This window comes from Corvus cornix, chromosome 26, assembly GCF_000738735.6.
Source record: "Corvus cornix cornix isolate S_Up_H32 chromosome 26, ASM73873v5, whole genome shotgun sequence".
NCBI classification, from domain to species: domain Eukaryota; kingdom Metazoa; phylum Chordata; class Aves; order Passeriformes; family Corvidae; genus Corvus; species Corvus cornix.
In genome coordinates, this window is record NC_046354.1 from 4,747,706 (window position 1) to 4,883,319 (window position 135,614).

General features: G+C 57.7%; 10 protein-coding genes and 1 long non-coding RNA gene across 23 annotated transcripts; 4 read left to right on the top strand and 7 right to left on the bottom strand.

Annotated features, from left to right (window-relative positions):
* The first annotated feature begins 6,918 nt into the window (after positions 1–6,918).
* On the top strand, positions 6,919–14,235 carry ALX3 (ALX homeobox 3). The gene is made up of 4 exons (XM_039565221.1): positions 6,919–7,204; positions 10,263–10,564; positions 11,742–11,804; positions 12,460–14,235. The coding sequence occupies exons 1-4, from the start codon at positions 6,958–6,960 to the stop codon at positions 13,153–13,155; spliced, it is 1,308 nt and encodes a 435-aa protein (XP_039421155.1). The 5' UTR covers positions 6,919–6,957; the 3' UTR covers positions 13,156–14,235.
* A 943-nt stretch (positions 14,236–15,178) lies between these two features.
* STRIP1 (striatin interacting protein 1) lies at positions 15,179–29,390 on the bottom strand. Of its 4 annotated transcripts, none has more exons than XM_039565219.1 (21): positions 29,297–29,390; positions 27,074–27,143; positions 26,731–26,805; positions 26,023–26,157; positions 24,278–24,398; positions 23,848–23,916; positions 23,363–23,469; positions 22,839–22,966; positions 21,635–21,817; positions 21,334–21,551; positions 21,021–21,086; positions 20,755–20,818; positions 20,234–20,305; positions 19,938–20,012; positions 19,680–19,777; positions 19,176–19,302; positions 18,982–19,082; positions 18,694–18,760; positions 17,846–17,950; positions 17,447–17,651; positions 15,179–15,908 (listed from the first exon to the last, which is right to left on the bottom strand). In XM_039565219.1, the coding sequence occupies exons 1-21, from the start codon at positions 29,345–29,347 to the stop codon at positions 15,661–15,663; spliced, it is 2,385 nt and encodes a 794-aa protein (XP_039421153.1). In that variant the 5' UTR covers positions 29,348–29,390; the 3' UTR covers positions 15,179–15,660. The 4 variants fall into 4 exon arrangements, with proteins under 4 accessions (XP_039421153.1, XP_039421152.1, XP_010402781.1 ...); XM_039565218.1 differs by lacking the exon at positions 29,297–29,390 and adding an exon at positions 29,131–29,270; XM_010404479.3 differs by lacking the exon at positions 29,297–29,390 and adding an exon at positions 27,225–27,350.
* Positions 29,391–29,973: 583 nt separating this feature from the next.
* On the bottom strand, positions 29,974–57,434 carry AHCYL1 (adenosylhomocysteinase like 1). Of its 5 annotated transcripts, none has more exons than XM_039565325.1 (17): positions 57,139–57,434; positions 41,911–42,022; positions 41,405–41,548; positions 40,588–40,688; positions 40,237–40,339; positions 39,379–39,473; positions 38,490–38,596; positions 38,293–38,409; positions 38,087–38,150; positions 36,117–36,205; positions 35,619–35,689; positions 34,912–35,006; positions 34,736–34,834; positions 34,147–34,215; positions 32,959–33,037; positions 32,450–32,570; positions 29,974–31,870 (listed from the first exon to the last, which is right to left on the bottom strand). In XM_039565325.1, exons 1-17 carry the CDS (start codon positions 57,241–57,243, stop codon positions 31,864–31,866), a joined length of 1,578 nt encoding a protein of 525 aa, XP_039421259.1. In that variant the 5' UTR covers positions 57,244–57,434; the 3' UTR covers positions 29,974–31,863. The 5 variants fall into 5 exon arrangements, with proteins under 5 accessions (XP_039421259.1, XP_039421263.1, XP_039421262.1 ...); XM_039565329.1 differs by lacking the exon at positions 57,139–57,434 and adding an exon at positions 53,752–53,959; XM_039565328.1 differs by lacking the exon at positions 57,139–57,434 and adding an exon at positions 47,144–47,410.
* Positions 57,435–61,160: 3,726 nt separating this feature from the next.
* Positions 61,161–69,130, bottom strand: CSF1 (colony stimulating factor 1). Of its 3 annotated transcripts, none has more exons than XM_039565413.1 (9): positions 69,023–69,130; positions 67,623–67,751; positions 65,841–65,903; positions 65,386–65,565; positions 64,937–65,114; positions 63,273–63,400; positions 62,973–63,028; positions 62,832–62,884; positions 61,161–62,523 (listed from the first exon to the last, which is right to left on the bottom strand). In XM_039565413.1, the coding sequence occupies exons 1-8, from the start codon at positions 69,041–69,043 to the stop codon at positions 62,833–62,835; spliced, it is 807 nt and encodes a 268-aa protein (XP_039421347.1). In that variant the 5' UTR covers positions 69,044–69,130; the 3' UTR covers positions 61,161–62,523; position 62,832. The 3 variants fall into 3 exon arrangements, with proteins under 3 accessions (XP_039421347.1, XP_039421346.1, XP_019144548.2); XM_039565412.1 differs by having other exon boundaries at positions 63,273–64,090; XM_019289003.3 differs by lacking the exon at positions 69,023–69,130 and adding an exon at positions 67,845–68,035 and having other exon boundaries at positions 63,273–64,090.
* Positions 69,131–87,157: 18,027 nt separating this feature from the next.
* Positions 87,158–91,996, top strand: EPS8L3 (EPS8 like 3). The gene is given in 16 exon segments (XM_039565557.1): positions 87,158–87,225; positions 87,322–87,395; positions 87,487–87,551; positions 87,629–87,784; positions 88,369–88,506; positions 89,140–89,377; positions 89,443–89,555; positions 89,640–89,738; positions 90,289–90,363; positions 90,486–90,634; positions 90,731–90,943; positions 91,034–91,130; positions 91,232–91,265; positions 91,268–91,355; positions 91,460–91,534; positions 91,651–91,996. Coding segments are annotated over 16 exon segments (1,926 nt in total). The 5' UTR covers positions 87,158–87,184; the 3' UTR covers positions 91,922–91,996.
* Positions 91,997–92,845: 849 nt separating this feature from the next.
* LOC104692563 (glutathione S-transferase Mu 1-like) lies at positions 92,846–95,566 on the bottom strand. Its single transcript, XM_039565077.1, has 8 exons — positions 95,463–95,566; positions 94,427–94,502; positions 94,261–94,325; positions 94,095–94,176; positions 93,557–93,657; positions 93,346–93,441; positions 93,157–93,267; positions 92,846–93,074 (listed from the first exon to the last, which is right to left on the bottom strand). The coding sequence occupies exons 1-8, from the start codon at positions 95,493–95,495 to the stop codon at positions 92,979–92,981; spliced, it is 660 nt and encodes a 219-aa protein (XP_039421011.1). The 5' UTR covers positions 95,496–95,566; the 3' UTR covers positions 92,846–92,978.
* Positions 95,567–96,891: 1,325 nt separating this feature from the next.
* Positions 96,892–99,134, bottom strand: LOC104692439 (glutathione S-transferase 2-like). Its single transcript, XM_039565076.1, is given in 9 exon segments — positions 96,892–97,065; positions 97,540–97,650; positions 97,720–97,815; positions 97,991–98,075; positions 98,077–98,089; positions 98,173–98,254; positions 98,330–98,394; positions 98,778–98,853; positions 99,025–99,134. Coding segments are annotated over 9 exon segments (660 nt in total). The 5' UTR covers positions 99,061–99,134; the 3' UTR covers positions 96,892–96,969.
* Positions 99,135–99,354: 220 nt separating this feature from the next.
* On the bottom strand, positions 99,355–109,238 carry AMPD2 (adenosine monophosphate deaminase 2). 4 transcript variants are annotated; one of them, XM_039565075.1, is made up of 18 exons: positions 109,136–109,238; positions 105,719–105,849; positions 105,178–105,308; positions 104,817–104,885; positions 104,137–104,248; positions 103,854–104,040; positions 103,627–103,768; positions 103,449–103,538; positions 103,061–103,190; positions 102,763–102,957; positions 102,461–102,592; positions 102,203–102,366; positions 101,955–102,081; positions 101,700–101,863; positions 101,490–101,610; positions 101,245–101,418; positions 100,873–100,983; positions 99,355–100,425 (listed from the first exon to the last, which is right to left on the bottom strand). In XM_039565075.1, exons 2-18 carry the CDS (start codon positions 105,746–105,748, stop codon positions 100,216–100,218), a joined length of 2,289 nt encoding a protein of 762 aa, XP_039421009.1. In that variant the 5' UTR covers positions 105,749–105,849; positions 109,136–109,238; the 3' UTR covers positions 99,355–100,215. The 4 variants fall into 4 exon arrangements, with proteins under 4 accessions (XP_039421009.1, XP_039421008.1, XP_039421006.1 ...); XM_039565074.1 differs by lacking the exon at positions 109,136–109,238 and adding an exon at positions 107,942–108,037; XM_039565072.1 differs by lacking the exon at positions 109,136–109,238 and adding an exon at positions 107,763–107,902.
* A 1,175-nt stretch (positions 109,239–110,413) lies between these two features.
* Positions 110,414–118,085, top strand: GNAT2 (G protein subunit alpha transducin 2). Its single transcript, XM_010404485.3, has 9 exons — positions 110,414–110,791; positions 111,645–111,687; positions 111,866–112,007; positions 112,172–112,329; positions 112,927–113,055; positions 113,279–113,408; positions 114,815–114,968; positions 115,543–115,743; positions 117,344–118,085. The coding sequence occupies exons 1-8, from the start codon at positions 110,674–110,676 to the stop codon at positions 115,731–115,733; spliced, it is 1,065 nt and encodes a 354-aa protein (XP_010402787.1). The 5' UTR covers positions 110,414–110,673; the 3' UTR covers positions 115,734–115,743; positions 117,344–118,085.
* Positions 118,086–118,806: 721 nt separating this feature from the next.
* Positions 118,807–134,088, bottom strand: GNAI3 (G protein subunit alpha i3). The gene is made up of 8 exons (XM_010404487.3): positions 134,008–134,088; positions 133,765–133,906; positions 131,877–132,034; positions 124,240–124,368; positions 121,538–121,667; positions 120,954–121,107; positions 119,915–120,108; positions 118,807–119,723 (listed from the first exon to the last, which is right to left on the bottom strand). The coding sequence occupies exons 1-7, from the start codon at positions 134,010–134,012 to the stop codon at positions 119,918–119,920; spliced, it is 909 nt and encodes a 302-aa protein (XP_010402789.1). The 5' UTR covers positions 134,013–134,088; the 3' UTR covers positions 118,807–119,723; positions 119,915–119,917.
* LOC109145282 lies at positions 121,667–122,226 on the top strand. Its single transcript, XR_002046576.2, has 2 exons — positions 121,667–121,761; positions 122,060–122,226. It is a non-coding gene; the product is annotated as an uncharacterized LOC109145282 (long non-coding RNA).
* Positions 134,089–135,614: the final 1,526 nt, after the last annotated feature.

Here is a 135,614-nt window from a genome sequence, read left to right on the forward strand (position 1 = left end):
GGGGAGTTCCTCATGTTGCTGTTTGTTACAGACTTTCCGGGGAAAACTTTTTCTTTCCATGCAATAAATTTTCCACTTACATTTTAAGGGAAGAAAATGTTTTCCGGTGCTTTTGCTGCCTCTCTGTCAGGAATGATTACTCCCAGATTTATTGGGATTTGCAAAGGAGGCGGCGATACCTGGGATCTTCGAAACTTGCCGGGATAATGATGCAGGCAGAGCTTGTCAGCCTCAGATCTGATTTATGGAGCAAGATTTCATCCGTCCCGGTGCGTATAATTTACTGGGATCTGGAAGTGGCTCATTAGGGAACGGGATGAATAAACCCATCAATCCCCTGGGGAGGGGAAGGGCTTTGTCCGGCTCTCCTTGCAAATCCCAGGGGGAATTGGGGTTTTCCTCGGAGGCAGCTGGAGCGATTCCGCATCCCCGGCACAGCTCTGGGGGAAAAGGAACCTTCAGGGTGGGGGAATCACCCTGGAATATCCCCAGGCACGGTGAGGGTCCCGCTCCCCCACGGGTGGGACTCAGGGGGTGCTGAGCCCCCCGGCTCCACGGATCCCAAACAAGCAGGACGTGTTTGCTCCCACAAAGCTGATTCCTGGAACGGCTCGGATTTATTCCCGATCCCTCCCGGGATCAGAGCGTTGTTTCACTCCTTTCCCACTACACAGCCAGCAGCTAAATTTCCCCCAGCCCTCCCAAATCATTACCTCCCCTTTGCTTTTTTCCCCCATTTCCACCATTTTCCAGCCATTTTCCAGATAAAACTCAAACTCTGCCCAGGGTAATCCCATGGAAACCCGGAATAATGGAGCCCAGAGCAAGAGGCTCAGCCCAGCCCTGCGCTAATGATCGGAATAAATTAATTTATCCCCCCTCAGGGAATAAATTCCTCCCCACTCCCCGGGAATTTATTCCCCCAAGCCAGGCTGTTGTACATCCTATGGGAAGCATAAATCCACATAATACCCAAATTACCAGATTTACACCCATTTCTCCAGCTGCCATGTTAATCTGGGGCTGGATCCTGCTCCTGGTTCTGTAGATCTTAAATCCAAAGTGATCCCACTGATTTAAAGCCAATATTTGAGACTTACAACTCTTAACAGGTTAAAATTAAAAACTCTAAAGGATCCGAATCCTCCCACTTCCCAGCAAAGCAAATATTGCAGTAAATTCCCTTCAGTCATAGATGGAATGAATTCCCTTTAATCCCTCGCTGTTCTCCTGATTTTCCAATCACTATCAAGTTTTTAGGAGTCAAAAGAACCATTTTGCTCCCAGTCCCACAGCTTTTACTGGGATTAATGGCATAAACACACTTCCAGCCCAGCATCTCCCCTGAATCCCACCCACTGCCGGCTCGGCTCGCTGCTGCTTCCAGGGTTCATTTCCAGCCTGGGGTTTTTTTATATAATATATATTTTTGGAGCAGCTGGAAGGAAAACAAGCCTGAACTTGCCATCCTGAAGCACTTCCCAGAGCAGCCTGAAAATCCCCCGCATGGATGAAGCACAAATCTTTCCTTATTCCAGCAAAAATCCAGCACAGCATCGGGATGGCGATGGGAGAAGGGATCCACGGAGTCCCCTCAGCGTCCCGGTGTAAAATTGAGCTTATGGGCCCACATTACCCCGTGGTAGAATTCTCTGACTGCAAGGAGGGAGCCGGATCCTCTTTTAAAGCAGCCCAAGGGATTTGAACTGATTTGTTCCTGCAGCTCCTCAAAAGGCCACCCCATTAATTTATAAAAACTTGGAATTTTATGCAGCAGCGGCCAAAAAAAAAAAGTGGTAGTTTTGATACTGGCTTGAATCGAGTTAAAATAATGTTAATTTTTATTGTACTTTCTTTTATTTCCTCCTAATCCTTCTCCTCGGAATGCGAAGGAAAAGTCCTTGAAATTCAAAGGAAAACTCCTTGAAACGCAGCAGAAAACAAAAGCGCCGAGCTCGGCGTTCCCGCCGGGATGAATCCCGTCGCCGCCGTTTGCTTTCTCGGGATTCGGTTCCTCGATTGTTGCTGCCGTCATTAATTTACGGCACGGGCTGACACCGAACGCTGCTCCGGAGCCAGCACCGGGATGAAAACGGGAACGCCGAGGTTTCAACAGTGCAAAAAACAACGAAGGAAAATTGCTAAAAATGGAATTTTTAAGAAATTCGCTGTTTTCCGGGGAAAATTTCCCTCCTTGCCAGTGCTGCGAGTGTCCATCTGTTATCCCTCCTCGCTGCAGCCACATGCTTTGTACATATAAACTACCCAACCATAACGTATTTATACAAATTTAGGGATTTATGCAGTTGTTTGCATGTGATTTCCACATGCTCATCCTCGTCTTCCTGTCATCCGGACACGAAATTCCACGATTTTAGTGTCCCTCTGCTGATAACGTGAACTAACACGGGAATACTCTGTTTGTGGGCAAAATTATAATTATATTTGCTTGGGATTAAATTCTTAGGGGATATATCAGAATAACTCTAAATATGTATACTTCTATAAATATGAATTAATATTTACATATCATTATATATAAATATGCATGCATTAATATGGAATTACAGAATTACAGAATCATGGAATGGTTTAAAGCTCATCTCACTCCACCCCCCTGCCATGGGCAGGGACACCTTCCACTGTCCCGGGTTGCTCCAAGCCCTGTCCAGCCTGGCCTTAAATGTTTCCCGGGACGGATACATATTAAAAATATATAATACAAAAAGAGATGTTAAAAAATATATCATATTAAAATATTACACAATTAATATTATATAATGAATGCAACATCAACTGGTATTTATAAGATGCCATAAATGTTAAGTATAACAATATGCAATCTACATAGATCTGTATAAAAGATATGCTATTTATAGCTGATATTAATATATTGTATTAACATATTCTATAATATAATATTAATTTATATCTAAATTAATTCTCTACATCTATCCGCGTGCCTGTAAAACACGTGTGTGACCCAGGGGCATCGCGATCCACGTGGGTGGATATTTGTTTTCAGGCTTTGGCTTTTGTGAGATCTGGAATCAGGATCGTTCCCTGCCTCGTCAGCCTCGGAAAACAACAAATCCATGATCCCGATGGGTTTCCGGCTCCAGCTCCCACTCCCTCACACACACCAGGGTTGTGACCAGCAAGGGATTTTATTTCTCTGTATATAAAATATATATAAAAACTCCTTTATTATTTCCCCGGGGGAATGAATTCATTTTTCCTGCCATCAATATGCACATTCCTGAGCAAAACTGAACGGTAGCTTGGGATGAAGCTCTGCAGGGAGTTGGACATCAGGAACCAGAGGGTTTGGGGGGTATTTGGGAGGTGGAGAGGGATGTGCAGATGGACACAGACCGAGGATGAATCTGCAGGTTTAGGGAAAGCCAAACCTGGGGAAGGGCACTGATCCCTGTCAGTGCCCGGGGCCGGGATCGTCGTCCCTGTGACAGAGGGGGCAGGGATGTGCCCAGACAAACCCGAGGATCCCACAGGCACCCCGAGGGGTGCATCCCCCCGGGAATGGATCTCCCTGGGGAGCAGGGGAAGGTCCTGGAGGAGCCCGGGCTTGGAACAGCAGGAGAAGAGTGGGAGCATGGCCCTGAATCCTGGCTGAGTCCCACATCCTCTTCAGGCAAGGGAAGGATCCCATGGGCACCCCCAGAACGCTCATCCCTTAACGGACACAGGGAATGGCCTTTGTTCTGCTGTTCCAGATCCTTTTGCCCACACACAGTGCTTCCCCAGGCTGAGAAGAAACAGGAGTGTTTTGCCTGGGATTGAGAGGAGCAGCAGAGCTGGAGAACATCCTCCAAGCCCTGCTCCAAGCTTGGTCAGGAAACATCCAGCAGAGCCGGGAATGCTGCGGGCGGGAGGGGCCTTCAGTGCCTGATCACCCTTCAGACAGTTGTCCCCAGACCGTCCCTTCTGCCACCACCCTGAGGCTCCTGTGCCGCAGCCACGCTGAGCTGAGCTGCCTCCCCAGAGGAATCCATGGCTTTTCCTCCACAGGCTCCCAGGAATGGGCTTTCTTCCCAAACTGCCAAAAATAATAAAATCCAACTGCCCTCGAGGAAAAGCTGGACCTGGATGTCGGCTGCTGGTCCTGCCTGACCCTCAGGCTGCGAGGGAAAATGTGTCCTCGGGGAAGGAGAAGCCCATTCCCTGGGCACCAGGCACTGCTCCATCCCCCGCCAGCATTCCCGAGGCTCTGGGTAACGCTGCGAAGTCTTGGCTGTGAAGGGATGTTCCTACAAACCACAGAGCTCTGCAAACCCTCCCGGCCCCCTGCAGAGCTCTTGTGTGACATCCCGCGGTCCCAGGGGAGGAGAGGCAGCTCTCTGGGATGCCTGGAGACGGTCGGGAAAGCAAATGGGATGCAAAGAGGAAGAAAAAAAATCCTCCCAGCAAGCAAGAGACAAAGCAAAACCAGCCTTTTCCCACAGAGGATCCCATCAGGGTCCCCCTGCCACTCTTGGTGGCTCTCTGGTGGGGCTCATTTGGTGGAAGGTCCAGTTAAAATTGGGCCACAAAAGGTCATTTCAATCCAAGAGTCAACCCAGCAGCTCTTCCCCTTACAGAGATGGAGTCAGACACTCTGATGTTGTGAAAAGTTTCTCCTGGAAGCTTTTCAAGTTGGTGGGATCATTCTTTGCCCAAAAATAAGGTGATTCGTGGAAAATGAACCCCAGTGAGCGTCAGGAGCACCACAGGGACTTCCCTGCTCCAGTCAGTCCCACACTGGCACCCACCCGTGGTGCCCAGGGAAGGGGCAGCCACTTCTCAGCCTTTTCCCTGATCCCAAAGCACCCAACACACACATTCCCAAACGCAGGAGAATGAGGCACCCTGGTCTGGCTCTACACACAGGAAAGAACAGGGCAGGGGGTTGGTGGATCCTGGGGGTCCTGGTCCTCATCCCTGCCCACTGGAAGGACCAAATTCCTCAGCATCTCCAGGGACCAACACAAACCCCCCAAAATCTGACAAACTTCATGGTGCCTTCAGCTCCAAACACCCCAAATCCCACCTGCCCAAGACCTCTCCACTTGCCCAGGAGGGTCCCAGCAATCTCTCCAGCCAGGAAAACCGGCACATCCTAAAGCAGCCTCTCCGTCCCGGCACACAGGGACAGACTCATCCCTCTGCTATTAAATTCCTTTAGATGCCAGCAGTAAAACTGGGAGAGCAACCTTAAAACTGAGAAGCCTTTCCAGGAGTTACGTTATGTTTAATAATATTTAATGACCTGTTGTGAGCCAGAGGCCTCCCGGTCCCTATTTAGCCATAATTTACAGCACTCGGCGAGCTGCAGACAGTCGAACAGGGAAAATCCCAGCAGTTCCAGCTGCTGCAAAGGGAAAGGATCAGGGAAGGCTGGGAGAGGCACAGGGAGCATCGTGGGCATTAAAAGGGTGGGCAAAGCGGGGGCATCGCACGCTCAGACCCCTCTGTGCAGAGCCAGCCCCTCACAGGACTCTGAAAGAACAATTCTGAGGCCAGGATCGGAACCCAGCGTTTTCTTGGAGACGCAGTTTCCCGGAGCAGGGGCTGGAAAATCCAGCCGTGATTTACACCACAAACCCGTCACTCCTGCAGTAACGACGCTCTTCCCAATGACCAAACAACGCATCAATCCTCAGCCCCTGCCAAGACACGGAGGTGACATATTTATGTCACAAACTCTTTGAAACGAGATTTGCTTGTGACTCCAGATTTTCACTGTGCCTGGATAACGAAGTCCTGCCCCGGCACCACCAATAAAAGCGATAATGTTATTTATAGTCGGAGTTATCCCCTGGTTCCGCTATTTAACATCGCACATCTGGGATCTGCCAGCTCCCTCTCCACCTCTTTTTGCTGCTCTCATGCAGTTCACCCCTGCCCCACACCTCCCACACCTGCAGGTTATTTTTTCACAGACCTGGAGCAAGGAGTGATGCCCAAAAATGAACTCGAAGTGTTGTGCACAGGTAAAAACAGCAAATAAAGGGGTAAAACTTCACCCCTCAGCCCAGATTTCCACTTAGTTCTCCAGGCCTCTTATTTAATTCCTTCTCCTTTGAATTCCAGATTTCCCCCACATTTTGCACACAAACACCCCCCAAAATCTGGATCCTCTCCCAGCCAAGGCAAGCCCTGGGGAGCAGAGGAGCAAAATGCAGGAAAAAGGGGAATAAAGAAGCTTTGATCCACACCAGTGCCTGATGCCAAAGCCAAACTCAGGATGCTGCCATGAGGGAATCCAAATCCTGGGGTGTGGAAGCATCAGCAGGGACACATGGGGAGCAGGATGGGATCTCGTTGGTGCTAGGAGCAAGCACCACCCACACCAGAACCTGCTCCAGGAACACCGTGGGATCCTGGATCCCGTGTCCTGGGGCCACAACCATCCCTGCATCCCTTGTCCCAAGGTCACAATCATCCCTGAACCCACTTGTGCCAGGCCTCAGCCCTGGCTCTGGGGAGGGAAAGGCTACGGATGGATTCTGTAGAGCCTGTGAGGGGGAAAATAAACCCAGAGAGTGTCAGGAAAATGTAAGTTTCTCCCCTGCCTGGTATTTCTTGCTGCTATCAGCAGTGTGGGATGAAGTTTTAAATCAAAGAAGTGCCCTGGGCATTTCCTGTAGCTGGGAGACACTGGGAGCGCGGGGAGGGAGCAGCACGGCTCCCCCCGCGGCCGCTGCCTTGAGGATGAAGGGATCTGACCCACTCGGGAAAGTGTCCCGGGCGGGGGGAGGATTTGGGATTAGAGGGTTAACGAAGTGGCTGGGAGGACGCACGTGACTGGCGGTGGAGTGGGGGGGCGGGTGGGGGTGTGCGGGGTGGGGGGGCTGCGGGCCGATCCCTCCCTCCCCATCGCCCCCCCGGCCCCCTCCTCCCGGTGCCCCGCACAAAATCCGCTCTCGCGGACCATCCCCGTCCCCTCCAACCTGCGCCATGGAGACACCGGGCTGCCCGGCCTTCCCCCCGCCTCGCCGGGCCGGGGGTCCCCCGGGGCTCCCCCGGCCTCCCACCGCCTTCGCCCTCGGTCCACCGGGGCCCCACCGGCGGCCGCCGCCGCTCAGCCCCCGCCCCGGCCGCTGCCCGCCGGTCCGGGCAGAGCCACGGTACCTGGGGGTCGCCAGCCCGGGCCCCCCCGCCGCGGCCGTCCATGGGAAGCCCCTGTACCCGGCCGGGGCTGCAGGTACCAGGGGAGCGGCGGGTGGATGGGGGGGCCGGGGCCGCCGACCCCTCCTGGCCCCTTCTGCTTCTCTTCCCCCCTCTCTGCCTCCGCCCGCGGCCTCGGGTTCTGCCGGGAGCCCCAGCCCTGACCCCCCCAGAGCGTCATTTCGCCGACACGCTCCCCCGGGCTTCTCCGAGGCGGCCAATGTCGCGATATGTCCCCGTCGGGGATCACCGGGACATCCCCCGACGGGAGCCGGAGCCGGCAAGGGCCGCTGCTGCCGAGTGTCGGCAGCTGGGACTGTGTCGCGACAGAGACCGGGGTCTCCGGGATGGTTCTCGTTCTCCAGAAACAAGGAGGGAAGAGGGAGAAAAGGCGGCGGGAGAGACCCGGCCCCGCTGCCGCGACGGCGGGGACCGGCCCGGGGTGGGGAACGGCGGGACCCCGTTACCGGGATAAGAACGGCCGCGCTCCCCGGAGGAGGCTGCAAAGTCGCGCCCGGCCGCCGACTCCCGTCCCCGGACCCCACCGGGCAGCACCCGCGGTGCGGCCTCACGGACGGGCCCGGGGCTCCGGGATCTTGGGGAGGCCGGACCGCGGGGCTGGCAGCGCACTCAGCTCCGCGGTGCCCGGGTCCGGAGCTCCAGCGCTCCCGGTTCCCTGGGGCTCCTCGGTGCCTCGCTCCGGGGCAGTAACGCTCTCGCTCCCCAGGGCCCGACTCCGGGCTCCAGCGCTCCCAGCTCTCCCGGTCTCCCCGGTACCCGTCTCCGGAACTCCAAAGCGCCCGGTTCCCCTTGGCCCGGATGTCCCGGGGCTCCGCACCCCTCTCCAGGCTTGGACGGGACCAGGCTCACCCCCCGGGCTCTCCCCACAGCCGCCGTTCCCTGGCGCTTTCCCGGCCGGGCCCGTCGGGGGCTCTCCGGGACTCCCACTTTCGCTTTAATATCATTCCCCCGCTTCTGCTTCAGTATAAGAAGCAAAAGGCAGCGCTGCGGGGGCAATGGGAACCAGGTGGGAGCCAGCAAAGCCGCCTCGGGGAACAGGTAGAAAAAGCCCCGGGAATTGCCGGGAAAAGCCGTCTGGGAGCACCGGGAGGGTCCCCGGCACGGCGCTTACCTGCTCCCGCTGCGGTGGGGGGATGCTGCCGTTCCGCGGGTGTTTCCCCCGGTTCCTGGGAGTCCTTTCCATGCCCCCATGCCTTCCTTAATGATCCTTTTGAGTTCCTTCCCCTCCCCATTATCCCAGGAATTGTACAGCTGTTCCCCAGCTGCCGCCTTCCCCAGCGCCGCCAAATCTTTCGGGGGGTGTCAGTTTAGGAAGGAGTGGGAGAAAAATATCCGTATCTTCCCTTTGTCCCCCTGTGCCGCTGTGTTTATTTAGCTCCGTGCCTGCATCCCGCTCCTTCCTGCCTTTTCCTTCTTTCTGGCTATTTATTTATTTGTCTCCAATGCCAAAACCCGCGGGTCACTCGGAAATGCGCCGTGTTGTCTTTGAAAAACGGGGGGAAAGTCCCAAACTCGATGCTTTGTGCAGCAGGATTTTATTTTGGTAATTTTTTTCCCCTTAATTTTGGTTATATTTGGGGCTGCTCTTTGGTGAGATTTGGTTTTGAAGCATTAAAACCCTCCGGCCCAGCGGCTGAGCGCTTTGGAGGCCAAAGCAGGGAGGAAACGGCAATTTGGCCTCATTCCTTTGCCATTGTCCATGACCAGACACACAGACAGGTCGGTGCTGAGAGGGACGAGGAGCAATCACCCCCCAAACCTCCCCCAAATTACAATTTCCCATTAATTCAAAGCAGCTGGATCTGGGCTTGGCTGCTCCATAGCCCCCAAATTGCCTTAATTAGAAAACAACCAAAAATCAAAACCGAAAGGCCGGAAAAGGCCGTGGTGGGGGCTGGTTCGGGGGGTGCGGAGCCCTGGGTGGGTCTGCAGGGACGGGGACCCAATTTCCCTGCTCTGTTGGGACGTGGTGGTCACCGGGCTGGAACGGAGGATCCATCCCAAAGGAGGCATTCCCTCCTCCTGGTCGTGGGCCTGATCCTGTCCCCCCGAGGGAGCCAGTGCTCCCCACCTGCAGAAATCCCGAATCTCTGGAGCTGGAGACTGGGGTGGGATCAGGGCAAACCCAGCATTTTTAGGTTGTCTCCTTCCCAAGTGACACCTCTGTGTCCCCTCAGCAGATGGGGGAGCCCAAGGCACCCCTCCCCATCTGCCGATTCCCCGCTCAGTTCTCCTTTCCCTGGCTCAGCCAGAATCACCTGAAGCTGCCAAGCTCTCTGTGTCCCCATGTGGGGGACAAAAACCCTCCTGGGGGTACAGAAGTGGCCCCCGAAACGCATGACAGGGATTTTCCTCCTCGATCCCATTCCACCATCCATCCCAGAGAGGCAGCAGCACCAAGGGGAAGGGGGGAACCCCCAGATTTCTTGCTCTGGTCCCAGAGGAGGGTGAGGAAGGAGAGCTCTTCTTCAGCAAAAAAAAGCAGGGCGTTATTTTTCACTCCTTTCCAAGTGTTTTCCCAGGAGCTGCAGCTCCAGGGAAGTGCTGGCTCAGAGGCACAGAGCTCCCCCTGGACTATCTGGAGCGCGGGGGGCCCCGAGCCGGGGGGGCTTCGGGGTCACTGGTGGGTGCTGTGGCTCCGCTCTGGGCTCTGAGCCGGGCGGAGGCTCCAGCCTGGGCGGGAAGGGAGTGGGAGGAAGGGGATGACGAGAGGAATGAGGAGAGTGGGGCAAAACCATCTGCAAAAAATCCCTGTGCCCACCTCCTCTGCCCCCTCCCCGTGCAGTCGCAGCATCCCAGTGGGACCCTGAGCAGCCGCTGCTCCAGCCAGGCTTTCCCCACCCGCAAGGAGCTTTTCCTGCCCACGGCTCCCGCAGCGAGCACAGATTTTGCCCTCCCCAGGGATGGATTTGCCTTGCTGCGTGTCCATACTGAGCCCTTTCCCCTGTGGCAGTGATGATGGGATGGGATGGGATGGGATGGGATGGGATGGGATGCCAGGGCTGTGGCATGGAGCGTTCTGGGCTTCCTTGGCACCATTAACCCCCGCTGGTCCTGTGCCTCTCCCCCGCCAGGTGAGAAGGGCTGCAAAGGTGGGTTCCAGGCAATTCCCGCAGCCTGCAGGGCACCCCCGAAAGGCCCGGAGGACTTGGGGTGTCCACTGGCAGCACCTCTGGGCAGCCTCCGGGATCACGGGATCCCCGAGCTCCCCGAGCCCCTGGGCAAGAGCAAGAGCAAGAAGCGGAGGAACAGGACGACCTTCAGCACGTTCCAGCTGGAGGAGCTGGAGAAGGTTTTCCAGAAGACGCATTATCCCGACGTCTACGCCCGGGAGCAGCTGGCACTGCGGACAGACCTGACGGAAGCCAGGGTGCAGGTATGGGCACGGAGGGGTGGGCACGGACACCCTGGGGGCTGCCAGGAGGGCGGGGTTCCCTGTCTGCCAGGTGATGGATGCTGAGACAGAAGCTGGTTTTGCCATGAATATGCTAAATCCCAGATGGAAAATCTCAGGCCATGCACCCACTGCTGAGCTGTGGGTGTTGGCTGCCTCTGAACCCTCTGCTACTTCCCCCTGGACAAGCACCCAAAGGGTGGAAAGAGCCAAAATTTGGGAGGTCAGTGCCAACCACCCCCCTCAGGATGCCCTAATCGTGATCCCCCCACTGCATCCATCATTCCCAGCCACCCTTCCCAGCTCAGCACCTCCAGCCGCCAGCCCAGGAGAGGAATCCCCGGGAGCTCAGGAATCCCCAGTGCGGACGGGGCTGGGGGTGGCACATCCCGGGACGTGGGGCAGGATGACACCGATCCTCACTGCCCAGCTCCGCCGGCATCACGCTTGCGGGGAGCTGCTTCCAGAGGTGTCTCCATGCGGTTTGAGGCTCCCAGTGGGAAGAGGCGGCTGGAGGGTGCACCCAGCAGGGCGGAAATGAAGGCGGAGGGTGAGGAAATGAGCAGGGAGCACCCGCGGGGAGCTGCCATCCCCAGGAGCAGGAATGGGGACAAGGCACAGGCAGGGGAAGTGTCCCCCGAGCCCGCAGCCACTCAGCGCCCACCGGAGCCTCCGACCCCAGATTTGGGGTGGACTAAGATGAAACCACCTGCAGCCACGAGAGCCCCAAGCCAAGTATCCCGGCAGTGCACCCTCCTCTCCGGGAGCTGCTGCTGGAGTTGTCCCCGCCCCAGTGAGCAGCAGTCCTCACTCCAGCACGGAGGGGACACGCAGATGGGACATCAGCACCCAAAAAAGCCTCATTCTGCAGCAAAATCTGGGATAAACAAGTCCCAGAAGCACCAGGGAGGGGGAAGGATCATGCACGGGGCAGGACGGATCATTGCCCATGCGGAGATTCCTGCTGTTGGCAGAGGAAAAGGCAGCGAGCTCCAACGCTGAGCACAGAGCAGCTGCCTCTGCTCAGCTCCGGCTCTCCGGAACGCTGTGGCACCGTGTCCGGCCCTTTTCCTGCTGGGGAGGAGTGTGGCCCTCGGCAGGAGGCTGCAGTGAGCAGGGGAAGGGTCCCCACACCTCAGCCCCCTCCTCCATCCCCCAGGTTTGGTTCCAGAACCGCCGGGCCAAGTGGCGGAAACGGGAACGGTACGGGAAAATCCAGGAGGTGAGAGATGCCACGGAGGCTGCTCCAGCCCTGTGCCCCACCCCAGTCCCAGGGGAGGGGTCCCGTCCCACTGCACCCGCGGGTGCCCCACATCATCCATTCCTGCCCCTTCTCCCCCACGGTTCCATCCACCCTCGGGAGAAGTGCGGCCCGGGACGGAAAAGAGGGAGGATCACGCTTTGCCACACGCAGGAAGATGCTGCTTTATGTCCCACTCCATTTCCCATGGGAACAGGGGCAGGTATTGGGGGGTTCCCTCCTGAAGACCCCCTTTAGCTCTCCCCCATCCATTGGTGCTTCCTGCCCCCCTTTGCTGCAAAACTGCCTTCCCCCCTTCCCCCCCAATATCGAAAAGCATAAAAATAATTTAAAAGTCAGCTTCACGCACATCCCTGGAGCCAAACTCTCCCGGCAGGAATGTTTCAACCGGGATTCAACCTCCCCAAGGCCATTAAAAGAGAGCAAAGGCATCGCTCCCTTTGCACCCGGTGGGTGGGGGGAATCCGAGGGGAATCCAACATGGGGTGAGAGGCATCAAAGGTGGGATGAGAGAGGAATCTGAAGGGGGGGAGCGGGATCTAAGGCAGAATGGGGGAACCTGAGCGGGGAGTGATGTCCCCACCCTCATTTTGGGTTTCTGTTGTTGTTATTTCAGCTGCAGAACAACCTGTGGCCGAGCCCTGGGAGCCCCCCGGGGCTGCTGCCCCCCGAGAGCATCCCGTCCCCCTGCATGTCCCCGTACCCCCCCGCCGCCAGCAACGGCTTCGTGGGCATCCCCGCTTCCCCGGGCCCCCATCCCGGCATCAACAGCCTCTACTCCCTGCAAGGCTGCCCCCCCCGGCCCTGGCCCCCACCCGTTCGAGCCGCCCCCCCAACACGACTACAAAGCGCCCACCCTGATGCCACTGAGGATGAAGAGCAAAGACGGGGCCGGGAGTCTCCTGAACTGGGCCACATGATCCCCCCGCGGGATGGACACGGAGCCTTCATCCCTCCGGAGCGTATCCCCCACCCCGCCGGCACCAGGGAGTGGGGTCAGGGTGCTGGGGTCACCTTCACCCCCTCTCTGCACACCCCAAGATTTCCCACATCCACCACGATGTTGTTGCTCCCCCCAGTCCCGCTGAGGAGGGGTCAAATGGGGGCTGTGGGGAAGAAGAAGAGGCACCCCCGAACCCAGGCTACCCCAGCGGGGCTGGCACTGGCAGCTCGGGACCCCAGAAATGGCTCCCCAGAATACCTGAGCCCTCCCAGCACCTCCAGTGAACGGGGTTTGATGGAGATTCCCGGTGGTTTCCCCACCCCCCCCTCGTGTGTTCCCCTCGCCCCTCCCGCCCCGGGGTGTGGCTGAGGAGGGGACGGTGCCGGGGGGGGGATCGAGGGAGCACCAGGGCAGGGGAGTTTTGGGGGCAGTTCTCCCCTCCCCAGCTGAAATTTGGCCGCTCACCCCCTGCCCAGTGCCACCAGCAATGGCAGGAATTGGGCTCTTCCTCTCCCAGTCCCATACTGGGAAGACTGGCTGGACTGGGACAGCTGCTGGTGCTCGGGGGTTACTGGGGGCAGGGCCAAGGAGCCCCAAAGCCCCCCCCAAAGCATCGCAGCTCGTTCTGCTCCCTCTTGGAGGGGAAACAAGGCCTTGGCACAGCTCCTGGTGCCCACCCTGGGATGGGCAGTAAATCCATGAGCTGGGGACTACAGGGATAAAGGATCCCAAAGGAAAGGCTGTTTCCCTGGGGGGGGGGTCACCCTGTCACCCCTCAGGAAGGTGTTTTAATCCCAGCAGGTGGGAACCCTCCCAGATGCTCCAGCTGGGGGGTTGGGGGCACAACTGGTGGATTTTGGGGGGGGCTCTGCATTTTCGGGGTGGTACCTGCATGGCCAGTCTTGGGTGAGGGCAGCACCTCATTGTGTCCAACGTGTTCCATCTGCCCTGGGGGTTCCCAGGGGGGCACCCCAAGCCCCCCCAAGCACCAGCGTGTCCTGTCCCCTCCTCCACCCCCTGTGACCTCCCCCACCACAGGGAAACACCCAAAAATGAAGCCAGCAACGGGGGCTCCCCTTGGCCCTGCTTGCCCCAGCACCAGGAGATGCTGGCACACCCCCAGGGACACTCTCGGGCCAAACCCCCTCCCTGCACATCTGCAATGCCCCCCTGCCCCAGCCCCCACGTCTTGATGGGGGGAACACCCCTGTGGGGCACCTGGAGCCCCTCGGGGAGGCACCAAACCTGCTGATTTCAGCCCGATCTGGGCCAAACCCCAAGGTTTTCAGCCAAGCCCTGGCACCCTGGGCACAGCCTGGCCACGGTGGGTGCCCACAGGAGGCAGCCCAGGGGTGCCCACCCTCACCCAGGACATCTCACACCCCCCTCCCACCGGTGGGGATGTTGTTATTCATTTCTAAACAATAAACCACATTTCTCAGAAGTTAATTATGGCTCCAGCGGCCCCATAAAGCCAGCGGGGCTGGAGATGGAGACTCCCAACAGGCTCCTCCCTTCTGCTGCTGGGAATGAGGTTTGGGGGCCAGGATGGTGCTGGAGGCATCCAGGGGGTGCCAGTGGTGGGAGCAGCCCTGGCAGGACCCTGGGGGGCACATCCAGACCCACAGGGGGACGAGGTCAGGGTGCAGCACTCAGGATCCAGACAGATCTGGGGCTCCAGCTTGATGTCACCCCTGGCTGAGGGGAAGAGGGCAGGATGGGGACAGCTCCAGGCATGGATTAAGGGCACGTTACCATCGATGCTGAGCCCACAGGGCCTCTCTGATGTCTCTCAGTTTGCTGCTTCCAGGGCTGGGGCTGAGCATTCCCACAGCTGGATTCGCTCCTGGAGCTCCACAGGCTCAGGATCCCAGCAGGTGATGGGGTGGGAACTGGGGCTGTCCCAGGCTCCCTCTGCCCACAACCATCTCTGCAAATGCCTGCCTCAAATCAGGGTAAATCCCCCAGGATTTCATCCCCCAGGGCTGCTGCTGCCCCTCTACCAGGGAAACTGAGGCCAGGGGCTGTGCAAGGCTGAGCTCTGGCAGGATTTGGTGTCGGGATCCTCCGCTGGGAGCAGGGACCAAAGAAAATCCCAGTGGTAACACCACACTGGCGTCAGAAATCCCAGTACAGAGCTGGGGGAGGGTTCAGCGAATGGCACAGGCAAATGCCTGGGAGAACCAGCTCCTCCCGAGGCCTCCAGCCCCCCAAACCAACAGACCTGGGTGCAAGGTAACACTGATAAACCTTCTGGTGAGGGGCCATGGACCTCCTGGGATCTGAGGGATGAGTGGGGACAAGGACACGAGATGAGGAACACTCATCCCAGCTCAACTCCGGGCAGGAGGGACAGGGACACGGACAGGGACACGGACAGAGCCCGGCCACGCTTGGGGCAGAGGTATCACCAAATATATATAATGTATGTACAGCCCCTGCACCCTGCAGGGTGAGGGGAGGCCACCCCAGCCCCTCAAGCCCCTCCAAGCCCCCCTGACCCCCCCGAGGGGCTGGGCAGGGCCAGCCTGGTGTCCCACCCAGTGAGCCCCCTCCCACACTGCCACCTGCTCCCCCTTCCTGGCTGGGAGGGCACAGGAGGGTGGTGCCTCTGAAAGCATCGCATGGGGCTGGCACAGATTCCCCCACCCCACAGGAAACCCCCAGGGTACCCTCAGCTTTGGGATGAGCCTGGAAGGAAGCAGAGGGGCAGGATGCGGTCTCAGCGAGGACCCCCCAGCTCCATCCTCTTCCCAAGCCCACCACAGCGGTGCAGCCACCCACAAACCCCCCCCCCAAATCTCGCTGCCCCGCCCCGTGGCAGCAGGTCAGCCTCGAGCTCTCCAAGCAACCCATCCTGCCTCCCCGTGTCCGTCACTGCAGCAGCTCCTCCCAGGAGATGGGCCGGGAGAAGACCTCCCGCTCCAGCCACAGGTCGTAGTTGACCTGGAAATCCTCGGGCAGCTCCACTCGCTGGCCCAGCACGCTCTGCAGGCAGTTATCCACGGGCAGGAAGTCGGGGTTGCCGTGGGCCCGGTCGTAGCGCCGCGAGTTGAAGCGCTCGATGCTGGCACGCAGGGCACACTCCTCCGCCTGGAAATCCCACGGACGGGCATCCAGGTCTGGGAACAGGGATGAGAATGGTCAGAGTGGAGATGGGGACCCTTCATCCAGCCCAAACCCCTCGGTGTGGTGGTTTAACCCCAGCCAGACTGAGCCCCGTGCTTGCTCATTCCCCCAGCAGCTGGAGCAGGGAAGAATCAGGAGGGTAAAAGCTGGGGAAATGGTGGGTTAGGATAAATCAAGAAAGCAAAAGCTGTGCACACAAGGAAAGCAAGACAAGGAATTCATTCCCCACTTCCCACGAGCAGGCAGGTGTTCAGCACCTTCAGGAGAACAGGGCTCCATCCCAGGAATGGTGCCTTGGGAAGACAAACACCATCATTCCCAACATCCCCCAGTTCCTCCTTCTTCCCCCACTTTATATTCTGAGCATGATGTCACAGGGTCTGGAATATCCTTTGGTTCTGTCTCCTCCCAACAACCCCCATGCCCCCAGTCCCCTCCCACCTGGGAAAGGTCTTTGTAGGTACTTCCAACAAAGTGCAGAGCCAGGAGCCACCAACAGCTCCAGCACCACTTCCAGCACCCCCACCACAGGGAAACAACCAAAAAGAAGCCAGGAATGGGGGCTCCCCTTGGCCCCACTCACCCCCTGCGCCAGGAAATGCTCGTACACCCCCAAGGACATGCTCAGGCCAAAAATCCCACCTCAAAACTGCAATGCCACCCTGCCCCAGCTCCCACATCCTGATGGTGGGATTGGGACACCCCAGTGGGGCACCTGGACCCCCTTGGGGAGGCACCAAACCTGCTGTTCCAGCCCAATTTAGGCCAAAAAAGAAGGTTTTCAGCCTTGATACCCCTGGCAGAGCCCTGATCCCTGCAATGTCCCCACCCCAAATCCCTCCCACCCCCCAGACCTGCTGGGATTGTGTCTGGATCAGCTGGAATTCATTTTCCCGTAGGAGCCCTCCCAGTGCTGGGCTTTGCAGTGGGAGCTGCGAAGGTTTTGAGAACCCACCAGTACTCTGGCTCCGCTGGGCAGAGCTGGCACAGCACCAGCGCTGTCTCCCAACATTCCCACCCCACCAAGCAGATGGAAGCGGGCAAGATCCTGGGAGGGGACACAGCCAGGCCAGCTGACCCAAATTAGCCAAGGGAATATTCCAGACTCTGTGATGTCAGCTCAGATATAAAAGCTAAGGAAAGGAGGAGGAATGGAGGGGAATTTGTTATTTAAAACATACGCCTTCCACAGCAGCCACTCCCCGTGCTGGAGCCTGGCTTCCTGGGAAGTGGCTGAACCTCACTTGCTGATGGGAAGTAGAGAACAAACCTATTTTTTTTTTCTGCTCTTGCTGTACTGAACTACCTTATCTCAACCCACAAATCATTTCCCATCTGATTTTCCCTCCCCTGTCCAGCTGGGAGAGGGAGCGAGGGAGCAGCTTGGTGGGCACCTGGTCAAGCTCAACCAGCTGAAGTCAACCAAGGTCAACCAAGGTCAACCCAGTGCACCTGCCCAAGCCCCAGGCAGCCAAGGGCCAGCTCGGGGCACAGAGCCCAGCGTGGCAGGGCCGGGGATGCCGGGAGGTACCGTTGCCGTAGGCCCAGTCGTCATTGAGGCGGTGCCGCACTTTCTGGTAGATGGCAGACATGGTTTTCATGTTGCTCTTCCTCCACTGCCGGCCCAGGTACTTGGTCTGCACCTTGAGCAGCTTCAGCACGTAGAGCTGCATCATGGCCTGCTTCACCTTCAGAGCTCGCTTCAGGATAGGCGCCGACTTGAACACCACCAGCATCTGCCAGGACAGCCCCCAAATCCAGCTGGGATGGATTCCTGCGCCAAGCCCTCCCTCCCTGCTCGCTCCTCACTCCCCACCAAGCGCTGGGTTGGCCCAAGGTATCCCCACCCTAGCCCAGGTGCCCAGTGAGGCCCTGGTCTGGCCACGCTGAGCTCCACAACATTCCCAGCCTGAACATTCCCAGCCCTCACCATGGTGCGGGAATGCTTCCACTTGGTCAGCTTGTTCAGGATGCGCAGGAGGTTTATGCAGGAGAAGAGGTTCCGCCAGCAGAACTGGTTGTTGTCTCCAGCTTCCTGTGGGGAAGGAGATGCAGGGTCAGGCAAAGCATTGGAGTTGGGGATGGGGAGAGGCTGTGGTGGTCTGAGGAGCCACGTCCAAAGGGGACAGCACAGCATGTGGGCATGGAATCATCCAGTCATGGAATTGTTAAGATTGGAAAAGCCCTCTGAGATCATCGAGTCCAACCGTTCCCCCAGCACTGCCAAGGCCACTACTAATCCATGTCCCAAAGTGCCACAACCACACCCACACATTTTTTGAACACTTCCAAGGATGGTGACTCCAACACTGCCCTGGCCAGCCTGTGCCAGGGCCTGACCACCCTTTTCACAAAGAAGTTCTCCCCAATATCCAACCCGAACCTCCCCTGGCACAGCTTGAGGCCACTTCCCCCTGTCCTGTCCCTGTTCCCTGGGAGCAGAGCCTGAAACCCCAGCTCCACCCTCCTGTCAGGGAGTCGTGCAGAGCCACAAGGTCCGCCCTGAGCCTCCTTTGCTCCAGGCTGAGCCCCTTTCCCAGCTCCCTCAGCCACTCCTGGTGCTCTAGCCCCTTTCCCAGTTCCATTCCCTTCTCTGAACACACTCCACCCCTGCAGACACCTGCCATCCCCATCCCCCTCCCCAAAATCCCAGCAGCACCAGGGGCTGAGCACAGGAGTGCTGAAGGTGCAAGGGCTGAGTGCTGGAGCCCTGCTGCCTCCCTGCATCCCAAATTCCCCCAGGAAGCACCCCAGGACTGCCACAGCAGGAGGACTCACCAGGCTCTCTGCTGTCAGCTCCGGCAGCTCGTGCACAATGCAGTACGGATAGTCCAGGACAGAGATGCTGCAGGAAGGACAGGGGCGGTCGTGCTGTTCCCCCAGATCCCCCCTGGCCTGGGGAAAATGCAGCCCCCACTGCCCACCCACCGGAGATGGGCTGTGCTGGGAACTTTCCAGGTCTGCCCAAGCCTGAGCCACTGCCAGGGAGGGACTGCAGAGGAGCCACAGAAACAGGGACCCCTCCCCACACCCACAGGAATGCAGGTGGGCAGCCTTCTCCCTCACCTGTTCTTGGCAGTGATGTAGGACATGATGTTCTGGTTGAAGAACTTGAGGATGAGCGGGATGCAGTTGGCAAAGACCAGGTGCTGGGCCATGTACTCAAACTGGGGAGGAGAAAGGTGGGTGAACGGGGACCCACTGGGGGTCCTGCCATGCCCAAAGACTCGCAGGCACGGCTGGAGCCTGGCCCACCTCACCTGGTAGATGTGGTTGAGCTTGAAGTGCTTGAGCAGGAGGAGCAGCACGGCCGAGATGGCCTTGACGATGATCTCCTTGTGCCGATTGACATCCACGCCCAGCTTCATGCTCTGCAGCACCGTGGTCCTGGGGGACACAGAGGGATCGCATCAGGAGGAATTCTGCCCTGGCAGGGTGGCACGGGTTGTCCAGGGAAGCTGGGGCTGCCCCATCCCTGGAAGTGTCCAAGCCCAACCTGGTCTAGTGGAAGGTGTTCCTGCCAACGGCAGGGATGGAACTGGATGAGCTTTGAAGTCCCTTCCCACCCAAAACATTCCATGATTCCATAATCCTTGGGCTGGGGCAGGGTCTGCCCCTCCCAGCTCCTGCAGGGTGCAATCCAGGGCAGAGCAGGGTCACATCCCCAGGGAGCCCCAGCCCACACCATGTCACTCCCCCAGCTCCCTCCCATCCCTCCTTCCCTTCCCACCCCCAGCCAGCTGCTCCACCCCACAGCCACTCACGGCATCTCCTCCGGCAGGACATCCGCCAGGATGTTGATGGAGTCTGTCTTGGCTTTGGAGGTGGGGGCTGCAGCCAGAAGGATCTTCAGCAGAGCAATCTGGGAAGAAGGGAGACATGGAGGGGGAATGGGAGCCATGGGGGACTGGCCACAGGCCCCTTCCCCACTGCAGGAGAGAGGAGCAGGGCAGGGGGTGAAAACCTGGGATGCATCACTGGGAAGGGACTGATCCAGGGGATGCCAGTGCTCCCCAGCTCACCATGTACTGGGGCAGGCTGGGCAGCAGGCCCTGGTACAGGATCTCTGCAGGGACTTGCTCCACTTCCTCTTCCCCCTGGTGCCAGGAGAGACCAGAAAACCTCATCCCAGGAGCCACCACCACAGGGTATGAACCCAAGGGCAGGATACCCCCCAACTCCTGCTCCAACCCCCTCTGCCCCAGAGAAACTCCTCACCAACAAAACAAACCCCTCAGCCCTGCCAAACAACCTGGCAGGGCCAAGTGTCCCCAACTCCCAGCCCAGGATCTCCATCCCACCCCATTCCCACACTCACTCCGGAGAGCGGGGAGCGCAGGTACTCCTCCTCCATGTGCACCTGCACCTCGGCAATGGACGTGTACTTGTGCTGCAGGGGACAGGGAGGGGTCACCACGGCCCCCCAGCGCTGCCCCAGCCCCAGCCTGCTCCCACCATCCCGTTCCATCCCTCCCAGATCCCTGTCCCAGGGGTGACCCGTGTAGATGCGCAGGGTGGGAGCTGCTGGGCCCAGGTCTGGGATGAGCCCAGTAAAAAGGGATGAAGACATGAAGAAGGGGATAAAGCCCCCTAAGGAAGGGATGGAGCACCCTAAGGAAGGGATGGAGTCCCCTAGGAAAGGGATGGAGCCCCCTAAGAAAGGGGCTCAGACAACCTCTGAGTCCAGGGATGAGATGACAGCTTAGGGCTGCTCTCCCATCCCTGGATGGAAGAAGGGGAAAATGGTTAGGAGAATCCCCCCTGAGCTGTGATGGGAGCAGGGAGATGGGCAAGGAGCACCCACACAGCAGCAGGGCCTGGAGGAATTCCTTAACTCACCAGCTTCAGGGTGCGGATGCTCTCATGGATGGGCCTGGGCAAGCCCACCACGGTGTTGGTGTCACTGGAGGAGGGAAAGAGCCAGGCTGGGAGCAGGCAGGAGCAGGGCTGAGCACCCAGGGGTGGGGCAGAGACCACCCAGGGATGAGGCCATGGACCAGCCAGCCAAGGCCTTCCCTGCTGCCACGTGGAGACAAAAGCAGCCCTCAAACTGGCCTCTCCCACAGCCCCCTGAGATGGCAGCCCTGGGCTGGCTCTGCACCCACCTGCCCAGCGTGTAGCCGATGAATTTGCTGCGGCTGGATTCCAAGAACATCTCGATGTCCTTCTCCCTGCAGCAAAGGGAGAAGGGAACAGTCACATCTTCCTGCCCATCTGGAACACCACAGCCCCAGGCACAGGGAAAAGCCTTGTGGTCAGGTAAAGGGTGCCCAGCCAACCCCGCAAGAAAACAGCCATCAAAGTGACCACCCCATCCCAAACACCTTCCCTACATCCCTGCTGAGATTCCCAGTATCAACAGCCTCCATTGCCCCGACCCTGCTCCAGCTCTCCCAACAGGGAGCCCCCTGGACTCACCGGACCTTGGGAGCCCAGGGCAGCCCTTTGGGGCAGGTGATGCGGTCACTGGGGGGGTGCTGGGTAGGGGGGGGCATCACTTCATCCCGTTCCAGGGGGAAGGTCTCTCCCTCCAGGCTGTTGTCGTCATCGTTTTCCTCTTCTTCCTCACGGGAGTCGTCGGCTTTGTACGGATCGCGCTCGTTGAAGGCATCGAGGTTATCCTGCTTAATGAGGGCCTGGAGCGGGGAGAGCGGGAAGGGAATATCCCAAAAACAAGCTCAGCTCCTGGCAGTGCCCTCTTTAATGTCCCTGTCCCCACCTTGTGCTCTCTGCGGCCACGCTTCTGCTGCTGCTCGATGAGGTCGGAGGCGGAGGCGGGCGGGGAGGCCGCCCGCATGTTCCGGATCACCTGGATGCTGTCCTCCGGCAGCGGCGGCAGCCCCAGCATCTCCCTCTTCTCTGCCTTCATGCTCTGCAGCTCCTCAAACCCTCCCAGCGTGCACTGCAGGGAGACCACAGCATGCTGAGTGTGGGGGACTCCCGGGGCATCTACACCTGCCCTTCCCAAACTCACTTTCCAGGATCACACAGTCTCCACAATCAGGTACATGATGTTCAGCAGCACCCTGCAAAAACCAGGGCAGCTGAATCGCGGAGCCTGGGATAAGTTATGGAAGCACTGTCAGCACCCAGGGCTCGGGGAGAGGCTGGAGCAACCCAGGATCATAGAATCATTTGGGTTGGAAAAGCCCTCTGAGATCATCGAGTCCAACTGTTCCCCCAGCACTGCCAAAGCCACCACTAACCCACATCCCCAGGTGCCACATCTACGTGTCCTTTAAATCCCCCTGGGGATGGTGACTCCAACACCGTCCTGGACAGCCTTGTGCCAATGCCTGACCACTCTTTCCATGAAAAAATTTCCCCAATATCCAACCTAAACCTCCCCTGGCACAGCTTGCTGCCATTTTCTCTTGTCCTGTCCCTCGTTTCCTGGGACCAGAGCCTGACCCCAGCCTGGCTGCCCCCTCCTGTCTGGGAGCTGTGGAGAGCTGGAAGGTCCCCCCTGAGCCTCCTTTTCTCCAGGCTGAGCCCACCCAGCTCCCTCAGCAGCTCCAGACCCTTCCCCAGCTCGTTCCCTTCCCTGGACACACTCCAGCCCCTCAAAGTCTCTCTTGTCCTGAGGGGCCCAAATCCTTCCCCCAGGGTTTCAAACAGGAGCTGCCTGTCCTGTGCTCCTCATGTCACTGAAAGGGGCAGGAGGCTGTCCAGGCATCCACAACTGCAGTGCTCAGAGCTTTCCTTCCCCCAGCCAGGGACCTTGCTTTGGGTCTATCCTTCGTATCCAGCTCCAGACACCAATATCCAATGCTTCCTTACAGGGGAAAACCTTGGCTTGGGTTTAAAAGAAAACTGAACACCACAACAAGAGGATGGAGCAATTACAGCCAACTCTGAGAGCAGAATTCCCTCCTCTGCCAAGTACCAAACCACACTTCCCACATCCCACGGCCTCTCCTTACCAGCACAGTCTTCCAGAGCAGAAGCAGCACCTTTTTCATGGGGAAGTGCGGAGCGTGGCCGCTGCAGAATTTGGTCACCATCCCAAAGAGCATGACAGAGAAGGGTTCATTGTTGTACAGGGGGGCTCCTGGAACCACACAGCACCATCAGCCAGGAATTCCTCATGCCTGGCCTCACCCCAATCACCAGCATCACCAGCCCCTGCACTCTCCTCCCCATCAGTTCCAAGATCCTCCCCTTCATTCCAGACAGCTCTCCCTCCCCTTCCACAGCCTTGTAAACTCCGTAATTTCTTACCCCTGTGTTGAGAGGACACGACAGCCCCAATATTCCATTTTTTTCCCAGGGAGGGAGCACCCAGCAGCAGAAAAGGCTGGATGGCTTCTCTGCTCACCTCCCTCTGCCCCACAAGTTGGGCAGAAACTAACTCAGTGCTGCCAGTCCCCATTATCTGAGTCCTGGAGCCAAATCCCAAGTCACTCTCTACAGCCCTGGCAGTTCTATCCCAGCTCCTGACCCTCACCCAGCTCTGCTCGGAAGGTTTGCCTCATGCTCTTCCACTCAGGCTTGTCCCCGTCGGCCTCCTGGCGCACAGTCTCCACAATCAGGTACATGATGTTCAGCAGCACCCTGCAAAAACCAGGGCAGCTGAATTCCTGAGCCTGGGATAAGTTATGGAAGCACTGTCAGCACCCAGGGCTCGGGGAGAGGCTGGAGCAACCCAGACCACATCCAGAATTCACGAAGCTGCTCCACACCAGCACACAGGCACCGGGGGAAAAGGTCTCCGCAAGTCCAACCAGGAAAAAAATCTGCTTGCCCAAATTTTACTGCTTTCATATCCCCAACCTGTCCTGTTCCTGCTGTGCAGGCTGAGCACGACGGACACCACTGGAAACTCTCAGAGCTGAAACAGCTCTGGGACCCCTTCCAGTGCCTGTCTCAGTCTCCCAAAGCTCCCAGAAAACCCTGGCCCCCCCTCCTTGTGCCCCCATTCCCACTCCATACCTGAGGTCAGTGCTGTCAGCCAGGGAAATGGCCGGCTTCCTCACGGCACTGGAACAGGCTGCGCTGTTGCTGCAGAGGGAGAACAGCTCAGAGGGAATTTGGAGGAATTCAAACTCTGTCATGGGCACTCCATGTGCCAGCACCAAACCCTGAGACAGACGCTGCTGCCATGAACTCCCTGCTCCCAGTGCAGCCCCAGCAGGAGGAGCAGAGCTGCCTGTTTGCTGCCAGGCAGTTTGATTCATCGGGAATTTCAGGAGAAATCAGGTATAATCCTACATTACACATCCACCCCAAACAACGGGAGTCACTCTGGTGGATGCAGGAATCAGATCAGGGATAGACAGATAGGTTTTTGTGCCATAAACCAGAAAAACTCCTACCAAGGAGCTCCAGCGCCACTCCTGAAGCGTTTTCCCGCAGTACTCACTCGATCTCCATGTTCAGCAGCTCCACCAAGGCATTGAACGTTCCCACTTCCAGCAGGAGGAAGACGTTGTACCTCATCCACGCCTGCACCTCGGCCTCGGAGCTGCACTCCCCGAAGGTGCCTGCAAGGAGACCCTGCTGATCCCACCTCGGCGGGCATCCCGAGGCCCTCCCACAGCACCACAGCGCTGGCAGGGGGGATGGAAAACACAGCCCTACAACTGAGGGAAAAACGGGATGCAGAGGATGGAACTGCCCTCTTTGGGTAACGCATTCCAGGTCTGGCAGAAGTGGGATAATACGGGGAAATCAGCCAAATTTTGGGCAGAACTGCTCTAAACTATCTGGTCCCAGAGAGTCAGCTTTGTTCCAGACATCCCAGGTGGAATGAAATCCACGAGGAATGAAAATTCTTCAAAATATTACATATTAAAATAATTAGTAATTATTGAATCATATTAAAACTATATATTCATTATATTATATATCGATATAATACATACAGTATACATAACGTATTGTGTATAATGTATGATATATGAAAAATATAAACTATATATAATGCATATATATACAGAAAATACATATAGCATTTAATATATAATGTATACAGTGTAATATATAATGTATATGATGTATAAAATATATATGACACAAAACGTAATTTATGTAATATATAATATACAATATACAGTAGATATTATATATGTATTGTAGATTATAGTGTACTATATATTACATATAATATACATATTATAATTATATATTTTATGTATATATAATTACATATTTTATGCTTACTATTGTATATTTTTATGTATATTATATATGAATGAGATGATATTGTACTGTCTCATATATAAATAGTATATATACATAATATCATATATATAATATACACATAATAATATATATAATATATACATAAATATATATAATATATACATGAAAAAAACATGTATATTATATGTAATACACAGTACACTATAACCTACAATACATATGTAATATATAATCTACCACACATATATAATGTAACACTATATATATTATACTATATATAATAGTATATATTACATATATATTATACATATGATATTGTATTATGTATATACTAAATATATGAAACAGTACAATATCATCTCATATATATAATATATATTATATATTATATATAATGTATATAGTACATTATATGATATATAAAAATTATATATAAATTATAAAAAATATGTATCATAAATAATACATAATATATACATTATGTATCATAAATAGTATATAATAACAAATAATATACAATATAAAAATTATACTATATACATACAATATATATTATACTATATATAATACAAAGCTATATATTACATATTGTATATTGTATATTATATATAGTATATATAATGTATTAAATATATAGAAGATATATATAAAAACTCTATGTATATAAGGGAGTTCTAGATTAAATATTTAAATATACACGATATAAAATATACAATATATAATATATTATATATTACATATATTATATATAATATAATATATACAATATATAATATATAATGTATAATATATATAATTAGAACACATACAATATCTAGTATAATATATAAAATACAACACCTACAATTACACATCTAACTGTATAATTATATAGATCTGTATCACATCTATGGCCCATATCCCAACAGAATCCATTTCATGCACTCAGCAGTGGGGGAAGCAAGGGCCCGAGGCCGGTGTCACCTTGTGCCACGTAGAGGATGGCTCGGGCCACGCGGAGCCTCTTCTCGCGCGCGGTGACCTCCAGCCCGTCCAGCAGGCGCATGGCGTGGGTGCGGTGCTGCGTCCGCTCCAGCTCCGGCCACTTCTTGTCCCGCACTGCAAGACAAAGCGGGCAGGATTTGGGCACGGCCCCACTCGCGGGCACGCTCGGGGGGACTTGGCACAACCAGGGAACGCGGCGCTGCTGGCAGGAAGGGCTCCCAGGGATGTGTGACGGCTGAGGAATGTCTCGTGCCACCCAGCCGGTGATTAGATCAACCATGGAATCAGGGGATATCCTGAGCTGCATGGGACCCACAAGGATCATCCAGTCCAACCCCTGGCCCTGCACACACACCCCAAAATCTCACCAGGTCCCTGGCAGCGCTGTCCAAACGCTCCTGGAGCTCTGGCAGCCTCGGGGCTGTGCCCATTCATTCCCTGGGGAGCCCGGGCAGTGCCCAGCACCCTCGGGGGGAAGAACCTTTTCCTGATCTCCAGTCTGACCCTCCCCTGGCACAGCCCCAGCCCTTCCCTGGGTCCTGTCCCTGCTCACAGAGAGCAGAGCTCGGAGCTGCCCCTCGGGAGTAGCTGCAGACCCCAGTGAGCTCTGGCGTCAGGCTCCTCTTCTCCAGGAAGAGAAACCCCTGCTCCCCCCAGGGAGAGTGGAATCCAGAAAAAGGCTCTTACTGTGGATCCTGAAGTCCTCCTCAAAGCATTTTCGGTTGAGCAGGAACTCTGGCCCCTCCGTGTAGCTGTACAGCTCTGCCAAAAGAGGAGAAGCTCCAAAAACCTGCACCAAGCTGCAGCTCTGCCCCAGGAACCACGGTTTTAGCCAAAATATCAAAATGTAATAAAACCCCACCCAGTGTAAGGCCAAAAATATTAATTACACATATCCTGCCCCTTTTAACATCAATAAGGTATTTAAATATAATAATAAAGTGATATTGGAATTGACAGAGCTCCTTTAATTCTACCAGGAGAGGAAATCACGGTTGATTAATTGATCCATCACGGAAGAATTCCTTACCCGACAGCTCTGCTGTCCATTTATCCGTGTCTGCATATTCAAACTCCAGGTCTGGCGACTCCGAATAGCCCTGAAAACACAGGGAAAAAAATCAGTTCCATTACAGCATATTTCAGGAAAGCCAAAATCCCCGAAAACACTCACAATTCACCTCATCCTCCTGCAAATCCAGGGTTGGTTTTCCTGGTTTAGGGACCAAAAACATTCCTGCAGCAGCACAAACGTTACCGAGGCAACTCCAGCCCACCTCCTGCGTCTCCATCGGCCGTGCCGCATGGAGCCACTGCAGCACCCCCAAAGCACGGGGGGAGCCCCCAAAGCACGACAAACACAGCAGGAGACAGGGAGAGGCTTCTGTGACACCAAGGAGCTCTCAGAGCTCACCCATTTCGCACAAAACTGGGAAAATTTGGGCTATCCCCCTGTGCCATCCCAGCAGATGGGATTAGGGGGGATGAAACAACTCCAAACAGCTTTGGAGAGGCTGCAAAAACATCCAGAACCTTTAGAGCACAAAATATCAGCTCCCTCTGGGGAAGTCATGAACACTGACCCAGAGCGTGTCAGGGCACCCAGCCCTGAGTGGGGCAGACGCACAGCAGGACCCTCACCAATTTTGGGATCCTGAGTACGAGGCGAATCCACACCAGAACTCTCCTGAATTACAAGGCTCCCACTCCTGAGCACGAGGAGGATTCAGAACAGAATCCTCACAAACTTGGGGGCACCCACTCCTGAGTGAGGGGCAGACATACAAAAGTCTCCCAAATTTCGGGGCACCCACTCCTGAGAGAGGGGTAGACCCATACCAGAACCATCCCAAATTTTGGGACACCCACTCCTGAATAAGGGGCAAACCCAGAGCAGAATCCTCCTGAATTATGGGACTCCCACTCCTGAGTGAGGGGCAGACCCAGAGCAGAACTCTCCTGAATTCTGGAGCTCCCACTCCTGATCAAGGGGCAGATCCACAGCAGAACTCTCCCAAATTTTGGGGCACGCATTCCTGAAGAAGGGGCAAACTCAGAACCAAACCCACACAAATTCTGGGGCACCTACCCCGGAACGAGGTGCAAATCCACAGCAGAATTCTCCCAAATTGGGAGACTCCCACTCCTGACGGAGGGGCAGACCCACATCAGAACAATCCCAAATTCCAGGGGTCTGAGGGAGGGGTAGCCCCAAGCCCCTGGCTTGTGTTGGCTCTGCTCTGCTGGGAGTCCCACCAGCACCTCAGGCTCTCCAAGATTCCCCCTCACATCCCTCCCCTGGCATTCCAGGGACCTTTCTGAGGAACCCCTGGGAGCGAACAGCTCTGGGGCCATCCCAGGAATTAAAACACTCAGGAAAAGCCCCGGGATCCTTCAGCTCCACACAACCCTCCTGACCCCCAAGGCTCAGTGACCCCAGGACCGCGGGGTGTCCTTCGGGGGTTGGTCACCTCCGGCTGGATCCATCCCTGGTCCGAGCACGGCAGCGGGACCCGACACCCCACCCCGGGCTGGTACCGACCGGTAACACCGAGAAAACCCCCGGATGGGCTGTGAGACCCCCGGGCCACCACTGTCACCCCCATTTGCGACCGGCGGACCGAGCCACCCTCGCGCCCCAGCCCGGTCACACCGGCCCGGACGTGGGGAAGGGATAGATGAACGGGAAACCGGCACCGATCGAGACCAGGGAGAGTCAGGGCAGGGAGAGGCCTCTCGGCTCCACAGCCCGGGGCCACTGCGCCAGGGAACCGGTACCGAGGGAGCGGCCCTGGGACCAGTACTGGAGCACCGGGGCCAGGGGACCGGCTGGTCCTGGGCTGGTCCCAGGGAAGGCGGTGCCCAAGCAAGGCTAAAGAGCCGGACACTGGCACCCCTGGACACCGGCACCCCCGGGCACTGGCACCCACCGGGACCCACGGGCACCGGCACCACCGAGCACCGGCACCAACCGGACACCGGCACCGCCCCTGGGCACCGGCAGCCGTGGGCAGGCCCTGGACGAGGCCCGGCGCGGCCCGCCCCGCCCGGGAAGGCCACCCCGCTCCCGGCGGCGGCGGCGCTGACCTCGGAGTCCTTGCGCGGCGGCCGGGCCAAGTCGCGGCCCCTCCCGGGCGCGGCCGCCCCACCGCGGCCTTTGTTGTTCCCCGGGACCGGGACAGGGCCCGGCCCGGGGCCGCCACTCGGCTCCATGTCGGCCGCTCCGCCGCGCCGAGCTCTCGCGAGGACTCACCCCCTCCTCTCGCGGGAGCGGCAGGGAGAGCCGGGGCAGCGCCGCCGCCATGTTGGGAGTGGCACCTAAAGGAGCTCCGGTGTCTCCGGTGGGTGCGATGCAGCTCCGCCCGCCGGTCCCGCCGCTCCGCCGCGGCGGCCGCGTCACGGCCGGCGCTGCCCGCCCCCGGCGGCCACGGACGGCGCGACACACGGCCGGGCGGCGGGCTCCGCCCCCGCGAGGCCATCTTGGGTGCGGCGCGGCTCTGGGCGCGGCCATGCCAGGTGTGGCACTTCCGCCCTCGCCCCAGGGCGGGGCCCGGGTGCTGGGCGCCGCCATGTTGGGAGTGGCAGGGACAGGCAGGTCCCAAAGGGAAGGGCCTGGAACAAAGGAACGCCCCAGTGAAGGGGCTGGGGGGGCTCAGAGCCCAAAGAGGGGAGGACCTGGTGGGGCTCAGAGGGGAGTCAGACCCCGACAGAGGAACCTGACAGGGTTTAAACCCCAAGTTAAGGTGCCCTATTGGGCTAAAAAGAGGATGAGACCCCAAAATTCAGAGTTCTGGCAATGCTCAGAGAATTCTGGCAGGACCCAACCCCCATCCCGAGGTGGCCAAAGGGAGATTCCAGCCTTGCCCTTGGGCTCGGAAACAACTCAAGGTCTCCCAAAGCACCAAATAAACCACCCACAACCAAAAGTACTTCATTTTTCCTAATAGTTTAATTAGACTTTAATGATTTATTGCTCATCTGCAAGGATTAATATTGCATTCATTAAAAATCATTCATATACAAAATAAACCTCTCGCTCCCGGCCCGACGCTGCCGCCGCCATCACCCCCAGGCTCCCCCACCATGGCTTATCCAGACATGGAGCCCTCGCACTGAGATTCCACCCGGGATGGGTGGGAACGGGGAGGGGGCGGGGGGGCCAGGACCCCCGGGCGTGGGGGGCTCACAGGGAACGGGGGATGCTCCCGATCCTTCCCACCAACGCCCATCCCAGCTCGCTAAGCCGTCCCCGGTGAGGTCTGGGGGATGGTGGAGGGGACCCAGGTGATCCCCAGGATCTGTGGGGGAGCAAGGCAAGTGATCCCCAAAATCTATGGGGCGACCGTCCAGGAGGAGAGCAGGCAGGGTGGGAAAGAGGAACAGTCAGAGGACACGGAGGAGGGGATGAGACTGGGATGATCTCAGCCACCAGCACCTCTCCCATCTCCTGGCCCCCCAAGGAGCTCTGCACCCCCAGATCTGCAAATTCCCTGGCAAGGACCCGTCCAGGTGGATCCCTGGGAAGGGGGAAGGAGCAGCTCCATGATCCGGGAGGTGCCAGCAGCTCCTTGCCTCCCTTGGGTGGGGAAAGGAAGAGGAGATTTGGGGAGGATAAAAATAGCCAAGAGGAACCTCAGTGGGTTGGAAGGAGCTTCCCACACCCCAGCACAAGCTGGGAAAGGGAAACGCCAGCAGGGAGGGCATGGAGGAGGTGATGGGAGCAGCTGGGGCACACGGGGAGAGGGTGAGGAAAACAGCAGCAGGGAGCAGAGGGGCCAGGCTGGGGTATGGGGAAGGCTCATCTTTGCATCCAGCTCGAAAAAAAAAATAGTGAAACACCCCCAAAACCCCCCCAGCCACCCTCAACACCACCCGGCGCTTCCCAGAGGGAGATGGGAAGGCGGCCACGTCCCCAGTGCTTCCTCTTTAAAACATCTGAAAACATCCCCGCCCTCTAAAACATCTCTGTGAGGATCAAAAAAGGAAAAGAGGAAGGAAAAAACAAATAAACAAACGGAAAAAAAAAATGTTTAAAACTCAATTAAGGTGCAGTTTGGCTAAAAAAAAAACCAGAACAAACAAAAAACCTAGGAGAGATGAGGATAATGCTGGGAAAGCGACCCCCATCCGGATTCAGATTAGCACCCTGAAACACTGAACTCCCCTGGACCCAGGTGGCCAGCAAACCCAGGCCAGCGGCCACCAAACCTGGGCCACCTCAGAGCAGGGACCTGGGCTGGGCTTGGGCACAGTCACCCCCCTTTGCCAGGTGTCCTGCAGGCCACTCTGCTCCCAGGAAGCACCCGGAGCAGGGATCTAGCAGCTAAAACTGGGCTCTTTAAGGCAATTTAGAAGTTGCAGATAATCCACACAAAGAAATAGAAGATAAGGTAGAAGAGCATCTCCGGATCCGCAGGGAGCCCGGCTGAGACCGACATGGGCTGGAAAGGTGGGAAAAAATACAAAATAAAAGCCCAAAAAAAAAACCATTGCTGCAGGAATGAAGTGCCCTTGGAACAGCAGGAAAGGGAAAGCCCCTCCTGGAGCCAGGGCTGGGAATCAGCGGCTTCAGCCACATGAAAGCAAGAAGCAAATAAATCCCAGGTTGTCTGGCAAGATCAGACAGGGATGTGATCATGGAGAAGGGGGAGAAAAGAAAACCTGACCTTAAAATCACAGATAAAATGTAAAAACAGGTTCTGGTGGTGGTCAAGGGAAAAAGAAAAAAAAAAAAAAGGTAAACCAAAATAAAAATGATTTTTAAAAATAATCTCTCAAATGTTGCCTTGTGTGGTCTGGTCCTTCATGGAAATGGTCCCGTCAGTATCTAGGAGAGAAGGAAGGGACAGTGAGGGACGTGGGAGGTGCTGCTGTGCCAGGGCAAGGGGCTCCCCCAGGTATGGGATTCCAGGCTGGTTTGGGCTGGCAGGGACTTTAAAGTCCATCTCATTCCATGGGCAGGGACACCTTCCACTGTCTCAGGCTGCTCCAAGCCCCGTCCAACCTGGCCTTGGACACCTCCAGGGATCCAGGGGCAGCCACAGCTGCTCTGGGTACCCTGTGCCAGGGCCTCCCCACCCTCACAGCCAAGAATTCCTTCCCAATATCCCATCCATCCCTGCCCTCTGGCAGTGGGAAGCCACTGAGCCTTGTCCTGTCCCTCCAGCCCTTGTCCAAAGTCCCTCTCCAGCTCTCCTGGAGCCCCTTTAGGCACTGGAAGGGGCTCTAAGCTCTCTTGGGAACCTCCCGGCTCTCCCAGAGGAGCTCCAGCCCTCAAAGCATCTCCATGGCCTCCTTTGGACACGCTCCAGCAGCTCCACACCCCTCTGCTGTTGGAGACCCTGGAGCTGGAGGCAGAGCTCCAAACCCATGAGGAGCTGGGAGCTCCTGGCCCAGCAGCTCTCACCTGTAGTAGTTGGGTTTGAAAGGCCCATTTTTGTTGAGTCCCAGGTATTTGGCCTGATCGTCCGTCAGCTCCGTCAGGTGGGCGTCGAACGACGGCAGGTGCAAACTGGCCACGTACTCGTCTGGGAAGAGGGAAAATGGGATCAGGGGGTCCACATTCCCCACCACAACATGGGCAGGTGATGACTGCAAGGCCTGGCTGGGCAGCACCCCAGATTCACCATCACCCAAAGCAGAGCTGAGCCCAGGCCTGGGCTGGATGTGCCCCTAAAGGCATAAGGAGGGCATGGAAAATCCCAGAGAAGGGAGGCTGCAGGATGTGGGATGCCTCCCACGCTGCAGAACACTAAGGAAAACACATCAAATAACAACATGTATTTTAAGGTCACTGCCTCTGGTGCCTTCCCTGAAGTCACTGTCCCTCTGGAAGTGTTTCTCAGCCCAGGCTTGAGTTCTCCTGACACTGCTGGCACACAGATTCCCCAGGGAAAAGTCAGTTCCTTCACTCACCCATCTTCTTCGGCAGCAGGTAAACGTCCTGCTTGTACCGGCCCTCGGGAGCGTTGTAGAGCTCAATCAGAGCCAGAGCCTGTGGAGAGCACAGGGATAAGCTGGGAATAGCCAGGAACGGCCACCAACCTGGGCAGCACAAAGCTCCCAAAGGCAGAGAAGGATCTGGGAGCTGGAGGGACAGCGCAACCATTTCCAACATGCCTTGAGGGAAAGGCTCCCACCACAGGTACGTCCCTCTCTGGGTCTCCATAACCCCACGGTAGGGATCAGAGAGCAGGGATCAGATGCCACCCAGCTTGTTTGCAGCATCTGGGCTCAACACCCCAGGGAAAAAGCCCAGGTTTAGGGTTAGCAGCTCTTCTCCTCGTAAACCACACAGCTGCGGCAGCACGTGGGAAAGGAGGGGCTGCTCCTCAGAAACTGGCAGCATCCAAAAACCAGGATCATTCCTTCAGGAGAGATGAAACTGCATCCCCCGAGTGCTGGCTTCCAGTGCTGGGAACCCAAGTCCAAAAGAGAGGCCTGGTCCCTGTCCATTTGGACTGGCTGGAGTGAGGACAAGGGAATTCCCCGCTGCCAGCCTGGCTGTCCTTCCCCACGAGCACCAGTGCCACCAGTCCCTTCCGTGTTCCCACTCCAATCAATCCCCTCGGTGTTCCCAGTGCCACCAGTTCCCTTGGTGTTCCCAGCCTCAACAAAGCCTTGCTTTGAGGTAAGCTCAAACCTGTGCTCCGTGGGCTTAAACTCATGCTGGGGGAGCTTAAATCTGTGCTAGAGGGGCTTAAACCTGTGCTGGGGTAGGTTAAACCCATCTAGGGGGGGGCTCAAACCTGTCCTGAGGGGGCTCAAACCTGTGCTGGGGTAGGTTAAACCCATCTAGGGGGGGGCTCAAACCTGTCCTGAGGGGGCTCAAACCTGTGCTGGGGGGGCTTAAACCTGTGCTCAGGGGGGCTTAAACCTGCCTTCCAGCCCAGCAGGATCTGTGCCATAAAACCACTCATTGAAAAGCTCTCCCAAAACTTGCTGTACCCAAAACACTGGGTCCACGCCAGCAATAACTCCAGCCCAGACAAAATGGTATTTCTGGCAGTGGTGCCATCCCAAGGACCAATCCCAGTGTGTTCCCAGCTCCTTCCAAGCCATCCCCACCCTGAGGCTCGTGCAGAGCCCCACCCGTGTACGGACCTGCGTGGTAGCCGTGATGGAGAGAACGAAGGTGGGAACCGTGGAGCAGCTCAGGTTGAGCAGACGGCCCTGGGAGGAAGCAGGAGGAGTCAGCACGGAGCTGGACGTGCTCCCAAATCCAAACCAAATTGAGTTTCCAGATGGAATTCACCTCCACCCCCTCCCTGCACAGGGGACCAGGGAATAAGGGCACAGGGAACCAGAGCATTTCAATTCTGCTCCAGTTTCCACCTTAACCCTTCGTTTCAAGGCAGGGGAATGTTGTGGTCCCTAGAAAAGCCAGTCCCTCCTCCTGCCAGAACAGCTCCTGTGGGAAGAGGAGCCACCCAACGCCTGGGAAACCCTGCACAGATGGGGTTTGGCTGAGTGGGATGAATCCCGGCTCAGAAGAACAGAGCCAGATGACACCTCTGTGGCTGCATGTGGGATATGACACACCCACCCTCAAGAAAAGGAAATAAAAAATAAATAAAATAAATCAAAAAACCCTTTTTTGAACCCTGAAGCTCCTCCCAGCACTTTTCCACCTGGCTAAATCCGTGACTTCCTGATGGAGGCCCAAAGCATCACGGCCCAGCTCTGAACACACCTCAGCCAGCAGCACCACGCGCTTCCCGTCCGGCCAGATGACGTGGTCCACTTGGGAGCGGACCCGCTCCCAGGTCAGCTCCGGCGTCCGGAGGCTGGTCTGGAAGAGGAGGAGGAAGAGGCTGCAGTCATGGCAGGAGCCGGCAGGTGGGCATGGCCGGAGGCACCGGCACTCACCACGTCGATCTCGGTGTTGGAGTGGCCCATGTTGCACACGATGCAGCTGTTCTTCATCCGATCCAAGTGCTCCCTGGTCACCACGTTCTTGTTCCCTGCAGGCACAGAGGGCACAGCTGATCCCACAGCAGTGGGAACACAAACCCTCTGGGTTCCCCGTCCCTGAACTTGAGTCAGAGAAGCTCGGCTTGGGGTTACATCGGATGAACTTCCACTGGGACACGAGCCCTTGCAGCTGTGACAGCAGGGAACGTGGGGGACAAGTGCTGTCATGGAATATCCTGAGCTGGAAGGGATCCACAAGGGTCATCAAGTCCAGCTCCTGGCTCTGCATAGGACACTCCCAACAATCCCACCCTGTGCCTGAGAGCGTTGTCCAAACACTCCTTGAGCTCTGGCAAGACTGGGACCGTGACCATTCCCTGGGGAGCCCATTTCAGTGCCCAAATCTTTGATCTTTGCTCCCATGAATTAAGCAGGCTCTAGGAGATCCCAAAACACGCTGAGAACATGTGGCCGAGATGTCTCTCTGCTCTGGGCCAGGACTGTGCTCAAAGAGGGAATCAGAGGAAAAGCTGCTGGCAGAGCCCAGCTATTGTGGAACGTTAGGAGCACACAGCAGTGAGGAGTCCTCTCCATTCCCAGCTCCCTCAAGACCCCACTAGGGAATGATGCTCCTCAGCCTGCTCCAGCCTTGTCACCCCTACCTGTGCAGGTGATGACGACATCCACCTGACGGATTACTTCGCTCAGCTTCACCACCCGAAATCCATCCATGCTGGCAAAAAAGGGGAATAGGGACCATGATGAGGAGGAGAAGCTTGTTCCTTCTCTGCCCCAGGCCATGTGGGATCTCAGCAGCTCCAAACTGCTCTGGCAGCAGCCCGGGCTCTCCTCTACCCCTCCAGGAACACCAGTGCCATGAGGGAGGGCTGTGCAACAGTTGGGGTGTCCAACCCACTCTTGGAAATGTCAGAGGAGCCAGGAACATGTGGCACAGAGGCTTGAGCAGCCTCCCCAAATCAGCCAGTGAACATCCTCTGCCCAGTACCCCATCCCTGAAAGCTGCCCCAGCCCTTCCCCATCACACCCCAACGAGGTGCATGTTCTCCAAAATGAGCCACAGATCCCCCTGGCTCCACACCAGCCTCAGGTAGGGTTTGGAAGAGCAGATAGATACTCCCAAGCAGACGGGAACACCTTACCAGGCTTGGAGAGCGCAGATGGGGTCGATCTCTGTGACGTACACGATGGCTCCCAGGGCTTTCAGGGCAGCACAGCATCCCTTCCCGACCTGCCAAGGCAAAAGGATCACAGTGAGGCAGGACACGGACACACCAGTGCTACAGTCCCTTCCCTACACAGCCCAAGCCCATCCCAGGCTGAAGGATCCTCATCCCAGCCACCTGCCAGTGCCAGGAGCAGCCCAGGATGTACCTGGTGAGTGGCACAACTGCCACAAGCCCAGCTCCCCCTGCAAGACCACCAGCTTCCCACTGCCAGAAGGCAATATCCTATATAGATGGGATATTGGGAAGGAATTCTCCCCTGTGAGGGTGGGGAGGCCTGGCACAGGCTGCCCACAGAAGCTGTGGCTGCCCCATCCCTGGAAGTGTCCAAGGCCAAGAGATTTCCCACCCCAGTGCTCTCACAGCTTGTGCAGCCCCAGCACTGCAAGAGCCTTTCTCCATGCAGGAGTTAAAGACAGCCTAGAGGAGTACACAGTGCCCCCTTGCCTTTAAGCTAAAGGATTTCAGAGCCATCCTGAACTCCTCAGGGGGCAGATCCTCCATCCCATGCTGCCACATCAGCACAGGGAGCACAAGGCTCCTGCAGCAGCATTTCGGACTCGCTCCCTCTCCTCAGTGGAAAATTAAAGCAAAATTAAACACCAACCTACGCCAATACCTGCCTGTGCTGCACCGACTCTGCTCAGCCCCATTTTCTGACCAGCAAGGTGCCAGACCAAAAACATCTTGAGAGAGACCCTTGCTTATCACCCAGCTCCAGCCTCGGGTCTACTGAACACAGGCAGGCAGGGCAAACTGGGACTCCAACTCACATCCGAAGGGGAAGCCATTCAGGGTGAACGGGCTGGGAGAGCTAAGGGGGTTCAGCCTGGAGGAGAGCAGGCTACAGAGAAACCTTAGAGCCCCTCCCAGTGCCTAAAGGGGCTCCAGGAGAGCTGAAGAGGGACTTTGGACAAGGGGTGGAGGGACAGGACAAGGGGGAATGGCTTCCCACTGCCAGAGGGCAGGGATGGATGGGACATTGGGAAGGAATTCTTGGCTGTGAGGGTGGGGAGGCCCTGGAATGGAATTCTCAGAAAAGCTGTGGCTCCTCCATCCCTGGAAGTATCCAAGGTTGGAGGGGGCTTGGAGTAACCTGGTCTAGTGGAAAGTGTCCCTGTGCATGGCCGGGGGTGGAACTGGATGAGCTTTAAGTTCCCTTCCAACCCAAATATGGGTTGGAAGTCTGGGATTCTATGATTCTGTGACACTCCTGTTTTGAAGAAGTCCAGTAAAACTCAGGACAGGCCCTGGAGACACCACCACCCAGCCCAACTCCTGGCTGGAGAACCAGGCACCAGCCCAGAGCCCTCGGCAAGAGTCAGCACAGCCTCTTGGTCGAGCAAAGCTGGGCTCCACTGGTGCCTAAATAAATTAGGGAGCAAGTTCCTGCTGGGAAGAGCCTTTGCAGCTCCTGCCAGGCCCTGCACAGTGCTGGAAGATAAACACCCACAGGGACGTGCACAGATGGAGGGAAGGTGGCGGCTCCCAGCTCTAGCTCTTCCAGGGTAGAATCAGTTACAAGTTCATGGTACAATTCCCCTCTGCCGGAGTATTATTCTCAGGGAGAAGCCGCCTGCCCTGCTCAGTGACAGCCAGGCTGGATGCTGAACCTGGGCCAGGGACAGCAGATGGGAGTACCCGTGGGTAGTTATAATTCAGGCCAGTGTGTCCCAGCAACTGCCGGCTGTGCAGCCCAGTTAATCTGCAACAACCTGGGAAATCTGATCCTTGATCTCCACCCTCCCAGCAGATTCCAGGAAGACTTCCCTGGTTATCGCTCACCAGGTTGGATCTACTCCTTACAGTAAAGGGCGAGTGGCCTTTGCACAGGGAAGTGCAGGATGCTGAGCCTGGGGGAGGGCAGCACAGCTCACGGAACTCACCTCCCCATAACCACAAACCACCACTTGCTTCCCTCCAAACATCACATCCGTGGTCCTCTTCAGGCTGGGGGACAGAGAGAGACCTGTGTTGGGATCAGTCAAGCCCAAAACCAGGTGAAAGCACCAGAGCCTGATCTCTGCTTAAGAGCAGCCGGAGCCAAACCCACCTGTGTGGAAGTGCCAGTGGGGAAAAGGGTTGGACTCACCCATCCAGGATGGACTCCCGGCAGCAATACAGGTTATCAAACTTCTGCTTGGTGACGGAGTCATTCACGTTCATGGCTGGGACACAGAGCTTCCCAGCCTTGGAGAGCTGGTACAGCCTGGGAGAGGGCAGAGGCAGGTCAGAGCAGACAGCAGCGACTCCCTGAGATCTCCGGCTCTGCCTTCCCAAAGCTCCCACCTGTGCACGCCGGTCACACTCTCCTCCACGATCCCTCGGATCTTCTTGAACACGCTGGGGTACTTCTTATACACCCAATGGGTCAGGTCCCCACCATCATCCAGGATCTAGAGAACAGGCAAGGCAGAACAGGGAGCAGTCAGGCCTCCCACTGGCAAATGCACTGGCTGAGGACAGGATGGGGAAAATGATTTGGAGAAGCATCTTCAGGCACTGCTGCAGGGCTGTTCAGGCAGAGGCCTGGGGACCAGGACTCCTGGATTTCCCCCCGTGCTTGCAACTCGGGGTCTCCTCCAAAACACTGAGATTCCTTACCCCTGCATGGAGCTGCTGGATCCTAACAGGATTTCCTGCCTCTGCTATTGCTCTGCAGCCTGGAAAGGTAACCACAGGCAGCACTAACTAACTAGGCTGAGCTCAGGACGCCACAGCATTCATGCCCTGAAAGCAAACGGGAGAGGAGAGACTGTGGGAGGTGTCATGGTGATCACTGGTGACCACAGACCATGGGGGCACATCAGCTTTGGCAAGGGAAAGGTCCCCACTATGATCCCAGCTGAGAGAGGGCAGACGGTAGCTGTGCTGGGAGAGGAGCAGCTTGGAGCAGCTCCTGGAGGGGGAAAGAGGTCCCATCTGCTGGCTCGTGGGAGCTCCACCGGGAGCTGTTCCCTTGCCATTGGGATGTGTCAGCTCAGGACATCATCTCTGCAGCTCCTGACAGTCCCATGGCTGGTCCCAGCTCCTCTCTAGCTGCCATTCTCCAGAAGCCTCCCTTCAACGAGGCCCTTGCAAGACCAGCAGGCCCCCAGGAACAGCCCCAAGGTGGAAGGGTGAGGAACCCCATGGGCACTTGGCAGAGGAAGAGGAAGGGCTGGAGAAGGCTCCTCACCATGTTGGCCTGCCAGCCATCGACGTTAACACAGCGGTCAATGCACCACCAGAAATCATCCTCTGACTCCCCTTTCCAGGCAAACACGGCAACACCTGAAAGAACAGGAGCATCCTTGGAGTTTGCTGGGCTTGGCAGAGCTCTCTCCTGCTTGGCCAACTCCAGAAACACATGGACACGAGAGCCAAGGGGCCATGCAGAGATCACACCAGGATCAGACCTGTCCATCCCTCCCTAGAAGATATTCCCCAAAAATATTAATTCCCTAAAATAGAAATAGAAAATAAAAGAAAAAAAAAGATACAAATATATCATAAAAACCAAAGAAATAACAAAAAATAAATAATAAGAAAACAATACTATTAATAATAATTATATTATACTATTAATAATAAATAGTATAAAAATATATAAAATAGAATTAAAATATGGTTAAATACAAAATTTAAATATATTTAATGTTTTTATGATTTTATATTTATTTCTATTTATTTTATTTGTTCACATTTTATATCTTTTATTTATATTTTATATAAAACACATCTATAAGCATTGCGTAAATATCTATACATGTATTCCTACGTTTATATTGCATATTTTAGTGTACATATATTTATACATACCTATAAACATAAAATACATTATCATTTTATTTATAAAAGATACCATATCATTTTAATTATAAAATACACTAACTATAAAATATTTCTAGCTATAAAATATAACTATAAATAAAACATAGATACATATTAAATGAAATAAATACAAGGAAAAGACGAAGCTCCCTAGGAGATTTCCCCTGGGATCAGGCCAGGGAGGCAGGAGGGGCTGCGAGGGCTCTGGCCCGGCCGCACTCACCAGCCTCTGCCAAGGCCGCGGCCACTTCGTTCTGGGTGGAGTAGATGTTGCAGGCAGACCAGCGGCACTGCGCTCCCAGGGCACACAGCGTCTCGATCAGCACCTGCGGGACAGCAGGGATGCCCCAGGCGTCAGGGATGCCCCGGGATGCCCCTGGCACGAGGGCAGGCCTGGGGTAGCAGTGATGGGCATAGGAACCAAACGTTGCCCTGCGGGAATGCCACCAGCACAACCTTTCTGAAACACTTCCGGACTACTGAACGGGCCTTCTCCCATTCTGAAGAGATCAAGTTCTTCCCCAGGGAAAAGCTGATGTCCCACCCCAGAACCCCCAAATAAGCAGCCACTCACCGCAGTCTGTGCTGTGATGTGGGTGCAGCCCACGATTTTAGCTCCAGCCAAAGGCTTCTCCCCCTGGGCTCGTTTCCTGAGCGAAATCAGAGCAGACATGTCTGCAAAAGGAAGAGAGGTTTTAATGCTGGTTCAGGCCAGAGGGTCCCCTCTCTGCCTTTTGGGGTCTCCCAGGATACCTCCAGCCCCAAAAATTTGTGCTGTAGCTGTTACACAGGCAGGGAGAAAACTCCTCATCCCTGGCCTGGCAGGTCTGTGCAAAACGGGACCAAAACACCAGTGCCATTTGTCACTTGACCAAGGGACAAGGAGAGAGGTAAGGAGGAGTCTGGGACTGGCACTGCCCGGGGAAGGCACCTAAGGACAGCCACCAGTCCTGTGGCAGCAGGTGAAGCACCTGAACTTGAAAACAGAGCTGCCACGTCTCGGAAGAGCTGCTCTAAATTTGCCTGGATTAGCTTCGCCTTCTAAAAGGAAAGGAGAGTTACCCAATCACCCCACTGGAAATGGTAACTCAGCTTCCCACAAGCCCCAGGGGAAGGGGTTGGGATTTTCAGCTTTCATCTCTCTGAAGGTGTTGCAAAATCCTTGTCCATCCAAAGCCAACAAAACATTAAACCCTGCAAGAGCTCTGCTCCTGCTAGAAAAGGGATGGGACACAGCACCAACGTTTGCTGGTGCATCTCGCTCTTCCCTAACTGATTTGGGGGAAAACCAGGATATCCAAGGCTGCAGCAGGAGTGGGAATTGCCAATGCTCAGCTCCTGGTCTCCAGAACCCGTCCCAAGCCCCAGAAGCCCCACACTCCACTTTGTACCTTGTTCAGCAATCTCGATCTCCCGGCGCCCAAACTCTGCCTGTTTGATGTTCTTCACACAGAAGTTGCTGCTGCCTTTGGAGTTGGTTTGTTGTTTCTCTCGGGGGGACACCTCGTCATCAGAGCTGTCCGTGTACGAGGCAGCTAAACCAAAAGAGAACTGAGTGTTATGCCAGGCCTTATGAATCCAGGAACCTCCTACCCCATGAGGTTTCTGCTCTGGTTCCCTTCCCACCTTTCACTCATGGCTCAAACTACCAGTTTCCTAATGAAAGCCGACACCCTGAAGGAATTTTGCACACTTTTTCTCTAAAACAACCCAGAGGTAACAGGATTATCAACTGGCAATCAATGCCTGAGCTTCGGGGACGCCTGCAATCGTTCCCTCAGCGTCCAAGTACAAACAGCAGCACAAATCCTGCCACAGGGTGTGAGCAGCACGTTCACTGCAGCACTGACGCTGGGTTTGGGACAGGAACACCCAAGGACAAGGACCTGGCACCTACCAGAGCTGTAGCTGTCGGTGGAAGACTGGGAGATGGAGCGGGACAGGGACCGACGGCCCGTCTTGGTCGGGAATTTGGTGAACTCCTGCATGTCATCTGCAAATTGGATTTGCTGGGAGCAAAGGAAAGAAGTGCTAAATCAGGAGGTGATCCTTAGGGCACGACACCTTCCCAAGCTGCAGGGACCCGCAGATCCCTTCAGTCCACGAAAATTAACGTCACCAAATACAAGGCTACTGATGCCAAAAATTAAACCCCTTCCTCTGCCTGAACAACTGTCACCACAAGGTTAAAGCAGATTTGACACATCTGAAGATAAAAAGAGCACCCTGAAACATCCCCTTTAACCCATTCCCAGCTCCCTGAGGCTCCTTCAGGAATCACACGCCTTGTACAACCCACATCCCACGTGGAGGCAGAGCCCCTGCTCGCACAGCCCCTGCCCCAACCAATCCCAGCAGATTTCTGCCAAAAAATGCAGCAGCAAGAAAGCTGGGGTGGTCCCTACAGATCCCTGGTGCTTCCAGGCTCTTCCCCAGGGGCAGAGCATCCCGCAGGTTAAAAACAATGCACATCCTTCCAAAACTGACACTAAAAGCACAGGAAAAAAACCTCAGCAAGAGAGAACATTTCAACAAAAAGAAGTTGACATTGCATTGGCTTTCAGCCTCCTCTGCAGGACAAGATGTTTCCATTGGAAGAGAACCCCCAAAACAGCCACCTCTCTCAGCCAGAGGCAACTCAAGGCTCCAGCACCTTCCACCAGTTCATCAAATGTAGCTGCGTTGAGCCAAAAAGAGAGGAAAAATAACCCAAAACTGCTCAGCTGCTGCGCTCGCCCCGAGTGAGCAGCCAGCAAAGGGCCCTATTGCTGCTCCTGCCAGAGAAAGGCGATGGAGATGAAAGGGAATTAGGGAAAGCAGCAGCAAATCCAGCCTGCAGCCCCCTCCCCGCTGCCATGCAGGAGACCCTGACAAAGAACCCCAGCACGGCCCCTTCCCTCAGATCGCGTCACTGCAGGATTTAATTTTGCCATTTAACAGGGATGAGACATCATGGCAGGGAGTGGGATTAACAAAGCATCCCCAAGACCCAGGAGACCTCGAGAGGAGTCCTGGAGAAATCAAGATGATGGAAAGAGACAGCCCAGAGTGGCCTCAAGGAGGGGTTTTCTGTGCCACAGCCATCCCAAAAGCTCCCTGAAAGCTTTGATGCAGGAAACAGGCTTCGGAGAGGAGAAGAATGAAACTATTTAGTTGAAATGATCCATTCCAGAAAGGAGGAATCTGCACAGCTGGGGCAGCTGCAGCACCAGTACGGCTTTCTGGGCTGGAAAAAGCAGCCATAGTTCTGCAGAATCCCAGCAGATGGGCCAAAAGCAGCATGGTATTCCACTTGGGAAGGGACAAAGGGGACACAAAACCCATGGCTCACTCCAAGGGAGGGCAGGTGGAATGATGTGGGACTCCAGCATCCCTTCCAGGAACTGACTGGTGGCAGATCAGATCTATCACCACACCCAGCCAAGCATCCCAGGCATTCCTGTGGGTGCTCCTGCTGCAAGGTTTCCAGCCAGCTCCTCCATCCTGGACACATTACAGTCCAGTACCTGCTTCCAACCAGACTTCCCAGCAGACTCCAGTTGGATTCTGATGCAAATTACTTCAGTTTGTATTAGTGGAAGGAATGGGAGTGATAAACAGAGACAGCAGGTTTGGTTTTGCAATTGTTTGAGGTCATTTGGTGCAGAGGGAGGATTCGGAGGGCACCACAACCTCCATCCCCATAGGAGAGCAGAGGGAAGATGCAGAGGGCAGGATCAGGAGGGCATCACAACCCTATCCCCACGGGACAGCAGGGGGAGGATGCAGAGGAGACCACAACCCCCCTGGGTTGTTTTAGAGAAAAAGAGTGCAAAATCAGAGGGAGGACCTGGAGGGCATTGCAACCTCCATCCCCGTGGGAGAGCAGGAGGAAGATCCAGAGGGCACCACAACCCCCATCCCCACAGGAAAGAAGGTTCCAGGGATAAGAGGAGGAGAAGCTCTTCCAGGCAGGCACCAACATTGTGCTCAGGGTGTATGGCTGGAGCTGGCAGGTTTCCCAACAAGGAATGATGGTGCTGGAATTTGTTCAAGGTCTATTGCTTGGATCAATCTTCCCCAGACAGCCTAGGATAGGTTTGTGGCATTTCTGTGCCAGTGGCTCATGGGCACTTCCAAGGAGGAAAAAGTATCAGCAATTTCAGGACACAAGATTTCCATGCCTTCACACCAAGTTCTTCCTCTGGCAGCTCATCAAACCAGAGGGTATAAAAACCATGCCCCATAAAACAGCTGCTGCCATTAAAACAGCATAAAGTGGTATCTGAGGAATTTTCTCTATCTCAGGGAAAAGCTTCCAGGGAAGAGGTGACCCAGGAGGGAAAAAACAGAAGGCACAGTGCTCCAGCCCAGGGTGCAGATCTGTCCTGGCTTGCAGCATCCAGGATGAGTGAGCTCCGGGACAGTGCAATTCCCTTCAGGGAAACGTGCTGCCTGGATGGTCTCATGGAACAAAGCTCATTTGAAATGCAGTGGAAAAGAGAGGATGGCACAGAGGGATACTGCTCTCCCCAGTCCCACAACATCCCACACCACAATGCATCTCCCCTTCAGGGCTCCAGCTGTGAGTGCTGAGCCAGCTCTGAGGCACAACCCCACTCTGCAAGAGAAACAGCAGTTTTAGAAACATGGGAATGAGGGGGTTGAATCCAAGGGTAGAGAAAAAGCAAATGCTAAACAAACCAAGTGCTGAATTACCCCCAGTAATCCCTGCCATGGCTTTACCAGGGCTCAGCTGAACTCCCCAGCTTAGCAAAATCTGCCCTGGCTAAAATTATCATCAAACACCATGAACAGCTCCCAAATCCAACAAACCATCCGAACATCCAACCCCCCTGAGCCCAGGAAATTACCGCTGTGTCCGGCAGCGCGAGGAGGGAGCGGAGGGAGGTCGGACAGGCACTGGAGCAGAGGTGCGTGACCAGTGCCCTCCACGTGCCGGGCGCTCGAGCTGCATTAAGGAGACAGAGAAAATCTCCTAATCCCTCTGCCTGTCATGGGAATTGGAATGAACGGCATTCCCAGCCGGGGGCTGCGGGTCAGCGCTCTGTGCCTGAGCGGGATTGAGGCTGTCCAGCTCCAAAGAGCACAGCCACGAATCGCATCCCAAACTTCATCCTGCTGGAAGCAGCTTTTCCAACCGGGTGGAGCACAAGGGTTTAAGAGCAAGGAAAATATTTTTTCATCCCAGAAATTCATGGTCAAGGAGGGAAAACAAGACAGCACCCATTTTTCTGCACAGGAATGAAGCCAGGGGTTTTCAGCATCAGTGCCCTGGAAAAGGAGGAGATGGGGCTGGAGACCGAAGGGGCCAAATGAGGAACTCCTCACTTGGAACAGCAGGGATTTTGGGATACGTTCTGCAGGAAAACAGCAGGATCCACCATCTCTTGCCAAGTTCTTCCAGAGCATCGCTGCACACTGCCCGCTCCCGGTCACACCAGCCAAGCCAGGAGGACATTTTCTCCCTTTGGGAAATCCACTGCCACTGTGCCCATTCCCAGGCAGATCTGCCATTTCCCAACAACAGCCACTCATTTTTAGCTCAAACCACCCTTTCCAGGGCTGCAGCTGGAGCTGAGGCAGCATTGTCCTTACCCACCCTATTTGGCCACACTGCCCAGAGCACCCCAAACCAGCAGGCAGCTGAAAGACCAGCTTGAACAAGCTTCTCTCCAGGTTATAAGGATAGATCCAGTGAGAACACTGGTGGGGCAGTGCCAAACCCAGCAGCACAAGTGTCCCCAGCACACACAGCCTCATTTGTTTGATTATTACGACACAGGGAGGGCAAACAGATTGCAGGTCTGGATTGGCACCATCTCACCAAACTGGCAGCTTGTGACTGCAGGGTGTGCCATCCTCCATGGCTGATCCCAAGGACTTTCCCAGTGGTCAGGCAGAAGAGCAGTTTTTGGAGCTGACAGAGTAAGAAAATTCCACTCCCTGGCTCCAGGGAGAGGGATTTGTAAATGCAGCTGGATTTACCCCAGGCACAGGTGAGCTCAGCATGTCCCTCTCACACATGACAATCCCACTTTGCATTTTAACACTTCTTCCATTCCCAGAACAGCTCCAGAGAAGATGCTTAAGCTCCTTTGTTGTGCTACACATCCCTGACTGCATCCCATGCAGCCTTGGGGGAGAGCGGGAGCAGGTTGTGGAAGGAAAAGAGAAGGAAAGCATCCACCAACTCACAGCTGATGCAGCTCATCAATGCACAGGCTCCACAGGGGAAAGGACACGGGCTGGGAAGCAGCTTCAGGCTCTCTTCCTGGCACCCCCAGGTTTGCCTCAGCAATCCTTTTTTCACTATTATTATTTTAATTTTTTATTCGGGACAACGTGAGTATCAGCACATACACAGCCATGGGAGAAGTGCCCTCCCAGCCACTTCTGTCCTGGATAAGCGGTGGAGGGACAGGAGCAGGCTCTGCACATCACCCAAAAGAAGCAGGAAGCAATGAACCATCTAAAACCCTCCAGACTTCCAAGTCTGACATCCGTGGATGTGAGGACACAGCACAGTTGCCCAGGGAGAAACAGCAAAATGGGAGCAGAGCATCTTCCTACAGCCACACAACCACCAAAAAGCAGAAGAGTCTCTGCAACCCACTTCTGCCCTCCCAGGAGGAAGCCTGGAAGGATCCAGAGTGCTGGGACCTTTTCTTCAGCTGCAGAAAACCAGCAGCAGGGATGAGGACTATTCAGAGCAGTCAGTTCCCCTTATTTAATGTGTTCTCCCAAACAAAAACTCCCTGGCAGAGGCTGGGAGGGCACTGCCAGATGCCCACACTGCCAAGGCAGCCCTGACGTGACCTGTCTTTTAAGTTCATCATTTCTTTGTCATTCCTGGAAATTCAGGCAGACTAGGAATGTTTTACAGCTCAAACGAGCATCCTCCTCCTCACCAGCCCCGCTCCCACATGAGACGGGAGGAGCAGCTCAGGGCAGGGCTGGGTTTTGCCCACCTGGAGATTGGCACCTTCAGGTTTCAGTCTCCAAGGATTCCTTACCCACAGAAGGACGTTCCCTCCCGGAGAGCTGCTGGTTTTTCCCGAGGACGAGCTGGCTCGGGCGTTTCTAAAGGACAAGTTGTTTTAATCCACTTATTTGCAGAAGCGACTCACCACAGCATCCAGGGAGGGCAGAGGCATCCCAGGGAATGAGGCTCTTCAGCCTCATCAGCAGAGGGGAAAAAGGTCAGATAACCAGTATTCATTCCAGGTCAAGAAGAAGAGAGAACAGCTTTGCTCGAGCCACCTCCTCAGGGAAGGGATGGAACTCTTCCATGCTGTTTTCACAGCCACCCAGTTCCCAGAGCAGACCCCGAGCTTCCTGACGGGGAGAAAAGAGCCACTGCCACGTTTCACATGTTTGCCTCCCTCAACAAGGGACTGAGGCCATCCCAAACCCGCCAGCTGCAGGTTCCCAATGCTCCCAGTGTGTGTCCCTGTGCTGGCCCCTGGAGCTGGCCCCATTCCCACTGCGGCCATGCCAGGGCGCTGGGTTTGTTTAGAGGACTTGGCTGCCCTGTCCTCAGGCCCCCTCTGCTCCGCTTCCAGGCTGGAAGAGCCAGCCCCTGTTCCCACAGGACAGTGTCTAGACATGAGGCTGGAAACAGGGGACACACAGGGGGACACAGCTCCTGCTCCACCATCCAACAGGACACGGATTTTTGGTGTGGGAATGAGCAAGGCAGACAGGGATGGTTTTAGGGCTCTTCTCTTGTGAGGTTATCCAGACTGGAAGGGTATTTCTGGATTCTTTAAGGATGGAAGGAAAGGAAAAACGAGGTACTCGGAGAAGAGGGATGGGGGATCAGGACCAGCAAGACTCCCACCCAGAGGACTCACCATCCTCATCCCCAAACCACTGGGGAGGGGTGGAGGCAAATTTGCCTCTGCGACTCAAACCATCCCATTTTCCCATCTCCAAGCTCTGGTCACACGTGGCAGCACAAACCTGGATGGCAAAGGGCTGCACAAATTCACATGAGGCTATGGCCAGGCCCATGGAAGAACCACCAGACTCCCAGTTCAAACCATCTCAGCAGCAAACGAATCCCCAGGCAGAGCCCATGGCCAGGGGAAGGTGGGGGATTCTCCCTAGCAGTGACCACTGCTTCACCCCACCATTCCACAGGGATGCTGGAAGAGCAGGAGAGCTGCTCAGCAAGCATCTGCTGATCCTCCGCAGCCTGAGCACCAAGGGCTCTGTGGGAGCTGGAAGTGGAACAACCCTCAGGAAAAAGGACCTGCTTCTGCTCCAGGTGTGGCCTTTGCAAGAGGAGAACTTTGTCCTGGTGGTTCCCCCAACTTTTAGAAGAAACTCCAATGCTCCATTCAGACATCACAACTGGAAGAGTTTCCTGAGGGTGCTGCTCTGTGAACAGAAGCACAGCCATGTGGAATTTGGTGCTCCTGGATCTGTATCTCTCACTCCCAGAGGGTTCACAGGGCAGGCAGGCTGTTCTCCCTAGAGGCACAGACCTGCCTAGCATTCTCCCAGCCAACTCCCTGAGCAGGAATCCCAGCCAAATCTCCACCTGGAAACCTTTACACTCCTTCCAGCAAAGAAATAAAAGGGCACTGAGGTGCTGGCAAAGCAAACCAGCCAAGCCCTGTCCCAACCTCCATCCTCCACTGCCAGGGAAAGGCTGGTTGGGTAAAGCATTGAGGAAAAGAAAAACAAACCAAGTTTCTGTGAGTCCAAGAGGAGAATTAAGGACTTCCACATGAATCCCAAAACTCGGCAGAGAAAAAAAAACACCAGGAAAGAAACAGATCCATTCCAAAGGTTAATAGGCTGGGAATCACCACAAGATTTCAGTCATGATGGGAATCACTGCAAATGCCAGTTAAAGGAAAAAGAAACAGAAGGAGGGATTCCACAAAAGAAATGTGATTTTGAGTGTTAAATAGTAACTGGGGATAAATCCTGCCTCATAAACACCTGGAGGTCAAAGGTGAGCTCCAGCAGGAGCAGAGGGAAAGCTCCCCATCAGCAGATAAGGACGCATCTAGTCCTTGGACGGCAGGAATAGAGGGAAAGGCTTGGGCCTGGCTTTAATGGAGCAGGATATCTCCTGAAACGCAGAGGGATATCTCCTTCCTGGCAGGAACAGCAAAAGTCCAATGTCTGGGATCCCTCAGGGCAGTGAACTCCAGTCATGTCTCACAGGTTAACCCCATAAACCCCCTGAATGGGCAAACAGCAACTGGTCTAAAGATATCCTGGATTTCTCACCTCTGGATTCATCCCCAGTGCCTACCCAGCTCATGGCACAGCACGTGTTTGGGCAGCAGGATAATTAGTATTAATTGGAGTTACCACACTGGAAGAACTGCACCGACAAGACAAGGTCATGTCCTTGCAAGAACAAGGGGGAATGACTTCCCACTGCCAGAGGGCAGGGATAGATGGGTTCTTGGGAAGGAATCCTTCCCTGTGAGGGTGGGGAGGCCCTGGCACAGGGTGCCCAGAGCAACTGTGGCTGCCCCTGGATCCCTGCAAGTGTCCAAGGCCAGGCTGGACAGGGCTTGGGAGCCATGGCAGAGGATGGAACTGGGTGAGCTTCAAGGACCCTTCCAACCCAAAGCATTCCACTATTCCATGACTGTGGGTTAAATCACTTCCAGCAGCTTATGGGGCAATCTGAGGACTGATGGCCTCCAACGGGCCAGCTGGCAGAGCTGGAAGCTCATGGAAATGTGTTTGTGTGTCAGAGCTGAGAGGGAATCAGCTTTAATTAGCATCAATTTTTAAACTAATTAGAAAATGCCTCTCCAAGCACTGTTGTATGAGACCAAGGGAACACTTGGAAGCACGGTCAAATGGCTCATTCAGCAACACCTCATGGTCTGAAGGGAGGGTTTGCCACAAAAAACCCACCAAATTGAGAAGCCCAAAGTTCTGCTCCGTAATCCTAAAGCAGCCCCCGTGTTTTGGGGGAAGAATCACTCCACTTGGCACTCTGGGTGCCCCACCTGCCTCCTCTCCTCCCCCCAAACTGCCTTGGAGAATCTCAGCATTCCAAGACTTCTACTGGTCTTTCAAGAAACCAAAACAGCAAATCCCACTCAGGAGCGGCTCCAGCTACTTCAGCTACCTTTAGCTGATCCTCCATCCCTCTGTCACAGCTTTAAGGGAAAACACCCTGCAGGATCAGCATGGAAACAGGAGCTGCCTGTTCTGGAAAACTGGAAATCCATCCTCCCCCCGCCCTGACTCCCAAAGGCATCTCACAGTGGTATTTCCACTACAGCTGCCCATTCCTCATTTACCAACAGACTATTTTCAGCCCTGGAAATTACTTGGATTTTGATGCATCTGCTGAGAGGCAAAGCAGGAGAAACCTCTGGCTTCAGCATGGGCTTTTCCCTGCTCAGGAGTCTGAGGAATCACCACCAGGATGGACAATCACCCTCCTGGATACTGACTCGTGTCAGAGCAAAGCCAACCTTCTCCTGCAAACAGGGTGATTCCATGAAGCCCCTTTCTTTTAAAGGAGGCAGGAGGGATAGAAGTGATTTCCTTGTGGAGATGGCAAGTTCACAGAATATTTGGAGAAGGGGTTAGTTAATGTAGGAGACACTGTGCTGCCTGCAAGATGCTGACGGCTCCAAGGTCAACAGGGATCAGCCAGATGTTCTCGCTCCAAAACATGCCAGGTTGGATGCAAAACTCTCCCCACGGTGCAGGAATGTGTGAAATCTGGGGCTCCCTGTTGGGAGGCGAAAGAAGGAGAGGCAGAAAACAGCAGACACAGGCTGAACCTCACCCTCATCTGGAAGGAGGACACCAAAACATGAATTTCAGGAAGGCAAAGCCCCAAGGACCCTCCTTTTCCAGGCTGCCCACTTCTTCTCACTCCAAAAGGCCAGAAGGAGTGATTCCCTCCACCCACACCACATAGATAAACCAGGCTCCAGCAGCCCCCACCCAAATCCTGGCTCCTGAATCCAGGCAGCTCCTCAGCCAGGCAGGAACGGGTGCTGCCAGCCAGCTCCAGGTCTGTGGGGGCAGCCAAGGGGAAGCTGCACCCAGCTCCGAGGGCCACGGGAGCCTCACCCGAATTACAATGGAGCCTGTTCAAGGAGCTGGAACATCATGTCCTCGGCCACCTCAGTCCTTTGGCTGTCACCAACCTGAAGTAAACAGATTCTGCAGCAGCAATAAGCTCGTTACCAAGGCCACCGTATTGATCCCAAAGTGTAATTAAAATTCACAGTTCAAGCAGCCCAACTCAACAGGGCAATGGGGGCAGCTTCTCAAAGGCAGGACAAGCCTCAGCTTCCGCATCCCGCTTTCTCAGAGGCACAGAACCCATGGGGGGAGATCAGCTGTGAAAAAACAGCCCAAATTCTTCCCTGTGAGGGTGGGGAGGCCTTGGCACCGGCTGCACAGAGCAGCTGTGGCTGCCCCTGGATCCCTGGCAGTGTCCAAGGCCAGGTTGGATGGGGCTTGGAGCAACCTGGGACAGTGGAAGGTATCCCTGTCCATGGCAGGGCTGGCACTGGGTGAGCTTTAAGGTCCTTTCCAACCAAATGATTCCCAAACTATGGCAGCTTTCTCTTTGGACCTCTGGGCCATCAACCAAGATGTCCCAGAGCACCCATTCTCAAGAGTTAACCACACCAGGGAATCCTGCAGGGATGATGTGGACAGAGGGGGATGGTGCAGAGTGGATTCCGGCACTGCTGAGGAATTGTCCAGCTCCCTGAGAAGGGGCTCCACACACCCTGCTGAGGTGTCCTCCTTGGTGGGACTCCCTGACCCTTCTCCCAGCCCCTTATGGATCCAACCCACAGTTTCACCACGAGTCTCACTCTGGGAGAAGTTCTGGCACAAAGTCCTTTGCGCCGTGGGCCCTCGGGGCCACCAGCAGGTCCCAGGACAGTCACCTGGAACGCCACCACCGTGTGCTGAGTGAAGGTGAGCCAGAGGCCCCAGATAAGCAGCTCTGATCAAAGGGCTCAGCAGGAAACACAAGGAGCCCTCAGCAAATGCAATCGTCACCTGCAGGAAAACTCCCAGTGATAAAAACACAGCCAGGCGCAAGCAAATCCCTCAGGCTGAGTGCTGAAGTTCCACACCTTTCCTGCTCCAAAATCTGGGATGAGGCACTCACCAACTCCTCAGAAGAGCAACATAGACAGGATCCTCACCTGCAAAGGATCAACACCAACCTGACCTTGAAAACCTGATTTCCAGAGCAAAATACCCTGGCCTCAACATCCAGCAGGGAGCACAGGAACTCACTCCAACATTTGCACAGGCTGGAAAACATGGAGAAAACTGTTCCCAAAAAAAGTATTGTGGTAGGCCGGTCCCCAGCAGAAGATAACCTGGCTTTTGGGGAAGGTCAAAAGAAAACACTGTGCTCTGCCCCTTCCCACACTCCAGACCTGGCTGCTCACGTGGGCAGGGGGCTCCCAGGATGGGTGGTCTCCATCCCCACACCATCAAAAGATGACAAGAGGTGCTTCTGAAGACTGGGAAGAATGAATATCCAACTCTTCTCCCAGCTCCAAAGGACCGACATAAGAGTGGAAACCCAGCCTCCTTCAGGGATGCAGGAGGAAAAGGGGGAAGCAAAAGCCACAGGCTCTAGCACATCATTTTGAAGACGGTTTGTGCCCATCAGACCCCCAAAACCTTTCTCCCCACTCTCTGGTTCAACAATTCAATCAAATGTCTTCTGGCCTTGCTGCAGTGCTAGGGCACCAGGACGAGCCTCCCCTCTGGACATCAGGGAGACCCTCCAAAACACCAAAACAACGGGAAGGTCCCAAGAGCAACTTAGAAAAAAATTAGGATTCTATCATTTAACACAGCACCAGGAGTGACCTGGCTGCCCCAAGCCCTGGTAATTCATCTCCACTCCAAACACCCCTGTGCTTTTTCTTTCCCCACTTATTAGGGTTTTCCTGCATCCCAGGGAAGGCCAGGCTCATCTCAGGACATCCATACAGAGGACAATGAGCTGTTCAACTCATCCCAGCCCAGGCACCTCATTATAAGAAGGAAAAACTGTCGTGACAGAGCAAGGAAGCCAAAGAAGTGAAGATCTGGGCAAAGGAATGAGGAGAGCCAGGTGCATGGTGCCTGCAGAACAGTGGGGCAGGAGGTGGTAGCCATGGCCCCAGACAGGCTGACAAAGGCACAGAGGATTTATGAGCAGCCACTCTAAGGAATTAAAATTAAAGGGACAGGAAAAACAAACGGCTACAGGAGCTCTGTCAGGACAAACAAGGGCAGTCTCGTGCCCCTGACAGCCCGAAGGGGAAGGTAGTTTATTATCATCCAGCCTGGCAGAGCTGCAGGGACCTGGGATGAGTCAGGACAGAGCAGAGCGGGACAGGAACAGGTCTCTGGGAATGGGCTGTGCGGGGCAGGGATGCAGCCAGCTGCAGCAAGGTCAGCGATCTGCGGGCCACTGCAGACAGCAACAGCAGGAATGATGCTCTGGAGAGGACACCCAGCCCTCCCCAGGGGCTGGCAGCTCCCCACAGGCTCCATCCCCCTCTCCCCAGCTTTTCCCTGCTCCATCTCTGCCACCCCCACACCAGGCAGCACCCGGCTGCTGCCACCGCAAAGCTGCAGCGCTGTGCATTAGCATTCCCCGCCACAGCCTGCGCGGGATCCCGCCGGAGCCGGCAGCCGCAGGGGCACAGCACCACCCAAACGCACCCAGCACCGGCTGCGTGGGGCACGCAGCTGCCACCCAACTCACCTCCCCAGAACGAAACCGGAGGCTTCAGCCCATCTCAGAGCCCAGGAATGCTGCAGGAGAAAGATCTGTCTGCAGCATCCATCTGTCTGCCAGCACCCAGGTGTGGAGGAGCCCCACAGACACTGATGCCAGCGGGACAAGGACACAGAGGGGTGAGGTGACAGACAGGGACACCACGTGCCAAGCCCCCTGCCCTGTCACAAGCACAGTGGCACTTGCTGTGTCCTTCCCACTCCAGGGCACCCACAGCTCGGCTCGGCTGGGAGTTTAAGGCTCCGCCGACCGGCTGACGTGGATTGGGAAAGCAACTGCTGCCAAGGGCACCTGCAGCCTCCAGGGAGGCAGGAGAGCAGATGCCCAGACGCAGCAGTGATGGCACACAAGGATCCGGAAGAGCACAGCCTGCCCTTGAGCTCTCCCATCATCATCTCCACATCCATGTTCACTTAACCTGGGTAAGCCACAAGCCTCAGCATTCCCAGCCTTCCCCAGCAACACCACAGCAGTGGCTGGAGAAGGTGGAAAACTCGGCATTGCTCACCTCTGCCTGCAAACCACTCCTGGCCAAAGAACCACCTCGCTCAGACCAAACTGGGGTTATTCTGTTGACAGCCAAATTCCCACGAGCTGCAGTGAAAACAGAGCTCCAGCAGAGACAGGAAATCCCAACTCTTGGGGGAAAACCACCCCATTCCTCCTTTCACCTCCACTGAGTCAGCTCCTACTTCAACCTGGAGTTGATCGTATTTAATCTCTTAATCTCTTACCTCCTGCTGTTTTTTCACTTTAAACAAATCCCTGACAAGAGGGAACAGCAATGGCCAGGGCTGGCTCCCAGCTCCAGGTGCCCTCAACAAGGAGACACCAATTTCTCCGCAGCAGCCATGGGGCCAGCGTGCTTCCAGCTGTATCCAAGATCTCCTGCAGGTCCTGAGCTGATACTGGTGGGCTCACACTGGCACTTTCCCCAAGCTCCAGCACAAGTTAAGGCTCCTCTGGAAAGCCATTCACAGAGAGAGACAGAGCCTGCACTGAGCTTAGCCACATTCCCACCCTCTCCCTCTCCAAACACCTCACCCAAACTGCACTGGCAAAGTTCAAGGAGCCCAAAAACCCCGGAGGGACCTGCTTCAGCAGCACAGCACAATCTTCCCCACCTCCATGCTGGTAAATCATCTCTCTCCACCCTTTCCCTGGCCTCTGACCATGCCAGGAGCTCCAGGGCAGCGAGCACAAAAGTCACTTCGACTTGCAGGGACTCAGAAGGGAGTTTTAATGGTTTAATTGCAATCCTGTTCTGAGGCATCCTTATCTCAGGATGGCAATTCTCCCTTCCTCAGTCTTTCATCCTCCTGCCAAGGCCTCTGCCATTCCCCAGCACTATTTGCAGGAACTAGCCAGGCAAGGAAAACAGGAGCCCGGAGCGATTTGTTCTCCGAGCTCAGCTCAGCGCGCTCCCCATCTCTGATGTTATCAGCTGATGTTATCAGCCTCAAATGTCGTGTGTCGCTCTGGGCACCTTCAATATCCTCACCCAGCCAGGAAAAGCTGCAGCAGGCACTGAGTCCAAGCAAGGCTCCTCATGCTGCACAACCAGCTATGTCTGCAGCAGAAAATTCTGGGGATACAACATCTCATCCCCCTGAGACACTGGCAAACTTGCCTCTGAGGATGCTCCATCAATTCCTTTTTACCACACAGATTTTGGTTCCAGGGGATGCTCTGGGATTCGCAGCCTGCTGTCCCCTCGGAGCAGCCTCGTGCTGTTCGCCCTGACAGAGACGATGGTTATGAAAAGGTAAAAACAATCCCCGAGTTGGAGCTGTGCTGAGCCACTGCTGGAAGAGGCCGATCCCAGCCCCACATTCCTCTGCTCCTTCCTCCAGGCTATGTGCACAGCCCAGATAAACAGGGCCTGGTCTCCAATCCCTGCTCCCTGAGAGAGAAGATGCCTCAAATCCAGCTGACCTTCCCCAAGGGTCAGACGCTCCCCAATCCCACCCGTGGCCAGAGCAGGCAGGGGAGATTCCCCCAGAGAATGAGGATGTGCCCATTCTCTGTGACTGCTCTGCCTTGGCATTCACGGCTTCTAGGCGGCTGCAGCCCCGAGGGGAACACAATATTCAGCTGCACAGATCTGTGTGGTGCTTGGAACATGGATCTGCCTCCCTGACAGGACTGAAACTTCAGCCCGGAGCACAGGGCCAGCTCCCCAGGTCACTGGGGTCCTGCACCTTGCTACAGTGGCAAGACCAGTGCTCGCCCACCCTCGGTGCCATCTGAGCATCCCACAGGGTTGCGGGAGCAGCACCGGGAGATCTCAGAGCTCCTGTGAGGCCTTCAAGGATGGAGCGGTACTGAAGTGACTCGGCAGCCTCTTCCTGAGCCCAAATGTGCTCCCACCCACACCTCCAACAGAACAACCTGTCCCAAAAAAAACTCAACACTCTGACATCTCTCAGCCACGCTTCTGAGTGACCCACAGCTAGTGTGCTGCTCCTGGCTCTTCCCATATAACAGGTCCCCCCTGCTTTGTCCCCAACACATAGCACTGTCACTCCACAGTCCCACACAAGTGGGACTGTCACCCCACAAGACCCCTGCCAGTCCCCTTCCCGGGGTCACCCTGTCCTCCTGCACTCCTATGCCACAGCCGAGGTCCCTGCTCTGGCCCCCAGAGCTGGACCCAGCCTGATCCCAGCCTCCCGAACCTGCCCTGTCGGTACCGGTCCTCCCTTCACCCCACACGGGCCAGGTTGTATCCCAGTACAGACCCCTCTCTCCCCAGTACCCAAGCCCTTCCCTCCCACCCCAAACTGGGACAGCAGCCCCCTGGCTCATACCTGCCACCCCCAGCCCGGACCAACCCCCTCGCGGGTACCAATGGCGAGGTACTGAATGGGAACAGCCCCCACTTCCCAGTTACCGCCAAACTGGATCAATTCCAGTTCTCCCAGCACAAACCTCCACCTGTGGGGCTGCTCTTCCCAGAGCCGGATCACGGTCCCCCCCCCTTCACAACCGAGGGATTCTCCCCCCAGCCGGGAAGCCGAACCGGAGGCTGCATCCCCCACGCCAACCGGGGCTGGTCCGCCCAACCAGGGGCCACTGCCGCCCCCAGAGCGGAGACTCTGAGCCCGCAGCCGGGGGCTGCTCCCCCTGAACCAGGAGCTGCTCGCCCCACAACCGGGAGCCTTCTCCCTCCGCCCCAGCCGGCGGCTGTGCTCCTGGAGAAGAGAGCTCCTACCCCGCAAGCGGGGGCTGCTCCCCCGAACCGGGGGCTGCTTCCCCCCTAACCGCGGGTCCTCCCCCGCCACAACCGGAGGCTGCTCCCCCGAACCGGGATCTGATCCCCCGCACCGAGCCGGCCCCCGCCGGCCCCGCTACCTTCTTGGGAGCCTTGGTGACGGTAGCCATGAAGGAATATTTCTCGGCGTCCTCCACCTCCTTGGCCTGCTTCTCCTCGCCGCCGGCGGGCTCCGGCACCGACATCCTGATGCGGCGGAGAATGCGGGGCGGGCCGCGGCCGCCGGCGGGACGAAACGGGACAGGGTACGGCGGGGCGGGCAGGGGGGAAGCACTCCGGGCGGGTTTGGCTCGGCCCGGCCCGGTTCGGCCCCGCCGGTCCCTCACGCTCGCTACGGCACCGCCGGCGTGCTGGCTGCGGCGGGTCTGCGGCCGCCGCGCTAGGGGCGGGGCCTCGTGACGTCACCGTGCCGTGACGTCACCGCGCACCCGCCGGGCAGCTGAGGCCGCGCGGCGCCGCCGGGAGGAGCGCGCGAGGGGCACGGCGCCCCCTGGCGGGCGAGGGAGGTGGGGGCGGGAGCGAGGGGCGTGGTCAGAACAGGGGGCGTGGTCACTGGGTGGGCGTGGTCAGAGTGGGGGCGTGGCCAGCGTGTTGGGCGTGGCCAGGAATGGGCGTGGCCAGGAACCTAACCGCGGGCCAAATCCCAATTAACTAAAATAACGATTAATTAGTTAATAACTACATAAATTAATTAAATTAATTAATTTAATTAATTAATGATGTAATTTTAATATATGCATCATATATAAATATTAAAACAAATTAATTGCGTAGACTAAATAAAATAATGGTAGAGATTGATTTTATGCATTAAATAGCGACAATATGCATTAAAAATTAATTTTATTTAAATGCGTAAATTAAGAAATTAGTTATATAGATTTACATTTATAAGCGTTATAAAAATATAAGAGTGATGTGAATTAATTTTATACGTTTATATATAAATTGCGTGCACAAAATTTTTTGTTAAATAAATTAATTATATAAATTTAATAAATAAATTACTTAATTTTATGTATTTTTCTCTATAAATATAGAAACTAATTATATAAATTAAATAAATTAATTGATTCGTTAATTGGAAAATAAAAGCTGAAACTAAAAACGAGCGTTTTCTGGGTAAAAAAAAAATTGTGTTTGTTCAGGGGGAAGAAGTAAAGCAGGAGAAAAAACACGATTAATCAAGAAAATAGTTTAAATAAAACACAGGTAAAAGTAAATCAGTGAGAAAATAAAACATCAAAGAAATGGAGGAATCACGGAGAAAATCAAATGAGGCAGCAGCGACAGGGTGCGGGCAACCCCACGGTGGGCAGGGCCAGCGGGTGCCCTCTGTACCCCACCAGGGGTGAGAACCCAAACCCAGGTGGGTGCCCGAGCCCGCGTGGGTGTCCAGCTCTGTGCGGGTGTCCAGCCACAGATGGGTGGGGGTAGAGCCCCGGATGGGTGTCCAGCCCTGGGATGTGTCCGCTCCCAGGTGTGGGAGGGTGTCCAGCCCTGGGGGTGTCTGACCCCACACGGTGCCAGGGCGCTGGGCAGGCTCAGCCCCGCTGGAACCGCAGCCCCGGCTCAGCGCCAGCGCAGGCTCAGGGCAGTGACCTCCGGCCCTCATTACCCATTAACGAGCTGAGCGGAGCCACCAGGTCCCCGGAATCACCCGCCCACATCCCCAGCCCGGGGGGGGGGGGGTGCTGAGCACGTTTTGGGGGTGCTGAGCCTGGCCAGGGCTTCCTCCCGCACTCTTCCTCCTCACCCTCCTCACCCTCCTGCAGTGGGGTGGCTGCTGGCTCCTGCATTCCAGGGGGGGTGGCGAACAACCTGTCCCCAGGGCCAGGGACACTGAGGGGCCCCATCCTGCACCACGGACCGCGGTCCCCGGCTCGACAGAGTCCCCTCAGGGGCTCTAGGGACCATTCCAGGACAGGCAGAAAGGCAGGGCTCTGTTCTGGGACACCCCGACCCCATCCCCAAATGCCCCACAGGGAACTGGGAGGGGTCTGAGCCCTGTTCCGCCTTTAATTTCCCAGGGGTGTTCCCTTAAAATACAAGCTGGGAAAACATCGGCGTGTGGGTTAAAACCCCAGGGAAAAGTGCAGATAACGGTTTTTTAACCAAAATCACTTTGTCTGGCCACAAAACGGCCTCTGGCCACCTAAATCCTGCAGCAGTTCCTTGGCCAAAACCCTGTCCTGGACCCGCCGTGCCCCAGGAACCGCGGCCTCGGGGCCTTTCCGTGGCTTCTGCCCTGTCAGCAGCTCTGCGGTGCCCGCGGCTGCACTGGGGAGGGTTCCCAGGGGGGCGTCTGGGGGGGTCTCCGAGTGCTTGGGAGGTTTTGGGGCAACAGGATGAGCCTGAGATGTCCCAGCCCTGCCAATGCCACAAGCACCAGGGATGTGGGGACCCCCAGGACCGACCATGCAGGGGTGCCACTGCAGGCCAGCCCATGCTTCAGGTCCCAGGAGCCTCTTGCTGATGCTTTCCCCTCCCACCATCCATCTTTTCCCCCAGATCCCCTTTTCTCATCCCATCAAAGCAGCTTTTTGCAGTACAAACACTCATTTGGGACCCCAGGAGGGACCCCAGGGTGCCACCACCCTCCGTGCCCCACTCAGTTCTGGGGTGTGGGGGTTTTTTCTACCCTCCCCTACAAGTGCTGAGGGACAGGGATATAGCTCCGTGTCCTTCCCAGCTGGGGGATTGCTGAGTGGGGGGCTGAGATCTGGTTTTTCCCCCCCTCACAAATTTCAGGGGGCTGGGGTGGCTGCCCAGGGCAGGGCATCGCATCCCTGCTCCCACACAGGCCGGTCACAGGGTGGGGAAAAGGCCACCAGCTGGGAACATGAGGAGCAGAGGGATCCTCCAGGCCTGAGCACTAGGGCAGGGAGACAGAGCTTGGCTTTTTCCCTGCATTTTCCAGGTGCTTTTACAGCACATAGAGCAGCCTCATCCCTGGGCATGAGGGATTGTGGGGTGTAAATACAGAGAGGGGGTGGGTACTGGTGCTCCTCACACCCCCTCAGCAGCCTGGGATGCTCCCACCTCTGCCCCACAAGCTCTGCCACAGCTTCAAGCTGCCATCGTTCAGCTCCAGTCACCGTCTCCTGTGCAGCTGTGGAGCTGCCTGGAGCATCCTGGAGCATCCTGGAGCAGGGCAAGGACTCGCTGCCCCCAGCACCCCCATACCCGGGCATGGTGCCCGCCCCTAAGAGCAGCCTCTGGCCTCAAATACCCCCCAAATCTGACCATAATGACTGTGGCGCAGATCCAGCAGGATATATATAGGTCCCACTTCCCTGGGAAGGGGATGTGGACCTGGGAAACCCCCGGCTGCTGCTGGGGAGAGGAAGGGCTGGGCTGAGTCAGCTCCCCTCGAGGAATCCTGTTTGTCAGCAAACAAAGCAGCAGCTCAGCCCTGGCACTCGCAAAACGCTCCCGGGACCCCATCGTGCCCTTCCCACCCCCTCGGATGAGCCATGGGGGTGTTCACCCTGCACACCCCATGGGCTGTGGAAGGCCCCTGGTATCCCCCTGGAGATGCTGGATCCGTGCAGGGGGAGCAGGATGTGGGGCTCCCCTGCTCCTGGAAAGAAGGAAGGGGAGCCGGGGGAGCGGCGGGGAGGAAGGAAATGCCTCTTCCAGTGCTGTCTCTCTAAGCAAAGTGCTCCAGGAAACTTTGCCTCAAGTGTGTTTGCTTTAAACAGCCGCTTCCCAACCATTGACACAGATTTGGGGGGGCCCAGCCTCAGAGCTGGTGCCAGGAGCTCCCAGCAATGCCGGAGGGAGCTGGGGGCAGGAAGGCTCGGATGCATCCCTTTGCCCTCATCCCAGTGGCCATGAACTCCCACGTGCATCCACAGGGAAGCAGATCAGGGTAAGACTACCAGGGGTCAGCCCCCAGTCACCCCCTCAGGGATGCCAGGGCTGAGACAGGAGAGTCACAAGCTCCAGTCCCCCCTTGCCCCACAGACTTACACCAAGCTACACCTCTCTGTTTATTCATAATATTAAATATACAAGTTGTTTTCCATTATTTTCTTTAAATAGACTTTTAAATGCCTTTGTATAAAATATTTCAGCATTTCATTGTATAAAAAAAAAAAACCACACCAAAAAAACCCACCCTGAAACCAACAAAAAACCCCAACCAAACAACAACAAAAAAAAGGCAAAATAAATCCAACGTTGGTAAAGGCAAGTTTTCTCCCCCAGGAGCAGCTCCTCCACAGTGTAAACGGGTGACTTACACCACTAGGAGTTTGGCCCCAGGCTTCCTGCTGCATCAGGGATTTTCACCCTGATTTACACCAGTCCCTCGCCCGGGAACCCTCTCCTTCTGCCAGTCATAAATACACATTATATATATATATACATATATATATATATATATATAAACCCCAAATTAATAGTGATGCTTTCTTTAAAAACAGTTGGGTTTGTCCATATTTTCATCCTTCATATAAAAATAATACTTGAAACTCCCAGAGCAGCGCGGCCCACGCTTCATCCGGGGCTGGAGGGAGCCGTTGGATTTTGGGGTATCTCCAGGGCTGGTGCATCCCAAACCAGGCTCTTCCCAAAGCCCAGGAGCGGGGCTGAGCCAAGAAGCCCCTGGGTGCCCAGCTGGGGCAGCTCCAGCTCTTACACCCTCGTGGATCCCATCATTCCCAGCCCCATTCCCTTCTCCAAAGCGCAGTCACCAAAGAAATGGAATCCCAGCGAGGCCAGCTCGCGGCGATGACCCTGCGAGGGGCACACGGCCCCCCCAGAACACTTGTGCAGGATAAAGACTTCCGTCCGCTCTATCAAAAATTAAAAATAAACCCTAACAATAGGAGGATGGGGGGGGACTGGGACGGTGCCAAGGGTCACCCCAAACCCAGCCCCACGCAGGGACATGGGCATGGGAGGGCTTTAAATATTCACAGTGTGAGGGTTTGAGTTGCAAGTCAGGGCTGGGTGTCTCAGGACTGGCCCCCCTGGGATTCAGGATGCTCCAGTTGAAGCCTCAGGAAAGGCAGGGTGAAGGGGGCGATGGGTGCTGCTCCAAACCCAGTCTGCTGGGATCGGAGAAGAGCCAGAGGATTTGGGGAGCTGGTCCCCTCTATCTTCATCCAGCGCCGGCTGTGTCCAAGTGGGATCCGTCATCCCACATCCAGCAGCATCTCCACTGTCCTGCTCAGCACCGCAGTGTCCCACCAGCCACCGCTGCCGGCAAAGGCCTGCGGTTATGGTTCCAACACCTTCCAGCCCTTCACTTCCCGGTGCCCGGGGGTCCCACTCAGGGCACATCCCCCCATCCTTTTGTCCCTGCCAGGGAGTTTTTTGCCGTCTCTGGCCGCCGGCACAGGGCAAGGGAAGAGGGAGTGTCAGCATCACGGTGAGACCGCGGCAAGGCTGGCGCGTGCCAACCCTCCTTCCATCCGGATCCGTCCCCCGAGCAGCTTCACATCCTGCCTGGGGCCCTGGGAAAAGGAGGAGAGGGATGAGCAGGAGCCGAGGCTCTGCCAGGGAGGGCAGCGTGGGGAGAAACACACAAAAACCACATGTAAAAACATTATGTATATTAAGAAAGGGCCAGTAATGGATTAACGAGCTGCGAAACCACATGCTGGCAGCGCTGGGGCGCAGACCTGCTCCTGTCCGTGTCTTCCCACCCAGAATTTCCCTGACCGTGGCCAAGGTCAGCACCGATGAGGACAATCCAGGGACACAATATTGTCCTCACAGCTTGGACCGGAGCCCTGTGAGGTCCCACCCAGCCCCTGATCACCTCAGAGATCCTGAGTCTCCAGCTCTGAGCGTTCCCTTGCTCCCTGCAGCGCCCTGCGACAGAAAGACGGGGGGTTTAGAGCAGGGTCACCCAGGGTGGGGGTCCCCAAAGCCCCCCCACGCAGGATGCTATCACACCCACCTCCTCTCCGGCTCCTTGGGGTCGCAGCCTCCATCCTCCAGCGGCCGCTCCAGGACCTGTGTGGAGGGAGGGAAATGGGGAGATGAGCCCTGGGGAAGGGGAGGGGGCTGTAGCAGGGTGGGGAGGGGTGGAAATGCCCCAGATAACATCCTCCTACCACACTCAGCACCACCAATTGTCCCCCAGTCTCAAAATCATGGGGAAAATGGGGCTCAACCCACATTGGCCAAGAGACAAGTGGGGAAACTGAGGCAGGAGAGGATCTTGGTGCCCGGGGAGGAGACGAGGCAGGGGTCTTACCCTGGATTTATACTTGTAGAAGAGCAGCCCTCCCGTGGCCAGCAGGACGGCCACCACACTGGCCACCGTAATGTAGATGAGGGGCTCCTGGCGGCCCTCCCTGGCAGGCGGCTCCTTCCTGCGCTGCTCTGCGCCCAGAACAAAGCCAGAGTCAAAGCTGGGCCCGGCCCCGCCGCCATCCTCAGGGCCCCGCAGCCGGCTCAGCCCCCAGCCCCATGCCCTCGCCCTGTCCCTGGGGCCGCCTGGGGCTTGCAGCTCTGGGGCCATCCTGGAGAAGCGGAGCTGTGTGACAGGCTCGGACGCCGCAGCGGGATGGATCCTGGCTCCACCGCCCGTCGAGCCAGCGCTGGGCGATGCTGTCGGAGTGGTGGTCCTGAGCCCGCCGGGCTGATCCGGGAGGATGGAGCCTCCCCACTGCTGGCCTGGATCCTGAGGCAGGTGGCCGGTGCCCCACTCCACCAGCTCTCCGTCCCCACGGAGGACGGGGATGTCACCCAGTGCCAGGCTCAGCGTCCCGGCCGGATCCTGGAGGGCTTCGGCACTGCTGGCTGGAGCTGTCTGCTTCATCCCGGGGGCCAACGGCAGCGCTGTGTCACCTACCCCAGCACCCAGGACCTCCTCGGTCCCTGAGCCCCCGTCCGTGCTACTGGGGGGCTGAGATGGGGCCTCTAAGTCAGCAAGGGCGGTATGGAGGAGGCTGGAAGGGACCTGGGTGCTAGCAGGTGCCATGTCCCTGCCAGTGGCAGCAGAGAGGGAGGGCTGGGTGGCAGAAGGGAGGGCAGGGGACAGGCAATTGCAGTCAGGATCTGTCCCCACACCTGAAAGAAGGAGAGAGAAGAGACAGCCGTGGGGTCACCAGCCTCTAAGAGGGGCACAGCCAGCAGATCTGAGGTCAGGGGCACTGTCCCCGTCCCTCCCCGCAGCCCCAGGCAAGCGGGTCAAACAGCCCCTCAAAAACTGGGAGAGCGAGGGAGAGGCAGGGAACAGGCAGGAGCAGGCAGGGCAGCACGAGGGTGACAAGCAGCAGGTGGGACGAAGCAAACCCGAGTCACCGGGTGCCCTGAGGTGATGGCAATGGGTTATTCACAACTTGCAGGAGCCAGACAGCCACGTTTAACGTCCCCCATGGCACAAGGACATGGCACAGCTCCGACACGAGGATGACAGTGAGACGTCTCCTCCACGCAAACACAGCACGGGCGCTCGCGGAAGAGCGGATGGCAACACGGGGCTCTTCCACCCCAGCAGCAACACTCGCCCTGAAGGCTTGGCCAGGGGAAACTGAGGCACGAGGCAGCTGAAGTGACACAGCCAAGGTCATGCAGCGCGTTGGTGGCACAGCTGTCCCTCCATTTCTCCACGTTATGCTCCACCCGGCACCGGGGCTTTGAGACAGAGCCAAGCCTGATGTCTCCTCAGTCCCCCTCAGCATCTCCCCCTCGCCTTGCTTCCAGTAGGATTTAGCCCAAATCCCACCTTCAAATGGCAGCCAGCCCCCTCTCCCCTGACACTGATGCAGAGCTCGCTGACACAGGGAAAGGGACCAAGGTGGACACGTGCCGCACCCACGGACACACGGCTCTTAAGCTGCTCCATGCAGGTGAGCCCAAGTCCCCCAGACTGGCACAGGTTTACTGGGCAGAGGCCAAGCCTTGGCATCTCACCTGGTGAGGATCCTGCCTTCCCGGGTCCCAGGCAAGTCCTGCGGTAGACTCGGCTGCAGTCCTTCTCAAAAGTCTCCTGGTTCTGCAGCAGACGCTTGATGTCCTGGAAGAAATCCTTCACCAGCACCAGCATCTCGTAGGGGGAGGTGGTGAACTCCTTGAAGCACATCTGTGAGAGCTGGAGGAAGCACCAGGCTCAGCATCAGCTCCATGACTGACTCGGTGTCACTGCCACAGATACCCCAGTGCTCCCAAGGCAGGATCTGGTGGCTCCTCGTGGCTCCCTGTGTCCATGCACACCCCACCTCTGCTCTACTTCATGGTCCTGCCTACACACCCATCCCGGGATGCTCTGGACATCCCATTTCACCCCAGGATGCTACGGAAATCCCATTTCACCCAGGATGCAGACCCAGGACCAGACCCCCATGAGGTTGGGGACATTTTACCGTTCTCTCCTCATCATCCTCCTCCCTGATGCAGGGGTCCACATTCTCATTGATGTGGTCGTACATCCTGCGCACCATCTGCATCTTCCGGGCGTTGGATGAGTTCTCCTTGAACTCTGTTCGCTCCAGGATCTTGCCCATCAGGGGAAAGGCAGCTTTCACATAGCAGATGGAGTCGTTCTGCAAGGACACAGACCCACCAAAAAGCAACAGCGGTTACTGGATGGGCATCTCACTCTGCCTGGGGGAAACTGAAGCACGGAGGCACAAAATGCCTTTCTACAATCCCACAGGATGCCCAAACTGGGACTTGGAAGCCACCTGGCCAAGTGGGATGCTTGTCTCCTGCAAAGGGAGACGAGAGAGGAGATTGGGGATCTGGGGACCTCCCACCATGCACCAGCCAGCCCTGCTCCCTGTCCCCTACTGTCCCCAGCAAGAAACCACTCACTCACCAACTGCATCTTGTCAATGAACTTGAAGGAGACCCTGCCTGGGTGCTGCATCTGGGTGTCAGCCTGGAAGGACAAAGCAGGATGTCACCCCACATCCCCAGGGACAGCAGCCTCAGATATGCCATGCTCTGGGCACAAAGGGGTCCCTGAGACCCCCAAATCCGCAGGGCTTGAGGGACTTTGCTCCCATTCCTGCTTCATCCCATCCCATACTCCTCCTCCTCACACAGGCACATCCCTAAGGTCAACGCAGTGGCAGGAGTGAGCTCAGGATTCCTGCTCCCATCAGGATGTTGTACTCCCCGAATCACAGACCTTCTCCTGTCTTTCCCTGCCTGCTCCCACCCCGCCTCTCTTCCTCCTCCTCCTCCTCCTCTTCCTGCCAGCACCACAGCAGAGCCCAGCCCTGCTTAATTCTCCTCGGGTCTCCCCCGCACCACTCTCTCCTCTAAAGCCAGGCTGCAAAAGAGCATCCTGCCGTGCAGGAGGTGGCCGTGACACCAGGGTCACACATTCCCCAGGATCACACAATGCCGGGGTCCCACACGCAGGGCTGCCGGCCCCCCATGCCGCGACCCTTTCCAGTGGGAGTAAAAACCCACCCTAACCAAATGCTCCCCCTCCGGGCTGGCATCCCAGGCTGGGAGGCCGAGGGCTGGCAGAATTGCCGGCCGGCAATTCTCCTCCTAGCCTGGGATGCCGTCCCGGAAACAATTGCTCCATTATCCTGCAGGCGCTGGATCGAAGTCCAGCTCCTCCATCAGCGAGGAGAGGGCTACAGTCCCCAGCAGGAAAAACCACATCTTCCATTCAAACCTGCTCCATCTCCCTTCTCCCACAACCACGGACCCAGTTTTAATCCCTGGGCGGCAGAGCCAAGGCTCCAGGGATGTGGTGTGCAGAGAGGGCTCGGGCAGAGGAAGCCGAGCTCGCACAGAGCGGCTCCTGGCCCCGCAGCTCGGTGGTTAAAGAGGAAGAGGTGAAGCGAGCCCGGACACGGCGGTTACACAGAGCTCGGAGCGAAGCTCTCGGGGACTCGGAGGCGCCGTTCCCGTCTCTCACCCGCACACCCCTCTTGCTGCAGGCAGAATTTAATCTGCGACAACCCTGCAAATCCCTGCGTGCCCCCGATTCCCGCTTCTCCCCTGAATATCCGCGTGATTCCCCGCTCGGAGGTGAGCCAAGGGCCACAGAGAGAGAGATACGGCCCCGGCAGCTGTATCCGATGGTGGCTGTGCTCCGGGGCGGCTTGCCAGCACCCAGAGCTGCCCACGGGCCACATGGGATGACGGCCCCATCACCCAGCCCGGTCGTCTCCATCGCCTGGCCGGGCCCCCCTCACTGCCTGCCACCCACCCACAGCCCCGTTGCCAGCCCAGCTTCCAGGCAAGCAGCTGGACTCAGGAATGCAGCCGGATTCCTCTGCTTAACCCCTGCGCAACCGCCCAGAAAACACCACAGCCCGCAGCGCCGGCCCCTCCACTGCTTCCCCAGCGCCCCTGCGCCCATCCAGCCTCACTCCTGTCCCCTTCCCGGCCTCGCTCCTGCTTCTGTCTTCTCTCGTCCCTCCTGTCGTCACTTTTCCATGGCCACCCTTGATAAAAGCACAACATCTGTCACCCCCCCGGCGCCCACTGGTCCCTCGTGCCCATGGATGCTCAGTTCCCGGGTACCATCACTTCCCCAGAGGAGCTGAAAATCACCTGGTTTCCTTATTTCAGCACTAAATAAGAGCTGGTTTGTGCCCGTCTGACCCCAAACGAGCCCCGAGGGGGCACTCACCAGCTCCTCCAGCTCGGCCAGGTGCCTCTCTGTGATGATCTGCTGGCAGTAGCTGTTCTGTTCCGTCTCATGGATGCAGAGGAGAAGGAGGAGGAGGGATGACAGCAGGGAGCAGCGGAGCAGGCACACCTGAGCACGACACAGGAGAAGCTTGAAGCAGGGATAACCCACACACACACCAAGCCCCCCTGCCCTTCTCCACCCACCCCCCAGCGTGACCACCTCTGTGGTGGCCGGGGCTTGGCCACGGTCCAGCAGGATAATCCCACTGTGGTCCTCTAACCCCGTGCCTATCCCCATCCTGCTATTTTTAGGAGCACCAGGTCAGCAGGGAATTTCCCAAGGCCCGGTGACACAAGCCTGGATGTGGCTCTTGGCCACCTTCACATTCCAGATCCAGTCCCTCTCCCCTCTCCCACACCATTTCTCCGTCTCTCCTGCAAATCTCCTCCTCCGCCCTGGCTCTCCAGAGCCCATCTGACACACTGACCCACCCATCCCAAAAAATCCTCTTCCCACCCTCCAGACCCCCCCAGCTGCACCCGCCGGGCTCTTTCCATGCAGCAGCTCTGGCTTCGTCCCAAATTTCCCTCCCAATCCCCCTGCAAAGAAGCGGGGAGGCCCCGATCCGTGGCGGAACTCCGATGAGCAACGGGGCTTGCTCATCTCAGAGCCAAGACTCCCGGGGTGGGGGTGGAGGGGACCCTCGGGTGGGTGTGCTCCCCCGTCTCCCGGTGCACCGGCAGGGAGAGGGTGCCTGGGTAATGGGTGGGGGGGAATTTCCCTTGGATGGTGTCCAGGAATCCTCCCCTCTTGTGAAACTCCAAGATGCCGCCTGGGCCACCGCCGAGATGTGGCCACGGCTGAACGGAGCCTCACCCCGCGGGAACGGGCTGGGGACGGGGCTGGAGCCGAGACTGGAGCCGGAAACGGGGCTGGAGCCGGGGACCGGGAGGGGGACGGGGCTTCACCCCGCGGGTCCGGGGCTGGAACCGAGGACCGAGACGGGGTTGGAGCCTCATCGCGCAGGTCCGGGAATGGAGCCGGGGCTGCAGCATCCCCCCGCCGGGGACGGGGCTCGGGCCGGGGACCGGCCGGGGCTGAAGCCGGGGCTGAAGCCGGGGCCTCCCCACGCCGGGTCCGGGAATCGTGACGGGTTTGGAGCCGGGAACCGGGGCTGGAGCCGCGGCTTCACCCCGCGGGTCCGGGGTGGAACAGCCAACCGAGGCGGGGCTGGAGCATCCCCCGCCGGGAGCCGGGACCCCCCGAGGAGGGGACCCACCACGAGGGCACGGGGACAACCGGAGCCGCCGCTCCCGCGGGGATCCCGCACAGGTGGCAGCGGGCGCCGGGTTGAGGGGGGTCTCCGCGGCCGTGGGTAGCGGGAGGGGCCGCCGTACCTTGGCTCCGAGGCGGGGCATGGGGGCTGCCGTGGGGCCAGGGCCGGGCGTAGCGGGCGAGACGGCAGCAGCGGCGGGGCCGAGCGAGGCCGGGCTGAGCCGCCGCCGCGGCCGCGCTCCCTTTATAGCGCCGCGGCAGCATGTGGTTTATGAGAAAGCGCTGGCTGGCGGCCAGGCCCCGCGGGGCCCGGGCCGGCCCGGCACCGGGCGGGCACCGGGCGGCACCGGGAGGCACCGGTGCGTCCCACAGGCACCGCTCGGCTCCGATCGGAACCGCTCGGGTCGGGCTGGAACCGCTCGGGTTCGATCGGAACGGCTCGGATCGTTCAATCGGTTCGACTCGCCACCGCTGCGGTCGAATCGGTACCGTTCGGGTCGGGCTGGAGCCGCTCGGTTACACTCGGATTGGCTCGGCTTAGTGGAATCGGATGGGATCAGCTCGGCACGGCTCGGGCCATTCGGATCGGATCGGCACCGCTCGGCCCGAGGCACTGTGTGTGCGAACCCCCCTCGGCACCCGCACACGCGTGTGTGCTCACACCTGGGCACACACACAGATCTGCACACCAGGGACAGCCACCAGCCCGGGATGTTCACGGTCACCCCGGGCACTGATACCCATGTGCACACACAGCCCTGAGCCTGGCACACGTGTAGGTGCACGCTCCCTTCAGGGCACATGTACACACAGAGATGTGCACGTGTGCACACGCCGGGGACCCCTTGGGATGTGTACCTGTGCGCACACCACACCTGTGTACGTGTGTGGTCACCCCTGGGCACTTGTACCCTTGTGAACATACACGCACAACCTCCCTGGATGTGTGTGGACACCCCTCAGAACATGTCCCTGTACACACACAGAGCTCTGGGCCTTGCACATGTGTGTGTGTGCTTGCCCATCCCTGGGCACATGTGCACACACACACACACGTATGTGCACATGCCAGGGATGGACACCCATCAGAACACGCAGGGATGGATGCCTCAGAATGGTGTGCATGCACAGATCCATGTGCACGGATGGATCCACGTGTACAAGCAGATGCATTTGTACGGATGTGCATGGACAGATGTTTGCACACATGTGCGTGATAGATCCGCACGGACATGGACAAATCCGTGTGCAGGGATGGATCCACATGAGCACAGACACATCTGTGTGCGTGGATGGGTCCATGTGTGCATGGATGGATCCATGTGTGTACAGATGGATCCACATGTGCACAAGCAGATCCGTTTGCACAGGTGTGCAGGAGGGATCTGTGAGTGCACGGATCTGTGAGGGGCCGGATGCGGGGCCAGCAGAGCCATGCAACAAGCCCCATTCTTGGCTTTGGGATTTTCCTCTTCGCTGGCTGTTTGTGTTCCAGGCGACTGGAAGTGATTAGTGGCCACGAGGTGATCCATGGAAGTGCCAAGCATTCGGCACTCTGACAGGAAACAGAAAGTAAACTGTCCCACAAACACAGTGGGATGCAGCTGCAACAGGGGATGGTGACAACGGGGCCACGTGTGGGTGACAGCCACCACATCCGAGGGACCAGTGGGATCTGCTCCCCAGGGCCGGAAATGCTGCTGGGGTTGCAGAAGCTGCAACCTGATGGGTTTTCTTGGAGCTGAGAGGTGATCCCAGTAACGGAGAGCTGGGATCAGCGACCTGGTGGAGGAGTTGGGGGAGAGCTGGGAGCCAGCTGGAGTTGGGGACAGCAGTGACAGCCCCGAGATAGTATCAGATTTGCACCAGCGCATGGGCGCATGGGTCTTGTCACCCACAGTGTCCCTTAGCAACAGCAGCAGATAAACATCTGAGGGTGCTGAGGGTGACGGGCCTGGGAGGGAGGGCACTGGGTTAGAAACCAGCCATCCTCCCAAAATAACCCCTTTCTCCCCAAAACACTGAGAGATTATCCACATTTTTCACCACGAGCTATTCTGGGAGCCTCACAGCCCCCACGGTGGGAGGACACCAGGGTGGGCACCAAGGGACACAGCGGGTGACGCCAGCACCGGGGGTGACTCACGGGGACCCCGTGGCGAGACCATGGGCTGCTCATCTCCCGCACACTCATGCCCCTCTGCTTTAAAGGGACCGGAAAAGTGTCATATGCTGGGTCATGGGACAAGCTATGGGGCAGCGGGACAGGGGGGCAGCAGGAGAGCGGGACAGCAGGATGGAGGGATGGGTTAATATTAATCCGCCTCATGCGTGACAGAGGGCGAGAGCAGCATCCGCCTCTTTTTTTTTGGCAGGGAAGTGGCTTTTGCCCCTCCTCCCTTCCCAAACCTGCCGAAATCCCTGAGTCACGGGGCAGAAGTGGGGCTGGTGGCGGGTGGCAGAGGTGGCAGCAGTTCCGTGCCCACACCACAGCTGGAAAAATTGGGGGAGGCAAAATTTAGGGTGGTCGTCCCTCCCCCAGTTGCAAACTGGGACCAATGGCACTGTCACCACGCTGGTGCTGTGCAGGAGTCACCCCTCACCCCCCACAGCCACGGTCAGCCAAGGGGGAAATGTGGGATGAGTCCATGGGGCATCCCGGGGATCCCCGTCTCTGCTGGCCCCAGCCAGAGGGATGCAGGGCTGAAGGCGAGGCAGTGCAGGATGTTCCCGGATCCAAAGGGCCTGGAGCAGACACCGGCACCATCCCCACGCAGCCACATCTCCACCAGGTTAGAGCATCCCCAGACCTCAATTCTCCTGCTACAGCGATTCCCTCTCTTCCCATCCCCCGTGGGAGCGGGAGCACATCACAACCAATCCCTCATTTTGGGAGGCTTTTTCCAGCCAGCAAGTCCCAAAGCAGGGATAAAGCCTGTAGCATATCCAATCCCCCCAGCTGCATCCTGAGACCAGCCTGGGGCTGCCTCTCTGGAGAAAGTTATTTCCAGCAGGAAAGTGTTGCAAGGTCTTAATCAGTTCCTTCCCGGTGATTCACCGTAGGGCCAGGATGCTCTCCCACAGTCTCCTGGGTGCTGCAGCTGAGCCAGGACCCCCCCCAGCATGATCCGAGCTGGAGCGATGAGTGCCCAGGCTGGAAATCCCCGTGGGAAGGTCCCGAGCCGGTTCCTTCAGGAGTGGAGGAATGTGGGTTGGAAGGCACTTCCCCCCAGCCCGCTGTCGGGGGGGGGACTCAGGATGTCCTGAAGAGGCTGGAGCCTTCATCCCACAGCAAACCCCCCTCTTCCTCCCCTCCATGCCTCTCCTGCTGCCTGCCCCACGCTGGGATGCTCTGGGACATCCCACCCAGCCCCGATCAGGGGGGCCATCACAGGGCTCCCCCAGCAGCAGCCCCCTCGGCACGGGGTGAGCACCCACGGGAGCAGAGCACTGGCCAGATCCAGGCACAGGGAATTCGGCCAGGCCGGGAGCGAGGGAACCGCAGGGTCAGGCTGTGTCCGGCGCCTGCGGAGAAAGTCCCTTTCCAGAGTTATCATAACCCAGGGTCCAGCTGTCCTCAACCACAGAGGCTCTCGGGAGACCTCCCACCACCCCCTGGCACGTGCTCGGGGGTCCTTGGGCACAGATAAAGCCCAGCCCTGCAATTGGGAAGGGGTGCCCATGCCAGGGGTGGTGCCAGGTGGTGAGGGGGGACCACAGACGGGTGATAGCCCCACATGGGTCACCGGCATGTCCCCAGCCCTCGTGGCTGTGGCTGAGTCATGTCAGGCTTCAGCTCCACTCCTCCCTCCACCGAGGAATGCAGCCAGAGCCAGAGCCAAAAGCCTTCCCAGGCAGCTGCCCACGGGCACCCACAGACTCTGGGGGAGGTGCGGGCGATGGGGCAGAAGGTGCCACCAGCAGCAGTTTCAGGGTGGCAACAGCATGATGCCCACCCTGTGGCATGTCCATGTGCTCCAGGGGACTCCCCAGCATCCCCAGTACACCCTGAACAAGCGCCCAGTGTGCCCCGTTCCCCGCTTGGCACCACCCGGAGCTCACAGCACAGTGCAGTGTGGATGCAGCCCTGGCACCCCCAGCTCAGCCCGGCTGGAGCCAAGAGGGTCCTGACCCATGGGGAGGGTCCAGGGGCAGCTCTGGGAGCAGCTGGGCACAAGTGGGGACAGCTTGGGAACAGCTTGGGAATGCTCCAGGGCAGCCAGGCCTCAGCGCCGTGCTGTGGGAACCCACCCGGGGGGTTCCTGTCTGTCACCACAGCCAGGAACAAGGTGACACCCAAACGTGCCAAACCCTTACTGGGATGCCACAACCCTCGGACCGTGTGATGGACGGAGGCAGCACTGTCCCTGACCTCAGCACAGGTCTGAGGGACTAAATCCCACTCTCGCCACCCCAAATTTGGAATGTGATCCCCACACATGTCTGGCTGCAGGCTAATGGGGTGACAGCCCTGTACCACCCGCCAATATGGGGCTGGAGTGGGTGTTTGGAGCCACCGAGCCTGAGCCATGGAGCTGCTGCCGGGGCGTCGCAGGGAGAGTCCAGAGCCAGAACAGAGGAGCTGTTTGTGCTCCCGCCGGGGCCGGTTGTTTATCGGCAGCAGAGCTGTTTACATCAGCCACTGGCCGCGATCTCCGCCACGGACACCCAGACGTGGGGCCCAGCCCCGGCTGCACCCCGCGGTCCCCAGGTGCCAGCGGGGCTTTGCTGGGAAGGAGGGGAAGCAGGGCTGAGGGCTGAGGCTGAGTCATGGCCTTATCTTGCTCCACACCCGACAGCAGGACCCGGCCCCGGGAGCTGCTGAGCTCCTTTCCCTGCTTGTGCCCATCCTTGAAATCTGGAGGACCCCCGGCCCTAAGGGACATCCTTGTCAGCCAAAGGACACCTGGGGGACAAGGAGTGTTCTCACAGGGCACGGTGGGGCTTATGCCCATCATATTCCTCACTGCGGATGGAGGGGGACAAAGATGGGCAGACAGACAGAGGACTGGACAGACCCCCAGCGGTGTGTAACCTCCATCATTTCGTTCCCTGATCCCCGAGGGGCAGCTGGGGGCTAATGGGGACAGGAGGGGACAGCACTGCCTTGCTGCTGGGGAAGGAGCCCTCGCCTCCCAAAAGGAAGTAGCTCCTGCCAGGAATTCGAGGCATTGCTCAGCTCCAGGCCATGGATCAGCTGTTTGGCTGCTCGGAGCCTGTTTTTCATTAGCAGCAGTGATTTTAGCACCGTGAAGCTGCCTCCTCCCTCCTGCCAACAGCTCCAGGATGGCCTTAGGAGAGCTGGAGCCCTACCTGGAGATGGGATGCGCTGGCATGTCAGGGGATGCCAGGAGTGGTTTATCCCTGATAAGCCTTGGCCGTGGGAGCTGTCAGTGGCTCACCTGAATCCAGCCCTTTCCCATGGCAGGACTGAAGTTCAGGCAGGTTTGCAGAGGGATGGGGGTTCTGAGGAAGCTGGTTGTGGCTCTGCACCTGGATTCATCCCTTTCCCATGGGAGGGATGAAGTTAAGGTTGGTTTTTGGAGGAATGGAACTCGTAGGGGAGCCGCAGGTGGCTCCATGCCTGGATCCATCCCTTTCCCAACACAGGGATGAAGTTCAGGCTGGTTTTTGAAGAGATGGAGCTGCCAGTGCCACAGGAAACACACCCTGCCCCCTCAGCTATGCCGGCAGCCCTGGCTGGGGCTGAGTGGTTCATTTTGGGCTGAAAATAGGAGATTTTGAATTTGCAAAGGCTAGTGGGGTAGGGGTGGTGATAAGGGGGTGAAGAGGAGTTTGGGGGCCTTGCACTTCTCCAGCGAAACGCTGCACTTGGTGAGGGTCTGGAATCCACTCAGGTTTACCAAAAGCATCTTTTCGGCTCTGGAAAGCCAAATAAATGGGAGACAAACATCAACTCCAACCCCCTGCTCCAAGGCAGCCCAGGTCTTGCCATCATGAGAAGGGACGCATCAGGATGTAGCACGGACACAACCGTGCCGGCACCTCCCCGTGAAAATCCACCAACCACGTCCCGCTCCCGCCGCTCCCACGCTCCCGGCCAGCGCCGATGCTAAATCCGGCCTTTCCCATCTCCCTCACAGCTGGACGAGGAGCTTCCATCTCCATCTCAGTGGCCTCATCTTCACTCCCAGGGGACATTCCCCATCCTCTTTCCCCCACTCATCACAATTCCATCCCGTGCCAGAACAGAGCTGAGCAGCTCGCAGGGATGGGGTGAAATGCCTCCAGCTGCTCCTATGGGATTGGACACTCAAATGTTGATGTACTTGCTGCTTTCTCCAAGGAAACTAACAGTCCTTCCAGCAGGTGAGCTGCTTCCCTGCTCATCCAGGCACCAAGAGCCCCATCCAGCTCTGGGCAGCATTGGTGCTGTGGATGCAAGGAGGTGGTCTGAGGATTGCTGGGAAGTTTTGCTCATGCAGAACTGGTCAGAAATAGGGTCCCACAGCAGTTTTGGGGGGCTGCAGTCATGTTTAGAGCAGGAGATGTTTCGGGATAACCAGGATCGCCCTGTTCCTGGCCCATCCCGTGCATGTGCCCGGAGGCCACTCGTGCACCTACGCCAAGAGCATTGGATCATCCCCGGGACAGCACAAACAACCTTCAGCCACCACCAGAAAAACACAGGCTGATGCATCTTGGCGTGTGCTGCTGCGCCTCCACCCATCATCCCGCCCGGCAGCCCCCGGGATCGTCGGCAAAACGGCTCCTCAGGCCCCTCGGAATCCTCAGAGCAACATGCCGCCCCAACAGGGGGGTGGAAATTGTGCCCAGAGAGGCTGGAGAGAACAAAAACATGATAAAAAACCTGCCTGGGCTCTTGTGGCCCCGGAGAGTGGGCAATGCTCAGGGGACCCCTGACCCTGAGTATGGGGCATCTTCCATGTGCTTGGGGGCGAGGATGCAGGATTGGGGCCGGGATGCAGGACTGGGGCCAGGGTGCGGAGTGCATCCAAGCCCTGGAGAGTCAGCAGCTCCCAGCACAATTCCTCACACCCATAGGAATGTAATGAACCAGGGATCTTGGAAAGGGTCAAATTTAGGGCCTGAGATGAGCCAGACGAGTCCCATCTCAATGAGGAGAGCGTGAGGCAGAGCCATGGCATCCCAAACCACGGGGAAGGGGCTCCGCAGCGCTGCCCCGCCCAGCAGTGCTGCAGAGTCAGTCTGCTGCCGCCACCCCCGCTTCAGCGCTTGGAATTAAGAATAATCCATCAGAATTTCATCCCATGGCTGCTGCTGCTGCATCTGGAAGCTGCTGTGGGCTGCTTGTAGCTGTGCAGCATTTCCAAGGAACCACAAGTTTTCCATCCTCTTTTGATTAGCGTGTGGTTCCCGCCCCGGAGCCCCAGGCAGGGCCAGCAGCCCCACACTCAGCCAGGGACCTCGGCCGCCATATCCTGAGAAGTCCCCAAGCAATCGTGGGCTGTTAAAACTCCTGATGTCCCCCTGGCTGGGCTGTGCCACTCCCCAGGGACAGCTCTGCTCCTGATGGAGGGTGGTGGCACAGCAATGGGGACCTGGCTCCTGTCAGCAAGGGATCCTGCTTCCCAGAAGCAGCCCCAGCATGGGGCTCAGCAGCGAGAATTGCCCCATGTCCTCTGAGGCTGCTCCACAGCCTCTCCCCAAGGACTGGGGAGCCCCTGGGTGTTCCTATCACCCCTTCCTGGGGAGCACCCGGCTGCAGAGAGGACACTGTCACCTGACAGGTGGGACAAAACCCCCAGGAACTACTGACTCTCAGGCCCCGGCCACCCAACAGGTTCCTCCTGCTGTCCCCGTGTCCCCAAGCCCTGCCCATCCCTGCTCATGGCGCTCCAGCAGCAGCTGCTCCGCCACATCTGGGGCTGATTTTCGATGTGAAGCCGCACTCGCCTCTGGGATACTGGAACCGCGCTGGGAAAGCCGGCGGGAGCAAAGGCAGCAGCCCGAGGGCTGGCTCAGGATGTGGTGGCTTGACTGGGAGGAAAGTGGGGCTGGAGGGGCAGTGGAGGCCCCGAAACTCCCCCCCCCCGCCGCACTGGCCAGAACCGGCTGTGGCCCTGGGGACGGGATTACGCCGAGCCGGAGGCATGTCCTGCGGCGAGCCCAGTGCTCCATGACCTCACCACCACGTGCCTGCGACGAGGAAGGAAAAGAGGAAACTACGTTTTTTCAAGAATAACTTTTGCCCGAGCTTTTCCTGGGGGTGAGAGTGTGACCCGTGGCCAGCACCACTCACCCTTTCCGCGAGAGCATCACTCCGGGGTGACAGCCCAGCCTCCCAGCCCACACACATCCCAGGATGCAGGGATGGGCACAAAGAGCTGCAATCCACCTCCCCAAATCCCCCTCTGCCTTGTCCCAGCAGCACAGACACCCCTGTCATGGCAGGAGTTGTCACCCATGGGTGCTGCACCTCCCACCCATTGCACGTCCTGGGTGCCTGTGGAGAACTTGGGCCCTTGGTGGGAAACCCGGGCTGAGGAAGTTGTGCCCAGGCTCATAAACACATCGAAACCACCTGTGGTTTCCACATGGGTCACATCCTCCTTCTCCCAGCCCTGGGTGATGTCCCCAGGGGTCAGAGCCGTTGGCTGGATCCCCATCCCTCCCCAGGGCTGGAGCCAGCAGGATGCAGGAAGGGAAATGTGAATTCAAAATAATGAAAATATTAAGAAGGGCACAGGCCTGGACTGGAGCCCACCCCAGGGATGCAGCGAGCTCCAAGTCTAGGGCTGGATCCCACCTCCAGCCCCAGGGCTGGATCCCACCTCCAACCCCAGGCTGCAAAACTTCCACCTGGCTGCAGCAGAGACCAGGATGGGATTTGGAGCAGGGACCCCTTGGTTATCCCAAGCAGCTGGAAACGCTGTGGAAAAGCAGGATATGAGCTGGGATCCACTTCCTGGGAAAATCCCAAACCACTCAGAGCTACCAGTTCCTCGTGCCCAGTGCCAGCTCTCCCGGCCGGGACATCCCAGGGTGGTTTGGCTTCACATCAGCCCTTCCCTGGCAGCCCCTCTGTGTCACTGCAGGGCACCTGATCCCAAAGCAGCACCTTCACTTTGGCGTGAGGAAAAACAAGGCAAATCCCAGGAAAGCAGGAGCCATCGGCAGCAGGATCACCCCCAGGATACAGATTCAAAAAAGAATAAATTTAATCCATACCCAGGAGTGTGAAAATGAGCTGAGGGGTCCTCCACGTGCAGGGAACAAGCAGGACACGAGCTCATTGCAATAGGGAGATGGATTAGGATTGGGATTAGGATTAGGATTGGGATAAGAACCCAACAGCCTCCCTTCATGCCTCCAAAACCTTTCTGCTGAGCCAGGGGGGCCACTTCATCCTCCCTGGAATCAGGACTGACACTTGGCAGCTGGATGCTCTCAGCTCCCTGGGATCCCAGGGTGGCCGGGCAGGACACAGCTGGGCATCTCCAAAGCACTTCTCCCTTGGAAAGGGAAAAGCAGATCCAGGGGGATGAATCTGGCCCTCCCCTGGAAAGGGCTGGATTTGGAGGTGACCAGGGGGATGCTTCACGTGCCAGAGTCACTGCCCACCCTTGCAGCCCCAGGATGCTGCTTTTGGGTTGTTTTCTCCCGATCTTCACACATTCCAGCTGGGATGGGAATGTTTGGCTAAAGGAGGGATATGGGACCTGCCAGGGGTCTCGGGACATTCTGGCCTCCTGCCCCCACCACGAGGGGAGACCCCTGGAACCACCCCAGCGAGGAGCAGCACTGGGTACTGCGATCTCAAAGCACCTTCGTTAATGGGGCACCCTCATTAATGGGACACCCCAATCTCAGGGCTTCCTCATTGATGGGGCATCCACACCAGTAAGGCACCTCATCTTTGGGGTGGCTTCACCTTCAAGGCACCCCCATTAAAGGGGCACCCTTGTCTCTAGGGGCATCCCACCTCCATGACACCCTCATTAACAGGGCACCCTCATCAATGGGACAGCACCGTTAATTGGGGACCTTCACTTCTGGGGTACCCTGGCCTTCAAGGCACCCTTATTAATGGGGTACCCTCATCTCCAGGGCACCCTCATCAAGGAGGCACCCCCATCTCTGGGCACCCTTATTAATAGGGCAGCCCAATCGTGTGGCACCTCCCAGGACACCCTCCCCTTCCTTGGCACCCCCCTGTTTTGGCAGCTCCATGAGTGCTGCATCCCCACGGAGCATCCCATGGGAACGGGGGCTGGGTACCCCGAAGGCAGGCAGGGCGTGCAGGGGCTGGGGGGCACCCAGCACCTCTCTGCCCCCCCATTCTGTGACCTCCAGGCCTGGCTCTGTGCTTGCAGAGCCTGAAACCAGCTGTGGTTTGGAGAAAAAGAGGAAAAATTGAGTTTTCCTCCTCTGTGGGAATGAGACCAGGGGAAGGAGAAGCGGCTCTGGGTCCTGGAGCTGTTGCTGGACTTTCCTCTCTGGGGGAGGATTTTATTCAGCTGATACAAACGATATCTGAGGCTTTTTTGATTCCGGTTTCCTCCCGGCAACGGGTGGGGATGAGTCAGAAATCCAAAATAAAGATAAATAAGTTTAAAAATAAAGGGAAGCAAAAGCAAAACTCCCACCCCGCTTGTAAACAAATAGATGCTGGAGCTGCTGGATGGAGCTGCAGAGGCTGGAGCCAGAGTAGGAACCCCGAGAGCCGGGTGGTGTCCCAGGACAGCTCCTGAGGGGTTTCGGGACTCAGTGGGATGCATTCCCTGCAGGCCGTGCATCAGGCACGGAGGGTCGCTCCTCCAGAGGAATACCCTGCCTGGATTACGGTTGATAATCCAGGAGTTTGGGTCCTGGAGCAGGATTTTGGCAGGGTGCTGGGTTTATTCAGGCTGGAAAGGCGCCGGCTCTTCCCGGGATCCGGCGAGATTTAACCCCTCCGTGTCCATCCCGGGGCGCCTGCTCAGCGTTCCCGCTCAGTGCAATGCCAGCGGACCCTTCCGTGCCCCAGAAACGCCCCGGGCGGGTGGTCCCGGCAGGGATTTGGGATCAGCCAGCATGGCTTGGCCAGACACACTGCCCGGCGCTGCTCCTCATCCTCACCGCGACCGCAAATCCCACCGTCCCGGAGGGGCTCTGCTGAGTGACCCCGAGGCCGCCTCCACCGCTGGATCCCGAGCCAACATCTGGGCAGCGCCTCTTCCAGCTTCCTAATTAAGGGATTCATTCAAACACCTCCCGGCCCGGGGGGGTGACGGCTCGGGGGCCGTGCGGCACCTCCAGTGGCGCTCTTTGCAGCCCCAAAATTCCCACCACGGCCGCCGGCGCTGGATTTTGGCAGGAGCAGCCGCTTACTCAGTCTGGAATTGAGCCGGTTCTTCCCGGGGCAGAGCCCTCGCCCCTCTGGCCAGCCGGGCTCCGGCTCAAATCCACCAAATCCCGAAGCCTTTTCCCTCGGTGCGTGTTCCCTGTGGGTGCTGCTGGGTCCTGGGCACTCCGGGAGCTGCGGTTTTCCAATGCTGGAGCCGGGTGGATCCCGGTCCTCCCTGGAGCAATGGGATGCTGCTGGAGAATTAAAAACAAAAGAGGGAAAAAAAATCAGCAAAATAACAAAACAAAACAAAACAGCTCTAAGGGTGACAGCAGGGACGGGGCCGTGTGCGGCATCCATAGGGGATGGGGTCCGGGATGCCATGGAGCAGGGATGTCCTCTCCCTCTGCCCCATGGACCTGGCTCCTTGTGGTTCCACCACCCAGGAAGGTAGAAACAGGTGGCATTTTATTTTATTTTATTTCATTTCATTTCATTTATTTTATTTTATTTTAACTATTAAATTTAATTTAATTATGTTTATTTATTTTATTTATTTCAATTTATTTATTTCTTTTTTCGTTTCATGTATTTCATCTCTTTTTTCTTTTCTTTTCTTTTCTTTTCTTTTCTTTTCTTTTCTTTTCTTTTTCTTTTTTCTTCTCTTCTCTTCTCTTCTCTTCTCTTCTCTTCTCTTCTCTTCCTCAATTTCAGCATCTAGATCCAGAAATTCCCTTTTTAAGGCCTGGGGTCTCTCTGAGAGGGGTCTCTCAGGAGGCATCAGCCACATCCCAGCTCCATGGACCTCGGCCTTCCTTCTTACCTGTCCTTTAAAAGCCACTTTGAGACTGAGCCAAGGACTGGGGGATGCCTAGGTGACAAATCCCCCCAGGGATGCAGATTCCTCTGGCTCCTAATGGGCACTTCCAGGGATGAGTTATTTCTCAAACCATCCGTGGATCACCTGGGTTTGCTCTTCCTTTGCCTTTACCACATCTGTTGGTGGCACAGACATCCAGCATCTCCCACACCAGGATGAAAAGGCGCAGGATTTGGGTTGGATTCAGGCTGGAGATGCTGCCTGGGGCTGGCAAACCAGGGACAAAGCCAGAGTGAGTGTCCATGACTCCAGAGGTTGGATACTCTTCTTCAAAAATTCACATTTTGGACCAATTTTAGGATCTGATCAACCCGTTGCTGGGCAGAAAATGGTCCTGGATATTCACATCATCCAAGGGGACAAAACCCTCCTGGTGTCCATCAGAAGCTGCACTGGGTGGAACGGGATGAGTTCCTCCTGCTCAGCTTCCCACAGGACCCAAACAACAGGGAAGGTCAAACGCTTTCCATTCCTAATATTTATCAAAGGAATTGTGTTTTCTGGCAGGAAACAGTAGCTTTTGGGGGAAAAACCAGCTGTTTGTGTCCCAGTAAGCCTGGACCATGTTGGAAACAATGCTGGGGGGCCTGGAACACCCGGACTCCTGTCCTGTGACTTCCATGGGGTGTCCATGGGCAAGTGTGGGAGATGGCACCTGATGGCAGGAGTTGGAATTTTGCTTCAAACACATCAAAGTGCTCCTAACCCTGCTCCAAACAGCTCCAAACACCCTCTTGGGAGCTCTGTGGGAAGAAGGACCCACAGGCAATTACGATGAAACGGAAGGAGGAACCTCCCACCCGGCTCCCTGGGAAGCTCCTGCCGTGGGCTCTCCCCACCCCACACCCCACTGACGGCATCTGCTCCCCCTTTCACAACTTCCTCCAGAGCTTCTCCATCGAGCGCAACACCCCTGACCCGTGCTGGGTGTCACGTTCCGCACCCACGCCCCTCCCCAGGGACCCCACGGGGGCTCCCGACCCAGTCCCATCACCCACGAGTGGGTGCCTCCAGGAGTGTTGGCTCAGCAGCACATTCCCACAGGAATTCCCACCCATTCCACCCCACCCCGGCATCGCCCTCCTGGCTGCAGCCTCCAGAGCCCGACCAGCTCAGTGTCATGTGGCTGGGCCACCGCCTGCCTTCACCCTCCTCCCTGGAAAGATGCGGTGGAAGTGTTTTCCCTGGAAAAACCACCAGCTGCACCCTTAATCCCATTCTCATCCCCATCACGACCCCAAGCTCACTGTCCCTGGGTGCTTCCCTGGGTTGTGATGGGTTTGGGTCTCTGACCAGCTCCAGGTGCTCCATCCAGCCAGGAAACTCTCCTCGCTTTCTTCCAGGGAAGAGTTGGGATTCCTGGGCTTTGCTGAGCACCTTTTGCTGCCATTCCAAGACCCCATTGGGTTGCTCAGATCCTAGGATGGGGGATTTGGGGCTGAGCTCTGCTCATCCCTAAATTTTGGGGATTTAGGGGTGGAGGAACATTCCGAGGGCCAGATCCCCCTACTAGAGAGGTGCTGCTCTGGCAGAGCACGTCAGAAATCTTTTGGATTAGGTTCATCCCTGCACATGGAAGCGATGAGGAGGAGGGAAGGGGTGGGAAGCAGGATGGAGGGGTAAAGAAGACGCCAGCTCTTCCATGAGGGAATTCATCCCAAATGCCAAAACTGGAGGAGAATAAGCCCATTTCCAGCTTTCCCTGGGCTCACTTGGATCCCTGAGGGGTTCAGGCTTCCCAGAACATCAAGGACCCATTCCCCAGGCTGGAGAGGAGCATGGGATAACCATGGAGGTGTGACTTCCCTGTCCTCCCTCCGTGCCCTCCCACCCAGCCACGACTCCCAGACAGTGCTTACCCCAGCATCCAGCCTTCCCCCGGCACCCGGAGCGTGGGAAATGTGGGAAACACCTCCAAATCCTCTGGGGATTCTCAGGAGCTTGGCCACCCCCGAGCAGGCTTTAACCTGCTCATTTGCATGCCCTCATCACCTCTAATTAAATCTGTGCGCTGCCACCATCCTTTCAGCCCCCACTACCCTCGGAAATCCCCGGCTGTGTTGCCGGGATTGTGGGAAGCAAACAGGATGGGTCCCACACACAGGAGTGGCCATGAGCACGTTGGTTTTTCCCTCTTCACCCTAAAAATATGATGGTTGTTGCAGGTTTGTGGCCAAAGCCACGGGGCTGTGGGGGGAAACAAGTTCTTTTTGTGGCCACCCAGCTGCTGTCCTGTCCCTGGCCTGGGATCACGGCTCAAGATCACCCAAGTGATGGGTCCCCAATGCTCTGCAGCACGTGCAGCTCCCTCACTGAAATCGAAAACATTTCCATTTCAACCTCCTCAAAGCAAAGAACTGATGGTGTGAAGGTCACAGGGCTCCAGCCAGGAGCCCCCAGCCATGGACACCCCTGGCTGAGCCAGACATGGGCGCGTCACTGCCAGAGTCCCCCAGGTGTCACCCACTCACCACCTCCATCACCCTTTGGAAATGGGAGAGGGGAAAAAATCAGCCTCTGAGAATGTCACCGGGGGGGTTGGGGACATGGATTTTGTCCCATTCCTCCGAAGAAATGGGATCAGCAGCACACTGGGAAAACCAGGATAAGCCAGAGCGATGTGGGCCAGGATGCCCCATGGCCACCAGGCTCAGGGCTGAGACCCCAAGGGATTCTCTTGGGGTGACTCCAAGGATATTCCCAGGGAAGTGAGGGGTTTGGTGGCAGCGCTGAAACGGGACCTTCAGGAATGGAGGAGGAGATGCAACACCCAGTGACACCCACCACAAAGGGACCATCAAGGTGACATGGGACCAGCAGAGTGTTGGGGACCCAGCAGGGTGACAGGGACCAGCAGGACGATGGAGGCTGGCAGGGTGATGGGGACCGGTAGAGCGACATGGGACCAGCAGGGTGATGGGGACTGGTCAGGTGATGACGACCCAAAAGCTCGATGTGGACCCAGTACGGAAATGGGGAGCAACAGGGTGACAGGAACCAGTAGGGTGACAACGACCCAACATGGTGACAGGGACCAGGAGGGTGTTGGGGACCAGCAGGGTGACAGGGACCATCAGGGGATTGTGGCATGGTGACCATGCCAGGGTGACCATGGACCAGGGACAGACCAAGCAGAATGACAGCGAGGTGTCACCAAGCATCCCTCTGTCCTTTCCTGTGTCACCCCAAAACAACGTCTGAGCCTGGCAGCTGGGACATTGGCTCGTCACTGTCACCACCAACACACCCCGTGGAGGGCAGGACTTGGGGATTTGGGCACCCCTGAGAGGTACAGCCCTGGGGCTGTGCCTTGTGTCATGCCGTGTGTGACACCCGTGTCATGCTGTGACACCTGTGTCGTGCCGTGTGTGACACCTGTGTCGTGCCACGTGTGATACCCATGTCGTGGTGTGTGTAGTACCCATGTCATGCCGTGTGTGACACCCGTGTCATGCCGTGTGTGACACCCGTGTCATGCCGTGTGTAATACCCGTGTCATGCCATGTGTGACACCCTTGTTGTGCCGTGTGTCACACCTGTGTCGTGCCGTGTGTCACACCTGTGTCCTGCCACGCCGCTGCTCTGGCCCAGGGAGGCCGATCCAGCACAGTTTCCCAGCCCCCAAGGGGTTAAACGTCCCCAGCCATCCCCAAAATGACGAAGAGACGCTGGTCCCCAGCAATTAGGTGACAGATCCGGGTACACCGCAGCCCGGCCCGCTGACGTGAGGACGGATCCAGGCTGGCTGGTGGTTTGTCCCTGGCTGGCACCCAGCCCCCGGAGCCACAGCTGCTTCCCGGCCCCGCGGCCTCATGGCACCTGGCCGGGAGCGATGTGTCACCGGGAATTCCAGACTCTGGTGGCTCCGTGGTCCCCTCTGCCTGGTGACCCCCCAAAATGCCCCAACCCCGTGCTGTCTATGGGGTAGAGCCTGATCAGGTGTCCCCAGTGGGGACAGGATGTCATCCCCAGAACTGTCCCCTTGGTGGGTGTGGAGTGCCCTCCCCAGGAGCAGAACAGGGGGTGCAGGATGAGGCCATTTCCCTCCCCAAAGCAGCTGCGTTTTGGGGCCACTTCACAGATTTTGCACATTTTGATGCTGGCGGTTTCAAAGCCTGACATGGGGAAAGATTCCTGTGTCTCCAGAAGCCTTCGTGCCCTTTCCTGGCTCTTCCCGAGGGGATTGGTGTCCCCTGGGGACTTCCCGAGCCTGGGGAAGGGCGAGGGGGGCACAGCCGGGTTGGGGGTGTGCAGGGCAGTGTTGCCTGTGGCTGGGAATTGAGGAGAAAAACAATAAAAAGGAGGGTTTACAGTGTATCTGCAGCTCGTGCCATTCCCAGCTTACCCAGTGGGGTGACTGGGAGGAGCTGGGACGGGGCGGGGCGAGCACTCTGTCCCTGCCGGGGGTGGGAAAGGACGGGCCGCGGTCCTGCCGTGCCCTGGGTGCTGCCGAGGGGTTTCGCAGCCGTGTATGGGGGGGGGGGGGGCTGGGATTTTGGGGGGATGTGACCCGAAATTCCCCACGGGGACCAGAGGCGGCCCCTGGTGCCAACCTGCCCCGAGAAGTGTCACCCAAATGTCCCCAGCGGCAGGGACTCCGGTGGGGTCAGGGGGACCTGGGACCCTTCACATCTGGGGCTCCACATCTGGGGGCGTCGCCCATCTGGGGGGGTTGCACACCTCGGGGGGGGTCACACATCTGGGGGAGCTACACATCAGTGTCACACATCTGGGGCTCCTCATCTGGGGATGGTGGCTGCACATTTGGGGGGGCTCACACATCTGAGGCTCCACACATGGGGGTCACACATCTGGCGGGACACACATCTGGGGGGTGACACATCGGGGGACGGGGGCGACGCGGGGACGTGCTTCCCCCTCGTGGCCGAGGTGGGGACTGTACCTTGCCCCTCCCCGAATGGGGAAACTGAGGCACGACCCCAACGCCGGCACCCGCTCCCCGCTCCCTTTTGGGGGGAATTCACAGCTCCCCAAAACCCGCTCCCCCCGGTTCTGCCCCTGCGTGTCTGCCGAGCTCCCCGAACACTCCCAAAGCGGTTCGCCTGCTCCGCGTAATACCTGGGGGGCACAGGACGCCAGGGACCCTCCCTGGGTGGGGTCAGTTTGGTCCACAAACCTGGGAAAAAAAAAAAGAGAGAGGAGGTCAGCCGGGATGTGACAGCCTGAGGGACTGGGGGGCACAGATGGGACCCTCAGGGACGCAGGGGACACGGCCCAGCTGTTCCATCACCCCCCAAGTTGCACCGAAGAAGCCAAAAGGCTTAAAATGAGCCCAAACCGCACAACTCTGTGCTGGCAGAGGGGGTTCCGCGGGTCACTCCGATCCCACAGACACGACCCCCGGCCAGCCAGTGTCCTCCCGGCCAAGGTGACCCCACCCCACGGCTCTGGGGATGATGACTCCCTGCATCCACCCTTCACCCAAATCCCGGACCCGGCCCCTTCCTCGGCACAAACCACCCTGGGAGGATTTTCGTGGCAGTGACAGTTTTGGGGTGAGCCCGGGATTACCCCGCGGGCAAGGGCACAGAGTCCTGCGGGTGACAGGGTTGGGTGCTGCCAGGCGGGACGTCACCGACACCCAGCCCGGGGGCGGGGGACCTTGGGACGGGGGCACCCCGGGCTGCGTTCGCCGCTGGGTGCCCCGGGGCCAGCACGCCCTGCCGCGGGGCGGGGGGCCCAGGGTGATTGGAGAGGTGGTGGCGGTGCCAGGTTGTTGTGTCCCCTCCGTCCCTCCCCCGCCTTAACGACAGGGCAAAGAGCAGGTGGGTGCGGTGCCGACGACAAGCCCTGTCCCCTGCCCGTGTCACCCTCCGCGGACACAGCCAGAGCGGCGAAGGCAGCGATCGAGGTGAGCGGGGACACCCCGGGACAGAGACCCCATCTCGGGACATGGGGGTTGGCTTCGGCCGCTGGGGCTGGGATTGGAGCGGGGCGACTGGCGATGGACGGTCAGGAGGGTCCTGGTGGCCACCGGGGCGACGGCACCGCCGGGGTGGGGGGAGGGGTGGTGTGTCCCTCAGGTGGTTGGGGGGCGCATCGGGGGTGACACAAGGAACATGCCCAGGATCCCCCAGCAGGATCGAGACGCCCTTGCTGCTCCCCGGCAGGATGGGAGACCCCTTCGGCCGCTGGAGCAACGCCCCGTCACGGTGAGTGGCCAGCGGGGTGGGCGGGTCCCACCCTGGGGACCCGAGGGCTGGGCGGGACGGGGGTGCAGGGGTGTAAAGGTCCCTCTGTCCACCCAGGGGTGAATACGACGACAGGTCCCCGCTGCGACATTCCAACAGCTTCGTCCGCCTCACCGGGAAAAGCATCTACAGTGAGTGAGGGCAGCACCCCAAAAACCCCTCTGATCCCCCCGCTACCGTCCCCACCTTGTCCCTGTCACCTCACCCTGCGTGTCCCCGCAGACCAGCGCAAGGACTATGGGCAGACCGTGCTAAAGCTCCAGAGCGATTTCCAGCACCACGTTGAGGTAGAAGCCCCCTCAAACTGCCCCGCGCCCCCCGGCATTGCCAGGGGGCCCCTGTGCCACCGTCCCTGTCCCCCCAGCACCTGCTCACGATGCACCTGGAGCGGGATCTCCGCAGCGCCGAGGATTGTCTGAGGCGCCTGAAGGGCCTGGAGGAGCAGGGGCGGATCTGGGGGCAGGATGTCATCCTGGAAGTCAAGGACCAGGAGTTGGTGCTGAGAGATGTGGAGAGCAAGGTACCCCCCGGCCAGGGCACCCCCAAACCCCTCTGGCCCTTTCCACCCCATAGAACCTTTTGGTTGTGTGACCCCACAAAGCCTGGTACCCCCGCGGCCAGGGTACCCCCTGAATCCTGGTATCCCCCAAGCAAGGCACCCCAAAGCCCAGCACTCCTCAGCCAGGCCACCCCTTGAATCTCGGTACCCTCTGGTCAGGGCATCCCCAAAGCCTGGTATCCCCTTGCCAGGGTACTCCCTGAATCCTGGGACCCCGTGGCTATGGGAGGCCCCAAATCCCGGTCCCCCCTGGCCCAGGTATCCCCAAATCCCAGTTCCCCCCACACAGGGCACCTCCTATAACCCCACTGCCCCCCAACCCTGGCAGCTCCTATAGCCCTGGCACCCCCAGTCTGGCACCCCCAACCCTGCTCCGCCCCCAGACTCAGCCCCCCAAACTCTGCCATCCCCCTCCTATGACCCCCACCACCCCCATTAAACCTTACACCCCACATGCCCGATCCCCACAATCCCACTTGCACCCCTTTAACCCTTTCCTAGCCATTCGTGTGGGGGGGCTGAGCACCCCGTTTTCCCCCTTCCAGGAGGAGCTGGAGACTTTCCCGCTGGGAAGTGTGCAGGGATGCTCCACCGGGCTGGACAACACGGTGCTGGCCGTCAGCGTCCAGGAGAGGAACCCGCCGGGGACCAGCGTCCTGCTCTTCCAGTGCGAGCGGCTGGGGGTGAGCCCTGAGGGGGGGAAGAATGGGGGGCAGCCCCCCCGGAATGGGGCGCTGATGGCAGGGGGTCCGTGTCAGGCAGAGACGCTGAGGAGCAGCCTGGAGAAGGCGCTGAGGCAGAGGAAGGAGGAGCAGAGGGATCACTATGGGCACAGGTATGGGGGGGACGCGGCTCTGCAGCCCCTCCCTGCGGACAGCTGGACTGGGCCCCCAAGTCTCGCCCCCCAGAGTTGTGGTGGGTCTGGCAGTGGGGTGTCCCTGCCCCAATGTCCCCCAAAGAGCCCCTTCCTGCGGGTGCAGACCCCCTCCTGAGGGGGAGGGGGGCCCTTTTGCCCCAGTACCCCAGCTCCTGGCTCGGTCCCCCCATCCTACCCCATCCCCGTGAATACAACCCCGTCACCCCATCCACGGGCTCAGCCTCCCTCCTACCCCATCCCCACGGGCCCAGACCCCCCCACCCCATCCACAGGCTCAGTTCCCCCTTCCACCCCCTCTTCCTCATCCCCATGGGCACGGATCCCTCGCACCCCCATCCATGAGTTCGGTCTCCCCTCATCCCCGTGGGCCCAGCGTGCTCCCACCCCATTTCCCATCACTGGGCTTACACCCCCCTCCCACCCCCATCCCTGCAATCAGCCCCACTCCTACCCCACACGCAAACCCGTCTCCCCACCCCGTACCCCTCCCAGGCTCAGCTCACCCTCATCTCCCCCCTCCCCACCGCCCTCGCCCCGGAGCAGCCCGGACCGGCCGCAGAGCCCGGCCCCTCTGTACGCGGCCCCGGAGCGCTGGGCAGAGCCCCTCGAGCCCGACCACCACCTGCCCCCCCAGCGTGGGAGACCCCCCCAGCATGGGCTGCGCTCCTCGGACTACCGTGAGTCTCGCGGGGGGGAGGGAGAGAGGAGGGAGGGAGGGGCTGCACCGTGCCTGTTTCCCCAGGAGCAGGGGGCGATGCTGGGGACCCCGTGGTGTCACCAGGTGCGCCGGACCCCCCGCAGATGCTGCGGAACAAACGCCCCCCCCAGGTTATGTCCGAGGTGGACCGAGATGTTGTAAGTCCCGACCCACCCCCACCCCCCACGGATGGGGACACCCCAACTCCCACCCAGCACTCACCGTCCCCCCCGCACCCACAGGATGTTCTCAACCACGTCCTGGGGGAGCTGGAGCTCTTCATGGGCCAGCTGAGGATGACCCTGGGCTCGGCCAGCAAGAAGAAGAAGAAGCAGAAGAAGCAGCCAGGTGGGAGGGGAGGGGAGGAGAGGGGAGTGTCCTTGGGGGGCTGCTTGGGGTTCTGGCGTGGGCAGCCCGGTGCCAGCCCCCGGCTCTGCCCCTCCAGCGCTGCCCCCAAAGGAGGAGTACACGGATTTCTTCCAGAAGGTGAAATACGCCCTCAAACCTCATGGTAGGTCCCGCCGGGCTGGATGGGGGCGGCTGTGGGGTGGGGGGGATGTGGGCTCAGTGGGAAGGGGCGGGGCTGTGTGGGGGTGGGAGGCTGTGAGGGGATGGGGCTGTGGACAGCAGGGGAACTGTGTGGGAAAGGGGGTCTGTGGGGATGGGGGGCCCATGGGGATGGGGAAGCCGTGTAGGGATAGGGAACTGTGTGGGGGTGGAGGGACTGCATGGGATGAGGGAGCTGTGGGTGAACTGAGGGGCTCTGTGGGGTTGGAGAAGCCGTGCGGGGATGGAGGGGCCATATGGGGACAAGGGGCCGTATAGGGGTGGGATCGGGGTGCTCCGTGGGGATGGGGGGGCTCCGCAGGGACACCCTTTCCCCACACTCAGGGACGGACCCACCGCTACGTGAAGGACCCCGACCCCTCCCAGCTGCTGCGCCTCATTTTCTCATCTCTGTCCTTCGTGAGTGCCCCCCAAAAGCGGGTCCCACCCCGCAAAATCTGTGAGACAGGTGGGGACCCCCCCACACTCCCCCCATCCTGGGGGGTGCGTCTGGGGGTGCTGCTCCATCCCGTCCCCTGCAGGTCCTGGACCACTGCCCCAGCCCCGGGCTGGCCCAGGCGGTGGAGGCTCCGCTGCTGCTGCCGGAGGCACTGGAATTCCTTGAGGAGACCCTGAGCGATGACGACTACGGCGTCTGGAAAAGCCTCGGCACTGCCTGGAACAGGTCCAGGTGGGGTCCAGGCCTCCGACACCGAGAAAGGGGGGTCTGGATTTGAGGGGGGGTCACAAAAACCCACCCGGCGTCCCCCCCCCCCGATGGTTGTAGGGCCGAGTACACCCAACAGCGCCCGGGTGCCCGCGTATGTCCGGTTTTTTCGGACGGGTGGCTGCCCCCCGTGCTGGAGCAGGAACACCACGGGGCCCTCCAGGACACCCCACCGCCTGCCTCAGTTTCCCCAACTCACTTGCGACGCCCTTCCCTGTCCCTGCCCCCCGCACAGTCACCAGGCACCGGCTGGAGGGACAATCCCAGCCAAGTGTAAGCCTCCCCCTTTCCCTGTGGATGCAGAGGGTTGGGGCAAGATCCGGCCCCCGGCTGGGTATTGATCACCCCCCTCACCGCTTCCAGACCCCCCCTCTCTGCCCAGGGGCTCGTCCGAGCCCTGTACGATTTCCAGGCCAGGAATTCGCAGGAGCTGAGCGTCAGGAAGGGGGACACGCTGCAGGTAGAATCGGGGGGTCCCCTCCCTGGCTGCTCGTGGGGAGGATGAAGTTGGGACCTTGGGGTCCTGGCCCCCCACCCTGCCCCCCTTGCCACCTCCCTTAGGTCCTGGACCAGCAGAGGAAGTGGTGGCTGGTGCAGGACGAGTGGGGGACAGGGGGCACGTCCCTGGCAACATCCTGGAGCCCCTCCCGGAGCCGGGGCACGACGGGGGCACGGCGCCAGGCAGGTGGGTGTTCTCTCTGCCCTCCCTCCCCCGCGCCCCCCCAAGCAAGAGGGGGTGGCGGGGGACTACCCCGATGTCCCCTCCCTTTGTCCCCCGCTCCAGGACAGTCCCCCCACCCTGCAACCCAACTCCTCGCCGGCGGAGGTGACAGCCTGGCTGATGGACAAGGGCTTCTCGCGAATGTAGGTGGTCCCTTGAGCCCCCCCTTCCCACCCAAAACCCGCGTGGGTCCAATTGGGGGTGGGGGAAAGCCCGGCTTACCCCGTCCCCCCCTCCCCGTTTCCCCCCCCCCCCGCAGCACGGTGCGGACTTTGGGGGTGCTGCGGGGGCACGAGCTGCTGCAGATGAGCCCGGAGGACCTGCGAGGTGTCTGTCCCGAGGAGTGGCGGAGGGTCCTCTTCAAGCTGTCCCCCATCAGGACATCCCTGGGGGTGAGAGACCCCCACCTCCGTACCCCCACCCCATCTCGGGACTCTCGGACCCTCGGCCCCACGCTCCCTCCCCATCCCGGGGCTGGCCTTGGGGTGAGGGACCTCCACCCCCGCGCCCCCTCCTCACTCCCGGACTGATCCTGCGGGTGACCCGTCCCCGGAGCCCCTCCCCAGCCCGGAGCTCCTCCTCCCCCCCATACACACACACTTCTCCCACCCTCTTCTCTGCAGATCGGCCCCAGGCACTGAGCCACCGCGGCCGCGCTGTCCCCAGCACGTCCCCGCCCCACGCCTCCCCGGATGGAGCACCCTGGGAGCGGCTGGACTTGCGGGGGAATCCACCCCCCACATCCCGCCTGGCCCTCCCAGAACAGAGAACCACTCCTTGAAATTAGAGAACGTCTCCCCCAAAGCCACCAGTGACATGAGGCTTTTGGGACTTCCCCCACCCAAAGGAAGTAGGGGGGCAGGCACCCCCCTCAGCGGGGCCAGGCGCTGTGAGATGAGCTTGCACCCCCAAAATGTAAAGCGATTGATGTGGAAAATAAAAGTGACAGCAGTGGGGTGTGCAGAGTCTGGGGGGAGCCCGGGGGGCAGGGAGAGGGATGGGGAATAGGGGAGTAGGGGAATAGCAGAATAGGGGAATAGGGACAGGGCAGGGAGGGGGACACAGCGTTTCACCCCCCACAGCACCCAAGGCACAGTCCTGGTCCCCATCTTTGAGTTGATGGCAGCGAGGGGCCCCAGGGGACAGGGCTGTCCCCAGCCCACCCCACTCAGCACCCTGGGTGGGTGGCAGGGCACCAACCCTCCCTCCCCCAGCCTTTGTCAGGGCTGCCTCATTAGAGCTTATTAGGAATGTGCTAATGAGGAGCGGGAGTGGGAAGAAGGGAGGCACAGGGCTCCTTTTCCAGGGCAACGAGGGCTGAGCTCGTGCCCCTCAAAACAAACCTGCCACGCGGGGGGCTGGGACCCCCACTCACCCCACACCCACCAACCCCCAACCATGGTGGGGGCTGCCTCAGTGCCCCCCTGCCCAACACCACAAGGCTTGTGGGGGGCTCAGGGTGCCACATCTAAAGCGCTTTATTATCTTGGGGGGCTTCTTGCCAGTGGTGCCGTCCCCCCAAAGGATGGGGGATGCTGGGGGGGCTGGGTTAGGACCCCCCCGCCCTCCTTGCTCCAGGCTGAGCTCCTACAACTTCTTGTTGCCCCACTTGGCCATCTTGTTATTGATGGGCATCTTCTGGAAACGGCTGGACTTCATGTAGGCAGCCACCTTCTCCAGAGCCTGGGGACACACAGGGAGCGTCAGGGACCCCTCCACCGTGGCAGCCCCCACCCAGGGGTGACCTTGGGGTGCCCTTGCTCACCCCAAAGCGGTCCATGAAGTCCTTGAGGTTCTTGAAGGCCTCCAGGCACTTGGGCTCAAAGATGCGGTTCTGGTCCAGCACGTCGAACATGAGGAAGTCTACGAAGGTCAGCTGGGGACATTGGGGGGACACGGTGAGGACAAACCCCCTCCCCAGCCCCCTCATCCCCCTCAGGGGTCCTGGCAGTACCTTCTCCCCCGCAAACCACTTTCTGTCGCCCAGGAAGTTGGAGAAGAGCTTCAGCTTCCCCGGGAGCTGCTCCAGGTAGCCTGGCTTGAGCTTCTCCTGAGGGAGGAAAGGAGCGAGGATGGGCAGCCTCAGCCGGCCACCCCGGGGAGCACCCTCCCCATATGGGGTCCCCAGTGCTGGTGTGGGGTCCCCCAGCCTGCAGGACACTCACAAAGTCAGGATTGTAGCAGACCATGACCAGGCTCATGCGGAAGTCCATGATCTGGTTCTCCAGCATGTCCACGCGCAGGGTCTCCTCCTCTGTCTCACCACCTGCACGGGCGATGTCAGCACTGGGGGCCCAAACCCGCCCTGACCCAGCCCTGCTGCCCCAAACCCGCCCTGACCCAGTCCTGCTGCCCCAAACCCGCCCTGACCCAGGCCTGCTGCCCCAAACCCGCCCTACTGCTGGCTGTGGGTCCATTTAACTCCAGCTCCAACCCCATGCTCAACCCTACTCCAACCTGTACCCCAATCCAACTCCACCCCTACTCCAACCCCAACCCCAAACCAAGCCCAACTGAATCCCAACCCAATTCCAGCCCTACTCTAACCCCAACCCCAATTCAACTCCAAGCCTGCTCCAATTCCAACTCCCAACCCAATTTCAACCCTACTCCAACCCCAACTTTAACCCAACCCAACCGAACCCCAGTCTAATTCCAGCCCCAGCTCCAGCCCCACTCCAGCCAAGCCCCCCCTGCACTCACACATGTTGTGCTTGCGGGCGATGTAGCGCAGGATCGCGTTGCTCTGCGTCAGCTTGGTGGGGCCATCGATGAAGTAGGGCAGCTGCAGGGGACAGCGGGGCATGGGGACACTGGGACATTGGGACACCCCCAGTCGTAACCTCCCCCCCAGCTCCAGACCACCTACATTGGGGAAGTCAAGCCCCAGCTTCTCCTTCTCGTTGATCCATTGGCTCTTATCGTAGTCGGGAGCTGGAAGGGAAGGGGGAGTTGGGTGATGTCGTGTGTGTGTCCCCCCCCCGAAAGCCAGAGAAGCTGGGGGTGGTGTGGGGACCCCCTGACCCCCCCCTTACCCTCCCCACAGCTGTAGAGCTTGTCCTCGTAGGGCGTCTCCGTGTACTCCAGGAGCAGGCGGATGGCGTGGGCAAGCTGGGGAGTGGGATCAGTGAGACCCCCAAAAACATCCCCCGCACGTGCCACGGGGAAACTGAGGCACAGGGGAGGGCAAACCGCAACCCCACAACACACTGGCTACCCTCAAAAGCAACATCCTCCCACCCCCAAGAGCAGCAGGACCCCCACAGGACACCCCAGGCTACCCCCAAAAGATCCAGAAGAGCTCCAACAGCTTCCCCAAAAGACCCGAGGGTCCCCGCAGACCCCCAAGAGCCCAGAGGGGCTCCCGCAGTTCCTCCCAAGATCAGGAAGACACCCCAGACCTCCCAAAAGACCAGAGGGACCCCACAGACCCCCCAGAGTGACCCCCTCCAGTCCCCCCCAAGACTAATGGTCCACCACAGCCGCCTCCCCCAAGAGCACAGGGACTCCCACAACACGCCCAAAAGACACAGGAGACCCCCGAAGACCCCCCAGAAGACAGGGGGGACCCCCGAAAACGCCCCACAGCCGTCCCACAAGTCCAAAGGGACCTCCACAAGATCAGTGGGACTCCGGACGACCCCTCGCTGCCCCCTGAAAGTTCAGAGGGACCCCCACAGCCCCCCCCAAGACAAAAGGGAACCCCACAGACCCCTGCAGCCCCCACCAAAGCGCTGGGAGACCGCCACAGCCCCCACCCCCAAAACCAGAAGGGTCCCCACGTCACGCAAGAAGCGCAGAAGGGACCCCACAAAACCCCCGAAGACCCCCGCCGCCCCCCAAAACACCAAAGGGACTCCCGAAGACCCCCCGAAACCCCCCCAAAACACCAAAGGGACTCCCGAAGACCCCCCCGCAGCCCCCCACAGGACCGGGGGAAACCCCAAAGACCCCTTAAGTCCTCCCCAAAAAGCGCAGGGGACCCCCCGCAGCCCCCTCAGGGACGCTGATGTCCCCGCAGCCCCTCCCCCGCCCACGGGTGCCCCACGGGGGTCGCGCTCCCCCACTCACGCCGCGGATGTCCCAGTAGCCCAACACCGCCATGGCCGCGCCGCCGCCGCCCGCCCCCGCGTGACCCCGGCCACGCCCTGCCCGGGGCGGGGCTTAAAGGGGCGGAGCTTAAAGGGACCGGTGCTTAAAGGGGCGGGGCTTAAAGGGGCGGGGCTTAAAGGGACGGGGCTTAAAGGGACCGGGGCTTAAAGGGACCGGGGCTTAAAGGGACCGGGGCTTAACGGGGCGGGGCTTAGAAGGGCGGGGCTTAGCGGGACCGGGGTCTAAAGGGGCGGGGCTTAGCGGGACCAGGGCTTAGCGGGGAGGGGCGTAACGGGACCGGGGCTTAACAGGGCGGGGCGTAACAGGACCAGGGCTTAGCGGGACCAGGGTTTAGCGGGGTGGGGCTTAGCGGGACCGGGGCTTCGCGGGGCGGGGCGTAACGGGACCGGGGCTTAATGGGACCGCGGTTTAGCGGGACCGGGGTTTAGCGGGACCAGGGTTTAGCGGGGCGGGGCTTAACGGAACCGGGGTTTAATGGGACCAGGGCTTAGCGGGACGGGGCTCAGAGAGACGGCAGCTCCACGGGGGTCCCCCGTATCTCGAGGGTCTGCGACCCCCCCGAGCTCCATAGGGTCCCCCTTAGTAGGCGGCTCTGTGCCCCCCCCCCACGTTCCCATGGAACCCCCTTATCCCGGGGACGCCGCAAGCCCCCCACCGCCCCCGCAGGGCCTTGCGACCCCCCAAACTCCACGGCGTTCCCCGTATCCCGGGAGTTCTCCAACCCTCCCAGCCCCATGGGAACGCCCTTGTCTTGAGGGCTCTGTGACCACCCCACACTCCATGGGGTTCCCCTTATCCTGGGGTGTCTGGAGCCACCCCAAGTTCCGTGGAGTGCCCTTTAACAGGGGGCTCTCTGACCCTCCCCATCCCCGTGGCTCTGCGACCCGCTAAGTTCCGTGGGGTCCTCCTTATCCTGGGGGTTCTGTGACACACCCCACCCATCCCCACGGGACCACCTTATCCTGGGGGCACTGCAACCCCACAAACTCCATGGGGCCCCTTCATTCTGGGGCCCTGCCGCCCCTTAAATTCCATGGGTTCCCCCTTTTCCTGGGAGCCCCGTGATCCCCCCCAAACTCTACGGGAAGCCCCTTATCCTGGGGGTCATGGGTCCCTCTGTGACCCCTCCTCAAGCTTCATCAGGGTCCCCCCTTTCAATCCCCTAAGCTGCAGGGGGGTCTCATTATCCTGGGGGCGATAGGGACCCCACCTTGATCCCCACAGTCTCCATGGGGGGGTCCCCCTTATCCTGGGGATGCAGCGGGGAATGGCCTCCCCCATCTCGGGATCCAGGAGGGCCCCACATTCCCCCCAGGGTCACCCCACAAATGAGGGGTTCCCACAGCTCCCACCACAGTCCCTCGGCAGCTCAGTGCACCCCACACAGTGGCTGGACAAGGGGGAGTCCCCCATGATTTATTGGGGAGGTCTGGGGGGGAGTTGCGGGGCAGGGGGGGTCACCCCCTCACTCCTTGGTGTTGCACCACTTCGCCGTGCGCCAGAAAATCGGGGTTTTCATGAAGCGCCCTGAGCGCATGTAGGCAGAGACCTTCTCCAGGGCCTGGGGGAACAGGGACACGTGGGGACATGAATGGGGACACCGTGGGGTCAGGGATGGGGCCCTGGAGGTGTCTGGGATGGGGACAGGGACACCGGGGTATTGGGGTCAGGGATGGGAACACCACCGGGTCAGGGATTGGGACAGAGATGGACCCTGGGGTGTCAGGAATTGGGACAGGGACATTGGTGTGTCAGCGATGGGATGGGGACATTGGGATGTCAGTGATGGGGACACCGGGGTGTTAGGGACAGGGACTGGGACACCAGCGGGTCAGGGATGGGGTCACAGGGGTGACAGGAATGGGGATGGAGACACACACCGGGGATTTGAGGATGAGGCTTGGGATAGGACAAGGACATAGGCACTGAGGTGTCAGGAATGGCAATGGGCACAGCGTGGGGGGGTCGGGGATGGGGACACCGGGGTGTCAGGGATGGAGATGGTGCTCTCGGGCTGTCCCTTGTCCCTGCTCACCTCGAAGCGCTGCAGGAACTGGGCCAGGTTTCCCTTCAGCTCCGGACACTCGGGCACGAACATGCGGTGCTGGTCCAGCACGTCGTACGCCAGGAAGTCCACGAAGGTGAGCTAGTGGAGGGGCAGGGGGGGTCAGCCCCCACAGGGACTCCCCAGCCCTCCCCAGCATCCCCCACCCACCTTCTGCCCTGCAAACCAGGGCCGGGAGCCCAGGAACCGCGACAGCTCCTGCAGCTTCTTGGGCAGCTGCTCCAGGTACGCCGGCTTCAGCTTCTCCTGCACGGCGCGGGGGGGCACAGTTCGGGGGGGCTGCTCCCCCAGCCTCCCCAAACCCAGGGGCATCGCCATCACCCCCTGACTGGCATGTGCCCCAACGCACCCCCCGCGCGGGGGGACAGCGCCGGGGTCTGGGGGGGGATCCGGCCCCCCATAAGCCCCAAGGGGCACTCACAAAATCGGGGTTGTAGCAGAGCCGGACAAAGTTCATCCTCAAATCCATGAGCTGGTTTTCCAGCAGGTCCACGCGCTGCTTCTCCCTCCGTCTCACCACCTGCGGGGTGGGGAGGTGTCAACCCCCCCGCCCAAAAACCCAGGGACCCCACCCCCGGGTGCTGGGACCCCCCCCCCACTCACACATGTTGTGCTTGCGGGCGATGTAGCGCAGGATCGCGTTGCTCTGCGTCAGCTTGGTGGGGCCGTCGATGAGATACGGGAGCTGGGGGTGTCGGGGGGAGCGGGTCAGCCCCGGTGACCCCCACACCCCCGCCCCACACTCCCGCCCATCACCTACATTGGGGAAGTCGAGCCCCAGTTTCTCCTTCTCGTTGGTCCAGTCGCTCGGGTCATAGTCAGGGGCTGGGGGGGCAGAGAGATTGGGGGGAGGGGCTCCCCCAGACCCCACTCGGGGTACGACAGCAATGGGGGGTGCGGGTATTGGGGGGGGGGGGGCCCCCGCTCTGCCCCGGGGCAGCCGGTGACCCCCCCGGGACACCCTGGGCAGATAAGGGAGGACGTTGCCCCTGAGAGGGGTCAAGGTCCTTTTATTTGGGGCGGGGGAGGAGAATGGGGGGGACAAAGGTGACCCCCCCGAGAGCTGGCAGGAGGGGTGGGGACGGCGGGAGAGGGACGGGGGCGAAACGGAGGCGTTCCCCCGCTGGTTCCTGACACAGCAGGATCGAGGGTGCCGGGGGAGGGGGTGGAGGGACTGGGGGGGGTCACACCCCGCTTGCCCCGCTCACCTGGGCCAGGGCGGTACTGGCGCTCCTGGTAGGGGGTCTCGGTGTACTCCAGCAGCAGGCGGATAGCGTGGGCCAGCTGGGGGGACAGCACCCGGTTTTGACACCCCAAAGCCCCCCCGGACCTCTCCCCCCACACCCTGGGACCTCCAGCACCCCCACATCGCCCTGGGACCTCCAGCACGCCCACACCCGTGCCCCCCCCCCCCCCGTCCCCAGAGAGGCACTGTCACCCCTCGACTCCACTCACCCCACGGATGTCCCAGTACCCCAGTGTGACCACCATGGTGACACCCGGCTGAGGCTCTGCGGGAGCACGGACTGGGACGGACTGGGACGGACTGGGACAGGACCCTCCCCTCTCCTCTCCCCTCCCCTCCCCTCCCTCTGGCGTCAGCGGGTGCAGGCAGGGTGCCAGGGGCATCCCCGCCAGCGCCGGCGCTGCCACCACCGCTCGGGATCCGTCCCCTGACCCTCCCACATCACCTTGGGGACCCCCAAACCCAAGCCATGAGGGGACCTCTGTGCCTCAGTTTCCCTCTGGGGCCACACTCCCTCCCTCCCCACACGTCAGTTCCAGTGTTTTACTTAAATACTTTTATTTTTCATGCTCGGTTAGGGGTTTTTTAAAACTTTGTTGTTTTTATAGTCGCCATAAGGTTTTCCTGGGAATGCCGGCTCCGGATGCAGGCGAGCAGGACTGGGATGGGGGCTGCAGGGATAGAGGGGGTAATGCCCCACTGGAATGGGAGAAGCCTGGTCCAGCCCGATCTGGGCCACAAACAAACATCTCCTGGGAGTGTTGGGGACAGGGACACATGTCACCTGATCCCCTTTCCCTTCATCCCTGCGGTGGTGAGGATGAAACATTCCCCATCCCACACCTTGCCTTCCTCCCTGTGGTGATGAGGATGGAGCATCCCCCACCAAGCACCATCCCCCCTGTCCTCTGGGCCACCGTGTCCCCACCAACACCACAGACCTCAGGTCTGGGTTCCTTGGGTTGTCCCTGTGGGGCAGAGAGCAGGCTGAGAGTGGCTGGGGTTAAAGAGCATCAGGACCCAGGGGGGGCTGGGCTGGGCCTCCCACACTGTCACCCCACCAGCACCCAGGACCCCCGACATGTCACTGCGTCCCCAACCTGAGAGGTAAATCCAGGACCCCCCCGGCCATGCCCTCCCCCACGTCACCTCCTGGTGCCATCAAGCCCAGCAGGGCCCAGCAAGGAGACACCAGTTAAAAACAACAGAAAAAGACCCAAAAAACCACCCATAAAATGACCAAACCAAGATGAAACAGAGAGGACTCAACAAACTCCGTCCCCTGCAGTGGCACCGGTGGCACCAGGACAGCAGCAGGAGCGGCCCCTTCCTAGGGCAGGAGGTAGCGGGTGGGGGAACGGCGGCAGAGCCCCGGGGGGCTCGGGGGGGGATCTGGGCAGTCAGTGGGTGCCGAGGGAGATGGTGAGCACGTCCTCCTCCTGGATGGGCTCCAGCTCGGCGCTCTGCACCGCCTGCGTGATGAGCGTCAGCTCCTGGCACAGCGTCTCGAAGCGGTAGCTCACGCGGATGTCGGGAACGTTGGTCCGGCGGATGTCGTTCCCCTCTGGACCCTCCTTCAGGTAGTTGGGACCCAGCCAGTAGCTCTTCACCTGTGGGCGTCAGGACAGGGCCTCGTGGGTGCCCGGCACTCCTGAGTGCTGCCAGGACCCACGGAGGGGGAACTGGGAATGGGAATGGGCAAATGGGAACTGGGAATGGGAATGGGCAAATGGGGGTGAATGGGAATTGGGAATGGGGGAATTGGGGATGGGAATGGGCAAATGTGGGCGTTGGGGGTGGGAATGGGGGAATGGAGGTGAATGGGAATTGGGAAGGGGTTTGGGCAAATGGAGGAATGGGGGAATTGGGGAACGGCGGAATTTGGAATAGGAATGGGCAAATGGGAATTAGGAATGCAACTGCAAACTGCAGGATTGGGAATGAGGGAATGGGCAAATGGGAGAATGGGGGAATTGGGAATAGGAATTGGGAAATGGGGGCACACGGAATTAGGAATGGGCAAACTGCAGGATTGGGAATGAGGGAATGGGCCTCACCTTGTGGGAGAAGCCGCTCATGAGGACGCTGTTCCGGGCCAGCTCACACATGTCGCAGGAGCTGAGCTTCCACACCTGGGTGGCGATGCTGTACTCCTCCATCAGCGGCTCCTGAGGGGGGACCGACACCCCTCAGCTCCCGCACAGAGACCCCTCAGGCAGGACAGGGGTCCCCACCTCCTCCCAGCCCCTCCACACCATCATCAGCACCCTCCAGAGTCCATCGGTGCTGCCACTGGTCCCATCTCACCACCAGCCACACTGCACCACCAATCCCACCCCACTACCGACCCCATCCCATCACCCGGCCCGTGCCCACCCCACAACTGTTCTTGGGGTGTCACTGGCTGGTGCCACCCCCCAAATGCTCACCTTGGTGAAGTGGAACTGGAGGGGATCATCAGTGGAGAGGGACACCATGAGCCCCCGTGAGAGGTACTCGGGCAGGGGGTTGCGGTGGTAGCTCAGGAAGAGGCTGTTGTTGCTCAGCGGGGACATGGCAATGCCAATCTGCGCCAGGTAGTACAGGTACTGCAGCACAGGGGCCTGGGGGGCACAGAAGGGTGAGCGGGGTCCCACCACACCCCAGCCCCTCCAGGCACCTCCTCCCCACTCACCTTGCGCAGCAACAACCCGTGGGAGATGTTCTCCGAGACCATGAACCCTGACACGAGGTGGTGGATGGGACCGGCTTCGCCGCAGTGTGGGCGCAGGACGAAGGTGTGGAAGCCCCTCTTCCTGCAACGGGGGTTTGACTGGCACCATCGCCCTCTGACCTCCCCAGAACCTCCTGAGGGGCGCAGGGTCCGGGCCAGGGCTGTCCTTACCGCCGCAGGTGGTTGAGCACTGTCATGTTGGCATACATGTAGTACAGGTAGTAGGAGTAGGGCGGGTTGTCCTCCTCCACCCAGTTGCCTGGCAAAGGGCTATCCAGGTTGAAAATGTGATGCTCCGGTTTGGATTCATCATCCACGCTGTCGAAGCCGTCCACCTGCAGCAGAGACAGCCCCCGGGTGGGACATCACCCCTCACTCCAGCTGGGTTCAGGTTGGGTGTCCCCAGGAGCAGGACGCAGCACTCACATGCTCCAGGAAGAGGTGCAGCTCTGGGTGCTGGGCAGGGTGGATGGTGGCCTCGTAGAGCGGCAGGAAGATATTCTCCAGCATCTCCTGGAAGTTGGCCAACTGCTTCTTCGTCCGGTAGACGTCACTGTGGGGAATGGACCCCACTCAGAGCCGGCTTTCCCCCCTCTCCTCCCCACCCCAGGCAGCAGTGGGATGTCCTGGATCTCCCCAGCCCAGGTGAGGGTTCCTGTCCCCTCTTTACTCACAAGAGCCGGGGCACCTGCACGAGCCAGCGGACGTTGTTGGAGTGGACGCGGTGGCTGACGGCCCAGCGGGCCAGCTTGTCCCACTCATCCCGGGAGCGGCCGTAGATCGAGAGACGCAGCTCCGCGTTCTGGTACTTGCTCTCCTCCAGGTCTGCCATCACCTCCTGATGGGAAGGGACAAGTGACAACTGTCACTGCTCGGCCACCGGGAAGGGGACACGGGGACCACCACCACCACGAGGAGGGGAGGTGACCCACCTTGATGATGTGGGCGAAGTACTTCCCTGAGACACGGTTGTCCGTCTTGATGAAGATCTCCCGCAGGATGGACTCCCCGATGGGGTTGTACTTGGCGTTGAACTTGTCGAAGCGGTGGAAGGTGTTGCGGTCCTGAACGTGGGACAGGTGTGACCTGAGACTCCTCATCACCCACCACACCCCCATCCCCAGCCCGCAGCAACCCCCCGCGCCCTGGGAAAACCCCCTGGAGAAGATCCCGCAGCCCAACCAAGGATGGGCTGGGGGTCCACTCATCCCCAGGGTTTGGGTGCCTCCCGTACCGCATGGACATCCAGCGTGTCCACGCTCAGGTCGTAGGCTGTGAGGTTCATCGTCTCAAACACCTCCTTGAGCGTCTGCTCCTTCCCCTTCTCCACGTGGACAATTTCATCCAGGTGCTTCTTCATTGCCCGCTTGATGAAGCGCAAGAGATGCTTCTGGTTCATGCAGGACGAGGCATGGATGTGGGTGTCCACCTGCACCAGTGAGGTGATGCTCAGCCCTGAGACCCTCCAAGAGCTCCCCAGCGAAGCCAGGAACGCCCCCAGGATCTGGGACTAGCTCAGGATCTGCAGGTACCTTGCGGATGTTGTAGAAGTCGCGGTGAGGCACCTTCTTCTGGGCTGCCAGCTCCTTCATCTCATTGAGCAGCACGTGCATCTGGAACTTGTTGCTCAGGTACTGCAGCCGGCGGTAGCAGAAGGATTTACTGCCCAAAACGGGGAAGAGGGGCTCAGTTTGGGGGTGAGGAGGGAGAACATCCAGCCCCGAAAGGCCGGTGCCCACACGGATATGGGAACGCGGACTCTTGGACACGGGCGAGGGTGGACGTGGGAGCTGCACCAGCACCGTGTGCCAGAGCCACTGCCATGTCCTCGGGGCTGTCCCCAGGGTTCTGTCACACCCCTGCCACGGGATCCCACCCAGGGTGGGGTGGGACCCTCCCGGGTGGGACCCTCCCCCTTACATGGGCCCGTTGATGATCAAAGCCATGAGGAAATTCATGTCGGCGATAAACTCCTGCAGGTCGGGGTACGGCAGGTCCAGCTCCGTGCTCCTGTGGGGGGGACACACATGGGGGTCACACAGCCCCCCAAAAATCTCATCACCCCAGTGAGTAGGACCCTCCCCCTCACAAAACTCACTTGTCGGTGATGTCCTGCTTGGTGTAGACATGCACGACACCGTCCACCATCTTCAGCCCAAAGCCCAGGTCCGCCGGCATGTTCTGGGGGTCCCACGTCTCATAGGGGTGCTGCTCGGCAAATGGGGGGTGCACGGGGGCATCTGCAGCCAGGAGACACCAACATCACCCCAAAAGCTCCTCCAGCACCCCAGCCCAGCACAGAGACCCCCCCCACACCGTGCTCACCAGCAGCCACGGGGGTCTCAGGCACCTCCTCGTAGCCACGGGTCTCCAGGGGCTTCTCGGAGAGCTCCTGCAGGTACCGGGCCGTGGTCTTGCAGAAGCTCTGGAGCGACAGCCCCATGTACTTCTCCCGCACAAACAGCGCCTTCACCACGCTCTTGGCCGCATCCAGCAGGTCAGTGAAGGGCACCTGGAGAGGAGAAACCAAACAAAAACCACCCCCAAGCTGGGGTTGGCAGCCTGGAGACCCTTGCCTGGGTTCCGGGGGGGTCAGGGGGAGGCTCACCCCACATTTCTCCTCCCCAGAGATGGTGACCCGCTGGAATTCCCGCTCCAGCAGCGCCTCCCGCTCCTTGGGGACGTGGTCCACCAGGCTGTCGTTCTGCTCCTTGAAGAGCCTGTGGGGACAGACGTGGCCAGTGGGACAATGACAGGTCTGTCCCCATCCTCGTGTCCCTCAACAGCAGCACGAGCCCTACCCCAGGGACTGTGTCCGGTCCTGGGGTGGCAGGAGGGTGACGCTGTCCCCAGGGATGCCACCACCAGGTTGTGGCAGCTGTGCCACTTGTGTCCTCTGGTGGTGGCATTGTCCTCCTTCCCAAAACACATCCCCCAGCCCCACACGAGCACAATGAAAAGTTGGGGGGTGGGGGGCACAAAGCACAAAAAAACCTCATGACAGAGACAACTCCCAAGCGGAGACAGGAGGGAGAGGGACACACGGCATCAGGCCCCCCATCCGGGGGAAGACAGGGCCAGGACAGGGGTCCTGTGCCAACAGCAGAGCTGGGACCCCCAGCCCACCCCAACCCCCCTCCCCAGGTGCATTGACTCCTTCAGTGGCAGCGAGAGTGGCCGGGAGGGACCTCTTGGCTCCATGCTTGGATGTGCTGGGTCAGAGCGGGGCCAGGTGGGTCCCCGATCCCCCCCGTGGCCCCGGCCGGTGACACCGAGCCGGACACTCACTGTAAGTCCGCAGCACTGTCAATTTTCAGGAAGTCCTGTTTGGCTCTGAGCAAAATGTCGGGCTCAAGTCTGGGGACAAGGAGGCGGCGGTGGAGGGGGGGGACAGCCGGGGGGACGAGGGGGAGAGAAATGGGGGGGCCGGGGAGAGAAAACACCCCGTTAATGCCGAAACAACAGAAACCAGACAGAAACCAGCCAAAAACTCACTGCAAAGGGGACACCAAGTGCGACACCCACGGGAGAGGGGACACAGAGCTGGCACAGAGGACCGACAGCCTCTTGGGGTGGGGAGGTGGCCTGGCCCCATGCAGGGCTCCCTTCCAGCGATTTGGGGGGATGCGGGGGACCCCCCCAGGCTTACTTGACGTCCTGGCTGATCTGGCGCTCCAGGCGCTGGCGCCGTTCCTCCAGCTGCTCGATGGGACTCTCCTCCGGGAATTCGTACGGAGCCGTCCGCATCTCGTTCTCGGCCAGCGAGCGGCAAAACAGCTCCTGCCCAGAGCAGCCCTGCCATGAGCTGTGCCCAGAGCAGCCCTGCCATGAGCTGTGCCCAGCCTCAGCCCCGCCATGAGCTGTGACCAGAGCAGCCCTGCCATGAGCTGTGCCCAGCCTCAGCCCTGCCATGAGCTGGGGCCAGCCTCAGCCCTGCCAGTGCCAGAAGAGCTCCTGCCTGGAACACCTCTGCCATGAGCTGTGCCCAGAGCAGCCCTGCCATGAGCTGTGCCTGGCCTCAACCCACTGAGCTGGGAGAGAAAGGCTCACAGGGACTCCCACACTCAAAAAGTGGGAAGGGAGGAGGGTTTGGGGAGGATAGGAGTGGGAAAGATGGAACGGAGACCCCCCCCAGCCCCAACATACATTCACCCCCCCCAGACCTGGTGAACTCGGTGCCCAGGACCCACCTCAGCGATCTCCTTGTATTTGCCATCCATGGAAGTGCGCAGATCCACTGGGAAATGCTTCAGGCAATGGGGGGTCCCGGGCAGGGACCAGGCCGACTGCAGGGGTCGGGCCCCTGGCCCCCCCCGCAGCTCTGCAGGGAGTGGGACAACATCAGCTGGGGGGGTCTGGACCCCTGCCCGGGCAGGAAGGGGTTAATCAGCCCCTCCACAGCTCCCCCTCCCCACCATGGAACTGAGATGCTCTTCCCAATGGGAGTGATGGGGAAACTGAGGCAGCTCAAGGGCAAGAGGGACACCCCCAAATCCCCCTGGGGCACTGGGAGGGCTGCTGGCTCCACTGGGGGGGTGTCAGAAGCCAACGGTGAATGAGGGGCTCAGGGCTGGGGGGCAGGACCCCCATGGCATGGGGGGCACAACACTGGGGTCCATCCCCCTACCAATGCTGCCTCCCTGCCCCCCATCCCATCCCTTCCACCACAGGGGGCACATCCCCAGACTGGGGGGGAGGGGAGGCAACACCCCCCACTCCAAACACCCCCCACTGTCCCCCCCCCGCAGAGCACCCCCTGCTCCCACCAGCACTGGGGCCACTGGGCTGGGGGATGCCCAGAGACACCCCCCCGATGCCAACACCCCCCTCTGCAGCCCCGAACCCACCACAGACCTGGCCGGGGGGGGGCACTGGAAATCAGGTCCTACTGGTTAAACTGGGGGCACCAGTAAGAGCCCCCCTACCCAGCACAGCATGGGGGGAAGATCCAGGTCTCCTGAGGAGCCTCCACCCCACGGGCTCCCTGCATCACCCCAGTGGGAATGGGGGTGCTGGGTTGCTGTCACCCAGGGCAGGGACGGCACTGGTGTCATCGGGATGTGCTGGTAGTGCCTCACCTGGGGCACGGTGACACCCAGGGTGCCCTGTGACCCTGGGACATGTCCTGTGCCACCCACGCGTGTGACAGGTGGCAGCCCTGGTGGCACTCCGGGACCCGCCCCCAACACGGGTGCCAGACAGATGACAACCCCAAGGTGCCACCATCACCCTGTGCCACCATCATCACACTGTGTCCCCACCATCACCCTGTGCCACCCACCCAGAACACATGTGGGTCCCCCAGAGTCAGGAGCAGCCCCAGTGACACCCTGAGAGCCCCCAGAAGTACCAGCCAGGTGACAACCCCCAAGTGCCACATCACCCACCCATGTCACCACCATCACCCCAAGGTGCCACCATCACCCTGTGTCACCACTATCACCCTGTTTCACCACCACCATGTGCCACCCCCCAGAACATGCACGTGCCACCCACGTGTGGGAACAGCCCCAGTGACACCCTGAGACCCTCTCTCAACAGTGCCAGCCAGGTCCCAACCCCAAAGTGCCACCTTGCCCACCCCGTGTCACCATCATCACCCTGTGCCACCCACCCGGGGCACACGAGGGCCCCGCTGACACCCCGAGACCACACCCCGCAGCACTGCCAGCCAGGTGACAGCCCCTAAGTGCCACCTCACCCACTCCGTGCCACAACCACCCCGTGCCACTGACCCCGAACAGCGACGTCTGGGAACAACCCCGGTGACACCCTGAGACCCCCATCAGTGGTGCCAACCACTGCGAACCCCAAAGTGCCACCTTGTCCACCCCGTGCCAGCAGCCCCCCTCATAACACCCGAGACCACCCCCGCCGTGCCCCCCGCCCCCCCAAACCGGCCCCGCTCCCCCTGCGGGGTCCGCCCCCCCGCATCCCCCTGCGCTCCCCCTCCTTCCTCCTCCTCCTCTTCCTCCGCTCTCACTGCGCCACCGAGGCGCTGCCGGGAGGGGACACACAGGACCCCCCCAGCCCCGCTGCCACCCTCCCGGTGCCGGGACACGGCGGTGGGCTCCCACCCCACCAAAAACCCTCCAAGCAGCAACCCGGCACTTCCCCCCCCCCAAACTGATCCCCCCTACTCGCAGCATCGTGTCCCACCCCGCGCTGGGCGCGACCTGGGTGTCCCCGTGGGCTGCCGGGAGGATGGGGGATATTTGGGGGGGGAGGTCTCACCTGCGGGGCTGGGGGTCTGCAGGCTACCCCGCTTCTTGAAGGGACACTTGGCCGGGGGGGCAGAGGACATGGCGGCTCCGGGGGGGTCGGGGAGGGGCGGAGGGGTTGATGATGATGGTGATGGTGGTGATGATGGTGATGGGGGCGGGGGGCGGTGGGGGGGCCCGGGGGACTCTTACGGCGGCGGGGCCGCAACGGCCGCTCCCTCCCCTGGTTGATGATTGATGCAGGAACCCGGGAATGGACCAAAGTCCCCGGCGGGGCCCGGCCGGAAACCGGGACGAGGAAGAGGATGGGGCGGGCGGAGGATGTGGCGAGGAGGAGGAGGAGGAGGAAGGAGGCGGCTGCGGCGCTGGAGGGTGGGGGGGGGGGCAGGACCCGGGATGGGGCTGTGAGCTACGGGGGTGTGGGGCTGAGGCACCCCCGGGACAGACGTGACCCCCTCACGGACAGCCCTTTTACCCCCCGCCCCAGGACAGCCGTGACCGCTCCGAGACAGCCCTGACTCCCCCCAGGGGACTGTCGTGTACCCCCGTGGGGACAGCCCTGTAACCCCCCCGGAGGACCGCCCTGTACCCGTGTGGGGTCAGCCGGGACACCCCCCCGCCCTTGACAGCCCTGTGCTCCCCAGGACGGCCGTGACAACCCCCAGGCAGCTCTGTCCCTCTGTGGGAACACCCGTGACCCCCACAGACAGTGGGGACCCCCCCCCGGGACAGCCCTAAGCCCCTCCTCGGGGGCAGTCGTTACCCCCCGGGTTCAGCCCGAACCTCCCCCCCAAGCAGGCATCGTAACCCCGCGAGAGATGGGGTTGGACCTCCCCCAAAGTGACAGCGGCGCTTCCGAAAGAGGGTAACCCCCTCCGAGGTGGGCATTATGCCCCCCCAATAGAGTCATTGCCCCCCCATCCAACAGGGTGTCACTCTTCCCCATGCAGAGACTGCCCCCATCCCAGTGGGAATCCGTGTGCCCCCCAACAGGCACCCCCAGGATGGGCATCCCCAGGATGGGCACCCCCAGCACAGACCGTCACCCCCCATTTAACATTGACCCCCAAAGACACCGCGTACCTCCAAAATCAGCGAATACCCCCCAAAACGGGGCATCGCCTCCTCCACGATGATGATCCCCCCCCGATACGGTACCGCACCCCAAAAGAAGGACTCACACTGTCACCAGCGCTCCCCCGGCTCAGACCCTGTTGGGGGGGTTGCCCTGAGCCCCCCTAGGAATGTCCCCATGGAGCCCCTGCCCCTCCAGGTCCCCCAACTCACCCCCCAGCCAAAGTGGGGGCCAGCCCAGAAGCAGAGCCCGGCTGTGGGGGTGCCGGGGGTGCCACCTTTGCCCTTGCCTCGGTCCCCGCGCGTCCCTACCTGGGCCGGGGCTCCCGGTGCCGGGGTGGCTCTGGGTGGCTGTCGGGCTGTATCCCCTCCGAGCGCCCCGAGTGTCCCCTAAGCTGCCACCGGCGCGGGGGGGTATTTTTAGCCTCTGTCAGAGCGGAGGGAATGTCACCCACCCCCCTCTGTGCCCCCCACCCCTTGTCGAGGAGGTGAAGGGACAGCGATGTGACACCACCCACCGGGGCCACCGCTGTGCCAGGCTGGGAGGGCACAAGAGCCAAGGGGGACAGTGGGGACCCCCAGCCTGAGTCGTGTCCCCTGCCCAGCACTGTCCGCACACCGCGGGGAGGGGGGGGGGGGTGTGGTGTGGTGTCTGGTATTTTAATTGGACCCCCCTCATTAGCGCCGAGTTCATTAGAGGCTCAGAAGGGGCTTTGTGTCCGCGGGGACAGCGGGAACAGAGTGTCCCCAAGCAACGGCGCTGGCAGGGAATTTGCGCCCGGTGGGACGTGGGGACACCGGTGCGGGGACATGGAGCCCCCAGTGGCCCTGTGAAGTGCAGGGATTATGGGCACCTTAAACCCAAACATCGGGGACCCCGCAGGACTTTTGGGGGTCCCAAAGCCCACCCCGAGGCGGGGGGCTCCCCCTGCGGTGCCCACCTGAAACCAGCCTCGTAGGAGAAAGGGGAGGCACCCACCCGTGCCCCGGGGTTTGGGGGGGCCTGCTGGGCTGGGGGATGGGCTGGGAGGGGGGTGCTGAGCCCGGGAGGAGGAGGAGGAGGAGAAGGAGGGCTGAGCCACGATCCCATTAAAGAGCTTAGGGAGCGGGAGGGCGGCACCCAGCGAGGCAGGATTAGGGGGCCTCGTTCCCCACCCCCGGGGGTAATTAGCTCCCTTTTCCCTGCAGGAGGAATCCCCCAGTGCCACCGTCCCCCTGCCATCACCTCCCTGCCACCATCCTGTCCCTCTGTCACCACCCAGTCCCCTGCCACCACTCCAGAGCACCCAGGGGCGGGGGACACACACAGCCAGGGGCTGATCCCATCCTCGATGCCCCCCAAAAGTGGGATCACAGTCCCACAGACATGAGGGAGCCCCAAAGTGATCCCCACTTCCCAAGTCACCCCAGGGGACGAATCCCCACAGGCCCAGGGTGTCACGCTGATGCCGCCCCTTATGTAAAGCCCCCTGCCCACCTCCCTGAGATGCTCCGTCTTTTTTTTCTCCCTGAGCCCTAATCTTTGCCATCTTGGGCTAATTGGATTTCCTGGGTCACATGGCAAGATAAAAAGTCCCCAAATCCCACGGTCAAAAAAAATCAGGTTATCCATGGGGAATTAAGGGAGAGAGCGGGGGGCAGCCAGCAGCAAGGACCCACCGCGGAGCGCTGCCGGCTTGGGGCACCCCAACATCAGGGTGTGGGGTACCTGGCTTGTCTTTTTTGGAATTTCTGGTTAACTCTCAGTGCCCACCTCGTCCCCGAGGTGTGCCTGTTATCTCCCTGAAGAGCTGGAAAAGCCTGGGGACCTAGAGGAGATTGTGGAGTTATTGGAGGAGGAGAAGGAAGCCATGGGGAGTGGGGCCAGTGCCGAGGACAAGGAGATGGCCAAGAGGTCCAAGGAGCTGGAGAAGAAGCTCCAGGAGGATGCAGATAAGGAGGCCAAGACGGTCAAGTTGCTGCTGCTTGGTAAGGCTGGAGGGGACGTTCCAAGGAGATGTCCCTGTGTTTCCACCTCATTGAGGCTGAGGGGATGTGGGGATGGGGATGGGGACAGGGAGCCCACGTCCCCCTGGGCTCCTCCTGCCCTGTCCCTGGTACCCCTTGGACAAGCTGCCACCAGCCTGGAGTGGTTGTCCCCCCACCCAGACATCTCCAGGGTTATCCCTGGGAAGGGCTGGAGGTCGCATCGGCTCTTGGGGATGGCAGGCACGAAGGGGATGGGGGGGGGGTGGGAGAAGGGACCAAGACAGTGGGTCCCACCGGGGATGCACCACATCTCAGAGGGGTCAGTGAGAGCCTGGGGAGCTCCTGCCACCAGCACCCCAAAACCTGCTGCTGGGTGCCAGGCAGGAGGGGATGGTTCTTTGGGGGTCCCTCCACACCCCACAGGGCAGGGGGGTGACGCTGTGGGGCAGGGGGGTGACTCCACAGGGCAGGGGCCAGCAATGGGGCCTTATCCAGGGTGGGGGGGCTGGGGTCAAGGCGATTAACACCCTAATTCTAAGCAGCTTCCTGTGCTGCCCTAAGCCGCTTACAGCCCCACAGGCATCGCCAGCACTGCCCACGGCGAGCGGGAGGTGTGGGACCTGGGGGACCTGCACCCAGGAGGTTCCCACCACCCTGGGGGTCCCCAAGCTGTGGTCCCACACAGGGTGCAATGTGTGACAGGAGTGTGGGGATGATGGTGGCGGGAAGAGGCCAGGCTGGGTGTCTAGGCAGGGGACGGGTGGGGGACAGTGGCTTTGGTCCCCACGGGGTGCCCATCACTGTGGCATCAGGCCCTGATGGGCACTAAGGTGTCCCTCCCACCCTTTTCCAGGGGCTGGAGAGTCAGGGAAGAGCACCATCGTGAAGCAGATGAAGTGAGTATGGCCTGAGCCAGACTGGGGAGGGGGAGGCCACCAGCTCTTGGACATGGGGTGGCTGGACCCCCAGTCACCCCCTCCATGGTGGTGGCACCTGTGATTCCCAGTGTGGGGTGGTGATTCCCACCCCAGAGGGGATGTCCTGGTTTGGGGCTGAGGCCGCTGTGCCTGCCAGGATCATCCACCAGGATGGTTACACGGAGGAGGAGTGCATGGAGTTCAAGGCCGTCATCTACGGGAACATCCTCCAGTCCATCCTGGCCATCGTCCGCGCCATGTCCACGCTGGGCATCGACTATGCCGAGTCCTCCTGCGCGGTCAGTCGGGGTGGTGTCCCTGTTCCTCCAAACCCCACAACGTGGGGCCAGGGCTGCCCCTGGAACCAGGGTCCATAGCGGCCCCATGTTGTCCCCCCAGTCCCAAGGGCGCTTTGGGGGGACAGTGGCCACGGGAGGGTTGGTGACGAAGGTCCCTCTGGCAGGATGAAGGCCGGCTGCTCTTCAACCTGGCTGACTCCATTGAGGAGGGCACGATGCCCCCTGAGCTGGTCTCCTGCATCAAGAAGCTGTGGAAGGACGGGGGGGTTCAGGCGTGTTTCGACCGCGCCGCCGAGTATCAGCTCAACGACTCAGCCGCGTAGTGAGTGGGGACACAGCGGGCACAACAGGGCCCAGCCTGGGCACCTCCCGGCAGCTCATGGCTGCTTCCAACCCAGCCTGGCAAAATCTGCTCCTGGGAATACCCCGAGCCTGCCAGACTTCATCCCACCAGTGTCATCGTCCATCCCACCAATATCATCCCCTATCCCACCAATATCATCCCCCATCCCACCAGTACCATTCCCCAATCCCACCAGTACTCTTCTCCATCCTACCAGTGCCATTCTCCATCCCACTGCTGCTGTCCTCCATTCCATCAGTGCTGTCCTACGTCCTCATCACACCAGCACCAGTGTCATCCTTCATCCAGCTGGTGCCATTCTGCATCCCAAAAGTGCCATCCTCCATCCCACTGGTGTCATTTTCCACCCCACCAGTGCCATCCCCCATCCCAAAAGTGCCACTGGCCTGCAGCCCCACCACCCTTGGTGTCCCCCAGCTCTCCCAGGGATGTCACCGCCCTGGAGTCCCAGTGTTTGGCAGAGCTCAGCCCCACAGCCATCCCCAAAAATCCGGGGGAAGGGGGAGACATGGGCAGCCCCTTGGCAGCAGGTCACGCCCCTTCCTGTCCCCCCAGTTACCTGAACCAGCTGGACAGGATCACAGCCCCCAACTACCTCCCCAACGAGCAGGATGTGTTGCGATCCCGAGTGAAGACCACGGGGATCATCGAGACCAAGTTCTCTGTCAAAGACCTGAATTTCAGGTGGGTGGGAGCCTCCCGCACCTCCATGACCACTCCTCCATGATTCCCCCCAGCCCTGATGGCGGGGAGGGATTTTGGGATGACCCTGACACTCAAGGGACCACCAACACTCTCCCACGGGTGGTGATTCCTGCTCCCCCGAGGATGTGGTGCTGGGACCGTCACATGGGGGGTGTCAGGACCAGGTGTGTGGGTGTCCCCCTCATCCTTGTCCCCTCCCCAGGATGTTCGACGTGGGAGGGCAGCGCTCAGAGCGGAAGAAGTGGATCCACTGCTTCGAGGGGGTGACCTGCATCATCTTCTGCGGGGCCCTGAGCGCCTATGACATGGTGCTGGTGGAGGACGACGAAGTGGTGGGTCGGGGTCCTGGAGGCACTGGGAGCCAAGGGGGAGAGGAACAGGGAGCTCCAAGGGGGCTGTGGGGAGGGAGGAACAACACTCTGCACTATCAGATGCTCTGGGTGATCCAGGAAAGGTGTGGGAGATGCAGGAGGGAGCTGGTTCCCACCCAGCTGTGCCCAGTAAAGGTGTCTGTGCTTCCTCTGGGCCACAAATCCATGGGTCTGCCCACGAGGAAACCCCTAAGTGCTCCTGAGCACATCCTGAGAGCCACCAGAGAATGGCCACACAGCCAGTCAGCTGGAGCAAAGCCAAAGGGAAAGGCAGGAAGAGCCAGGAACCGGCTGGGATGAAGGAAAACCTGGTCCTGAGGCACCTCGTGCCTCGCTGTGCCCTCTGAGGTAAGGAGGGCAGCTCCCACTCTCCCAGTGTGGAGGCACAGGGACATGAACCAAGGAGTGTCCAGGGAGGGATGCAACAGCAGAGCCCTGGGAAAGCAGCACGGATGTGGAAAGAACACAGAAGCCCCATAATGGGTTTTTCTTTGAAGAAATAAGAGAGAAGGGGTGAAGATGAGGACAGCAGGAGCAGCTTCTTCCCTGGCATCTCCTCCCATGGTCCCATGGCTGCTCCTTGGGATCCAAATACCTTCTCCTGAAGCTGGGTCAGGGTCAGGATCTGCTATCCCTGGGCCCTGCCATGGCCAGGCAGGAGCTCGCAGCCCTTCCTCAACCACGTGCAGAAGGAGAGCACCCTTCCCATGGAAGCCCTTGGGAGAGGCTGGAATGCTCACCCACTGTGGGACAGGGCAGGATTTGGGCAGAGCTGGTGCTCTGCATACAGAAAAGCTGCTGTGAGGGGAAGCTGGATGAGGGAAAACCATCCCTGGAGAACCCACCTGCTGCCCACAGATGGAGGAATCCCCCTTATATAAAGAAAAACCTCCCACTGAACTTGGCTCTGCCTGGATGGATCCTCATTCCCTCAGGATGACCCAGCAGCAAACAAAGAACTCAACATCTGCTCTGAAACTGGAGCTTTTCCTTTTCCCAGCTCCTTTCCAAAACTGTGGATAACGGCCAGAAGCCGTGGTCCATCAAGAGCATGCCCCTGCTGACTGCAATGGTGCTGCTCACTGAGCATCTTCCTTGCAGGCTGCGAGGTTTCCATGGATAATTTTCCCAGTGAAATCACCACAATCCTTCATTTCTGACAACCCCAGGAGGCACCGGAGCCACTCCCTACCCTGAGCATCACCTGGATTTATGATTTTGGGTGGGCAGGAGGGACTGGGCAGGCAGCAGGACCAGCTGCTGCTGCAGCAACTGGGGAAAAGCTATTTTCTAGGGAATGGGGGGCTGGGGGTGGGCTGCAGCGGCCCAAAGGGGGTGTCAATCCATGACGATCTGCTTCCCTGCAGAACCGGATGCATGAATCCCTGCACCTTTTCAACAGTATATGCAACCACAAGTTCTTTGCTGCCACCTCCATCATCCTCTTCCTCAACAAGAAGGACCTTTTTGAGGAAAAGATCAAGAAAGTCCACCTCAGCATCTGCTTCCCGGAGTACGATGGTGAGCCCAGAGCTTCCTGGCCTTACCCCTCCTCCTCGAGACCCCCCAAACCAGGGGCTGCGGAGTTGTGTGGTCCCAGCACAGATCTGGCAACTCGGTTTTGGGATATGTTGTGATGGGGCTGGGGAAGGGGAGATGAGGATGATGGAAATTGGCTCCATCCTAAAAAATGGCTGGGAAAGGGGATGAGGATGAGGAGGATCAGAGCCGGTTTTATCCCAAAAAACGGAAAGGGGAAAGGGATGAGGACGAGGATGACCAGAGTCAGCTCCATCCCAAATAGGGGTGGGGAATGGGATGAGGATGAGGAGGATCAGAGCTGACTCCATCCCAAAAAAAAGGCTGGGGAAGGGCAGGACATGAGGATGAACCAGCTCCATCCTGCTCTGGGGTGGCAAGTCAAACCCTTGGAGGCTGGAGCTGAGGAGAGGACAGATGTGGCCTCGGGAAGGTGTTTGGAAGAACGGAAATGGGGTAAAAAGGAGCTCTGTGCTCTCATGGACAGCTCTCAACCCTTCTCTCCCTCCAACACTCCCCCATGGGAGCAGCTCAGCAGCATTCCCTCCCTCCACAGGTCCCAACACGTTCGAGGACGCAGGGAATTACATCAAGACCCAATTCCTGGATCTCAACATGCGGAAGGACGTGAAGGAGATCTACAGCCACATGACCTGTGCCACAGACACGCAGAACGTCAAGTTCGTCTTCGACGCCGTCACAGACGTGATCATCAAAGAGAACCTCAAGGACTGCGGCCTCTTCTGAGCACCAGCAGGTATGGGAGGGAGGCTGGAGCCAGAAAATAGAGACAGGAGAGGGGAGGAGGGTGGTCAGAGCTGGCTCCATCCCAAAAAGGGCTGGGGAAGGGGATGAGGGAGAGCAGTGCTGGCTCCATCCTAGAAAAAGGACTGGGAAACGGAAAGGGGATGAAGAGGAGGATGATCGGTATCAGCTCCATCACAAAAAGGGCCATCCCACAAAAAATGGGAGGAGGATAAAGACGATCAGAGCTGGATCCCTCCCATAAAGGGCTGGGGAAGGGGACTGGGATGAGAATGATCAGAATTGGCTCCATCTCAGAAAAGACTGGGGAAGGAGAGGGAGATGAGGAAGAGCAGAGCCAGCTCCATCCCAGAAAAAGCTGGGCAAGGGGAAAAGGAAGAGCAGAGTTGGCTCCATCCCATAAAGGGCTGGGGAAGAGGAGTGATATGAAAATGATCAGACCTGGATCCCTCCCATAAAGGGCTGGGGGAAGGAGGACGGGGATGAGGAAGAGCAGAGTTGGTTCCATCCCCAAAAAAGGGATAGGGAAGAAGGAAAAGGAAGGGAATTATCAGAACCAGCTCCATCCCAAAAAAAAGGGCTGGGGAAGGGAGAAGGGAATGAAGAAGAGCAGAGCCAGCTCCATCCTCCCTGAAAAAAAGGCTGGGGAAGGGGCTGGAGATAAGGATGAGCAGAGTCAGCTCCATCCCCCAAAAAAGAGCTGGGGATGAGGATGAACAGAGCTGGCTCCATCCCAAAAAAAGGGCTGGGAGGGGGATGAGGATGCTCAGAGCTGGCTCCATCCTGCTTTGTGGGGTGTGGGATGTAGGTCCACCTGATTTTGCCATCAAATCCTGGAAATCCTAGGAGTAGGGGAGGGGAGGATCGACTGGGAGCAGTGAGGAGGGGGGAGTCTGGGGTGCCATTAGCCCAGGGACGGGGTCACATCCCTGTGCTGAGCTCCCATGGGATTCAGCCTCATCCCACAGTGGGGTGGGCTCAGATGGACAATTCCCATCCTTGCACATGGAGTGATGAAAACAACAGATTCCAGCCCCAATCCTCCCCCTGAGCTAAAGGGAATCATTTTATTTCTCTCCTGTTGCAATTCCACCTGCCCAGGCTCAGCGGATGGGAATATCCCAAGGCACACTCTGCTGCTCTCAGCCTTTTAGCTCATCTTAAAACTTTAATTAGGGTTTATCACCCTAATTAGGGTTTATCATCCTAATTCTTGCACTAGTCTGAGCGGCAGCAGGAGTTCCATCGTCTCTCCCCCCTTTCCAAACAGCTCCCAGCCACTGGCTCTGACACTTTGCTTTTCAGGGAACCTCTGGTGCTTCCCTTATCCTTGAATATTAACAGAAAAGCAGGAAAAAGCTTAAAAAAAATCCTCAAGCAGGTTCCCTGCAGGCAGGAGGCACCAGAAGGTGACACCTGGAAAGGGGGGGGAGCGGGATGCTCCATCCTCATCCCCATGGAGGAAGGCACAGGGATGAGGTGACACAAGTCCCTGAACCCCACCTGAGTTTTTCCCTTGTTTCCATAAAATTGCTCCTCTAAGCCCTTCCCTGGGTGTGTTTAACTCCCTGTTCTCTCTCCCTCCCTCCCAGAAGAAGAAAACATTCCCGTCTCACCGTTCTGCTGAGCAGAGCCAAAGGAAGAACCAACCCCCACCACACGTCACTCACTCCCACTTTTTCTATGACCTGCCCAAATCCGCCTCCTTCCAAACCCAAACAAGGAAGGAGCTGAAGCTCAACTTCCTGCTCCCTTTCATGGCCATTTCCTCTTTTTTTTTTTTCCAAGGAAGAACCCCTGTTCCCGGCGTTTTACAGGAGGTTTGACACCATAGAGCACAGCCAGGAATAGGAATAATGAGGGAGTTTGGGAGGTAGGATAGATGTTGTCCCCTTGCCCATCCCTCTGCAGCCCATTCCTGCCCTTGGATCGAAGCTGGATTAATCCAGGCTGGAATTTCTGGGGAAAGTGGAGGCTGAGTTACCTCCAAGTCGCTTCTGGGAACCAACCTCAGTCTTTCTTGGGAACAAACCTCAACCCTTGGGCAGGAGAAATCAGGGGGTTTTGGGGTTGTTTTGGGCCCTACATGGAGGGAATTTCCCAGGCAGGAGGGGCTGAGGAAGGGAATCCCAACTCCAGCCCGGGAATGGGCTGGATAAAGAGGAAATGGTTACTTGAAAGATTTTTGTTCTGCTACTTAGAGCTGCATTTGCTCTGTCTGTTTGTAAATAATCCATAGATGAGCCCTGTATCCATCCTCTCCCTGTTTCCTGCAGAGATCTCCCATCCAGCTTCATTTAACTGTAGGAAAACACAATAAAAGAATACGCATGACGTGGATGTTCTTCCTTTCTCCCACTTCCACTTCGCTCCATTCCTGCGTCCCAGAGCTTGGATCAAGGGAAATTTCACACGCTTTGCAGCCATTCTGGGGGTGTATAGATCTCTGGATCTCACCTGGAACACCCCATGGCCACTGCTGGGCTCCTGGGGGGTGGGATGGGGGTCACCATCCCAAAAAACTTCCTGGCCAGAGCGCCTGGATGAGATGAAGCTCCTGGATGAGTTGAAAGGATGAGTTATCCCATAAGTGGCTGGAAGGGAATTGTTAACCAGACACAGCACCAGAGAGCTTGGAAAAGATTCTAGAACAGGGAATCTCCCTCAGGGCTCTCCTTGCCAGCACCCACAAGCCTCCCTGGGGAATTCATCCTGGATTTCTAACCAAGTGTTCTCAGAACAGTCCCACCTCCATCCTGCAGAAGCACTCAGAGCAGAATTCCCATCAGGTTCACAGCAGCCAGTGAGGTTTGGGCTACAAATAAGCAGTAATTATCCATCTGCCAATAACCCCGTGGGCAATGGGATTCCTGGCATGTTCCAATTGTGCCAGCACGACCCAAGTCTTTGGGAGCAGTGGTAGGTGATAAAGCACGAGGAACCTCCCTGTCCAGGTAATTCCCAATTCCCATCAAAGCTCCTCATTTCCTTCTCCAGCAAAGCACAAAAGCTGAGAACGCTCCTGGAAAAAGGAAGAATAAAGTGGAGAAAAGGCTACAAGCTTTACTCACCATTTTAATACTGCCAACAAGTCTAACAGATCCAACTGTACACATGACAAACTGGGAAGAGTCTGGATGCAATCATGGATCAGCAAAGGAATGTAGGACTGCTTAGGGATGGCACTATAGGGAAACAGGGATTTGGCACCACACAGACAAAGTAAAGGCATGCTCAGGACAGGGCTGGGCAGGGAGGGCCACGGGAAAGGCAGCACAGAACAATCCACCGTTTTCATCCCAAAAAATGCACAGGAATCAGTGGTTTGGGAGCTTGGGAGCAGCAGTTTTCCCCCCAGCGAGGGCTCAGCTCCTCTTCCCACCGAGCCAGGATTATGCTGAGCACAAATCCCTTCCAATACTGGCATAAAACTGGGCTCAAACCCTCAAACAGAACCTAAACCCTCCTTCTGCTGCAAGGAGCCTTTCCCAAAGCCTGGGGGGGTGCAGGATGGTAACAAATCACACATGGAAAAAAAGCCGAAGCTCTAAGGATCCCTTAGTAGCTGCAGAAATATTAAATCCTGGCCATAGCAAGTGTTAAAAACAAGGAATTCCTGCTAAGAGGAATATTTTCTGCAGGATCTGCTCACATGTGCATAGTTAAGTGATTTTTTTTTTTGTTGCTTTTTTTTAATTATTATTATTTTTAAAACAAGGTTTGCAAATAAAGAAATAAAGTTTAGTAAAGTTATAGTTTTCTCGATGGAAAAAAAAAAATAACCTTAAAAACAGACTAGTGGTGGCTTGTTAACCAAAGGAAGAGAGAAAGCTACATATCCAAGGTCTGGAATCCAGCTGGAATCCACCGCACACCCCGGAGATCACGCCGTCCAACGATGCCAGGAGGATCTACTCCCACTACGTGGCTTCACTGTGCCCTAATTCCACATCCCACAGCAACAGAAGGTCCCTAAGACAGAAGATTGTGCTAAAGAATTCCAGGATTCCACGTGTTCCCTGCTCCTGGGTCATGCTCGTCGCTGTCCCCACGAGGCAGCAGGAGTCTGGGGCTCACCAGGCAGAAACACTGGGAAGGAAACCAGGAATGTAGAAGGGAGCAGAGAGAGCCGTTCCCAGCGGGACACCCGGAGCTGCATTTACCTCTCAGTAGAGCCCACACTCCTTGAGGTTGTTTTTGATGATGACGTCGGTGACGGCGTCGAAGACGAACTGGACGTTCTTGGTGTCGGTGGCGCAGGTGAAGTGGGTGTAGATCTCCTTGGTGTCCTTCCTCCGGTTCAGATCCTCGAACTGGCACTGGATGTAGGCGGCTGCCTCCTCGTACGTGTTGGAGCCTGGAAAGGAAAAGATCCCTGGCTTTGCCCACCAGCTCACGGGAGCTTTTAAGTCCGTATTAAGCTGCTTGCAACCATCTGCCTTATCCAGCTACAAATCCAAATCCACCATTAACTCCTTCTAGGAGATCTGAGCTCTATTCCCAGCTCCTGGGCAGTGACCTTGGACATGGGATCCAGGGATTGCTGTGTGCTGGGACAGCCACGCTCCACAAAAGTGACAAATCATAGGAATCACGGGCTGGAAGGGACCTTCAAGCCCATTTCATTCCACCCCCTGCCATGAATAGGGACACCCTGCACTACACCAGGTTGCTCCAAGCCTTGTCCAGCCTGGCCTGGAGCACTTGCAGGGACAGGGAATCCACATCTTCTCTGGGAATCAAAGAAATCAACAGGTTTGAAGAGATTGGAAGGGTTTTTTAAACATGTAAATGCCTCGAGCAGTGTCCAGGTAAAGCCTTCCACCTGTGTGGAACCACAGCAGGCATGGGCTCCAGAAGAATCCACGCCAAACACGGACGCTCCAGGGTGGACAGGAGCCAGAGCAGGATGTGGTTAAGTTCCACATCCTCCAAAACTGAATTTAAATGGAATTATTGTCCTAGTAAGGTGTGGAAAAGGAGGAGTGACCTCGATTTGCTGGAGCGCAACACTTTGGGGTTCATATTCCAGGGAAGGACAAAGGTTGTTTCCACGCACAGCTCTTCCAAGAAAACAAGCTACCAGGTGCCCACTGAACAGGCCAGAGACACTGTCCAGGAGACACAGGCAAGGAATTGGGGGAAAAGTTTGTAACTGATTCTGGGTTGTGTAAGGCTCTGACTCACTCATTCCCGGCCTACCTGTGTACTCCGGGTAGCAGATCGTTAGTGGGCTCTTCTTAATCTTCTCCTCAAACAGGTCTTTCTTGTTCAGGAAGAGGATGATGGAGGTGTCTGTGAACCATTTGTTGTTACAAATGCTGTCAAAGAGTTTCATACTCTCATGCATCCGGTTCTGGAAAAAGAAATCCAATAGGAGAGATGTTAGGGAAGGGTGGGATGGGGGACAGAGGATCTGCTGCACAGGCCAGACTCAAAATTGGGGTGTCACCGCCACATCCTCACTGCCATTGCCCCAGGAGGAGCACAGGGGGACAAGTCACCTCCTCCTGTTCCTTCCTGGAGTGACTCACACGTAGGGAACAAGCCATGAGAACAACTCCAGGCACCTCCCAGCAACCAGGACGGTGGAAAACCTCATTGATGGGTTGTGTTTATCACTTTGTGGGGCAAGATTCCACCGGCTGATCCAAGGAGTGCTTGTCCTTGCAGCTCTCAGACAATTTAACAGGAGGAATATGCCAGGAACATTCCAGCCTGCTGCAGGATGGAGCTAGGATGCTCCCAGCTCCCTTCCATGCAGCCATAAACCCCACATCACGCACCATCTCCTCGTCCTCAGCCAGCACGAGGTCGTAGTCGCTCAGGGCCACGCAGAAAATGATGGCTGTCACTCCCTCGAAGCAGTGGATCCACTTCTTCCGCTCTGAGCGCTGCCCTCCCACGTCGAACATCCTGGCAGAGGCGGGAGAAGCGGCTCAGGAGCTGAGCACACCCCTCCTGCCTGGCCCCCGTGGCGTTCCCAAGGATGGGGAAGGCTGAGCAGCAGGTTGGGAACACGCAGGGTTTCAGGAGCTTCCCTCAGGAGAGGGGGTTTTAAAATTCCCATCTTGGGAGAGGGGATTTTAAATCAGAATTCTCTATTTTCTTTCAAGCCAGGGTGGATAGAGCTTGCAGCAACCTGGGCTAGTGGAAGGTGTCCCTGCCTGTCTGGTTCCAGGTGTCCCCGGATGAGATTTAACATCCCTTCCAAGCCAAACCATTCCACGACTCTGGTTTTCAGCAGGAAGAACTGGAAGCTACCATCCAGAGCTCTGCTGATTTTGTTCTCTCTCCTATTTCCTTAGCAACAACCCATTTGCTTGACTGGACTCCAAACACCTTCTCAAAGCGCTTCCAGGGAAATGGATTATCGGGAACACGCTACACCTGCAAGCTCCTGCTGGGACCCAGGAAGAAATTAATGGGGTTAAGAAATAATTTCATGTATTAAAAAATAATCTGAGGTACTGGAGGTTAAAGGCTGTGCAGCTGCTTACGGGATTTCTGTAAAAATTAAATTAATTTCTAATTAAATAGGAATTTGTGTCACAGGTAGTTCCAGCCCCCTGCTCATCCAAATATTTTGATGAAAGCCCAGGATTGGGATTTAATTAAATCAAGTTAATATCTGAGTTATTAAGTCATAGATATTGATTTGTTCCCAGAGCAGACAAGGAGCTGTCCAGGGGGGAATTTAATGATACTGAACTAACTCCTATCTCCTATTTAACCCTCTGGTCTAGAAGGAAAGATGGAAATCTCTGTGAGGATCCAGGATATTTACATGGCTGGAATCATTTGCCGTTAGCACAGAGAGATCCATGAAGGAAGAGCATCCCTGACAACTCAGCTCATCCCAATTCCAGTCACTGCAGCTTCCCCATCCCATTATTAATGGCTGAGATGGAATATCAAGGCAGAGCTGGCAGCACCAGGGTTTCCCAAGGATTAATGCTTCCCTTTGTGGAGCAAATCCCTCCAGGACAGCACCTCGCCCTGCACATGATCGATGGCTCCGGGTGGGATCAGGAAGGAAGGTGGAGATGATTAAAGGAACACACTGGAGATGCTAATCCTGATCCATCACCACAAGAAGACAAGTTATTCCTTGGATGGACCAGAAGCTGCATAAATAAATCAATGATGCCGAGTATTTTGGCATTTTTGTTAAAAATGTTCTTAAATTGCACAGTTCAGAAGCCAAAATGCTGCTCTCCCAAAAACTGTGCAAAAGTTTCCTTCTCCAGAGGAGACCATGGAGATGCTCCAAGGACTGGAGCCCCTCTGCTCTGGAGCCAGGCTGGGAGAGCTGGGAAGGAGAAGGCTCCAGAGAAACCTGAGAGTCCAGTGCCTAAAGGGGCTCCAGGAGAGCTGGAGAGGGACTTGGGACAAGGTCCTGGAGGGACAGGACACAGGGAATGGCTTCCCACTGCCAGAGGGCAGGGATAGATGGGATCTTGGGAAGGAATTCTCCCTTGTGAGGGTGGGGAGGCCCTGGCACAGGGTGCCCAGAGCAGCTGTGGCTGCCCCTGGATCCCTGGAAGCATCCAAGGCCAGGTTGGACGGGGCTTGGAGCAATGTGGGACAGTGGAAGGTGTCCCTGCCCATGGCAGGGGTGGGACTGAATGGGATTTAAGATCCCTTCCAATCCAAACCAGTCTGGGATCCTGTTAAAACCCTTGGATTTTGCTGCAACTCCAACAGAGTGTTTCACAGCCCATTTATAAAGAAGCCAACAAACGCTTTTCAGGAACACGAACAGGAAAGGCTCCAAACCATTGGCACAGACAGAGGGAATGGGGCTGAGCCACAGGCACTGCGCTGTCCTACACCCAGCCTCCGGCACTGGAGTGCCCTGGGGCTCCAGCTGCTTGTCAGGAGCACACGTGGGATCTGAAGCGAGGAATTCCTAAGCAGCAGGAAGGGGAGCTACATGGATCCAAGGTGAGGAAGGAGGGATGCAGCCTCAGCATACGGAGGCAGTGGGAGCCGCTCTGAGGTTAGAGGAAGCTCGTTAGTGACATGTAAAGGGACACTGCCAGGAGCAGGCTGGATCCACAGCCTGGCAGGGACTGGATCAGCAGAGGGGACAGGAAAGTCCCAGCCCCTGCAGTGCCAGGCACAGGCTGGCAATTCCAAGAGGAACACATGGAGCACACCATGCATCCCGGAGCCACAGCCTGGCTGCAGGCACGCCTCGGTTCCTCTGCTCCGAGGAAAGGGTTAAACTCAAACTCAAACTCCAGTCAGTGTCCTTTTAGTATTATTTTTGGGATTGGATCCTGGAAACGAGCAGTCAGTACCTGTGTCTGCGATTCCAACATAAAAGCAGCTGAAAAGAACAGAAGGCAAATCAAAGTCAAACCGGTCTCTCCAGTGAGCGCCGCCAGCGGAGAGGGATAACGGAGGGAAGGAGGACAGTTAAACCAGGAGCAAGTGTGGGATGTGCCCCCAGCACGGGGCATGGGCAGAGCCCCTCACTCACTTGAAATACAGGTCCTTGAAGGTGAAGTGAGTCTCCACGATTCCTGTAGTTTTCACTCTGGTCCGCAGCACATCCTGCTGAGTGGGAATGTAGGTCGGCTGGGATATTCTATCCAAGTCATTTAGGTAACTAAACCAGAAGAGACAACACAAGAGGCTTTTTTTAGTCGGCTGCCTCACCATGAATCTTTTATAAACTGCAGAACAAAGCACAATTTATTTATCTCCCTCACACAGCACAGCCATGGAAGCAAACAACCCCCCTGGGCTGTCCTGAGGGATGTTTTGGGGGTTTGGGGATTTTAACCCCTCCCTGGATGACCTTGGAGGTGGTGCTGGTGGAGCTGAGCTGGCTGGGGAGGGCAGGGAGGGAATGCAGAGCCGTGCCAGGGCTGGATTTCCCAGGGCAATCCACAGTCAAGGTCTCTCGCTTCAAAGCACAAGGCAATAAATCCAAGGGTTTGCTGTTAAAGGCAGGGATGCGTCAAAGGAGCCGGGAGGGAGGGATGAAGCCTTAAAAACCATCCCAAACCAGGCAGATCCAGTCACCTCCTTCCCCAACAAGCTGACACAACACTCTCTGAGGATACAGCCCCGAAGGAAGCCACATCCTTGCAGCAATTTTCCCATCAAGACCCCAGCTAATTCCAGCCCCAGCACATTCCTCTTGGAGTTCAGCTCTCAGGCACACCGGCACGAGGCATAGATGATCCCCAGCGGGATCAGAAATCCCACTCCAGCCAGCAACACCTCTGAGCTCATCTTCCCTCCAGGCTCAGCCTCCTGCTTTCACAAAGATGACAGGGATCCTACAGCTCTGCTGGGGTGGCACAGGCCTTACTCTTTCTCCAGAGCAGGTTTTAATCAGCACAGCCCTGTGTCACTGGGAGGATTCAGGGGCACGAGGGCTCTGATGGGTGTAATAAACCCTCCCAGAACACACATTATTATCACAGATCCATTGTCAGCCAGGAATCGCTTCTTCCCATGTGCCTGGAAGCTGTGCTAGGAACCCCAGCAACACATCCCTCCTCCACCAGCTCCAGCACATCCCTGGCCAGGACTGCCAGGATTTGCAGAGCCCTGCCTTGTTTCTAAACCCCAGATCCCAATGATCTGCCAGGACCTGCCCGGTGCCACGGGGCTTTTCCCACAGAGCTGGCATCTGAGAGTGGATTTAGTGCAGGAAGAGCCAGTCCTCTCATCCCTCCCTCAGCTCCAAAGGGACAGCAGGTCTGAGCTGCTCTGTGACCAGGGTTGAGCCTGGCTTTAGTTTTGGTTTAGTAAAACACGAATTGGAAGGTATTTACCTTCCAGAGCTTCTACCAAGGAATATTTCTGCTGAGGAAGTCACACGCACAGATTTTATTTCTCCTCTCTCTCTCCTACCAGCTTAAGTTGATCTGAGCTGCAATGGATCAAAAGCCAGTGGGAATGCTAAGAACTGACCCAGCAGCTCCTCAAAGCCTGGCTTTGGTACAGGTCACACCACCGATGTGATAAATCATGGAATCATTTGGGTTGGAAAAGACCTTTAAGATAAAGTCCAACTTATCCCAGCACTGCCAAGCCCAAGCTGAAGCTATAAAGCACCTGCTCCCAACAGTCAGTTGGAAGTTTGGGCACTGAAAAGGGTGTAATTCCTAATTCAGGCTTTTGGAGCAGCCAGGGAGGAGGGAATGGATCTGGCAAAGTCCCACCAAACAAACTCGATCAGGGAATAAGGTGTATCAGATTCAGTGGTGCTGCCTGAAACAATAAATTTTGCCAGACTAATTCCAGGGAGATCTAAAGGGCAAATCCCACGGAAAGATAAGCAGCTGGAAAACCCAGCAAAGGGGATTTCTGGGAAACCCTGGAAGCCCTGCCAAGTGTGGGCAGAGGAAGCAGCTCTGTCCTCCCAAAAATCCAGGCTGCGGAGCCCAGCTAGTGCCACTTGTATTTCAGATTAAGTGGAACTTGAAAAAGACACTCCAAAAAGCTGGAAAAGCACACTCTGAATTTCCTTGCTCCCAGTGACTCCTGGCCCCGGCTGCCACAGTCAGACTGCTCCCAGTCAGAGACACCCCTCACAAACAGCTCTGAGAACAAACACAGACCTTGCTGTGCCTCTCCTCATCCCACACATTTCCAATCCCTTCCCACCACCTCCTTCACCTCCATATGCTGAGGCTGCATCTCTCCTTCCCCCCTTGGATCCCTGTGTTTACAGAGCCAGCTATTCCTCATCCTTCAACACCACAAGCTTCCAAAAAGCCAATTTAGGTTTGTTTTCCTTAGTTTTTCATGCTTAAAATGAGGCCCTGAGTACAAAAAAGTGCTGATCAAACCTACAGTGGCACTCATTTGTCCTGCTGACTCTCCAAGCATTCCTGGGACAACCTATGTGTGCAGAGATCATCAAATCCCAGAATTCCAGGATGGTTTGGGTGGGAAGAGACCTTAAAGCCCATCTCTTTCCACCCCTGCCATGGGCAGGGACACCTCCCACTATCCCAGGTTGCTCCAAGCCCTGTCCAACCTGGCCTTGGACACTGCCAGGGATCCAGGGGCAGCCACAGCTGCTCTGGGCACCCTGTGCCAGGGCCTGCCCACCCTCACAGGGAGGGATTTCTCCTCAATATCCCATCTATCCCTGCCCTCTGGCAGTGGGAAGCCATTCCCTCTTGTTGAGTCACTCCAGGCCCTTGGCTGAAGCCCCCCTCCAGCTTTAGGTACTTGAAGGAGCTCTAACATCTCCCTGGAGCTTTCTCTTCTCCAGGCTGTACATTCCCAGCTCTCTGATCACGCTGTATTGGGAATTCCAGTCTGATCAGGAAACGTGCCAGCTCCAGTCCTGTCTCATCCCACACCCAGACAGCTCTAGGAAGCACTGATGGCAGGACAGGGATGCTGGGATGTGGACAAGGAGGATAATAGAGCTCCTCCCCTCATTATCCTGCTCACAGCAACCTTGGAATGGTGATTTCCCGTACAATTCACTCCTTTTGGTGCTAGGAGGAAGGATTTGAAAGGCACAAATAGCTCTGAAAGTCCTTAAGGGGGGAAGGAGGGAGAGGAGGAGGGGAAAAAGAGGAAGGGGGGGAAAGAGGGGAGGAAAAAAGGGGAGAGGAAAAAAGGGGATGGAAGAGGAAGGGAGGGATAAAAGACAAGGGGGAAAAAGAGAAGGAGGGAAAAAAAGGAGGGGGGGGAAAGGAGGAGGGGAGAAAAGGAGGGGAGGAAAAAAACCCACTTAGAAATAATCTAGGTTTTATCCAGCATCATGTCAGGGAATTCAGGCCAGAAGTGGCATTTGGGAACACGAAGAGACCTGCAGGAGTAGATGAAGGCTGATCAGGAACTGTGCTAATTGCCCGTGAGACTGCAGATAATTACCTACAGGCTGGGATCTGCCTGAATTCTGGGAAAAGTATCAAAACTAGGAACGAAAACACTTTAAAGCGTTATGTGCTTGGTGACATTTCCAAGTATCTTGAAAATCTGGAGATGTGTGAAATGGAAATATCCTTCACATTCACCCTGCTGCACCCTGAACAGGGGTTTAGATGGGATATGGGGAAGGAATTCCTCCCTGTGAGTGTGGTGAAGCCCTGGAATGGAATGCCCCAAGAAGCTGTGACTGCCCCATCCCCAGAAGTGGCCAATGCCAGACTGGACAGGGCTTGGAACAACCTGGGATAGTGGAAGGTGTGTCCCTGCCATGGCAGGGGGTGGAATGGGATGGGTTTTAAGGTCCCTTAATCCTGGGATTCCATGATTCTGGAGCCAGGCTGAGAGAGCTGGGAATGCTCAGCCTGGAGAAGAGAAGGCTCCAGGGATGGAGACCTCAGAGCCCCTTCCAGTGCCTAAAGGGGCTCCAGGAGAGCTGGAAGGACTTGGGACAAGGGCATGGAGTGGCAGGACACAGGGAATGGCTTCCCACTGCTGGAGGGCAGGGTTAGATGGAATATTGGGAAGGAATCCTTCCCTGTGAGGGTGGGCAGGCCCTGGCACAGGGTGCCCAGAGCAGCTGTGGCTGCCCCTGGATCCCTGGAAGTGTCCAAGGCCAGGTTGGACAGGGCTTGGAGCACCCTGGGACAGTGGAAGGTGTCCTTGCCCAGTGGAATGAGATTGGATTTAAGTTCCCTTTCCCAGCTGTGCACAGAGGTCCCAAATGCTTCTCCACGGCCCTGGCTGGAGGCAGGAGCTGGGAGCCACGGAGCCACTGCTCACGTCAGAGGGAAAGACAAATGGGAAGTTGCAAAAAGGAGAGTTAAAAAAAGAAATGTTTGCAATATTCCACAAAACCCAGGGTGGCTCCAGGGGGCTTTAGCAGACTGTGCTGGGAAAGGCACTGAGCATTTCCACATCAACAGCCTGGACCAGGAGCTACTCAAGTGTTCTTTTTAAGACAAGAAAAAGGAAGAAAACATGGAAAACACTATGATTCCAGGAGAAATTGTTTGGATTAGTGTTATCCTCCACCCCCTCTCCTCCCACACCACCTCCAGCCTGCCAGGGCAGTGCTCCGACAGGCAGGATCTCTGCCTGCACAAGGGAAAGGGCTCAGTGATGCAGGAAACAGCAGGAAGGGGAATTTTTGGAACAATTCCCTGCTGAAATGCTCAGCTCTCTGCCACAGCACCCCTGCTCTTGATGCCACCTGATTTTCACAAGCAGTTACTTGTCTGTTCCTCTCTTCCTCCATTCCACGTGTCTCAGCCCCAGAATCTGATGCGGAGCCAGAACTGGTCTGGAAGCACAGCACAAAACTGGATTTCAGCTGGAAAACCAGCAAATGGGGCATGGATTTAATGGCTGCTCACCCTGAGGTTTCAGTGCTGTTTGCAGGAGATAATGAAAGGAACAGGGAAGTGAAATTCCCAAGAGAAGTGGGACAAAGCCTACATCATCCCAGCACAAAAAGGGATGCAGGACATCCATCCCTGGTGGTCAGGCACTGGAACAGCTCCCCAGGCAATGGTCACAGCCTCAAGGCTGCCAGAGCCCAAGGAGCATTTGGACAATGCTCTCATCCATGGAACAAAATCCCCTCAAACACAGGGTGGGATTTGGGGATGTCCTGTGCAAGGCCAGGAGTTGGACTTGATGATCCTTGTGGGTCCCTTCCAGCTCAGGATATTCCATGATTCTAAGCGTGGAGAAGGAAATTAATTGGGGAACACAAGAGATAAGGCAGGTCAGGAGCCATGTGCTGAGGGGAAGGAAAACCCAGGGAATTCTGCAAGTCCGGTGGAAGATCCAGCCCTTTACCAGCGTGAACTTGCTGTGAAGAAATGAACCCACTGGCAGCATTTCTCAACCACGAAGTTGCCGAGCTACAGATGCACAATAACATTGGTTTGGTGCAACTTCCTGTGGTTTTGGGACAGGAAGCTGAATTTTCTGGGGCACTTCTCAGGAAATGCCTGGGTGGCTCATCCCGGGTGCAATGTCCCCATCCCAGGCTGTGCCAGCTCCTGGCAGCAGCCACACCTGCACCTGGACATGGGTGGGTGGCAAATATCCAGAAACGGGAAGAACCCTCCAAAATCCCACCCCTGGAAGGCAGTTGGGTCAAGCAGGTACCTACAAAAGCAGGGTAACACCCTCTTTTCCCCATCTGCTCCTTTTCTCCAGCTGCCTTCATCCTCCTCCTCTTCCAAAGCCATCCAGACGCACACCAAGGTTCCTCCTTCAGCTCCATTCCTGCTCTCTGCCCAAGTCCTTCATCTTTCCTCCTCTTCTTCACATCTTTCCATTAAATCATTCCTTCCTTTCCCCCTCCTCATCAATCTTCCCTCCCTTGGAACCTGGCCTTCCTCCTTTCCTGCTGCAAAGGCATGCACAAATCCAAGAAGTCTCCTGTCAGCCCTTCCCTTGATACAAACCCCTGCCAAGGTGCTGCAAATTTAGAAGGATTCTGCCTTATTTTCAAGCTTAAATATGCTCTGAACAGCAAAACCCTGCAGGCAGTGAGCTGTGGCACAGCTAAAGCTTCTCCACAATGCTCCTCCCAACTCATTTTTCCAAGGTTTAAAGCTTAAATTGAGATGAGTTTTCAGCTAGAAATGCTGAACCCCAAGATCACCTTTCAGGGTGTCAAATATTTGTTGTAGAGACACAAAGAATGTGAGTTTAAAAAGAAAAGAGGGGGAAAACCCAACAACTGTTTTACTCATTAAAGAAACAGTTTCCCTTTCCTGCACTAACCTGCCCTTGGAAAAAGATCAGGCATTTCATCAAAAATTCCATTAGCAGCCTGTTTATCTACTTGGAACCTTCCAGGTGTTCTACAGCTGTGTTGATTTTAGGACCAGGACAAGAAGATTTTAGAATCAGAACAGTTTAGAGACAGCATTGCCTGTGAGGTGCCAGGCATAGGGACAGGAGGAAAGGGAAAGCTGTAAGGAGAAAACTGGGAATATTGACCTGCCAGGTGAGGAGATCCCATTTCAGAAATTGCTGAATGTCAGGAAAGTGGCAGCTTAAGTTTTAGGAGTGTTGCTCCCCTGTGCAGGGACAATGGAGGTGACACAGCTGAGAACTTGCCACTTCCACAGAATCCCAGAAACACTGAGCTTGGAAAAGACCTCCAGGATCATGGAGTCCAACCACTGACCTTGTCACCAGACCAGAACAGAGCACTGAGTGCCACATCCAGTTGTTCCATGAACATCTCCAGGGATGGGAACTCCATCCCTGGGCAGCCCCTGCCAAGGCCTGAGCACCCTTTCCATGCAGAAATTCCTGCTGCTGCCCACCCTGAGCCTCCCCTGGCCCAGCCTGAGGCCGTTCCCTCTCCTCCTGTCCCTGTTCCCTGCCAGCAGAGCCCGACCCCCCCGGCTGCCCCCTCCTGTCAGGGAGTTGTGCAGAGCCACAAGGTCCCCCCTGAGCCCCCTTTGCTCCAGCCTGAGCCCCTTTCCCAGCTCCCTCAGCTGCTCCTGGGGCTCCAGACCCTTCCTCAGCTCCGTTCCCTTCCCTGGTCACGCTCCAGCCCCTCAATGTCCTTCTTGTCATGAGAAACCCAAAACTGACCCCAAGATTGGAGGTGGGGCCTCAGCAATGCCCAGCGCAGGGGACGGGCACTGGATGGTCCTGCTGGACGGGCACTGGATGTTCCTGATCCAAGCCAGGTGCCTTTGGCCTCTTGTCCCCCTGGGCACATCTGGGCTCATGTCCACCTTCACACAAGATGCCAAGTTTCTTCCATGAAACCAGCACATTTGTCAAAAATCACATTTTTCAAAATTACATTCAATCCCTCCCTATGAGGGTGGGGAGGCCCTGGCACAGGCTGCCCAGAGCAGCTGTGGCTGCCCCAGCCCTGGAAGTGTCCAAGGCCAGGTTGGACAGGGCTTGGAGCACCCTGGGCTACTAGAAGGTGTCCGGGCCCATGGCAGGGGTGGAACGAGACCTCTAAGGTCCCTCCCAACCCAAACCATCCAGGATTAAATTCACCAAGGCACAAAACAAGGAATGTGGGGTTTTCCCCAACGCTCCATAGAGGGAAGACAAACAGCACCACATCCCCCTGTGAGCCCAGCCCAGTGCAGACAGGACCTTCCCACCCAGTCCCACCCTGCTCCAGCCACACCGGCCCCTTCTGCACCATGCTGGGAGCTGGGAAGAGCCCAGGAGCTGCTAATGGTTCCTTACTAGGATGCAGAATCGTTCAGCTGGTATTCCCTGGATCTGCTGAAGCAGGCCTGCACTCCAGGGTCTCTCCAGAGCCGTTTGATGACTCCAGCCAGCTCAGCCGTCATCATTCCCTCCTCCGCGCTCCCTGCCAGCACGAACAGCTGCCGGGCATCGTCCTGCAGGACAGAGAACGCATCATTTGGGATGTCCATCCACTGAGACCTTCCCCTTCCTGGCACCAACAGCAAGGTTCAACATCTTGGGATCTAATTAATCACTGTTCTAATTAATCACCATCCAGTCCATCCAGTTTTCTCCCAAAAGTCATGGAGTTGTTGACCTCCTGCAGCCAGAAAGGGAAGTTTTGGGGAAGACGCTCCAGGCTGTGGGGTGAGATGCCCTGATCAGAAATGGCCACAGCACTTCCATGGGGATCACAGCTCCGAAGGCACCATTCCCATCAAAACCATGGGGTTTCAGTGATTTGGTGCAATGTTCCAGAGAAAAGGTGGGAATGCTGATGTGCTACTCCAGACCAATGAACTGAACTGGAGGTTTGACCTGGAAAACCTCTGTTGGCGTGGCACAGCACAGGGAAAAGGGAAAGAAAGTGAGTTCTGAGAGATGATGGGATCAAAGCTTTGAGGATTTGCCTTTTGCTGCTAGAGCTGTCGGAAGTGAGGGAGACTGACTCCTTAATAAAACATCTCATCAGGAGATGGGATGGACTGATCAGGATCTGAGCATGAAAAATCCCCCTCAGAAGCCAGCGCAGGACCTGGCTCTTGTCCAAGTTATCCAGTGGATTAGGACAGGGAACCCCACACTGCCCCAAAGCCCCCTCTGCTTTTATTCCTACCCTGATCAGACCTGTCAGGTCCTTCTGGGAGCTGTGAGAGACCTTCCACTATCCCAGGATTCTCCTCCTAACACTGGCTCCTCTCCCCTGAGCCCCAAATCCCCCTGGGCATGTGCCAAGCTCAGGGTGCTGATCCCAAATCCACTTTATTGAGGTGTTAACAGCCAAAATGCAGAGGGACCCCGGTTCTGGATCTGTGTAGGTCACTCCATGGTTTGATGCATTTGGCTATCCTTGGCCTTTTCCTGGGAAAGCATGGCAAGGTTTCTGCCCTTCGGGATGGCAAAAATTCACGGCACTCAGCTCTTGTGAAGCCACCTCAGCATGGGCAGAAAACTGAGAAAGGACTTGGAGTCAGCATCTTCCCCATTCCAGCTCCAAGATCCCAACTTGGCTTTGACAAGCACCAGGAAAGGTGGAAGAGAACTCCAGGAGGATTTGGAGCAGCAGCTGGACAACAGCCTGGGTGAACATGTGAGTGCAGATGTGCCCTTTGGCCAGGACTTGGAATCATAAATCCAAAATAAATACCATAAATTCGAACCATCCGGGGCTCAAGCAACTGTAGCACGAGGCGGAACAGTCACAGTGCAGCCCTGTGCTGACACAATTCCTTTCTCCTGCACATTTCCAGGAGTCCCTAGTTCCCACTCTGTGCCTTTCCCACCACCACAAGGATCAAGGCTTCCTGACTTCCAGCTCAAAGTGCTGGACACAAATGCAAGAAGCAGGCCAGGGAATGCGCAGAGTTAGATGGGAGAGGAAAAGCAGGGCCTCAAACCTCCCAAAATTTCAAGCTCAAAATTCCCAAAAATTCAAATAATTTAGAGAAAGATTTTAAGACTTCTTAAAATTTTTTGAGCATTCAAGCTACTAAGGATTCTTACCCAAAACCTCAGTAAAATATTGATGCTTTGTACTGACAATACACTAAAGTTATGACAGGTTTTTTGATACTTTATCTTGTAACAAATGTATTCTGCCCCGGACTGAAATTCCAGGATTCATTAACACAATTCAGACAAAGGAAATAAATGGAATACTCACTGCTCTGGCAACTTCTCCAAAGTCTATCTTTAGCCTCCCCATGGCTCTGATGATGGCTATGATGGATTGGATGGTGTTGCTGTACACAACCACTTTATACTGTTTGCATTCCTCCTCTGAGTAGCCATCCTCATGGATAATCCTGGAAGAACACCAGGTTATTATTCCCAAGCCAAACCAGAAGGGCACCACACATTTCTTATCCCATCTCACACAAAAACAGAGGTTCCAGCCTGCACTCACTTCATCTGCTTCACGATGGTGCTTTTCCCAGACTCTCCAGCACCTGAAAAGCACAAAAAACATCCAGTTAACCATATGAAACTGAAAGGAAAAGCAGGATGTGCTTTTTCCAGTTCCCACAGAGAAGTTGATGGGGTCTGGAGTAGGATATTCCTCGTGCAGTGCTGTGGATAGCAGAGTTCCACCGTACTGTCCTGGCAGATCCTTCCTGGATTTTATTTACAGATGCCAACAGTCACCACGAGTTCATCTGCTAAAAAACCCTGGAATTTCTCAATTTCCAGAGGTCAACAAAGGCAGCCAGCAGGGAGACAGGTCTGAAGAACTGGGATGAGGATTTATCCAACAGAGCAGCTCCCATCCCTCACTCCAGGCCAAGACAGCCAAAGTGCATCAGCATCCCCAGATGCTCTCACCATTACTGAGCTGGACAGGAAAGGACTTAAACAACCAGGAGGGAAGTGACCTCTGGCACAGGCTAATTTCCAGGTGAAATCTCAGAGATGCAGGTATGTCTGCATCCCAACAGCCTTCCTTCAAGGAATGTCAACAATACCTGGCTTCCAAACCTCTGCAGAGCTGGGAGGGCAGTTATCCCTGGGGGTGTGGGGGTCAGTTATCCCTAGCAGGGGGTCAGTTATACTGGGGAGGTCAGTAATCCCTTGAAGAAGGGTCACTTATCCCTAGAGGGGGGGGTTCAGTTATCTCTAACTGCAAAAAACCAGCAAGTTCCCTGTTTTCCCTAGTTTTTTGTCCCAGATCCCAGAGCACTCCCAAACCAAGTCCCTCCTGTATGGCTCAGGGCAGTGGACACCTGGGATTCCAAACCCTCAGTTATCCTGGTTGATGGAGCCAAGCAGAGCTGCCCACATGCCTGTCCCAGCTGGGAGCGTGCCTAAGGCAGGCATGGTGCTCCTGAAGTCAGCAGAACTCCAGGACTTCACCTCATGTGGCAGCAGGAGCTCAGCACCAAGGAGCTGGCTCTGCCACTGCCTCAGGGCTCCTCGGCCTCAAGACTCCCCAAGCTACACAGCTGGGCTGGCTGCAGGCAAGGAATGATGCTGGACCTGCTTGGATTTGGACAGATGACTCAGGTGAGCGCAGATACAATAAAACACCCGTAGAATTCCAGACTGGTTTGGGTTGGGAGGGACCTTAAATCCCATCCTGTTCCACCCCCTGCCATAGGCAGGGACACCTTCCACTCTCCCAGGTTGCTCCAAGCCCAATCCAACCTGGCCTTGGGCACTGCCAGGGATCCAGGGGCAGCCACAGCTGCTCTGGGCACCCTGTGCCAGGGCCTCCCCACCCTCATAGGGAAGGATTCCTTCCCAATATCCCCTCTAAGCCTGCTCTTTGTCAGTGGGAAGCCATTCCCCCTTATCCTGGCACTTCAGGCCCTTGTCCAAAGTTCCTCTCCAGCTCTCCTGAAGCCCCTTTAGATCTCAGGTCTCCCTGGATCCTTCCCTTCTCCAGACTGAACATTCCCAGCTCTCCCAGAGCAGCTCAGTGTTTGTGGTCAGGTATGAAAACATTAACACTCTGTGGACTCAGCACTTCCACCCTGGGAGGAGACAAAGCCTCATTTTTATTTCCCACGGCCACTC

Coding starts and splice junctions, on each gene's coding strand:
- ALX3 (XM_039565221.1), top strand. CDS start 6,958: ATGGAGACACCGGGCTGCCCGGCCTTCCCCCCGCCTCGCCGGGCCGGG. Junction 7,205..10,262: donor GTACCCGGCCGGGGCTGCAG/GTACCAGGGGAG, acceptor CTCCCCCGCCAG/GTGAGAAGGGCTGCAAAGGT. Junction 11,805..12,459: donor GGTACGGGAAAATCCAGGAG/GTGAGAGATGCC, acceptor TTGTTATTTCAG/CTGCAGAACAACCTGTGGCC.
- STRIP1 (XM_039565218.1), bottom strand. CDS start 29,256: ATGGAGCCGAGTGGCGGCCCCGGGCCGGGCCCTGTCCCGGTCCCGGGG. Junction 26,158..26,730: donor GGAGGACTTCAGGATCCACA/GTAAGAGCCTTT, acceptor TTTGTCTTGCAG/TGCGGGACAAGAAGTGGCCG. Junction 19,778..19,937: donor CCAGCCTGCCCCAGTACATG/GTGAGCTGGGGA, acceptor CCTTCTTCCCAG/ATTGCTCTGCTGAAGATCCT.
- AHCYL1 (XM_039565325.1), bottom strand. CDS start 57,243: ATGTCGGTGCCGGAGCCCGCCGGCGGCGAGGAGAAGCAGGCCAAGGAG. Junction 34,835..34,911: donor CCAACACCGAGATCGACGTG/GTGAGTGCCGGT, acceptor CTCCTCTTCCAG/ACCAGCCTCCGGACGCCGGA. Junction 32,571..32,958: donor CCTGCTGCCGAAGAAGATGG/GTGAGTGAAGGA, acceptor CCCTCTTCCCAG/ACGAGTACGTGGCCAGTTTG.
- CSF1 (XM_019289003.3), bottom strand. CDS start 67,922: ATGGGGATAGGCACGGGGTTAGAGGACCACAGTGGGATTATCCTGCTG. Junction 64,091..64,936: donor GAAGGCAGGATCCTCACCAG/GTGAGATGCCAA, acceptor TCCTTCTTTCAG/GTGTGGGGACAGATCCTGAC. Junction 63,029..63,272: donor TCTACAAGTATAAATCCAGG/GTAAGACCCCTG, acceptor CCCTCCACACAG/GTCCTGGAGCGGCCGCTGGA.
- LOC104692563 (XM_039565077.1), bottom strand. CDS start 95,495: ATGGCGGTGTTGGGCTACTGGGACATCCGCGGC. Junction 93,658..94,094: donor CGCCCGCAAGCACAACATGT/GTGAGTGCAGGG, acceptor TCGCCCGTGCAG/GTGGTGAGACAGAGGAGGAG. Junction 93,442..93,556: donor TCTGCTACAATCCTGACTTT/GTGAGTGTCCTG, acceptor TTCCTCCCTCAG/GAGAAGCTCAAGCCAGGCTA.
- AMPD2 (XM_039565072.1), bottom strand. CDS start 107,832: ATGTCCTCTGCCCCCCCGGCCAAGTGTCCCTTCAAGAAGCGGGGTAGC. Junction 103,539..103,626: donor AAGCAGGACATCACCGACAA/GTGAGTTTTGTG, acceptor TCCCCCCCACAG/GAGCACGGAGCTGGACCTGC. Junction 102,593..102,762: donor ACACGCTGGATGTCCATGCG/GTACGGGAGGCA, acceptor TCCCACGTTCAG/GACCGCAACACCTTCCACCG.
- GNAT2 (XM_010404485.3), top strand. CDS start 110,674: ATGGGGAGTGGGGCCAGTGCCGAGGACAAGGAGATGGCCAAGAGGTCC. Junction 111,688..111,865: donor ACCATCGTGAAGCAGATGAA/GTGAGTATGGCC, acceptor TGTGCCTGCCAG/GATCATCCACCAGGATGGTT. Junction 112,330..112,926: donor CTCAACGACTCAGCCGCGTA/GTGAGTGGGGAC, acceptor CTGTCCCCCCAG/TTACCTGAACCAGCTGGACA.
- GNAI3 (XM_010404487.3), bottom strand. Junction 132,035..133,764: donor TTGGAGAAGTTGCCAGAGCA/GTGAGTATTCCA, acceptor TCTGTCCTGCAG/GACGATGCCCGGCAGCTGTT. Junction 121,668..124,239: donor TTCAAGGACCTGTATTTCAA/GTGAGTGAGGGG, acceptor CGCCTCTGCCAG/GATGTTCGACGTGGGAGGGC.